The following is a 144,179-nucleotide window of genomic DNA, read 5'->3' as shown; positions in this document are numbered from 1 at the left end:
GGGGTACTGCCTGGGTGGCACGAGGGTGCAGTGGCAGGCTAACACCTTCAAGTACCTGGGCATTCAAATCTACCGACAGCCAGCATATCTCCTGGATGGCAATTTGGGAAAGGCGGTGACGGCCCTTAGGTCCCAGATATGTTTCTGGAACTCTCTTCCATTGACCACAACAGGTCATGTGGCCCTCGCCAAAATGATCATGCTTCCCCGACTCCTGTACTACTTTGTTAATCTGCCCCTCTATGTGCCGCCTTCATTCTTCTCATCGTTGCATGTGATGCTGCAGGACTTTATCTGGGGTGGGTCCCGGCATAGACTGGCGCTTGCAAAGCTGTATCTACCGACAGACGGTGGCGGGCTGGCCGCCCCATGCTTCGAGCACTATTTACTAGCCACGCAGCTACAATGGATTGCTCGCTGGTTGGTGGATAAGGGCAGAGAGGATACCGCCACGGCGGAGCCACCGTACTCCCTGGAAAGGGTCACTAAGCTCTTTCATCCCTTGGAGGCGCCCGCGAGGCCTGCTCTGCTGCTGCTGGCAGTAGCGTACAAATGCTATCACAGGGCCTTATTCCTCACCCGACGGGTTCATGCATATGCGCCCGCAGTCCCTCTGGAGGCTTTCATGGGCGGAGACGGAGTCCTCACGCGGCCGATGCTGGAGCGCTGGAAGGAGGCGGATATCCAGACAATGGGGGACCTCTTCAGAGACGGGGCTCTGGTGGCGTATGAGACACTGGTTACTGAGGATGGACTCCCGCCCGGGGGGTTCCTCCTGCACTGAGCCATAGTGGCTAAAATGATGGCCAGATGGGGGGACGTATCTTCAGAACCAACACAACATTTAACCATGCAATATCTGCACGTCATGGGAAAGGGCAGGCACCTGAAACGCTGGTTTGCGGGGTCGTTGAGGGTGCATACAGCGGTCAGCCTGGTTCCGTTACGGGGTAAATGGGAGCATGACCTGGGCAGGCAGTTGTCTGATAAGGAATGGGACAGAGTCCTTCGAGTCCGGTGCGAATCCCCAGAAACCTGTGCTTCTGCCAGATACAACTTTATGTTGTTCACAGGGCCTACCTCATGCCAGCGCTCATTAACAGATATTTCCAGCGCGCAGATGCGTCCTGTCCCAGATGCTACGAGCTTGATGCGGGGGTCCTTCACATGCTGTGGAGCTGACCCAGGTTGGGCTCCTACTGGAGTGTGATCGGTGAGCGGCTGCGCGACTGTACTGGGCGCGTTATACCCCTGGATTGGCCGGAGTATATTCTGCATTTATTTAGAAGGCCACCTAAAGATAAAGTTACGTCTAGATTCCTGGACCTAGGGTTGGTGGTGGCTACTCGCCTGCTCACGAGGCGCTGGAAGGCGTGTGACCCGCCACATGTACAGGCGTGGACCTCCTCCTTTCTGGCGTGGGCCCGAGCGGAGTGGATGGCCTTGCGCAGGGAGGAAACAGTGGGGCTCCATCTGACACCAATGGCTGACAGTTGGGAAGTCATGCTTAGAGCCTTCCGGCCGGTAGGCGAGTCTTGGGACACGGGAGGGGATTGAACCTAATCAGTGCCCGCAGAGGGCGGGGTGTGAAAAGTGCCATGTTCTACCTAGTAGTTCTACAGACCGTCTTCACTCTACATCAGAGGTACGCAGGTCCAAGGAGTGGACCTAGCAATATCCGGGGGGACGCTGTGCGTGTGGGGTGGGTGTGGAGCTGGGGGTGGGGAGAGATAGGAATGGAACTGTATGCTATCTTTATCAGTGCTCATGCCGCTTCTGTTCATTACATGCTTACTTTCCTTTACTGTTGATTTGTAGTTCTTATATAAGTGTCAAAGTTGTGCGTAACACTGGTGTAGAGAAGATCCACCCTGTATACTTTGGTAACATGCATCCGCTTGGCGTGTGGGCGGTCACAGACTTATCTCGTGGCAGATGCCCGGCAACCTCTGATTTGTCAACAGTATGCGGGACAATCCTCTCCCACTCCAAACAGAGACTTGAATGCCTACACGGGAGGGGTATGGACTCTTGAACGGTGCCTGGCATATCTGCTTACTGTTTGCTTATTGTTGAACCATCTAATACAATGTGTTGTCTTTATACGAAAATGCCAATAAACAGATTTGACAAAAAACATAATATCACGTTAACATTTGATGTGGCTGTCTCAGTGCCGAATTAGTCGCAGGGGTTCAATGTAAACTCAAATTTGAATATGATAAAAAAAAACTGAAATTTGTGTATTGCAGAGGAGAAGGGGAAGTCACTCTCTCCTTTGTGTTTCATCCTCCATATGTTTCCCCATTCAGTTCTCAGATGTAGGTAATAGGTGACTGTTTGGAGGAGATTTATGCTCCTTTACTTGTAAAGACACGACTTGTGACGTCTTAGACATCTATACAGGTCATGTCAGTCCAGCTACCAAAGAAGGTTTTGTCTTGTGCTATTCTGCTAACATACTAAGGTATATTTGCCCACCCCTCATCCAATAGTTCATACTATACACCTGAGTAAGTACATACCTATCTAAGGAATAGATAACATCAACAAAAAATGTGTGAATAACCTGAAACACAATAATAAGCCCTCTTCTGTTCCTGTTTTTAGCCATCTTGTTTCATTCCAATGCAGATTTCAGTTAATTGATATCCCTACAACAGCTTCATTGTTCCAATTCTTTACTTTGCTGTCCTACTTCTCAGATTCCCTCCTCCAGCATGGTTTATCACTGGGATTCTGGTTTAACTTGCCTTGTTGCTGGAGCAGCCTTGTCTTGTGAAACAGTGTTATCTGTCTTTGGTCTTTAGTGGGCAAAGCTTCCTCTCCAATTCAGGATGTTGACACTCGCTCTTCAAAGTTTCTGTCATTGGAGAATGGTACCTCTGACTTCTTGAAGCCATCTTAAATCACATGGAAATTTCTGTTGATGATTTGGAAGCTTACACAGTATGTGAATATGTACCTGAAACTTACATGCTTTTTACTACTGCAGGGGGCTTAAGAGATTTGTCTTTCATTAGAGTGAACTGGGTCTTGTAATAGTAGCAAAAGTAGTCTAGATTTCTGCAAATTGTCGTCTTTATGAGTGTATTAAAACAGCTTTCCAACTACGTCTACTATGTGAAAGAAGTCACCCTATTTACTCAGGCCCAACCTATGTATCCTTTCCTTCAAATCTTTCTCACCCTTCTAAATCTGTAGTATATGGGTAAACAGAGACTGGACATAATCCTGGATGTTTAAGTCTTCTACTTTGTCCATCGCATTACAGATTCTATGGTGCCATGTTTTCTTAATCCTCACACTTCATTTGACTTTCACTTGAGCATCTAAGGAGTTGAGTCCAGTGCCAGAGTCAGTTAATGCATCCTAGAGACATTTTGTTGTATATTATATTTTGACCTCCTTTGTCCCAAGTGGTTCTATGTCTCTACAAATTATTTGCATTATTTTGTTATGCAGTGTTTTCCAATATTTATCAGCTCCTGCTGTAAATTTGATTTCCATTCTTTCCTCAACTTCTGGAGAAACAATTTCAGATTGCTTTGTCACCATGTATGGTTCCAGTAATTGGTTTACATTACTAGTACTGCTACAAGATTGTTTGTGACCTTTCCAGTATGAGCTGTGGTGATGTGCTGTGCTTGTTGAACTGTATTTTAAAATGACCCACATGACCCCATTTTGTGTTCCCATGCTATCGGCAGCCTGGTGAAGAATTGCTTTCCACGTCCCTGTTGAAACTTGCACAACCCTCCCCGCTCCTTGTGGTCGAGCCGATTCCGAGAAGCTGCCTGTGTGCCTCACCCCCCCCCCAGTTGTGCCAGAGACTCAGCCACATCCTGTCCATTGTTGGTAACTCAGCCTGTCACGAGCAACTCCTGTGCCACGTGACCACACCAACTGATCGAGGAAGCACGAGGCTGTGCCCTGTGACCACACCAAATGATAGAGGAAGCACAAGGCTGTGCCCCATGACCACACCAATTGAGCAAGGAAGCACGAGGCTGTGTACATTGTGCAATCAGAGACAGATGTCCCCTGGCCACGATTGCGCCACATAAGACTGACAAAGAACTTGTCTGATGTGGAACTTGTCAAAATGAGGAACTTTGTATTGTACAGATGGGCGTGGCTAGCGCTAAAAATATGTGTGCGCTGCGGAGTAAAGCAGCAGTCTCCGTAGAATTGTCTTTGTACCATTCTGGGACCCTGTCCTTAGCTCGAGCTAATAAATAAATTACTTCACTCCACGGCTGGTTGTCCTGGTCTCTTTGGTAATGTATGATTCAAGCAAGAAGAACCCGTAGATTCTAGGTGTCCCCTGCACCGCTGGCTTTGACTCTCCTAGTGGGGAGGGGTCTCCAAAAAGCGGGTTCTACATGCTGTGCAGTATCATGGGGCTGTGGTGCAGTATCCATTCGTTCATTCAGTCTCCCAAGGACTTCTCTTGATCAGTGCACTAATTACTTTGCTGTTCCTCCTCTTCTCCAATCTTTGATTTATTGGGGCTCGGATTTTACTAATTTTAAATAGAGAGCAATTGAAACTTTACAATTATTAAACACATTTTGTCTAGCAGACTGAAAGTGGAATGGCACTACTGGTATAGAGATAAGAGTGCATAAGTCAAGAAAATGGAGGAGTAGAGTGAAAAGGCTCATCTTGAGACATTTGATTACTTGATAAGACACTGCTTGGATTCCATTCAGAACAGAGCACAGAATCCCCACTACTGCTTATCCTGGATGAAGTCCACATTATGCTGGATGTAGGGCAGGTACAGGATCTACTACTATTGAACGTACGAGGAGCGTTTATTAGTGTCAAATATTTCATCCTTGTAGCTTGTCTTAGAACTACTGGGCCAAAAGGATGGGTCTTTCACTCTTTTTGTCTTCATTTGAACCAATGTCAATTTGTATCTCTTCCCATTCCCCTGTAAAGAGGTGGGGTACTATGTGGAGGTGGGGTACCATGTGGATGTGCCCTGTACCCCATCTTCTTACACCTGTGCCTCCAAACCCTGGCAAGCATCTTTTGCGCATGTGAATTATGTAAGCTATCCAATGCTGGCAAGACCTATAGCTCGAATATGATCAGAGCGCTGCAACTCTATTGGATAGGTGAAAGAGTGTTTGTTAAGGATTCCAGGGATGATGTCTGACAATTTTCCAATATTAATCTAGCTAAACAAAAATTATGTTACTTGGAATAGAATACTTATGTAGTTCATCAGACCTCTGATACATCCGACTTGAGTCAGCCTTGATTCTCCTAACTATAGTTAATAATTTGGACAGCATATTTGACCATGAACTATCATTCTGCCTTCAAGAACAAAAGATTAGGTCAATGGGTTTTGTCCAGCTAAAAATGCTGATGGATATTGTTCTCTACGTCCTCTCAGCTCAATGTGCAGTAATGGTTGGTACCTATATGCACCTCAACTAGTATTTTCTTATTTCTGAGCAAAGCATTCCAAAGCTTCATCTTTTCCAAAATATGGCTTCTTGACCTGTGACTGGCCTACATACATATGATAAAGCATTCCAGGGTCACCAAAATCTTCCTTGGTTGCAAGTAAAACAAAAAACTCAATTCAAAGTTCTCTGGCTCATGTAGTTATCGTCCTATAGTGTAAAATTGGCAGTTACAATCATCTGAAGGGAACATTGAGATAGATGGCAGGGGAACCCAGCCCACTTGGTTTTTATGGACAATTTTCCTGATTCTGTGTAACTACAGTGGGTTAATGAGCGCCCTGAAATCAAGCTAGAATAATACCAATATCTCTTCTAATTAGCAGAGGTTATGGGTGCTGTACATAAAGTATCTGGTTGAAGGCCTTTCTGTCATCTAAAGCCGTGATCTAATTTAAACTGCCTGGCTGTTTGAAACACTGCATTGTGACAAATTTGAGAACTGGAGATATTAAACAGGGGATAGGAGATAGACATTTTTCCTAGCTATCCTAGCTTTAATACACAGACTTCTAGAAAACAGTGTGTGCTTGGTGTACATTTAAATAAAGCCAACACACTCGTTGGGGCTTAAGTTAAGTTCAGTAGGTGTTCAGCCAGTTATCTGCCACCCATCTGGTGCAGCACCAACTTCTGATTTCATGCGGGAGCCATCAATAACTTTCCTGAGTGAATCCATCAAATCTAACATGGAGGAAAGCATGCATAAGGCCTGCCATAAATAAGGCTGGCCTTCTAACACATTGGTACAGGAAGCCAATGATGGAAGGGCCACTCCTACAGAATATCCTGCATGTATCTTTAAAAATTATAACCACACCCTTAATACAGCAAACTTGATTCATGCATACATAACTCTCCACCCATTTTTGATGTTTAATAATTTCGATCCACTCAGATTTTAAAAGATGTGTTTCTTGTAAGATTATAATATTGCTTTTTACTAATTTCAAGTATTCAACATTTTTCTGGCGTCTTCTCCTCACTCTAAGCCCATTTACATTCCAGGATATGATCTTTATTTCATTTTTGCCCAAAGGATCCGCCATCTAGTCTTGTTTCACTCTCCCTCATCCACCTCAAACACCTTCCAGAGCTTACTCCTCTTACTGGAGTCTTGACCACTTTTATATTCTTCATATCGGACCATTTTAAAAGTATTTTTCCCCTAATGCTCCCACCCAAAAAAGAAGAAGAAAACTGTTCCCTCAAAAAAAGAGAATACACCTCCCTCCCTCCCCTGGAGAACCCTCCCAACTATCCTAGGACTAACTACTGTCCTATCTCGAGCACCGTTATCCTACGGTCTCCTTATCTACATTGTAGATGTTCTGTACTTTAATTTGTTCTGATAACTTTTCCACCTCTTTTGGATCTGTGATGCTATATGTCTGATTGTTACACATAATCCTAAGTGCAGCTGGGAATTTCATTAGAACTGTTGCACCCAGTGACCTAAGGTCTTGCATGTAGTTTCCCAGCTACCGCTGTCCTGTGTAGCTCGTGACAAATTTAAAAAAAACATTAAAAATAACAATACTAGATGAATACGCTGATGTAAAGGGAAGGTGGACAATTGCAAAAATGAAATTAGACAGTAACCAATACGCAACAGCTGGTTATAATAGGCCAAATATAGATGACCCAGCGCCGCTCCAAGCACTATATGCCCAACTAATTCATATATCGGTCCCTATTACCTTGGGAGGAGATTTAAATCTGCTATTATATCCTAAAAGTGATAGGTACCCCCCCCTTGGAACGCTCTAAACCTTCTTAAAATGAGGGAATGGCGGGGCAGATTTAGGGAAGACCTGGGCCTGGTAGAAGTTTGGAAGTACAAGGGTGATCAAACTAAAAGATTCACTTATAAAAATCCTAAGTATGGTCATGCATCAGGAATTGACTTCTTTCTAATAGACAAAATGATAAGTAACAGCGTAATACAAGTTGAACATGTGCCAGCCCATTTATCTGATCATTCCTTAGTTTACACAGAGATAAATCAGGGCGTTACTCTGTGTGAATCAAGATGGATTGTAGACTGCACTCTTCTCCAAGAGGAATAGGTTATCGAAAAATTTTAGTTTATAACGCTAGATTATTTTCAAAACAACTCTAACAAGGGAACATCTACACATATAGTTTGGGATGCCTAAAAGCAGAGATTAGGGGCACTCTGATTGGTCTGGCAGTTAAAAGAAACAAGCAGATTAGACAAAATATTAACCAATGAGAATCAGACATTCTAAACTATCAAAAGAACATGGAAGTGGCACCCTCTAAGGTAGCCTTCTAATCAGAAGTGGGGGAGATGGAATATTGATCCATTCATTTTCCAAAGGATATCTTGTAATCAAGGGAGAAAGGATCACTTGTCCTGATCAACCTTAGGTCTGCAGGATGGTTGGCGGGGGGAATTCTGTCCCAATATTAAGACCCTCATGCACGTGATGGGTATGGTGGTGTCTTGGAGCGGTATATCTTGATTCTCCGCTTATATTTCACGTGTGTGCATAATCATCAGGTCTACTTAGGTTATGCAGCCTCCACCAGGAGGATTTTACCCAAGGTTGGTACAGTAGTGAGCCAGAGATAAAAAGACCAAAAACCAGGAGGACAAAACTTTAATAGGAAATATAAGCGGAGAATCAAGATATACCGCTCCAAGACACCACCATACCCATCACGTGCATGAGGGTCTTAATATTGGGACAGAATTCCCCCCGCCAACCATCCTGCAGACCTAAGGTTGATCAGGACAAGTGACCCTCTAAGGTAGAACAAGAGAGACTAAGGAAAAGAATTGTTCAAAAAAAATGTGACTTGTCAAACTTTTTAGAAGAAAGGGTAAGGAAAAGGTGGGAAGCCAGCAGTCTGTCAAACTATGAGTATGGGAAAGGTAGTGGAAAGCTTCTTGCTTGGAAAATACGGACCGATACTAATAGGAATAAAATTGTGGCAATCCAAGGAGATCTCATGAGTAGTCAGGTTGGAGATAGACAAGGGATACAGAAAGCTTTCACAGATTTTTTTCAATCCGTGTATGAAGAAAATTTGGTGGTTCCCAGTAATTTAGTGGACCTCTATCTTAAAGAAGAAGCAATTTCAAAGCTGGGAGCTGAGTTACGTGACAGATTAAATACAGGAATTACTTTAAAGGAAGTACTGGGTGCTCTTAAAAAGCTGAACAGAGGTAAGGCGGCTGGACCGGACTCCCTTCCAAGTGAGTTGTACATGGTTTTAAAAGAAATACTAGCTCCTTGATTGGCGGATCTTTTTTTTAAGTTTAATAAGCTTTATTGAATCATGAAAATCAATACCATACATTAAAGGCCTAAAAAGAAAAAAATAATAATATAAAAAAATAACTTGTAAACAAAGTAGAGTAGGCAATAAAATCATAGTAGAAATCTATTCATTTAGGTTAGGTTTGGCGCTCCCAACATCTTGGAACAACGCCACCATTTGTCTAATATTAAAACCAGGCAAAACCCCTTTGAAGTGTGAGTCTTACAGACCCATCTCTCTTTTAAACAACGACTATAAAATTTCACCCAGATTTTGGCAACAAGACTAGGAAATATAACAGGCAAACTAATGCCTAGTGATCAAAAAGGCTTTATTAGGGGGAGGCAAATGCATGACCTCTCTCATCAATTATTGGAGCCATTGCATAGCCACTCAAGAGAATATCCCAATTACGGTCCTTACTTTCGATGCCGCAAAGGCTTTTCATCGGGTTAATTGGGTATTCTTGAACATAGCAATATTACATTATGGCCTATGCGAGAAATTTACAAATGCGATAATGAACATATATACAGCCCCTGTAGCTAAAATTCTTATTAATGGAAATGTATCAAAAGAAATTCAAATTAAAGAGGCCCATTTATTTAATTTATATATAGAGCCCCAAGCAAATGTAACACAAAGATCTCAGGAAATAACTCCTTTTAATTTTAAAGGATGGTTTTAAAAAAGTGGCTTTGTACGCTGACGACCTTGTGGTGTTTACAAATGATTTGAACAGGTGTCTCCCCATAATTACAAAATTATTAAACGACTTTGGTCAGATATCTGGTTATCAGATTAACCAAAATAGAAATAATGCAATGGTGTACCCCATCACCAATAGCGGAAGCAAAGAGCAGAATTAGAAATCTGGGGGTAGAGATTTTAAAGAATATTGATGAGATCGCTCGGGTAAATTTTGACTCAAAGGTGAAGGAAATGAGAAAACTGTTAAGATCCTAAATGTACGTTTATTTTTAATGCCATACCATTGGAATTTGAGACTCAATGAATCAAAAAGATTTAAGGGGAAATTAATGGATTTATAAGGGCCTTGAGAGGGGTAAGATAGCTTCGAGAAAGCCACGGAAAAGGAAAAATCAGGGCGGTATAGTAAGTTCCTATTTTCTTTTCTATTATAGAGCGTTTCATTTAAAAAAATGTTAGAATTCTTCTTAGAGATCACTCTTCTTATTCTACATACTAGAAAGGTGTGACAGAGGAGGACTACTGCCTTTACAAATTTGCCCACCCAAAATATTTCTAAAAGGTTAAATTAAAAGTTGTGAGAGCTGCATGTAAACTGTGGATTGAAGGGAGAAGGACTTAGAAGTTTCCCTAATACAGCTGCCTAGCACCCATCTGGAAGTCTAGCAAGGTCTTTGATGGAGGCAGGAATAACAAAATGGGGACAATTATTTGAAACAGGAGTTCTGAAAAGTTGGGACTCTCTATTAGCAAAAACAAAGGGCAAATTATCTAGGTTCAAATATTATCAGCTGACAAGCTGGGCTAAGAACCAGGAACCAGGAACCAGGAACCAGGAAGAAACCTTAGGAAATACAGAGGAATTGGAAAATGAAATACAACCCACCCAGCAAGAAAAGAAGTATCAATATGGTATTGGCACTTGATACAAGCAGGAGATGAGGACGTCTGCCTTCCAGATGATTTATGGAGAAAGACATTTCCGGCTCAAGACTTGCAACACAAATGGCAAGTATCCTGCACTTTTTTTATGGCAAATTATAGTATCTGCACCGCTTAGGAAAAACATCTTTTTACCTTACACAGGTCATATTGGTCACCAGAAAAGCTAACAAAAATGAACAGGCAAGTGGGGAAAAATTGCCCAAAATGTGGGGGACCAAAAGCTAACGACATCCACATGTTTCATCACTGTCCTCACCTGGCTAAATTTTGAGAAGACGTGAGTAAGATTATTGATAAAGTTTTAGAGACAAAGATCGATGTAAGCACATTACCTATTATTTTTGGAGTGATAGAAGGTAATGACCCTCTTTGTGTGTTAAATACCAAACAGAAACAATTATTATTTATATTAGTTTTATTGGCTAGAAGAGAGATTTGCATAAAATGAATACTTACAATTTCCCCAAATGTAACTGAATGGTGGTCTTCCATAGAGAAATTTAGAAAATTGGATTTGTATAGAGGGAATAGAAATAAGACCAGATACTGGGATTTATGGGCTAAAAATATAAGGTACGGTAGGGAGGGATGTCCTATGATTACTTTCCAAGTGATAAAAACAAATTCAAGGGAATCATCATGGGGCTCCGTGATCGATTACCTCAAAATATTTGGAGGCCTCAAGACTAGATTTTATAACGGGAAAGAAGGGCAATCCCCTTACTGAATAAAGTGAGAGAAATCCCCATCCAGAAAACTCACAGACGATACAGATCTTGTCCACTCATACCAAAATAATCGCATAAATAAGGACCAAAAAAAAGAATATTCTGCAGCAGATATACTGAGGTTCAGGCCCTCAGAATCCAGGTGGCTTCACCACCTCAAAATGAGGTGGAGAACTATGAGTGGGTTGGAATCACACATCTATGAATTTATGGTGTAGGTCCTGTTCCACTACATGAGCTCCTCTATCTTCCTATCACTTCACTAATAACCGTGTGCCTATTCTACATCTAATTCCAGATTTATGAATTGGCATTGACTTAATGATTTCTGCTATGGCTGACACCTCCCTCTGGTACCCTTCAACAGTATGCATTTCCTCACTATCAAAGTATTTCTGCTACCACCAAATCCATCTTCCCTCCTCGTCCATAATCTTTGGCTTTCTTCACCATTCTCAACCACCAATCTCTGGCCTATCAGGTCACAATCAGTGGCCTCCTCTCCAAAGTTGTTATTTCATCACAGCAGCACATAGTACAGGGACCACCTCCTTTATGATGGATGAATCACTGACAAAATATCAAAGGTCAGAATATCAACCTACAGAAATATTGCATCAAGAATATCGAAATCAAGAATATCAAGAATATCGACATCCTATCAACATTATGGTAAGAACAAAAATATTGACAAAAAATATCGGTCAAAAATATCGTTGTTAAAAATATTGTTTTTTTTTAATAAAAAAATGAATGTAAAATAAAGTAAATAATACATATAATTAAAATAAACATAGTTAAACATAATTTTAAAAGTTTAAAAATTATAATTAATATATATATACTTAAAAAATAGATTAAACATATACATAAGATATACAATATATATATTTACTTATTAATATGTTTTCATAATTATTTTAATACCTTATACATTGTTTAAAAAACTATTATGAATTATAAATACATTATACACATAAAACAATAATATAAATACAAATTAAATAAATATATGTAACAAATTAAAAAAAGTAAAAATATTTTCCATCTTATTAAAATTAATTATATACTACATGAGCTAAAATAATACAAAAATATTAGATAGCGGGGGACATAAAATTACTATTCCAACTCCAAACAGTGCAAAATGTTGGATAGCATAGGGGTTAAAATTACTATTCCCACTCCAATGAGTGCAACAGAAGGGAAAGTGTTGGATAGCATAGGGGTAAAAATTACTATTCCCACCCCAGTGAGTGCAACAGTAGGGAAGGTGTTGGATAGCGTAGGGGTAAAAATTACTATTCCCACTCCAATGAGTGCAACAGTATGGAAAGTGTTGGATAGCATAATGGTTAAAATTACTATTCCAACTCCAGTGAGTGAAACAGCGTGAAAAATTTAGGATACCGTAGGGGTTAAATTAACATACTTATCAATTAAATAATTTTTGTAAAATAAATAGCATATTAATAATTAATTAACAAAAAATGTTATTAATAAATACCCCAAAAAATAATGTAATATTTTCTTAAATAACATTAAATTACTTCCCACACTATTCCCCCATTAACACACAACACGCTACATATAAAAAAACACAATTAATTTACTTATAGATTAATCAACTAATACAAAATATATAGCAATGAAAAATTAATTAACAATACATTATTCATAATCTTCAACCTCTCCCATTCCCCCTCATCTGCCCAGAACGTCCAGTCAGTGATGAGATTCATCCAGGACTGGATGAACTGCAATCACCTCAAACTCAATCCAGACAAAACCGAGCTGGTCTTGACTGGAGGTGGTTGCAGTCCATGGTCCCCTTCCTTCTGGCCCCCCTCACTTGGTGTTCCTCCTTCTCCTGTGCCTAAAGTTAAAACTCTTGGGATTCTTCTGGACTCACAACTCTCTATTCATTCACACGTTAGCTCAGTCGTCTCCTCTTTTTTTTTTTCTTTGAGAACAATTAGGAAGGTTTCTCGCTTCTTTTCTCTCCCTGCCTTAAAAATCATTGTGCTAGCCTTGGTATTGTCCCGTATTGATTACGGCAACGTAATTTATAACGGGGCTCCCGCTTACGCGATCCACCGTTTGCAGCTGGTAATGAACCAGGCTGCGCGCCTGATCCATGGCCTTCCCAAATACCACCGGGCCAGCCCACTATTAAAGGCTTTACACTGGCTGCCGGTGCGGGAGCGTGCCCTCTTCAAGCTCGGCTGCCTCACATTTCAGGCAAGAGCAGGGACTGCCCCTAAATTTCTAAACTCCGCTGTCATCCCTTATCTCCCCGGCAGAGAGCTCCGCTCCTCCCACGCGGCCCTCTTAGCCATCCCTCGATTTAAGAAACTGAGGGCTGGCGGCGCGAGGTTCGCTGTCCTGGCCCCTACTTTCTGGAACTCCCTTCCCGCTGCCCTCCGTACTGCGTCCTCCTACACCCAGTTCCGGAAGGATCTTAAAACCTTCCTTTTTATTAAAGCCTACTCTGTTTAATTCCCTTTACTGCTGCCATCCTCCGTAAATCGCAATAGCGCCATGAAACCGCTAGGTAGAAGTGCGCTGTACAAATGTTTTTAAATTCAAATTCAAATTCAAATTATAAATCTTTAACAATGAATAATAATCAATAACACATTAACTAAATTAAAATAATTATACATTATTTAACAATTAATAATGAATTACTAATCAATAATTGTTAAACACATATTAATTAGTTCATTTAATTACTTCCCACCTTATTTCCCTATAAACCCACAACCCACTACACATAACAAAATCACAAACTTAATGTAATCATCAATTAATCAATTAATAAAAATGTATTACAATAAGTAATTATTTAACAATAAATTAATTAAGAACAATAAATACAAATTAACAATATATTAATTATAATTACTATAATTATAAATTAACCAATTAATAAACATTAATTACCAATTAATAATTGATTAACAATACATTAATAATAAATAACAATAAATAAAAACAGATTAATTAATTAATTATAATAAATTACTTCCCACCCTATTGCCCTATACACCCACAACCTGCTCTGATACTAGAACGCAGAATTTACTTTAAAAAATTACTAATTTCGAAATATTTAATGCATATATTTAAAAATTATGAAAACGTATTAAAATAAACTGTTAATTACACAATACGTAATAAAATACTAAAAAAAATCGATATTATTGACAATGATATTTTTGCTAATCATATTACTTACTTCGATATTACTTACTTCGATATTCAAAAAAACGATATTACTTACCTTAAGGTCGATATTCTGGTCAACGATATTCTTCTGCCCCTACAATATTAAAAACTCGATATTAAGGTAGGTTGATATTTACAAATTGATATTTTGACTGTGCACCATGGTGGATCAGTAGCCAAGCTTGCTGCCAGCGTCCGTTACATAATCATTGTCTTGTAACCTAACGTTCTTGTTGTTATAACAGGAATTTGAAGGACTGAATCATCATCCTTACCATCACTGAGACTATGCCTAGTCTTTGAATTGCACTGTATACCAACTCATTCTGCAAACTCACCCCAGTATAGAAAGCTGAAATTTCCAAGATCACAATAAGATAAAGCCCAAATCCACGTAAACAATACTTGATAGAAATTAGGTAGTTGGTTGACTGGGGTGTGAGCCCTGGTCAAGCAATAGTTACAATCCTTTGCAGGGTGAACCCGAAAAAGTCACTAAATTAGCATGTGCTTAACCCTGGGTAGCTTGGCACAAAAAGCAATCAGGCTTAACTTAGACGCAAAGTGTAAAGTATTTATACAGCACACAAACAGCAATAAAATGATGACGTAACCCATGAAAACTCCCACACCAATTTAGAACAAGCATTAGAAATGCAATCGGGCTCGGATTTATTTGAGTTTGAGCTAATGGCATTGTAAATGCCAATGTCTTTTTGCCATGTGTTATGGAGTGTGTGCATGTGGTGTGTAGTGGAAGTATGTTGGTTGAATTGTAATTTTACCAATGGTGGCATGCTGTGCTTTATATGAATATGTTTAAAAGTAAAGTGTACCATACTTAGGGGGAGAAAAGGGGTAATAGACAGGGAGAAAAAGAGGGTGAGGAAAAAAGAGGGAGAGAGATTGGAGAGTGGTCGAGAAAGGAAGCAAGAGAAAGGTGGAGAGGGGAGAATCAAATAGCAAGAGCTGAAGGAAGACTCTAAGTCTAAGAGCGAAAGCTGCCCGCTTCAGGTCTGCTCCAATCTCAGCTCCGCACTTGGGCTTAAACGACGCGATTTATTTGTGGCGAATCCCTTAAGCTCCGAATGTTTAAATCGTTAATATGATTAATCTCCGCATATTAACTGTGATTGTCTAATTCAAATGAGACGATGAACACGACCTTGTATGCCCTCAGAACGGCTCCTTAATATTACAGGCAGACATTGAGCCAGAGTTCTAATCCTGACTTTCTACACTTGGTAAAAACGTGTGATCCTGGGCAAATGACTCAATGTCCGTGTTCTCAGCTCCATCTTTTCACAAACGCTGCGAGACTGCACGCCACAACTAAGTGCTGAGTACAAGTTCATGGGGGCTAATATAGAGAGGCATGTGCTCTCCTGAGCAGGACAAACAGTGGGTTTGGGGGAGGATGTGCGTAATATAATGGCCGATTTTGGAACTGGTGAACCGTGTTCTAGTCGCGGCATCAGTTTAACATCCCCGATTCTGGACAAATCACTTAATCTCGACGTGCCTAGAAAAAACCTGAACATGTCCGTGTGTAATGTAAACCGGTGCTCATGTAAAGCGCTCCAATGACAGGGTTCGTGTCAGATCTGCGCTATAAATAAACTGCAACAACACTCCGTTCGGTGCTCTTTGACCGCGGTACTGCACTGGACGCACTGTATAGTAGTTTTGTATTTATCTAGTCCCTCGTAGCCCGTTATGAGGTGCTGATTGCTGAATCGCATTTTTCTCACGTGCAGCACCTACACTGGGCAGGAATGCCCGGTTGGCAAAGTATTATATTTGGTTCCAGCTTTAGTGGGCACTGTTTTGGATGTCATGTTGAGGGTGCTTTCATCGTATCTCGGGGCATAGCGCCTAGCAAAGTAAGAGAGGGCGATGCGAGAGGCGCGCAAATTAGAATTGTAATTAGTTGACGGATAGTTTTCAATGCAGATCCTAGGTTATGTTTCATTGACTCTAGTATGTATGCTGCACTGCAGGCAGCCATTAAGGGAGCCCCCCCTAGCCCAGTAAAGACAGCCAGTGTGGGATTCCCGGAGTCCTCCCCCCACCCCCGCCTCTATTTTTTATTTATAACGCTGGGCAACTTCCGTTCAAGTCGAGTCAGATCACGAAATGGATGCCTTCAGACTACACGGAGAGCTCCGCATTATCATTCTGGTCTGTATAGCGCCGAATGTTGGGCACTCGGTTCATTTCCAAGGGCTCCTTACGTTTAAAGCTTGAGGAACCCATGAGGCACACAACGACTCAACGGGTTTGCCCAGGATCACACGCATAGAGACAGGGGCGTTACTTAGCCGGGATTCGGGTATACAGGTCAGGGCGTTATTTACCAGGCTTGGCTTGACTTGGTTTCCCCGTGCTCAGACTGGACTCCGGTAGTGACCACCCAGCGAAAGTCACGGGGTCTGGGATAGAATGGATTTATACTCGCTGCAGGGAAAACACACGGATGAAAAGCTCGCGTGTTTTAAGGCGACTCTGTACCCATAGTACTGATGTGGCTCGGGTGCTCTCACTCCAAGCGGGCTCCGCCTGCTCACTGAATTAAAGCATCTTCCCCAGAAACCTGTGTTTGACACGGGTTCAAATTCCGGGGTCCGCTCAGCCTTTCCACTGTTGCTAAAAGGAGTACCGTTGAGCTGGGTCACTTTAAACACCTGTAATTTAGAGTCAAGATGCCACAAGGATTGGGGCTTTACAAATGCACATCATAGGCTAATTCCGTGATAATACTAGAATCCCCTTTTTCCGCTGCACCCCACACAAACATGTGATCCTGCGCAAATAATCCCTCTGCTTTTACTAATCTGGTGTTGTAAACGCCCATGCCGGTTATTCGGGCCAGAGTACTTTAAAATGATGAGTGGTCAGGTTGGTGACATAAGGTGTCAATTTGCACGTTGGCACTGTATAGCGAGTATATAAATGTATGATCTTGTGACATATGCCTGCGTTGGAATCAGAGTGCACTGACTCTTTGAAACTGACCCACTTGCACGGAGGTTTGCGCTAAAACATGCGTGAGTGCTGCACGCCCCGAAGCCCCGAGCGCCGCCTGCTTTTCTCCCGGAAAAGCGTCTTTTATTTATAGCAAGTAATCTGTACTGCTCACTTGCTGAACGTTAAACTAGAAACAGGAAGCGCAAGTACCCCCCCCCCGGGGCAAACGGGGAGGAGAACGGGGCCTTCGCGAGCGGGCTCTCGAAGGTGCAGCGCCTGCCTGGGGTTTTAATTGCTTTTCCTGGTTTTCTACATCACTTACTTACTACTACCTTTATATTTCTTCTTCCCGCGCGGATTTACTTTGTTTGCCCTTGCATGTAGCAAAGGGCCAATTTAATATTCTCTTTTAGTCTAACCCCCTACAGCCCCCGTTGTCACACTTCTGCGTGCCTCAGCATGACGTCTCTCTCTTCCTCAGCATAGAGGATACGTTCTACTCTGACGCGGTAGGGGGGCGGGAACGGGAGCCGAGGCAGCGGTAGGGGGGCGGGAACGGGAGCTGAGGCAGCGGTAGGGGGGCGGGAACGGGGCCGGGGAGACACAGAGAGCGAGGCAGCGGTAGGGTGGGCAATCCTCCCCATACGGCATCCTGGGGACCGACAGCAGCGTGAGCTAAGAAACCGCATGACAGATCCATGTGCTGGTGCTGCACTGAAAGCAAAAAAAAGCCCGCTCCCAAAAAAAAACAAGGAAGCTGCGCGCTGAGCGCTGCAGAATTGTGAACGCGCCCGGCCATCTGGATTCACTAACGGCCCACCCTGACAGCTCCTAATTATAATTTATGTACTTCTTTGCGCGAGCACGCACGAAATATGCCCAAAATGGCGGAACAAAACTACATTTACCCTATCACTTCAAGCCTATTAAAACGAAAACACAAGGAAGACGAATCACTGACCAGATGACAGAAAACGCTAAGGAATGTGTGGAATTCCTCTCACCAAGGCCCTAAGGATACTTCTTCTTTTTTTTCTTATAACATTAGGATCTCGAAACTCCTCCCCCACTTACAGTGGGGAGGAGTCCGAGCCCTAAAAATGGTGTACATTTTATTACATTTTTTTACTCCAAAACAACAAAGATCCAATGAGTAGAATGGGTCGAAGTTGAAAAAGATGGTTGACCGCGATGGAGCATAGTTCGGATACACAAAGTGGATTGGGCCCAGTCAGGGCTTACCTTTCGACTTAAAAGAAATTCTGAAAAAAGTGTGTGAGAAGTGAAAGTTCAGCAGGGCACAGCTGCAGAAGGTGTGCGAGGAGGGAACGTCGTTGTCAGATAGCCGCGGGTTGGAGCCGCAGTGAAGACTTCTATGTTCAGACTTAGGGGCATATTTATGAGCCCCTTTGCGTTGCTCCTGTAGTATGCAATGTAGTGCAAGAGTGACACAAATGAAGATTTTGATTTATGAAGCCACAGAAGGTCATCTTGTGCAGCCTTTTGTGACTTAATAAGTCTTGAGTAATGTAACGCTGCCCAAATATTGTTGTATTACACTGCGCTAGGGAGCATTTCCATGGGTGTTGCATTTGTGTTCACGCACAACATCCATGTATTTTGATGGATTCCCAGATTTACAAAAACAGGTAAAGTTGGGAATGCGCTAAAAAGATATGCATCCCCAGGAGAGGCATAACGAGGAAAAATGTCTTTATTTCTCCTCTTTTTTTCCTTTTTCTATGTGTGCTGATGGCACAAGGGATACCAAAGATGGAGGATGGAGAATACATACAGTTGGCAATAAAATCATTTCATGACACTTAATCTAAACATTTCTGTGTAAAACATGACGAAATGTAAGATATACCCGTTATTCGCGTTATGTTACATTAACAAGAGAATCAAGCAGAGGACAATTTAAATAACAGGAGAAAAGTTAAGCACATCTTGTGTGGCTTTCATCAGTCAGATCAAACCACTTACATTATTGCCCATGGCTAGTATTGCGATGAAATTGGAGTTCATATTTTTTGACACTTGCTTACTTTGGTCGTAGCTGTCCGACTGCCGAACTCGTCTGGAGAAATGCAATTTCATATGGTAATAACTGGATGAAGATTGGCTGAACTGCACATTGCGAGCAGTCGTGCCTCTGTGAAACCTGTTCATATCTTTATAATTGCCAATTTCAACATTTTACCACGTTCTGCTACGTGGTTTTATCTTGTGCCATTTTATAAGTATGCACAGTTTTCAAGAATCTTGGGCCGGATCATAAACCATTTTTTGCCTAGCACTTTTAAGTTAGTGCCTGCTCTAAAAACCTTTCACCACAATATTATGGAAACAGGATTCTGGAAGAGCTAATGAGTGGTAAGAACTGTTGTGAATATTTGCTGTGTGGCATTTTGTTGTGTTCTGTGTTGTTATATTTTCAGTGTTTTTTTGCGCTACTGACTTTTTTTTCAATATCGGGGTTACACTCTATTTTGATTGTTTTATTGTAGTGTGCCACTTTATGTTTTATATCTGGTTTTATGCTGCTTTGTGCACGTTACGGTGTTCTGTTTACTTTTTTACTTTACATACGTTGACAAATGGTGCTAAATTTTCCACCAAAAGCAGCACCAGCTTTGAAAGTTTCTGACAGGCAACCATTTACCACTTTCTAAGTTGGTAAAAGAGTGCTGCCCCACCATTCAAGACACCAGTCAGCCCAAAACTATGGCCTTTGCCAGTGATCACTTTATGTGAATCGGCCCCTTATGTTTTTGTTGTGAGGGAGAGATGTGAAGAAAGTGTCTGTAATTTAGTAATAGAACAGAACAGCATATAATCTCAACCGGAGGAAAGTTGCTATATGGGTGATGCAAATCCAAAGTTTGGGAGCCTAAAGAAGGAGGAACAATGTATGCATGTAATGATGCTTACGAGAATGTGACGTCACCAGTCACATCCCAGAAGAGAACCTGGCAATATAAAGATGACACTAAGCACAGGTTTCAAGTTCCTGGGAATGGTAAATAATGAACACACCTGGGCATGGTAATAGTAATAAATACACAATCAAAAACTAAGGAAACGATGTGTGAATGATGTAAGATGCTTAAAATGGTGAGTACTGTACACTTAAGAATGTCTTAATGAATAGGAACTGCCTCTTAGAGAAGAAAGTATGTAAGAAATGGTCATTAATCATGCCTGGAGACAAGTAGGTTAAAGGCAAAATAAATAACTCAGTACTCCCCCAGTGTTATACATGTCTTTCTTACTAGTACTGTGGAATTTTAGCATTCTACACAGGAATGTAAGGGAGTGCTTTCTGCATTTTACCACGAGATCCCCATATTGCCATATGTGTGCCACGATAAATTATCCCATATATCTCGCAAGTCTTCAGTATTCAAGCAGTCACAAGGCAAGCATACATGAGGTTGGCACTCATTTTACAAACGGTAGTTAAGTTTAGTTAAGGGTCAGACGTCTTCCATCAAATCTTGTGCCTTCACCCCTCCTGTTTTCTGAAATGTGTTTTTGTTGGCATTAGGACTCTGTGCTTTTTACCACTGGTGATTAGAGGTAAACTCCTTGTGCTCTCTCCTTGAAGCATGGTTCTATTGCCAGAACCTGTAAATTAAATGCAACCAGTGGGCCAGCAGCACTCATTGTGCCCCCCACTTAAGTAGCACTTAAAACATAACATGTCTCAGACCCATCATGGCAGCCTACTACTGCCATTTTGACCTGTCAAAATAAACCTTCTTTTTTGAAGGCCATCTTGTGCGGCCTTTTGTGACTTAATAAATCTTATGTAATATAACGCTGCGCAAATATCATTGCATTACACTGCGCTAGGGAGCATTTCCATTGGTGTTGCATTGGTGTTCCCACACAACATCCATGTATTTTGACAGATTCCCAGATTTACAAAAACAGGTAAATTTAGGAATGCGCTAAAAAGATATGCATCCCCAGGAGAGGCATAACAAGGAAAAATATCTATTTCTCCTCGTTTTTTCCTTTTTCTATGTGTGCTGATGCAAACAAGGGATACCAAAGATGGAGGGATGGAGAATACAAGCTCAAAAAATGTGGAGGATCCCCTGTTGTGTATATTGACCTTTTTAACAACACTTTGACTGTACACTGGTTTATTTTTAATTATGTTGCCGTCACAGATGGTATTTTACATTTTTTTGATAATAATTTTTAGACTGTAACCCGGATGGGAGGCTTATAATAAATCTTGTATAATTTAATACCAATTTTTTAGCATCAGTGCCTTTTTACTCTTGTGTACTTTATGAATTTGTTTAGATTTAGCCCTGTAGTCTGCCTTATTCTATCCCTTGGATAACTCACTAAGAGCTAATAAACCTCAACATTAAATACCCCTTTTTAGCTCTCTCTCAGCGATCCTAGTCTGCCACAACCAAAACAGGGACTTTCAATTTTGGGATGGAGAATACATACAGTTGGCAATAAAATAATTTCATGACACTTAATCTAAACATTTCTCTGTAAGACATGACTAAATGTAAGATATACCCGTTATTCGCGTTATGTTACATTAAAAAGAGAAGCCAGCAGAGGGCAATTTAAATAACAGGAGAAAAGTTAAGCACATCTTGTGTGGCTTTCGTCAGTCAGATCAAACCACTTACATTATTGCCCCTGTCTAGTATTGCAATGAAATCGGAGTTCATATTTTTTGACACTCGCATACTTTGATTATAGCTGTCCAACTGCCGAACTCGTCTGGAGAAATGCAATTTCATATGGTAATAAACCTTCTTTTTTGAAACTTTTACATTACCACTAAGGTAGGCCCTAAACAGCCCACATTGCAGGTTGCACTGTATTTTAACAAGTAGGACACATGTGTTTAAGTTTTACATGCCCTGGTAGAGAAAAACTCCTACATTCATTTTTCAGTAATATAAGGCTTTTCTCTCTCATTGGCTACTGTATTACATTTAATAATTGCAAACCTTTGATTGGGAAAAGATAAGAATGCCAAGTGTGGACTCAACTGAATGGTAATTTAAAATCCTCTTTAATGGTACAGTTAGATTTTAAGTCACAAATTTGAAAATGGCACTTCAGATGGTTTCTTGTCCTAACCATTTGTTGCCTGCCTCCTGTGTATGGGGCCACCTGACCATGAATACCTTGGCAGTTAGCCTTTGTGTATTCCTCCCGGACAGTGAGGCAAAGGGGACTAGTTGTTCACAGGATGGACCATCCTGCTAGGATAGGTGGGGCAAAGCTGTTCTATGCCTCACTTACATTTCAATGGGCTGCCTCCAGCACATACACAAAGGGATCTGCCACCAGTATTTTGTCACCTCAGACTACTTAGAAACTTGGCATGCATAAGGGAAGAGATTTCCAGAATCAGTTGTGGGTTAGCCAGGATGTCAGCCCGCTCCAAAGGCTGGCATCAGATATAAATATTGGATTTCCTGAACCACCTTTTCAGTATACTCCTAGACCTGTGGAAGACTTCCACAGAACTGAGTTGTACTCCAGATGAGTGCCCTGCTGTTTGAGGCCTCCCTTGTACCTCAGAGGACAGTCCTGTTGCTACCAGAGGACTACTTTGCTGTTTGAAGCCTCCCTTGGTCTTCATAGGATTGCCCTGCTGTTTGAGGCCTGCCTTGCTACTTGAAGCAGAGAGAACCATCTCCTTGAACCCAGGACTACCGGAGTGACTCCACAAGCTAGTTGGTTAGAATCCTGTGTGATTTAGAGGACGTACTAAACTCCTGATAGCTTGGATCCTGCACCTGGCCCCTGCTGGAGTGAATCCCAACCCCGTAAGTGGTCCCCCCAGGTTGAGGACCCTTGGAAGTAGCATTAAATGTTCTGTTCCTGCCTAATCCTAAAAGATGGGACTTGGAAACTTTTCACCAAAAAGGGCCAGAAGAACCAACAGAAGACTTGGACCTACCTGCTCGTCGATCTGACCATGGTGCACCTTTGGTTCGGCCTTACTTCGCATTAGTACCCATCACATTCTTCTCCACAAATCTTGTTCAGTGGGACCTCTGAGCGATGGTATCTGGCACCGTGGAGACTTCTTCATCTACAGCTTGCAGTTTTGTCTCACTGGAGGTATTAGACTTCCAAAAAGCTGTTTAGCCCCTTCGATGATCATGACGAGCTGAGCTCGTCATGAGGTACACCTCTCGTGTGCTCATGATGAGCTGAGCTCGTCATGACCACACCCATTTACATTAAGGTCCAGCACAGCAGAGGAATATCTGCAGCATCCATGGTGTTAAGACTGAAGGTAAAACTTTTCACTTGGCTCGATAGCTCCCCATAGATGACGATGACCTCCTTGGCATGGAAATATGGCTTTTTCCTGCTATCATTACCAGCTTAATGATACCTTGTCCAGCACTCCCCCGGCAGCAACAACGACTCCTCCTCAGACACAGCTTGCTGCCTTCCCCACTGAACTCTACCTCCTCCTCAACAGGTTAATTTTGTCACTTTTGTGGTTCACCATAATAAGGATTCTGGTTGTTGGTTGAGAAGGGTTGACACTCCCTCAATCAAAAACCTAATTTCCTACAATAAAATCAAGGTAAGCCCTTCCAGTGTCTGTAATTAAGACTATGGACGGAGTGTCCCTGTGCTAGAACACCAGATTAGCACCCAGCTGCTGGGCCACAGACCACCCACCCACCCTGCAGCCAGAACCCCCTAAGGAACAGCTACATATGGCCTATTCCAGGCCATCAGGGGGAAATCGGAATAGCCACGTCTTAAATTCGGATCACTGAAAGAATATTGATAGCAAAAATATAGACCTACAGAAATATCGAGTAAAAAATATAGAATGCCAAAATATCGACTTCCTATCTTCAAACAGGTAAGTACAAAAATATCGAATCAAAAGTATAGACCTACAAAAATATAGATAGTCAAAATATCGAATTTTTTAAATAGGTAAAAGTAACTTTAAATTAATTAAATAATAAATATAACTAACTTAAACATACTTAAAATACTTTAATAACATTAAAATTAATAAATAATTAATATAAATAAAAATATATTTTTTTAAATACATACATATATATATATATATATATATATATATATATATATATATATTAAAAATATCTATATATATATAAATAAACATAGTATTAAAAAAAATACAATATATTTACCATACGATAGCAAGAGTGTTAAATTTACTATTCCCACTCCAGTGAGTGCAACAGTATGGAAAACGTTGGATAGCGGGAGGGTAAAAATTACTATTCCCACTCCAGTGAGTGCAACAGTAGGGAAAGCGTTGGATAGTGTAGGGGTAAAAATTACTATTCCCACTCCAGAGAGTGCAACAGTAGGGAAAGCGTTAGATAGCGTAGGGGAAAAAATGACTATTCCCACTCCTAGTGAGTGCAACAGTAGGGAAAGTAAATACTTCATATATAATTAAAATTAAATTGAATATTAATACCAATTACAAATTATTTAAAATTAATTCCCAATTTAAGATATTATAATAATTATTCAATTAAAAATAATAAAATTAATTTAATTACTAAAAAATAATTACCTATTAATACAAAATATTTACCAATAAAATTAAAAATAATGAACAATTGATTCAAAATAAATACCAATTTATATATTAAAATGTTTAATTAATTACAAATAAATGACTTCACACCCTATTCCCCTATAAGCCCAAAACCCACTACAAAAATTAAATAAATAAAATTCACAGAATTATCAATTAATTAATTAATAAAAATTAATTACCAATTATATATTAATTAATTACCAATAAAAAAATTAAATAACAATTAATTGTACATAAGTAGCAATAAATATTGTAACATATTTAATTAATTACAATTAAATTACTTCCCACCCTATTCCCCTATAAACCCACAACCCGATCCAGAAAATAAATAAATAAAATTAACATAATTATCAATTAATCAATTAAAAAAAATTAATTACCAATTATAATTTTATTAATTACCAATTAAAAATTAATTAACAATTAGTTTTGAATAAATACCAATAAAAAATGTAAAATATTTAATTAATTATAATTAAATTATTTCCCACCCTATTCACCTATAAACCCACCACCCGCTCCAGTAAATAAATGAATACAATTAACATATTTATCAATAAATAAAAATTAATTAGCAATTATATTTTAATTAATTGCCAAATAAAAATTAATTAACAATTAATTGTAAATAAATACCAATAAATTAAAATATTCAATTAATTATAATTAAATTAGTTCCCACCCTATTCCCCTATACACCCACAACCCGCTCCAGAATTATATTACGCAAAAATTAAATAACATAAATTTACATACTTACTTACCTAAAATTCGATATTTTTGCTGTCTATATTCTGTCCCTCGATATTTTTGTTGTCTATATTCTGACCATTCGATATTCTGTCCATTCTATATTTTTGATTCGATATTATTGTCATTCTATTCGATATTTTTGTAGTCTATATTCTGTCTTATCTATATTCTGTCTACTCGATATTTTAAACTCGATATTTAGCTACCTCGATATTTTTGTGGTCGATATTATGTCTGTATACCCTTACATTCTTTCCGAAACACAGTCACCGACTGGCATATCCTTAGGGCAGCAGGGAACTCATTTCTGGCTTTCGCTGCAGGCAAGCCGAAGGAGCTCCAACCTGCCCGTGCTTTCCGAACCTTAGGCACAATCAACTTTGCCGTGCCCAAGGACCTTAGGCAACGTGCAGGTCTATAGGCAGTAAGAAGGGGGAGCAAGAATCCAGGACCTTTCTTATTGAAGTTCCAGTGAGTGAAACATAAGGCCTTAAAGATGACTCTGGCCTGTATGGGGAGCCAGTGTAATTTCCTCAAAGCTTCTCCTACCGAGGCCCGTCTAGGAATGTTCAAAATTAGGCGGGCAGCAGCATTCTGCACCTTCTGCAGTATGTACAGATTTTTTGGGGTTACCCCTATATACAAGATGTTACAGTAGTTTAGACGCGACGTGACAAGGGCCTGTATAGCAGTCCGTCTAGCCTCAACTGGTAGAAGATCCAGAATTTTACGTAGCATCCTAAGAATACTAAAACAGGCAACAGCCACTGCTGATATCTGTTCAGAGAATGAGAGGGAGTCATTAAACCACACTCCTAGATTCTTAATCTTGGCCTTGAGGGTCGGGAATGGTCCCAGCTCCTCTGGCCACCACAGGTGTGACCAAAGGGAGGGCTGCTTACCAACTATCATCACCTCCTTCTTACCCGCATTCAGCTGCAAACAGCCGAGCTACATCCAATTAGCTAGATCCCCAAACAGGCCTTGCACTGGGCAACCGTTCCTACCTCCTTTTGCTCCAGGGTAACTATCAACTGTGTATCATCAGCGTATGATACCAGTTTTACCCCATGTCTCATCACAATGTTTGCCAAGGTGCGCATATAAATATTAAACAGGGTGGGGCTGGGAGCAGAAACCTGCGGCACTCCTTGCGACAGTGGACAGACTCTGGATTCAAAAGGATTCTGTAGGACCTGGAAGGATCTGTTCTCTCACTCCCCCGACCCCGGCCTTCCCCAACCAATCTAAAAGAAGGCCGTAGGAGAACGTGTTGAAAGCGGCACTCAGGTCAAGGAGGATCAGAGCAGTTGTTCTTCCCTCATCGGCAGTAGTTTTAAAGCCTCTGAAGCAAAAAGAAGGGCCGACTCAGTACTATGTCGGGGTCTAAACCCTGACTGAGTTTCATGGAGTACTTGTCTCTCTTTCAGGAAAAAGAACAATTGATTATTAAGAAGCTTTTCCGCAATTTTAGACACATAAGGTAGTAGAGATATGGGTCTAAGATTTTCTGGGTGAGCAGGATCAAGGGAGGGTTTCTTTAACAATGGAACCACCATGGTGCACTTCCAGTTACTGGGGACCTCACCTGAGTTAAAAGTGAGGTTCAGAAGTGAGATAAGAACTGGAGCAATTACTTCTTAACCTAGCCTCACATATCTGGGGGAAAAACGGGTCTAAAGGCGACACATATTTCACTGCCTCCATAAGTTTAAGAACCTCGCTTACTCCAGGCGGACAGACCGCAAAACTGTTCTCATTTCCTAAACCATTTATTACAGGAGCCGGGATGTGATTCCTGCTACTTTCAGGGAAAGCTAGTAGTTATAATGGAGTTTACCCGTAACCCTCAGAACCTGGGTCCTAAAGTGATACAAGAATAGTGTTTCTGTTGGGATTGAGGCAATTTCCTTTGTGTGTCCAAATCAATAGTCTGCCATTGCATCGGCCAGGAAAGCTAGTGCAGCCCACTGACAAGGCTCCTTCCACACGCGACCGAGCCAACTGCCGGCGCGCCCCGATAAAATCTGCCGAACACGGGGAGATTGATCCCCGCCCCAATCGGAACCTGATACCCCTTTACAAAACGGAACACAACCCCTGTTGTTCCGACCCTGGCTATGATGGCTTGTAATATTTAGGCAATATTCAGTCCTGATGATGATCCCTGTGATTCTTTAAATGGGATCGAAACGCCGTCGACAATTTACAACACCATATACTGTGAAATGTATAAATTACTATGTTGAGCCAGTAATGGTGGTAATGAAATTTCTGTTACTGTAATATTGACAGAAAACAACAGCTTTTGCCTAAAAACTTTGCTCTATTCTCTGCTCACCTTCTTTTCTATGACAATCTGTATATGTTTGGGTACAGGCTTGTGCCCCTCTCTATGGAATTGTTGAAGGTATCCTTTCATTACATCTGTTGTCTAAAGTAAAAATTGGACCTCTGTCCGGCTGGACAAGTCAATACTTAATATAGTTTCCATTGTGTCTATATTTATTTTGCACTTTAAACTCTTTTGTGCATGGGACCACTGTTGATTTCATTAAATCAATAGTCAGTCGCTTCATAAATTTGAGGCGAAAATGCTACGCATAAATCATAAAGACACAACACCTTTTTTTGGATATTCGATACTTTTTCTTATTTTGAAGCTATTAATACCATGTATAATGTGGCTGTCCAAAACAACATGCGTAGGACCTATTTAACGTGGTCTACGTTAAATAGGTCCTACGCGTTTTCCCCGGGCGCCATTCACCGCCACAAGAGGATCGAATCGGACGTCTTTTTGCTCGCCCATGCAGTGATCGCGGTTGCGATGCTCCCTTTTACACTTCACCGGCTGTTGAAGCCAATTATATTCATCCATTGGAAGATCATTTCAAAGAAATCTGGGATAGGTGTTGGCTGACACCTTCCACCATGATAGCACCAAGTCTACGCTATTACTTCCTTCATTTCCAGGCTGTCCGGCCTTTTTTGTCCTGATGAAGACCCTCCCCGGATGCAATTATCTGTGCACCACATTTTAGGGTCGAAACGTCGACGTTATTTACATCAATCCGTCCAGGAACAGTTACAACACTTGAACAAAAGAATACATTTTGTTGTGACCAATGTAACACATATGGACAGGTGATTTTCTATGTTCTCCAATATTGTTTATGTTATGTGTTTTGATCCCTGTATATACCACGTTTCACGTATCACTACCAGTCACTGAAATTGTTTCACTATATGTACGATTCCCTTTTGTTGTTTTGTTTTGGACAGCCACATTATACATGGTATTGATACCTGCAAAATAAGAAAAAGTATTGAATATCTAACAAAAGGTGTTGTGTCTTTATGATTTATGCGTAGAATTGTTGCCTATAATTTATGAAGAGACTGACTATTGATTTAGACACACAAAGGAAATTGCCTCAATCCCAACAGAACCACTATTCTTGTATCACTTTCAGGGAAAGCAGCATAAATGTTATCGATCTTGCTCATAAAAAAGTCTGCAAGCTGATTGCAATAGTCAGAAGAAACTGGCATTGAGGCTGTCACACGATCTAAAGAGGACAGTTCTTTCAATCCATAGAAGATATTCTTGGTGGAATTTTTAGTTGCTTCAATGTAAAACTCCCTCCATATTCTCCTAACGTTTTGCAGATACAGGTTAAGAGCAGCCAGGTATAGCACCCTGTTCTCCTTAAGGTAGTTTACCGTCCATCGGTGTTCAAGGCGCTTACAGTCTATTTTAAGGAGAGCCAGTTCCACCGAAAACCATTTAGCAGAGGGGGTTCTGCGGGTTCTTTTACCTGGTTTCAGGAGAATAATACAATTAACTGCCTCCTTAGTCTAAAGAAGACTCGCCCCTCAGCTGTATGTATTTCAGTCCCTAAAACTGGGATACTTGACGCAAGCTTATCCCCAAAGGCCTCAGGAATTAGTGAATCCAATTTCCTTACCATGGAGGGTGGAGAGCACTTTACTAAATTGCAGAGGGTCTGTCTAGGGGAGTGAGGGAGGACAAAGTGGTCAGACCATACTATGGGCACCGGTAGCAGAGCTACTACCAGGGTACTATTAGTGAAAATGTTGTCAAGCGTATGACCTTTATTGTGTGTGGGGGATTGATCAGGTGAGTTAGACCCATCGCCTGTAACCCTTGAATCAGCTCCTTGGAATCTCTATTATCTGAGCCTTGCAAATGCATATTCGAATCCTCCAACAGAATAAAGTTAGGATAACGAATAATATATGGGGGCACTGTCTCAGCTAGACCTTCAAGAAAAGCTCTCGCCGGACCGGGGGTCTATACAGAAAACACCCTGCAATAGAGCTGGTACTGTTCATGGCCAGACTGAAAAAGGCTGCTTCACAGCTGGGCTTTTGCAAAAACAACAATGATGGACAGAATGTGGATCAATGTGGGCAGCATTATTTTAGACAACTTCAACTGAAATTCCTTCCTAAATATCACGGCAAGACCTCCGCCCCCCTCTGTCTAAATCTATCAACCCTAAAAATTGCATACCCGTCGGGCAGAGCTACCAAAACATCCAGAGCAGATTGCTCATTTAGCCATGTTTCCATCAGAAACAGGCCCACTGGTTTCTGGTCAGTTAGTAGGTCATAGATTTCTAAGCTGTGTTTGCTAAGAGACCTACAGTTAAGGGAAAGGCAGAGCAGGGGGTCAGACGCAGTGCACATTACCTTCCCTTTCTCTGCCACCCCTGACCGAGGAGAAGCGGAAGTCACAGTGCGTACAGCTCCCTACACAATGATCAACTGCTATGGACTGGAACCACTTCGAGTCTGCAGCCCTTGTAAGGTCCAGAATTTATGCAGAAGTATAAGTATAAACACCAGACTGCTCAGAGAAAGATCCAGTGGTCCTGGCGCCGTCCGGGTGCAGACGGGCACAGACGGGCTTGCCTTTGGCGCACGGGCGGCGCGCCCGCTGGGCGCCCGTTTGGTCATCGGCTAAATAGTGTGAGTGTTGGGAGCACTAGACTGCTCCCGCAGCACCACAAACTCTAAAGCGGAAGTGAGAGGCCGGAAGTGAAGCCCGAGCACCGAGGAATTACTCGCAGTGCCCTACGTACAATCGGCACCAGCCATGACGGAGGGTATTCTCGGTGCACCAAGAACAAAGCCCGCTCTCCGTAGGTAGCCCCCACCTACTGACAGTTCTTAAAAACATCAGAATACATGCTAAAACTGTACACACAACTAATTGAGGGAGGTATACCTCCCCAAATTTGTTCTGACCTACAGTACATTGATAGTGTAGGTCAGTGCACACAACACACAATATTGAACTTTCCCTGCAATGCATTTCTTTTCAAACCATGTCGTGTGCAAAAGAAGGCTATAAAGTTGGTCTCGGCATAAGGAAATGACATGAGCTATAGCTAGATCACTAAGGGATCCTTACAAGGTTATTAGAATACAAATTGGGCAGAGGAATATTGAGTAAAAGAAAACTTAGGAAAATATAAGGAGTACTAGCTAGTAGTGGCAAGTGTGATGCATACATGTTGGACAAGAATGGAATAAAATATTTGAAGTGTTTATGTCTTTAACATTTAACAAATGGGGAAAGTAATAAATTAAGTAAAAAATGTAGACTATTTATTTTATAGAGAGTTTGAGGTACACAAACTGCTGGTTCAACCCGATTTAAATATCAGATAATGGAGACAGAATGGTTACAAATGTGTTCTGTGCGTTCGTCCTTGCTGGTGTATTCAGTTTCCGGAAACAATGGCTGTTTTTTCCTCTGGCCATACCAAAAGCCCAGACCTTGGAGCTTGCGTATATACAACTACATAGGGCATTTACATAATGGGAAATTTATTTTGTAATTTGGTGCACTTTACTTATCATCTCGCGTATTCATAAATTGTGTATCCATAGTAGAAGTATCTACTTTAGAGAACAAGTTATAATTTTGTGAAAGAACTACCCTAAAGTCCATATTCTTCAAGATGTCTGCAGATTTGAGTCTACGTTTCTCTTATAATTCACCTAGATATATGTTTTGTGTGATATCTGGATTGGCACCTTCATGTTTATCCTTTTAGTAGGGTTCCTTTTGATATGTTGGTGGGTGGCACATGTTCTTGTGTTATCCAAGTTGTGAAGTTGTTTACCTTTCCCTTATGGTTGGAGGCTGAAGTAGAAACCCAAACTGGCCAAAAGAGACAGTCTCAACAAAATAAAGGAATCCATGACCTAAACCGTATACACTGACCCAACAACAAGGGATCACATCTTGGTTAGTCTAAAATAACCAATACACACTGGTAAAATATAGAAGCATTAATGGAACACATTCCTGATTAAGATTTCCATAATTAAGAAGTGCCCATGCAAGGTAAACCCTAATTAGAATGCCTGAGAGCAGTGGAGTTCCTGCTTCCTGCTATCGAGCTAAAATGGTTTTAGGTAAATGAAAGGTGCGCTTCATTATATATCATTTTGAAATTACGTTTTTTGGGCAAAACACCTGTTTATATAATTTCTTCAAAAACAATAGGACATATACTTAAAAAGATTAAGCCAATTGCAAATATAACAACAGAGACGGTGCAAAACATTAAAATATGAGTTCAGACATGCCTTAAACAATAAGTTAAGGTTATTAAATGAAAAAAGGGGATGCAAGAATGAAATCTGTGTTCCCATTTGTCTGCAGCGAAATACATAATTTATGGATTATACCAAGAATATATGTTTCAAACCCGACTTAAAAGGCAAATAAATCGCAAACAAAGGGCCATACCCCGTACAGACATAAAAGCATGGGTTAAAGAATCACCCATTCATTTCTTCTCATGTATCTGCAATCAGTGGCGCATATGAAAGCAGAATAGTTATTGTACTGTAACATAGCTCCACCCTGGTGTAGATCCACTACAATGTATAAAACCCTAAGAAATACCGAATTTGTGACTGCACCCACCTCTAATGAATATGCCTTGGAAATCAACTGTGGAGAAACTCTTCTCTGGCCACTGTGACGCAGTTCCTCACAGTTTAGGTGTTGTGGTTTCATGTGAAATGGGTATAATACTGTAGAGTGCAGAACTGTAACATATCACAGCTTCTTCCTGTAAGAAATTGGGCTATTAGTTGAGGAGGGTGAATGCCTCACTCACGTAATACACAACACAATCCTCGTCAGGGTTAATGAACCACAAAAGTCACTAAATCACCCTGTGCTTAACTCTTTGGTAGCTTTGCACAAAAGCAGACAAGATTAACTTAGAAGCAATGTGTAAAGTATTTATGCTGCACTCCAGCGGTATTAATGTGAAACACAACCAAAGAGAACCCCCAAACTAATTTAGGTAGGTAACACAAAGTTTATTAGGACAATTATCCATCTGGCTTTTCGAAAGTCTTTAAAAACTTGGCTCTTCCAACAGGCCTATGCTTAAGATCTGTGTCTAGTGTCATGAACCTACAGCGCCAAGAAACCCAAGGGTGTACGTGCGCTTAAGAAATTGTTATTAACATAACATAACAAAACAATCTAAAACAATAAAACAACCATACATAATAAAATTGACTTAAAAACCACGAGCCCTAGACGCAGCACACCCTATTCACACCCATCCTTAAAGCTCGGTTTGAATGTAGGTATAAAACATGCATTTCCAACTGCCACAGCAAGATAGTGCATTTCAGACAACAGCTCAATCGGCTCCAACTTTTGAAATATGGGGTATTTTACAAACAAGGGTCTTAAAAAGTTAATACGGGAAGAAATATATATAACACAATCCATAAGTACGAGACTATAATCACATTGCACCATTTACGGGATGAAAAGATTGGATTGTTCCTCAAAGAGGATGAATTTTCGAGCTCCCTTAACCTGTTTCTTACTTCCTTTGTCCATCTTTCACTGCCAAGAATTTCTTCCCAACATAATATGGACACCTTCGGCGATGGCTATCCACTGATAGCTTATTAAAACATCTCAAGACACAGGAGTTTGCCAACAAGTTCCAGGAACCAGATTCAATTCTCTCCTTATACCCTGAATAATGGTTCCTGGTTGCAGCGACAGGAACCTCCTGAGAACTGCCCACTCCAACAGGTACCAATCACTGGAGGGGTCAAGGGCATGTGCAGCTGCTCCATACAGCCCTCGGGGGGGGGGGAGTTACCCTTTGTAAGCCTTCATAATGGGTGTGAGGGCCAAGCCCCTGTATTTCCGATGAAATCTGATCAGGCAACCAGCTTTCAGCATGGACCTTTGCTTATTGCATCCCATATGTGTGTCAATTGTAGGTTCCTATTAAAGGACAACCCTAGATATTTATAAGAATTCACTACTCCCACTTTTCAGGCGTTGAGGTACCATTTAATGTATTCACTTTTTTCCCCCAAATATTAGCACCTTGGTTTTTTCCAAGTTAATCTTCAGCGAGTTCTGCCTGCTATACACTACAAGGGAGTCCAGTTTTCCCTGCCAACCGATAGGGGTATAATCAGGTAGAACCCAATCGTCCACATATAGCAAACAAGGAATATGCTGTTTCCCAACTCTGGGGAAACATTAATTCATTAGACTTATGGGTGCTGGTCTGCTTGAAATAAACTAAAAGGTAAAGAGGCTAAGTCACACCCTTATCGGAGGCCATTCTGGATTGTTATTTTTTGTGATATTCTTCCAGATTTCTCAAGCTCAACCTGTGCCCAGTTCTCTGTATGTCCAGTTAGTAATGCACTAAGGAGGTCAATCAGGAGCTTCTAGAAGTCACATTTATCCCAAAGGAGTCCCCTGTCTCCTATGTCAAAGACTGTCCGTAAATCAATAAAACAGCAACATAGCTTTTGGTTCCCTTACAGGGCCTTCCAAATGATGGCCCAGAGAGCAAAGCAATGGTCTCTGGTTGAGTGGCCCTCCCAAAACCCTCCTTGCCCGATCGGTACAATCTTATTCTCATATGCCCAATCATCCAACAGTGACAGCTGGATATTTTAAAACACCTTCTCCGAGGTGTCCAAAAGGCTGATGAGTCTGTAATGTGAGGGGTCTGAAAAATTCCTCTTCTTTGGTATAGGTTTCACAATTGAACCCCTTCATGGCAGGGATGATGGTCCACTGAGGTTATCCAACAGAATAGGAGGGCATACACTGTTGCCCACCAGTCACCATTAGACTAAATTAACATATCATAGTGGCCAGAGGCTTTTGAAAGCCTAATCCAATTGATTACGGCCCTTACTTATTTTACTGAGAATCAGGAGGAAGGCAGATTTAGAGCAGTGGTTCCCAAACTTTTTTGGCTCCCTTGACCTAATTGGCAGTTGGCCGTGGCTCCCCACCATTTTTTTACCGGTGGGCAGGTGGGGGGGGTGTAAGCAAGACCTCAGGAATACTTCCTGTTGGCTTCCTTAAATTAATTGGGATGCAATGAAGGTATTAGGGATAACAAGCAATTGCAATGCAATAGGTCTCGCATTTGCAAAGGTTCGAGCTATTGGTATTGTAAATGACAAACCTTTTATCTATGTATTGGTTATGAAAACAGATAAATAGCTTAAAGTTTTACATTGTAAATGACAATGCTTTTTATTTATGGTTTAAAAAAAACAATAACAAAAACGCTGTTTATAATAGCAATAGCTCAAACTTGTTTTAGATGCACTGCTACTAACAGTAATAATAATAATAATTATATACATAAAATATGCCTCAGTGCCAAAGTGGTGCAGCTTTGAAGAACTGTAAATAACTGGAGTAATAACGCTAAGATTTCATGCCAAAGACCTGCAGATGACAGGCTCCAAACACGAGAGGCACCTCCCAAATAACTTTTTCAGCTTTTCTGCAGTCCTTAAAATGAGGGCAACTATATTGGCAAAAAAGACCTGTTATTTCAGGGTATACAGAACAGACAAGCTATTGAGTGTTTCACCAATATTCAATATGCCTACTCATTTATGGTAATTTAGAATTCAAGTCAGTCGAGCCTTAAATGGAGTGTGGGGGGGGGGTAAAAGAAGGGAGAGAACAAGCTGTCCTGGCAGACTGTCCAAGAAGCAGTTTGATCTGCAGTATTCAATGTATAATTGTCTTACTCACTGACCTCAGAGTCAAGATCCATCACAACGGTGTCCCCAGCTCCACTTGGAATGGATTGACGCAAAACTCAAATGAAATGCAAAATGCTTGCAAAAACCCCTGATTTAGGAAGGATATTCTCAAACTCGTGGTATTTTAGCTTGCTCCCTTTTAAATTGTGCTCAACCCAAGCGCTTGATAACGGCGTAGTTGGGAAATCAGTGGGTCTTCCGCACATCTGGGCTCCGGTGACACTGTGCCTACTGTACTTATAACATGCACACCCCACATGTGCCCCCCCTGTGCATTCATCAGTCGAATGATTGTTTCACCCAAGATTTTAGGCAAAGAAAGAGAAAGGCTGGGTAAATGCACAGGAAAGGACCGTGTTATGCACACAAAGGCCTACATGCTGTGTGCTGACCTACAAAACAGGAGGTACATCCAGGGTCATTCAGCAGCGAGCGGATTGCCTAGCAGGGGTAGTGGCATACGCTAGCCAATATGTATGACCAAGCAAGAGGAAGATTCCGAGAAAAAAAAGCGAAAATGCAGTAATAATAATGAGCAAGGACGAGGCGGAATGGATATTGAGTGCACACGGAGAACCTGACAGAAACATACAAATGGGGGACCCACCCCAGCATCCGTCCTGCACCACTGTGGCCTGCCGATGAGAGAAGGGAAATGCTATGTTTGTGCACGCAGAGTGGGGGCAGGGCTTATAGTGCAGAACGGGAGGAGGGGATCCAAAATAAACAAGCAGCGATGGGCTGTTTTTTGACATCTGATTGATTCCGATCTCCCCATGTAGGAAAAGAAAGAAAATGGGGCTTGTCTTTTTAGAAATGAAGCCTGTGGGTGGCGTTTGTGTGTTTATTCATGCATGACTGTGCGTGTGATCCTGTGTTTGATGTTTTTATAGCGCACCATTACTCTGGTGTTCTGGCGGTCTGCACTTCTGACATCGCTGCACAGGGGGCCTAACGCAGCCAGATGCTTTATGTCCCACATCGTGCGTGGCGCCCCTGGCTACTGATAACGGCGCACCAGGGCGACGCGGCGCACAGTTTGGGAACTACAGCCTTAGGGACTGGATTAGATAGGAGGGGAGGACTACCATAAAACTCACCAAAGTACGTTGCCCAGGTATCCTCAGCAACCATACATGTCATATTCTCCTCATGCCAGCCACAAGATTCATTTACTTTCATTCAGAACTCATGTTGGTCCCCTGAATGTATAACCTTCAACATATCATCCCACTTGCTAATATAGAACATGGCCTTTTTCTCTTTAATCAATTGCCTGTATCAACACTTTAGCCAGTCCAGCTCCTGTTTGGAATCACCTTCTGATCACAACCTAACTTGTTTAGCTGTGTTTCTACCAGTTTTTTATTTGCTGACAGGTGAAGTTGAAGCAACACTTCTCATGAACAGGCAGGTTACCTGTGACACACCCTGTTTAAAATGTACACGTATACAGGCCAACACATTAAGCACGATCTTTTTAAATCACAAGATTCTGTTCAATTGGCTCACAGAGAAAACATCAGCATTTTCAGTTAATTGATATGGTAAAAGCTGATTAAAGCTGAATAAAACCAATTTAGGAATGTAGAGTAATAAATAATATGACAGAACCATGATAAAAGTCCAATTGGTGGAACTGAAGTTTTGATTATTTAAAATTTTAGGTAAAAATATCACCCACAAGCACAAACCAGCAGTTGAGGTTATCTGGTCATGCTGGAGTGGAACAAGGCTGAGCGCGGGCCGGATACAAAGACGAGACTTGTCCTGATTGAGGTTTTATATTCTCCAAGTCTAAGCAAGAGCCTCATCTGGAACTTCATGTTGGGGGGCCACAAGTAGGTCAATGTCGGCATGAGGAACCGCCTTCACAAGACTTTGCATTGGCACTTGATGTGGACAGTCATTTTTTGGTACAAAAACCAGTGGAACTTAGTGTAAGCGGGAGACACGGTGACCGATACTGACATGACAAGTCTGCTTGTGGTCGAGATGAGTCCCAAACATCAAAATTTAAAACTTTCTTGTAGATTTTCAGCAATAGGAGCACACTCTGATGCTAGTCAAGAGTCCATGACCTTGGTGGGTTTCCCTTGGAGATCAGGACTAACTTAAGGCAGATGCCAGCAACAGGGCACAGGCAGGTCTAGTTGGTGCTGTTCAGCTGGCAGTTGCAGGGAAGGCCTCTGTAAGCTTGTTGTGTCCTTGTAGTTCTAACAGGAGGTCAGCCAAATAATCCTTAAAACCTCTGGGGATCCTGGGTTTAAGGCAAGGATTTTCACTGATCCTTCTTCACAAGCAGAGCAGCCCTTCCTTTCAATCTTCACAGCTCAAGGAGTGTTTTGCTGAGTGGTTCTGAAGGTACCACATTTATACCCAGTAGCACCTTTTAAAGACTACCTTATCTTTAAAGTTAGTCTGTAAAATGGAAGTCAAAAATCCTCAATGAGTCATGGTAGCATGCTGTGGCTGAAAAGAACGCCACAAGGCTGCATAGCTGTCGGATGAGATCCCGGTGTAGCCATTGACTTTAGGCAGTAAAGCTCAAGTGGTAGCAAAGTCTTTGAATTCTCTACTGTTGCAAAGAGGGCCATTGTCAAATCTCACTATGGTTGGAACACCCCATGTTGCAAAGAGGCCATCTTGTCTCTCAATAACTTGGTCTTGTGTGGCAGATGAGGGATCATCAATTAATGGAAATTGTGAGTATTCATCCACAATCACCATCAGGTGATGTACATTGTCGACTAGACTGCAAAAGTCAACGGCTATGCCCTCCTCTGCATGCTTAAGGGATTCCGACATGTTTACGGTCTGGGGAGTAGTTTTTGTTGAAAGACAGTTGTGTAGATGACAGGCCTTTAACTCTTTTTCAAACCCTCTTATCGAGATTTGGTTTTGTAGCAACAATTCCAAGATGTCCTTCATGGGCCACTTCAATTGTTTTCTGTCGCAGACTCTCCACAATCAGGATTATTGACCCTCGCAGGATAATTCCTTCCTGAGTTATGGACAGTTCATCTTTGACTTTTGTGTATTTCTGTTATTCGCCATCCCAGGTGAGAGGTTTTGTGTGTTGGTTCCATGACTGATGAATGAATGAATGACCAGTATTTATAGAGCACATAGCCGCTCCGTACGGAGTGGCCCGGTGCTAATAGTACCCATGTGCCTGCCCGAGTGGGGGCTTAGTTCTTCAACAGCCATGTTTCCAGTTGTTTTTTAATGTGGGAGAGGACTGTTGATGCTCTCAGAGCTGCCGGCAGTTTGTTCCAGGTGTGGGCTCCTAGGAAGCTGAAAGATCTACCGCCTCTGCGTACCAGATGTGTTTTGGGAATACAGGCCAGGTCGGCGGAGGACGATCTGAGTGTCCTGGTAGGTACGTTGCAGCTGACTCATTTTCTAAGGTAGACAGCGCCTGTGCTATGGAACGCTTTGAAAAAAATATTCATAATAATTTGATCCTTTCCCTCACTGGGAGCCAGTGTATGGACTTCAGATGGAGGGGTCACATGTGATCTTGGTTTCAGTTTAAGAATCGCGTTTGCTGCTGAATTTTACACTACCTGGAGGCGCTAGATAAGGTAGTCTGGTAGTCCAAGATAGAGGACATTAGCATAGACCAGTCTGGATGTGATCAATGCCTGAACCACTGTCCTCCTAGAATCGAGGGGGAGAAGCAGCAGAAATGTCTTCAGCATCCGCAGTATTTAAAAACAGGTTCCCCACTAGGGCTTGAACCTGGGACCGCATCTAGAGCTCATTATCGATGTAGATACCCAGGTTTTTGACTGTCGATTGAGCAGTGCTGGGGGAAGATCTGCGGGCCACCACCAATTCCCATTGCTCTCAGCTGGTTGGCCAAGGATAAAATCTCAGTTTTGTCAGGATTGCACTTGAGCTGGTTCTGCTTCAGCCATTTAAAAACCTTGGTGAGGCAGGATCTAATTGCATCTCCATTGCTGTCATCCCCTTTATTGCATGTAAAAATCAGCTGTGTATCATCAGCATCACAGACTATTTTGGCGCCCTGTGCCTCTACTAATGATGCTAGCATTGACATGTAGAGGTTGAACAGAGTTGGACGTGCTGAGGAGCTCAGCGGGACTCCAAGATGTATGCTTGCCATTGGGGCTGAAAACGGAGGGGTGCAGATGACCTGTCCTCCAAAAAGGATGTAATCCATTCTAATGCTTTCCCTTCTATGCCTATGTTCATTAATCTGTCTAGGAGCAACCTGTGGGGCACCATATTGTATGCCGCCGACAAATCAGGTAATATAAGCATTGGTCTGCCCTCACGATCCAGCTGATCTCTGAGGTGTCCAGTCACTTCCAGCAGGGCAGCCTCGGTGTTATAATTAGCCCTAAAGGCGGATTGTGTGGGGTGCAGGTGATTGTGTACCTCCGCATACTCCATGAGAACTTTGTTGACATGTTTCTCCACTACTTTGGCGAAAGCAGGAAGAAGGGAGATTGGTCTGTAGTTAGTGGGAGTGTTGGGTTCTGCGTTTGGTTTCTTCCGGAGAGGCAGGATTTTAACCTGCTTTCAGATTGGCGGCACAACGCCAGTTTCCAGCAAGGAATTCAGTACCTTATTAACTGGTGCGTTTAAGGTAGCTGCAAGTGCTGGTATCAGTTTAACTGGATACGTATCTGTTGGTGATCCTGACTTAAGGTTCTGACAGGTATTTAAGTGAGTCCTCAAGTTCGATGGCAGGGATCTGTGAGAGTGGCGGCCTTTGTGAGAGTGCCCCCGGGGGAGATGTTGTAGTGACGCTTCACACCAGTCTTTGAGGAGAGGATGCAACTTCCTCAACCTCCGCGTAAAATGTCTGCTAGATCACCATTATTTTTTCATGAAAGGAACAGGCCACCTGCTCCGCCCAATCGGCTGATGGAGGTACTTCTTTGTTCTCTGTCTGAGGAGCAGTGAACAATTTAACGATTTTAAAGATTTCTTTGACTCTATTGTTGGTGTTTGCAATCCTACTTTCCAAATAATTAATTTTGTCCATCCTTGTCAGTTTGTAGTGTGATTTGAGAGCTGCCTTATAAATATTCCTGGCCTCTAAAAGATATTGCCTACGCCATTTTCTTTTGAATCCTTTGCATTTGCTGCCTCTCAGAGATTTATCGGACCAAGGCGCCGAATGGCCAGTCCTCTTAGAGGTGTGTGAGGTCAATGGAGCAACTGCCTCGATATTTGTCCTCAGCCAGTCTTCTAGAGTGTGAGCGTCCGCTTCGGGATTGCCCACCAGAGAGGAGGCAGAATTGTCGAGTGCACTCTGAAGTGAAGGTAGAGCAAATTTATGGTGTGCTCTAAAAGTGAGTTCTGACTTTACCTCCCCTGATGGGTTGAGCTTCTCTATGACTGGTATCCGAAAGTTTCCTAGGAAGTGGTCTGACCAAATTATCTGTATTGACGGATCCACCCCATCTGTAAGTCACAGAAAAATTGGTATAGGGTGTTTCCAATTTTATGGGTGGGACCTGTAACAAAAGGCTTAAGATTGCAAGCCGCCTTGATTTTTGACTGGGCCATCACGTGGGGGTCAACAGGCGTGTCACAATGCAGGTTCAGGTCTCCCAGGATGAGAAAATGCTTATATCATAAAGCAAGTGATGTAATGCATTCATGCAAAGAATTAATAAAATTCCCAGGTGCACCTGGTGGTCTGTAGATAAGCATCCCAGTGATGCATTGGTGCTGTGAGACAGTGCAGCAACACCCCAGACACTCCGCGCCCTCTACCTGATCGAGTATAATAGGAGAGCACACTAGTTCCTGTTTGAAGACAATGGCAACTCCCCCTTCGATCCCAGTCTGCCTTTCTGTTCTCATTATTTTAGAGCCTGCAGGAATAGCCGATGCAATTGTGGGGTTGGACAAGTCTGAAAGCCATGTTTCGGTGAGGAACATGAGGGCAGGAAGCTCATCCAATAGAAGGTCATGGACTTGTGCTCTGTGCTTTTGGTGGGAGCGAGTATTAAGTAGTGCTGCTTTAATATGCTTCCCCCTTCTGCCTCAGTTAGTTGCCTTTTTACTCTGGACTGGTCCCAGCAGAGCATCCTCCCACCCCTTGAAAGGCGACTGATTGTAATGAGGGCAAACAAGTGAATTTATGTTATTCATGCTTGCCGCAATATTCCTGCATTTGTGGAATTTGCCTATATTCAATAGAGCTTCTCGAGCGTAGCTAATGATATTTTTCGGCTCTACAGAATGACAGGCAGCATGGCCTGCACCTGCGACTCCGGGACACTGACGGGTGCAGACAGGCTTGCCTTTGGCGCACCAGCGGCGCGCCTGCTGCGCATATCCCCTGCACTTCCGTGGCATCCCCGGGGTAAATACCCAAATGCTGAGGAATGGGGAGGAGACTAGACTGTCTCCCTCCCAAAATGACGGTCACTGTGTGGCTAACCAGAAGTGAGAAATCCCAATGGTAATCCTCCCTCCATGCAATCAGCAAAAGCTATGGTGGACCGGGGAGGATTAGCGAGGAGAGGAAATATGACAACGCTGGAGACTCGGTAAGTGTCCAGAGAGCGGATATCAATACCAGATTCGCAATAGTTTAAAAATTAGCACAGTGCCTACACAGATATAAATCTTCAAATATATTAAAAAATTAGTATGCAGGAATGCCACCTTAGCGTGCAAGTCTGCAGCTGGGTCTGACTCCTCAATTTCACGCAGTCTCTTCATCGCCATTCCATGATTTCATGATTCCATGACTGATGTGTAATTATACCTTCAACTTTGTCATGTTACTACCCTGGCTTATGGAAATGATAATTTGGGCTAACAAATGGCCACTGGTGTGTTTTATTTTACAGTGAAGTTGATATAAGATTCTACCATCTGGAGTACCATGACCTTGCCTACGCAGGGTAGGTTCTGATCATTCTCTGGGCAATGAACAATAGTATAATTGTTCTCTTGTAATCGTAGTCCCAATTGTTCAATGTGAGGAGGCATCTTGGTCTTTGGATTGCCAAATATAGTCCATAAAGCTTGATGATCACTTACGAGCATAGAAGGATTTCCATACAGGAATACATGGAAATGTTCATAAACCCATACCACAGCTACATTCTCTTTTTCAGGTTGTGAATAAGCGCGTTCTATTTGGGATAACTTGCATATGCCACAATATGCCTGAGCATTCGGGTGTCCACTATGCTGTGAAAAGATAGTGCCTAACCTGAGTGGGCTTGATGGGATATAAATACAATAAATACATGTTGTTGGCCTAGTATATACAATATAACCATATAACCGTACGTTAGTATTGCATTATTCATACTGTATTATTATAGCAGGAACAATCCACTCCCGGCTCGCTCAGACCTATTGGTGTGACCGGAGCCATGTTCTTTCGTTTCTCTGTTTCTAGTACTGTTTCCCTGAAATCACGTGATTAGGCTTGCTGCACGAAACCACGATGGCAGACTTCGCTGTCTACTCCACTCGTTAGTTTGTAGCTCAGGGAAACTCAAGGTCACACCTGCCCTTTTAGTGGGATGCGCACATTCTAGTAGAGCCTGTCCTTGTCCTCCCCGAGCTTCAGATAGAAAGGGAGGCACCTTACTGACATGCCCCCGGAATAGCTTAGGCCAAGCTACTAGCTATCAATTGTGCCTTATATGGGTCTTCCTGTTGGCCCCTTGACAAGCTGTATCTTTCCTTCTAAGGTGACATCGTGCTATGTGTGAAACGTATATATGCTTGTATTACTTGTGTGACATCAGTCTCCTCTGCGCACCTCTAAGGGTCGTGCAGACTGAGGCTCCCCTGTCAGGGTTTGTATTCTTGAATAAACCATTGAACCTTCTCCATTGCCGACTCAATTAATATTAATGAATAAGATATATGGGCTATTCGTGAGTATAGTCCATTAGTATAATATTTTGATTCCTTCAGTTGGCGACTCCGCCGGGACTCCGCAATAGGGTCGTCCCCTCCTGTAAACAGGAGTTAGAGGGACAGGGAGGAGATCTGGCTTAATGGGTGGACAGAAATAGGATCCTGATTTAAGACACTCGTTTGTGGTACGAAAACAAGTATTTCCACTCTCGAACCCAGTATCCCTCCCAGCTGCTGAAGACCCTACGCCGGAGTCCTACAGGCTTAACCCGAGAGAAAAAACAGACTGCCGGTCTGTTTAGGAGTCGGCAGTGGAGAACTCGCAATCGACCTGAGTGCACCAGGTGAGTGAATTTTGATTGTATTGGATGTGAAATACTTGGAAGAAGTGTTTCCTTGGTAGCGGTTAACTGCTTTTGAAGGTGGCTGGGGAAGCCAGACCACGAGGGAATCTGGGGGTCTGCCGTTGCGGCGAAGGGGCTGCGCGGGTGGATACCTCACGGACTTGTTTGGTGAAAACTTGAGACCACACCTGGTGCCTTAGCGGAGTACGGAGTAACTCGCTTGGCCAAATCCTCTTCGGGAAACCCCTGGGAGCAACTGGGTAAATTAGGGTTCTGGAGCTACGTGCCAGATGCTCGGCCCAACCAGCACAGGACCATAGGATGGCCTGTAAGAGGGTTTGTGGTTCGCCTATCAGGTGATCTCAGAACAGTCTGGTGACTGTTCCTTTTATAGTTGAATTTTGTTGGTCTGGAATTCTTTTGAATCGATTCCCCGAACTGGAGTCGACGGGCTCTGTTCGTATTTTGAAGACGTCATTTGCATAAGAACTAGTAACGGCCTTGCGACACTTTACAGCACTTTATTGTGGAAGAATACGAGAGTGTGAGTGGTGAGAAGGACGCGTCTGATTGTGAATGGTTTTGGAGTATGTGAGTAGAATTGAGTAAGTATCATTAAAATGCCTGTTTTAGTAAAATATGTTTTGGGTGCTGCTGTCGGCGAAGTGCAAGGTTGGAAGTAAGACAGCCTGCCCCTCCCGAAGGCAGTCCCAGTTTCGATATGTATGTGAAACATGGTCTCACACCGATTTTATTCAACACGGTCTGGCATAAATATACAAAAGATAATTCTGATTTGCAATGGCCTCTAACGGGGTCGTTTGATGAGAAAAAGATCAATTACATACAGAATAAGCTATTTATGAAGAAAAGCCGCCAGTCAATGTTTGACTCTTTGAACCTATGGTTGAAGGAGGCAAAACGACGACAGATAAGGCAAGAGAAATTAGGAAAGCTTAAATCGGGACAGACAGTTACGCAGAAAGCTGTAGCTTATGATAAAGAAAAGGTGGAGGAAAACATTGTACAAATGGATAGGCAGTTCCGTTTAGAAACGGACAAAAGTTATGTAGCCCGACCTGATACTGGAGACGAATTAGAGGATTTATTAGAAGCCAGACCACCTCCTCCTTATGCCCCTCAGGGCTTATACCCCGCCGTACCTTTGGTACAGGCGGACAACCTGGAGCAGCATCGGCTGTCAGAGCGCCGGTAGGAACGGTTGCCACAGCCCATACTGACGGGTCAGTACAGAGTGCGTTACTTCCCCCTCCCTCTCTCCGACAGACTACCTCGCCCTTGATATCCTTACAGCCGGACGCGGCCGTTCCTTCCCTTTCACACCCCGTATTTCTCTCCCCTCCAATTCAGACCTCTATAGATCCCCGACATGCAGCTTGTCTGGACACCACGCCTAAGCGCCTCAGGTCTGATTTAAGTGATCAGCGAGCATATACGAGGTCGCTGATGGGTGTGGAAGAAAGAAAAGCTATAGTGATTCAGGCATCCCAGTGGATGCGAAATTCTATTTACACCTTGGAAGACATTTGGAGTACCATGAAAGATTTTGAACCGGTTGCACAGCAACTGGCTTTGGAGAACATGGCGATTCGATTGATTTCACTATGGGAACAGTGTTTTGAGGAAGGATTTCCTCCTCAGATACTGCGTGATATAAGAGATCGAGCCCATAAATTCCAATTACAGGCTGATGAGGTGTATCAGAATGTAGACACTCTAGTACATTATCGTGAACGAATGCACCGAAAGTGTGCCGATTGGGGAGCACAGCACCCCATGAGAAAGGTGCACCCCCACTTTTATCCTAAATTACCAGAAATAAAAGATGCCAATAACGTGGTAACTAGGGCCCGTGTGGATGCTAGGCTTCAGGAGCAATGGGTTTATACCCCTTGGAAACGAAGCAAGGTCCTCACTTTAAAAGCTCAGCTCCCTGATCCTTGTAAAAATCCTACGGCCTACTATAAGGAACTGACGGAGGTCGCCAATTCTGCTATCATGACAATACCTGATATCGAGCTGTTGTTTGGTCTTCTGATCCCGGTAGACATTTGGAGACAAATACATGATACTGACCATGCCCCCGAATTGTGAGGGACATGGGATCAATTGAAAGCATGGGACAAGGAGCGCAAACCTGGGGAAAAACCTAGAGATGGGGTATTGGCAGTACCAGCTAAAATTGTTACCTATATGCAAACACTCCTACCTCCCAGGAAAGTTGACTGGAACAAATTAACGGCTTGTAAGCAGAAAAAGGATGAAAGCGTATCAGATTTCTTTACTAGGTTTGAGAAAGTCTTTATAGATTTTAGTGGGCAAGATCTGTCTACGGAGGGTGGAATACGATTGTTTGTTAATAGGTTTGTTACAAATTTACTCCCCGAAGTAATGTCCCGCCTCCAAACGACTGAAAGCACGTGGACTACGGCTGCTCCGTCTGTGATTCTCAGTATGGCCCAATATTATGAACATCGGGAAAATGAAAGTAAAGAAAAGTCTGAGAGAAAGACTAAGTACTTAAAAACTAGAGTTTTGTTGCAACAAGTTAGTAGAGGACAAAATGTTGGACGGGGAGTACGTGGTTCATTTCAGAGGGGTGCAACGATGGGAAGAGGTAGGGGAGGTCCCCCGAACATTGACATAAATCAATGTTCATATTGTAAACAGGAAGGACACTGGAGGGCAGATTGCCCTCTGTTGCTAGCCAGGAATGGTCCTATTAGAGGACGAGGAAGAGGTCGAGGAAATATAGATCGAAATAGTATGCGACGGGAAGAAATGCAACATGAGGACTCTCGGAAGAATTATTTTGATAATCCCCAGAATCGACAGTATTACAATGAGACTTACAGGGATGATGGGTATGACGGCCAGGATTATGCATGAGATAGCCAAGGACAGAGCGGGGGCCACATTACAGTACCAGTCGACCAAGAGGGACCTTATGTTAAAGGAGAACTGTTGGGAGCATCAGGAAAATTTCTATTGGATACTGGGGCAATGAATAGTTCGGTTGCCCATACGTTGGTCCCAGGGGCTGCTCTGTCCGGCCAAAATAATGTCTCAGTGGGATTCTCTGGAATACCTGTGGTAAGCCCCGTATCTAAGCCTCTGCCTTTCACTGTGGGTCCCATTTCTATACAATCCCCTTTTCTTTTGACCTCCAATTGTGGAGAAAATCTTTTGGGACTAGACATCCTGTAAAGGTTGAATGCGCAAATTTATTGTTCCCCTGATGGTGTCTACTTGACAATGCAAAAAACCCCTTTAAATACAACTCAGTATTTTGCTAAAAACGAGAATCTCCCTCCTGAATTTTCTACTGTCCCTTCTACACTATGGGCCACGAGAGACACTGATGTTGGCCTTTTAAGAATAGCTCCCGTGTCAATAACCTTGAAACCTAATGCCCAGCTGCCTCGCATTCCTCAGTATAAAATTTCACCAGAAGGTGAACAGGCCCTGCTGCTCATTATTCGGGACCTCATCAAAAGGGGGGTGGTAGAAGAGACGGCTGCCAATGTCTGTAACAGTCCGATTTTGCCGATCTTGAAGAAAAAACCAATTGATGGTGCCCCGGATTATAAAGATACATATTGTTTTGTGATTGATCTTAGAGAGGTGAACAAAATTGTAGTCCCGCAGCCTCCGGTGGTGCCTGACATTACTGCAATTTGAACAATGATTCCCCCTACGGCTCAGTATTTTTCAATAATAGATTTGAAGAACGCGTTCTTTAGTATTCCAATTCATCCTGATAGCAGACATGTCTTCGGATTCTCATTAGCTGGCCGAAGCTTAAGATGTACACGCGCACCTCAAGGCTATACAGAGAGTCCTAGCATTTATAGCCAAGCTTTAAAAACTGTTCTTGATTAATTAATTTTGCCCCCAGGAAACTCAATCATCCCGGCCCTGCTGCTCATTATTCGGGACCTCATCAAAAGGGGGGTGGTAGAAGAGACGGCTGCCAATGTCTGTAACAGTCTGATTTTGCCGATCTTGAAGAAAACACCAATTGATGGTCCCCCGGATTATAAAGATACATATCGTTTTGTGATTGATCTTAGAGAGGTGAACAAAATTGTAGTCCCGCAGTATCCGGTGGTGCCTGACATTACTGCAATTTTAACAATGATTCCCCCTACGGCTCAGTATTTTTCAGTCATAGATTTGAAGAACGCGTTCTTTGGTATTCCAATTCATCCTGATAGCAGACATGTCTTCGGATTCTCATTAGCTGGCCAAAGCTTTAGATTTACACGCGCACCTCAAGGCTATACAGAGAGTCCTAGCATTTATAGCCAAGCTTTAAAAACTGTTCTTGATGAATTAATTTTGCCCCCAGGAAACTCAATCATCCAGTATGTGGATGATATCTTAGTAGCTTCGGATACGGAAGAAGGTTGTAAAGAGGCCACAGTTAAATTGCTGAATCATTTGGCTCACAAAGGGAATAAAGTGTCCCTTTCTAAATTTCAGTATTGTCGACAGGAAGTGACCTACCTTGGCCACTTACTGTCGAAAGCGGGGAGGCGATTGACCCCAGAGCGAATATCTGTAATTACTTACATGTCTGTTCCTCGTACTCAATGTGATGTTCGTGCTTTTCTTGGCATAACCTCTTACTGTCGCCAGTGTATTCCTAACTATTCACTCGTCTCTAAACCCTTGTTGTACTTGACAACCAAAGATGTGCATGAACCCCTACCCTGGACGGATGAATGTCAAGAAGCCTTTGATTCTTTAAAGTCTGCTCTTTGTTCTGCACCTGTCTTAGGTACTCCAGATTACCGGAAGCCTTTTTCACTTTATGTGCACGAGGTGGACGGTTGCTCATTTTCAGTGTTAACACAGTGTTTTGGCGGAAAGCAGAGACCCTGTGCTTTCTTCTCATCAGTCTTGGATGTAGTTGTTCGAGCCCTCCCGAGTTGCCTGAGGGCCACCACTGCAGTAGCGATGGCCATCCGGCAATCAGAAGGAATAGTCCTGAATACGGATCTCAGTCATGGTACTGCATGCTGTGGATATTCTTTTGCATAGAACTAAGACCCAGCACCTTACGAGTGCCAGATTAACAGGATATGAGCTGACTCTGTTTGCACCCCATATCACGATCAAAAGATGTGCCACTTTGAACCCAGCCACATTGCTGCCCCTTCCTTCGAATAATGAAAAGGATGATGTCCATGACTGTATATTCAGAACAGAAGTAGAAACAAAGGGGCGCGTAGATCTCTCTGACACCCCTTTATCTGACCCTCAAGGGGAGTTGTATGTGGATGGCTCTTGTTTTAAGTTACGAGATGGCACTGCGACATCTGCCTATGCAATTACGACACTAATGACTGTGGTAGAAACAGCAAGGATTTCTCATCACTCGGCTCAAGCAGCTGAACTAATAGCCTTGTTAAGAGCATGCGAGTTGAGTGAAGGATTGAGGGTGAACATTTTTACAGACAGCCAGTACGCCTTTGGCGTGGCCCATAGCTTTGGGAGGCTGTGGAGGAAGAGGGGTTTCTTCACTACACATGGTCAGAAAATTCAGCATGGTCCTTTGATTGATCGATTGTTATTTGCCCTAACGTTACCAGAGAAAGTGGCCATTATTAAGTGTAGTGCTCACAAGAAAGTTGTTGATTCTAATGGAAAGGGAAATGCTTTTGCTGATTCAGTAGCGAAGGAAACGGCCCAGACTAGAACGAATAACATGTTCCCAAGTACATCGGCCCGATGGGTAACAGAAACATCCTTGTTTGATAATACTATTGAAAGTGTGAAAGAATTACAGAAAGAAGCCACGCTAGATGAAGTACGGAGATGGGAACCGGAAGTAGGAAAACTAGATAAGAATGATTGTTGGATAGATCTCTCTGAGAAACAGCGATGGTTACTGCCCAATGCACTGGTATATGCTGTAGTGACAATGGCCCATGGCCCGGCCCACATAGGCATGAAAGGTATTTGCGCTGTGTTAGATCCAGTATGGAACAACCCAAATATTTCCAAATCCGCGGCACACATAGTGAAATATTGCACGGTGTGTTTATGATATAATCCTGGAGGTAGAGAATCTGTTTTGAGTGGGAATTTTGCCCCGCCATCCTTGCCTTTTGAGGTGATACAAATTGATTATATACAAATGGAAAGAGTGAATAACCTCTTCTTGAGGAAGAGGTGTGGCGCCGCGGCCAGGGCGACTGACGCTGGAATCTGGGGATCAGGGTTCGATCCCCGACTCCGGCGGCAGGTTAGCCCAGCACCATGTGACTCTGGGCAATAGCTTGCTTAATCTTCCCGACGGCCCCCAGCGCCTAGAGACCCTAACGGGTGATTGTGCGCTTTACAAATGTGGATATATAAAGTACGTATTGGTGGTGGTATGTGCTTTCAGTAAATGGGTTGAAGCCTACCCCACCAAGGAAGCCACTGCAGTTGCCACTGCGAAAGCCCTGGTTAAAGAATATCTGCCTCGGTATTGTTTGCCCCGCGTTATCTGGTCCGACAACGGGCCTCATTTTAATGCTCTACTAGTCCAGAGTGTGTGTGAAGGGTTGCAGATCAAGCAAAAGTTCCACGCCGCTAGGCATCCTCAGTCGGCTGGATTGGTTGAAAAATATAACGGAACATTAAAATTCAAAATGGCTAAAATCTGTGAAAGTACTGGTTTAAAGTGGCCTGATGCCCTCCCATTGGCCTTACTATCCCTAAGAACGACCCCCCATACTAGAACTGGATTGTCCTTATGAGGTGATCTTTGGTCGGCCCGTCAACGTGTGGGGAGTCCCCAGACCCCGATCCTTTAGGGATATTGATTACCCATTGATGACGGATTATCTGTACGCTTTGACTAAAGACTTGCGTTCTATTCATCAACAGGTATCGGACACATTGCAGCCACTACCGGAGGGTCCTGGACATCGCTTGGAGCCTGGCCAGTGGATGATGGTGAGGAATTTTCAACGCAAATCGAGTCTGGAGCTGAGGTGGTCCGAGCCCTATCAAATCATCTTGGTGACCAGAACGGCTGTGAAAGTGCATGGAAGAAAGCACTGGATCCACGTTAGTCATTTGAAACGTCTTCCGCTGCCCTTGTCATTTGATCTCAGGAATCGAGAAGGAATTCCGAGTCAGGAAGGAGAGCTGAATCAAAGCTTTGTGCCCTTTTCGGATGCCCAAAAAGTAGGGCAACCAAGTGAGGCATTGCCCACCGTGGAAAGTGATACCGCTCGATCAGCGGAGCCTGTTATTCCTAGGGCACCACAGGTTTCAAATGCATCAGATACCCTTGTAGCAGAATTGTTTTCTGACCAGGAGCAACCTGGCCGTTGTAAATACGACCTGCGGCCCCGAAAACAGCGCGTTACCCCAGCCCCCAATGGTAGGAGCTAGACAGAGACCTGAGTTGAGGAATATCGGATAGAGTCACTGGGGTACTAAGCGAGACACTGGACTGAATTCGTTGAGAGCTTGGAACATTGTGTTAAATAGCTCTGTTCAGAAAGAAAGACTGAGTTAAGGGCCGCGGTTGTACTACTGGAATATACAAGTTGGTTCTTTTGATGAATGATAGGAGTCTACCTGTGAGACTCTAACAGACACAGGAAGAATATCCCTTAGTGGGAAGAAGAACCCTCTGGTGGGATGCATGCTTTGTGGATACAAAGTTAGATTTGGACTTATAGAGAGGGACCGAGTTAGATTTGGACTTATAGAGAGCATGTTTCATTTTGCTCGATTTGCAATGGAGGATGAACGACCACTTGCCCCTCGACGATATGTTGATAATATGCATTTGTTGTCCAGATGGCCCACCAGAGTGAAGGTGGCCTTTGTTGCTTTTATTGTTATAATCACAGTGATTTTGATGTGTGTATTTGCGTATTTAGAATTCCAACACCCTGTACAGAAACTGTTAGGAACTACCGCTGCCCCAGAGGAACACCTCTTTTATTCCTTACCTCCTCATAACGCTCGACATAGAGAAACTTATGCGAAGAATGCTTTTATTGAAATGTTGCAGCAGACCCATAGTACTACGAACAAAACGAATTGTTGGGTTTGTGGGTTACTTCCATCAGTAATGCACCAGCATGAATTATTCATTTCCCTACCAGTGTCTTACTTAGCTAGCTGTGCAGCATGGTTCCAATTACTGTCATTGATGTATTCTCATTATGTAGCTGAACCTAAGATATATACTGAAAGGAATTATGAGGCCATTTTGAAGTACATAGAACAGTATCAAGGATTTGATGCCGAGGGAAATGGAGGAGAGGGATCTTTGGATCCAAGTGCTTGCATGAATGTATATACCGATTATAAAAATGTGACATGGTTACAAGAGGAAATGCAGGATTTTGAACTATTCAACTACACCATCTATTTTCAGCATTTTAAAGAACGAAATGTCACTAATGATAAAGCCTTGCCGGTCCCTATTATTAATACTACCTCCCCCTTTTGCATACAGGGACGAGGTCATGTTAAGGTAGGAAAGAGTAAATGTAATTACACTTACACCTTGCAGACATACAGTACTCCTCATATGATTACTCCTCCTGATGTGTATTTTGTGTGTGGTGAGAATGCGTATACTTGGCTCCCAAGAGGATGGACAGGGCGTTGTTATCTCTCATTCCTTTACCCTCCAGTTTATACTGCCCCACCTGATTACCACAGGACACATCAATTGGTTCGGAGAGAGGTAGCAGCTAATCGAAGCATTAGGAGTTTTGATACTGAGGGTACCGATCAGACAGACACCTCCTTGCAACAATTCGAGGATTTTGCCAAAGGCCTTACCCCCTTTTGGGGACCAATTTTCAATAGACGTAGTATAAGACGTCTGTCGCGAATAGTAGAAAATGTGGTTCAGACCACCACTGGGATCCTGACCAACATTACTGTTGAGCTTCAGGCGACGAGGCTTGTTTTGCTTCAGAACCGAATGGTTCTTGACGTCATCCTCGCAGATAGGGGTGGAGCTTGCCGCGTGATCGGCAGCTCTTGCTGTGTGTTCATTCCTGATTCGGCCCCTACCATTCATCTTGCAATACAGAAATTGCATTGATTAGCCAGCGAAGCACATGTGGACAATGGTACCTGGTCCCTTAGTAGTTGGTTTTGGGGTCTTTTGGCTACTTGGGGTTGGAAGATATTTATGATTCTGGTTGGAGCCTTTGGAGTCATATTTACTTGCTGCCTCTGTCTCCATAGTGGCTCGGCTTGTTGTTCTTTCTGTGAAGCTAGAATAACGTCTGCCTTAAACGTTTCACGACAAGCAAAAGCCGACAAACAAATGATTTAGAAGGAGGTGTCAGATCTGATGCAGATCGATGAGGGATGTTTGTAGAATAAATCTAGTTATATTGGCTATAGTAGGCCAAAAGGGCCGTCTGATGGGATATAAATAGAATAAATACATGTTGTTGGCCTAGTATATACAATATAACCATATAACCGTACGTTAGTATTGCATTATTCATACTGTATTATTATAGCAAGAACTATCCACTCACGGCTCGCTCAGACCTATTGGTGTGACCGGAGCCATGTTCTTTCGTTTCTCTGTTTCTAGTACTGTTTCCCTGAAATCACGTGATTAGGCTTGCTGTACGAAACCACGATGGCAGACTTCGCTGTCTACTCCACTCGTTAGTTTGTAGCTCAGGGAAACTCAAGGTCACACCTGCCCTTTTAGTGGGATGCGCACATTCTAGTAGAGCCTGTTCTTGTCCTTCCCGAGCTTCAGATAGAAAGGGAGGCACCTTACTGACCTGCCCCCGGAATAGCGCACCTCTGAGGGTCGTGCAGACTGAGGCTCCCCTTTCAGGGTTTGTATTCTTGAATAAACGATTGAACCTTCTCCATTGCCGACTGAATTATTATTAATGAATAAGATACATGGGCTATTGGTGAGTATAGTCCATTAGTATAATATTTTGATTCCTTCAGGCTTGCTTCAACAACAGCCTCAGTATGAAGCTTTGGATTGAATTATGCAATTTCAGTATCATTCTCAATGGCTTGTTTGATTTTCTTGCAATTTTTTTCACATGTATGTGACCAAAGAAATGAAACATTCTTTTAAGTTGTCTGTTTTTTTTTCACAACAAGTTTTTATTGTCAACAGCCTTAGGGGGCCGGGAAAAGCCAGGTTCCCCAACAATACAACATTCATACTTGCGAATAAGATGTTGACTTTTTGATAATAAGAAAACAATTTAAAAACAAAAGCAATAAAACTAAATTCCCCAACATAAAACTACAGGGTCATGCATATAATATATAATACAGTACCTGCCCAGTTGGGCCACCCTGGTCGAATAGCTAAGGATTTATCACTGTGTTCATCCCACAATACCTCCCACCCCATCCGGTGCTAGTCTATGGAGGCAGTTGGAATGGGTTCTAGGTATATTCCCCGGTATTCTGCCCACCATTTCCAGATCTTAGGGTGCTTCTGGGGGCATCACCTAGCTTTAAGTATTGGTTGCTATAGACCCATGCAAAAATCGAAGCCCCTCTTCCACACTCCAACTACTGGTGGGGAGGCATTTTTCTATGCTTTCGCAATGTTGCACTTTGCCAAAGAGAGACCCAAGAGCAATAGGTGTTGTTTATAAATGTTGCCCCGGATGTCGTCTGTGATATGGAGCAACGCTAGGCGTGGTGACTGCGGGAAGTCCCAGCCCAAGACCTCTGAGAGACACGCAATAACACCCCGCCAAAACCTAGAAAGTGTTGTACACTGCCAGACTGTGTGGATGAGGGTTCCATCTGCTGCCTGGCAGCACAGGCAGAGCGGGGATTCAATCAGCCCAGTGCGCCAAAGTTTGTAATGAGTATAATAAACCCTGTGAAGGTATTTAAATTGGATTTACCGCAATCGGGCCAAGATGGTAGCCCCACCTGGGGACCCCAATGCCTCAGTCCAGTCCTCATCGTCCAGGGGACCAAGATCCTCCTGCCAGGCCGCACATGTTTTACCTTGTGTAGTGGGGCTATTTGTTACCAAGGTACGATATATCTTTAGTTATCTTATACTCTCCAAGCTCTCCCATAAACACTTTAGCTTCAACGGGATGAAAGTCTGGCACACTACCCTAGTGTGGGAGACATAGAGAAAAGGCATGGCGAAACTGGAGGTATTTATAGAACTGGGATCTAGGCATGGCATATTCATGTTATAGTTCCAGGAAGGACTTTAGGGTCTGACCATGGAGAACATCACCTACTGTGAATATGCCTATGGCCTCCCAGCCAGAGAACCCATCCAGCCCTGCCAGGGGGGCAGAAGACCATTGTGCCAGAAGGGTGCTTCCTTAGTTAGTCTGCCCCACCATCCCATTTGTTGTAATGATCGTTTCCAAACCCCAAATATCGTGGCAGTTGCTGGAGGCAGAGTTTTCAGGATCAGGCCTGCATACAGGATCGTGTGTAATGACACAGTGCCCATTAGTAAGCACTTGACTGCATTGGTGGGATCACCCCTGTCTTCATACCACCATTCGTTAAGGATAAGGAGGTGTGAGGCCGCATAATATGCTTGGATATCGGGCGTTGTTATTCCGCCACAGTACGTAGACTGAAAACAGGTTTACAGTGCCACCCGAGCTGAGACCCCACGTTGTCCGTATAGACATGTGCCTCCATCCGCACCCAAGCCGCCAGGTGTTTAAAGGCCAGCGCAAAGAGATATGGAGAAAGGGGACAGCCCTGACTAGTACCCTGCCCTATAGGGAAGGTTTGTGATGTGGAGTCCGCAATGTGGACAGAGGCGGTGATATCCATAAATAGAAGCTGGATGTATTTGAGAAGGGGAGGGCCGAAGTTTAGCTGATTCAGGAGAGCAATTAGATAAGTCCAACTAAGGGAGTTGAACGCCCTGTCGATATCGGCCAACAAAAGTGCTGCCAACTCGCCGAGGCGATTAACTGACACGATAGCATTGTGTACACGACTAATTTTATGACACGTGGCATATCCACAATACGTTGTACTATACGATTAGCTATAACTTTGGCAAGGAGCCTTGCTTCCACATTGAGGAATTGATATTGGATAATATGAAGCATAATGTTCAGGGGGCCTACCAGGCTTCAGGAACACTACTATTTTGGCGTGTTGCCATTCTGCCAGATCGGGGGCGTCAAGAGGGATTGATATTTTTTTATAAAACTCACACAGGAAGCCATTAGGGGCTGGCACTTTACCCGAGCGCATCTCGGATAATGCCCTCTGAAGTTCCTTGGCGGTTATAGGGACATCCAGCCCCTCTCACGAATTAGCCAGGGCGTGTTGAGGCACATCATCTAGGAATGTATGAATCAGGTGTGGTGAGATAGTCTCATTGGGCGCATATAGATCTTTGTAGTACCTGGCAAAGCCTGCTGCGATTTGTATGAGGTCAGTGAGTATCACCCCAGCTAACCTGCGGACACTTGGGATAGTCATGGAGGAAAGCGTCCTCTGACAGAGGCGATGTAGTAGGGCACTAGATTTATCCCCCTCTGGTATAGCCTGCTGCAAGTAGCAAGCCATGCTGATTTAGCCTCAATTAGCAATTTACTAGCATAGAGCTGCTGTATATGTAATAGCTGTCAATGAGCAGTGTTAAAATCTCACAAAAAGAAGAGGGATTAAGAAGCTATGTGGGGGTAGATAAGTGTATGGGAATGCACCAATTTTATAAAACTGCCCTCACACACAGCAAGCTGTGTCATGCTTCATAATAGGGCTGCTAACACACCTCCGTGCCAGCCAAATGCTGGAGGTGGAGCATTAGGTGGGTGGGGGAGACAATACAACATAAAATGTGAATGTGGAATCACAGGTGAGAAAATGGTGCAGAACAAGTGATGACAAGTGATATAAAACTGGTAACCGGGAGTCCTTATCGTAATTTTAATATTAGGTACCCTGTCTAGAGTAAAACCAAAATCGTGGATGGTTGGTTGGAGAGCTTATAATGAGATACCAACCCCTCCACTCTGCATAGGTGTTGACATGTTTCAGCCAGCAAAACTAATACCCCGGCTTTCCTCAGGACTCTCCCCACTGTAATTCCTAGGTGCTGAACTTCCCTCCTCACAATTCAGAGGAAGAAGGGGATGTCACCTTAAGTGGAGCCCCTCGCATTTGGAGAGGAACCGAGTTTATTAAATTTGTAAACTCGAAATGGCGGGGGAGTGAGAACAGCTGCCTATTAGCACTCTTGCTTTCGAGGTCAGCTGTTAACAAACGTATTCCGCCTCTCCTGTGCCGCCGTGTAAGATCGACCTCGAAAGCAAGAGTGCTAATAGGCAGCTGTTCTTACTCCCCGCCATTTTGAGTTTACAAATTTAATAAACTCGGTTCCTCTCCAAATGCGAGGGGATCCACTTAAGGTGAGATCCCCTTCTTCCTCTGAATTGTGAGGAGGGAGGTTCGGAGGTGTGTTACCAGCCCTATGATGAAGCATGACACAGCTTGCTGTGTGTGAGGGCAGTTTTATAAAATTGGTGCATTTCCATACACTTATCTACGCCCACGTAGCTTCTTAATCCCTCTTCTTTTAGTGAGATTTAAACTGTCGAGCGGGAGGTCAAAGAGGACGTTATCCCCTCACCCTTCTGTACGTTGTGTATTCTTATCAATGCGCAGTGTTCCTATCTCCCCCCTGCTCCTGGACTCCAAGTCAACAAGTTAGGCCTCCATCTGTATCAGCATCACACGTGGCTGCCTACACTGTGCTGTACAATAAGCTTTATCAATTCCCCTGAGCAATGGCTGCATAGCCTCGCATAGGGTCACAGCAGATTCCACAGACCAGGTGTTCTGTGAAAAAAATCAGAGATGGCAGTGTGCAAGTGATTTTAGTATTGTTCATCATGGAGATAATCGCCAGCGAAAGGGAGGGCACGCAGAGCCTAAATGCAGGTCCAGCTGAATGGGGGAGTGATCGGAGAGGCCTCTAGGTAGTATCTCTGTTGTATCAAGTCTATGTATGTGGGCGGCAGATACAAAAACATAATCTACGCGACAGAAGGATCCATGTGTGTTAGAGAATTATGTGTAGCCCATGTCCTTTGGGTGTAGTCGTCGCCAAGTTTCTATCCAGTCCATCCCTGCACAAGGAACTGTAGTTTCGGCTCACGAGGTTCTACTGGCCTGCCTGTGCTGCGCCATCTGTCGGCAAGGGGACACATAGTATCATTCCAGTTGCCGCCGACTATTGTCAAGCATGGGAGAATTTCTGCCTAGATTCTCATCAGACGCTCGGTCAAATTCCAAGCTAGTGGTGGAGGAGCATAAACACTGCCAGGGGTGAATGGCTCACCATAAAGTGTATTAGTGCCAGTAATAGGGCTTTTTATTCTGCCAGCTTAGCTGTGCTGTCTCCTAGAGAGTGTGTCTTCGTACTGCTAGGATGGAACTTCCCATCCTGCATAGAAACCTTCACAATCACACAAGAAGCGCTGTATTGTTGCTTACTTCCTAAGCAGATCTGCCAGTGTAAATAATATATTCATACTGATTTAAAGGCATTATTTCATTCGGGAGAGGATATTCTGGTTCATATTGCATGAATGCCTGTGTTTTAAGTGTAGAGTCGACATTTGTAATCTACATCTGTTGCAGTGAGAGAATTAGCCCATTATATCCATCTTGGAAGTAAAGCTTTATTATTTGGAACGCCCTCTATTTGTGACAGCCTCTAAGGCCTGTATCGGAGTACGACTATTATTCATTTCACCTGAGCCAGTGCTCTTTCCCTCAGTACAGCGGTCTGTACTGCTGTCAGAATTTTTTCTGTAGAAGCAAACGCATTTCAGCGTTTGTGTACAAGTGTGATTTTTATGCTACGGGTACTGTCTTGCCTTCCTTGAAGGTTAGGTAAGCATACCCAGATTAACCCGCTATTACACGGATCACCAAATTTGTGGTGTGTGTGTGTAGGTGTTTGAAAGCTATCATGTCAGCTTATAGGGAACAAAGGATATATGTGTGTTCCTGTGTCCAATGCCTAACTGAAAAATCAGGTCTTACTAGTTCGTAGAAAGGTTTCTCTTTTTCTGCGTAATCCAAAATGTATGTTCTCCCAAAATTTAGGAACCCCAATATGGATTGTAAGTTTTTCAATGATTTAGGAGGTTGGAGCAGCACAGGCTTTTTTCTTCACTTGAAAGCTCATATCCCAAAAATAGTACATTGAGGTGGGCTATTTTCGATTTTTTTAAATTGAAGTTGTAGCCCTCCGAGGCGAACCCCAAAATTATGTTGCTCACCCTGGCCAAATGATCCATTAAATCATCATCCTTCAGATAAATATCATCTACATAGGACAATGCCTCTTCATCCAAATTCTGAAGTATCTCTGTTACCCTAGCTGAGAACAACCCAGGGCTATTCCTATACCCTTGGGGGAGTCAACAGAATTGACCCTAAGAACCAAGCGCTGAGAATACTGTGAAATATCTGCTTTCAGGTGCTATATTCTGGCAGAAAAATCCATTTGAGATAACTAATGTTGTTCTTTTTTTCACACAATGTTACTCATTAATGTGGGACTATGTGCATTCTCTACTACAAATGTTTTACTGCTTATGTTCAGATGTCTGTAGTCTAAAACTGGACGGTATAAATTATAGGGTTTCATTACAGGAAACAAAGGATTATTCATTTAAGAGGTGCAATTTTCAATTATACCCTGGTATTCAGGTCCATCTAAGAGCCCCCTGACCAGTTTTTTTGCTTCTTGTTTTATCGTGTACTGTCTCTGTAGAGATGGAGTATCTTTTACTGGTATTACATAGTGAGGTGACTCAGCATCCCATTGAACATGGTTGCAATATAATGCTGGAGCAAGTGCTACCACCCATTCCTGCGTGTATGAATGTTTAAAGTATGCTCAACGAAGTCAGAAAAAGCCAGTAAAATTACTGTCTCTCCCTTTGGGCACTCTATAGCAATTTCATGCGGCCAATCTTTTTCAGCCAAAAGGATGTAATATCCATAAGTCAGGTTCTCCCAAAAAAGACCTTTAATTTTCCTGGGGTTTTCCCCCTCCATTTGGAATGATATTTCATGTAACCTATGTGGGACACATACCCTTGTATCAGGTGTCTCCACCGTGATAATGTACATTCAAATCTGCTGTCACCAGAAATTCCATCAGGTTCTGACGAGCTATTGTTTCTTCTGCTGCACTGTCTAACATCGTCAGAGCCCATTCCCCGTTCAGAAGTAGAGTCCTCACAATTCTAGTAATGTCTAACTTTAAGACCCGCTACCTTCTTCTTTTTAAATTTTGGTTTTGATTTTGGTTTCTCTTCTTTGTTGGAACTATAGTCTGAAGCGTGTTGTGTGTCTCTGGACTTTGATCGCTCTTCTTGTCTGTGTACTGACTGTCCTTCCCTCTCAGAGTTTTTATAAAAACCCTGAAAGGAACGAGAGGAATATGTATCAGTATCTTGATACCTGTCAGGTTTTTTTAATGTTATCACGATTCCTAAGGTTGTACCTCCTTTTGGTGGGCTCCTGTTGAGGAGACCCACACCTGGATTGTAATCTATATTCTCTATTCTTTTTTTTAATTATTATTATCCCATTTCTCCTTGGCAGAATAAGGTGTTTGCTTGATGTTCTCTTTTTCAGGACCACCATTGAGTTGAGGTTTTGCTGATCTAGCTCCCAAACTATCTCTACCTAATTCAGCATAGGTATCGTCGATAATTGTATGTAATTCAGGCTCCTGTTGTAAGGGAGTGAAATCCCTCAGACATTGGCCTATTGCCACTGCTGCTGCCTCCCCTTTTAAGTTTGCTAATAGTTGATCGCTGGGCAAAATTTCCTCACAAGTTCATCCCCAAGTTCAGAGCAGGTTCTGCTCCATTCTCATTCTGTATTTGTCTTAATACATCTGGTATTACTGCTATTGAAGGGATACCATGAGCTCTGGATATAGGGCAGTGAAAACTGTACCCCAAGAGGTACAATCCTCCATCTATCGAACATGACAACTCTGTCCCATCAGGGATCGTGGAAACAGTACAGTACGTTTTGCTCAGTCACTCATGCTCATTTTGTCTCAGAGAGATGCACAGAATAAACGGTGGGGACATTTTCAATAAGTATTTATTGACCAGCGTCATTCTAGTGTACAATAGGTGTCCTGAAACAACCACCGAAAGAAACAGATATAAATGATTATAAGCACCAACAAAGTAGAAGGATGGTAGATTCCAACCATTGTGCTAAAATAATTAACACAGGCAGGTATAAAAATACATGATAGTAATAATGTGTACCCCTACGATGCAACCCAAACTAGATGTACCTAAGTGTACCTAGTATGTATGTAGGTGTAGAGCCAAGAATTCCTCTAGGATAAAGTCAACTTCATTACCTGAAGTGAGAGACTGTGGGTCCCTGTCTTGGTCTTGAGATGAACACCCTGTGAGGGATGTCAGACCCCTGGGAGCTGGAGTGTCTGCAATCAGGAGCCTCTCCATCTTGCGTTAGTGTGTTAGCATTGCAGTCCTTTTCTCCTCTCCCTGCCTCAGCAAAAATATGGTGTTTATATACCCAAAGTGGTACCCTCATGGGATCTACCTTGCTGTGACATGTAAGACTAGGATGACAGAAGAAATGACCCTTATACATAGTTAATATGCAAGAAATGGTAGTCCTGATGAGATTCCAAGAATCCTCATCCATAATGAACGAGGCTATTTTTGGAGAAAACCCCACGTCCTGTAAGCAGAACCGTAACTCGGTAAAAGGTCAGTACCAAGAACCGTTATATAGTCAAAGAAAACCCATGCATTAAACGGTTCTTTAGGTTCATGCCACGTCTGTGGCTGAACATGGGTGTTGGTATGTTTAGACCTCTGCTATTTAGTGTGTTCCAATGTTTCTTCACTATCTTGGTGAATTTGTCTGAGGCAACGTTAAAGTTGGTAATGCAAATTGGTCTTTGGGATTCTGAGTCGTGGGTTATCTTTGGCTCAAGTAGGGCTTCCCTGTTATTGTTCGCGGCTCTTTTGCTAGCCCTAGCTACAAGTTGTTTAGGGTAGTTACGTTTCAGGAGTTTCTCACTGAGATCCTTTTCCTGACTGTTGTAATGATGTTTGTCGGTGCAGTTCCTTCTCAGATGAAGGAATTGCCCAAAAAGTAGGTTCTGTTTCAGATGCCGTGGGTGGAAACTCTCAAATATCAGGAGGACGTTCCTTGCAGTTGGCTCAAAATGTGTGGTGGTAGCTAAAGTGCCTTGTCGTGCCAGCATGTACAACTCCAGGAATGCCAGATGAGATCTGCTCATGGTGTGGGTGAATTTTAGGTAGGGGTCTTGCAAGTTGACACACCTTAGGAACTCATTGGCTTCATCCTCAGTGCCCTCCCAGATTAATAGAACATCGTCTATATATCTTTTCCACATTTGGAGATGGTGTAAATGGGGGTTAGTGTTACTTAGTATCTTATGCCTCTCCAAATGGTGCACCTAGAGGCCAGCCATGTCGGCGCAAAAGTGCTCCCCATGCTGGTACCATGTTGTTGGCGGTACAGGTTGTCCTTAAATTTAAAGAAATTCTCAGTGAGCGCCAGTCTGCAGCACTCAAGCACTACGTGTCTGGAGGTGTGGTAGGTCCAGTCATTTTCAAAAAGGACCTCTTCTAGTATGTCAAGTGTTTCTTTCTGTGGGAGACTTGTATATAGACTCTCCACATCCAGGCCAATGAGTAAGCTGGATGTGGGGTCAAAAACTAGATCTTTCAAAAGGCAAAAAAACGCTTTTGTGTCCTGTAGATAGTTGCCTATTTTCTGTATAATAGGGCGTAAGAATGCATCCGCAAACTTAGACAGTGGTTCCAAAATAGAACCTATCCCTGACACTATGGGTCTCCCATGTAGTTTAGGATTTTTGGGATTGTGTAGAAATAGGGAGTAACGGGGTTGGTGTTTTCGAGAAAATTAGCTTTTTTCTTACTCAACCAGTCGTTGGTTAGTGATTCTTCAATGAGGATCGCTATGTCGATCCAAAATCTTTCTGTTAGGGCTTCCTTGATGCAGATGTAGTTTCTTTCATCAGCTAAGAAGAGCAAGCACTCATATCTGTAGTCTGTAGTATTATGTAGAACACTGGCCCCACCTTTGTCTGCTTGTTTGATTGTGATTGCATCATTGGTGGATAATTGTTGTATTGCCTCTTGTTCAATGTTATTTGGCTTGGGTCCAATTCCTTCACTTCCTTCATTACAGCTTTTTCAAAAGCTAATAGTTCCACTGGTAAGTTGACAGGCGATGGTGTGAAGTTAGATTTCTTCCTTAATCCTGTATCACTTCTTTGTTTATCAGATGGTGGTTTATCCCTGAAGATCTTTCTGATGAACTCCTTGAGTTCACAGCAGAGTTTGAACCTGTCTACAGATGGAGTTGGTACAAACCTTAACCCTTTTCCCAGTACTGTAAGTTGTGTGAGTGTCAGTGTGACATCCAAAAGATTGACAACTAGACTGGGTTGTTGCTTGTCGTTGGGTTGTCCGGTGGGCCCATGCTCCGTGTGTGGCTCCTCGATGTCTCCAGAGGTTGTTCCCACTGTAGTTGTTGTCCTTTTCTGTTTCTCCCTTGTTGCATTCCCTTGCCCCGGCCTAAAAAAGACTGTCTTTGTTGGTCTTGTCCGTGGTGCCATTGTTGGTATTGTTGTTGATGGTTGGTGTGGGGGAATTGTGGTGGGCCATAAAAGAGAGGTGGCGGTGGTCCGTAAGGTTGAGGTCCTGGGTATATGGATCAGTTAAAGGGTTGTCCCCTTTGTTACCTTCCGTAGTTGCCTCATGCCCTTCTAGACCTCCGGTTGCTGTTGCGATTATAATTGCTTGATGAATCTGAATTGTCAGAGCCAGAATCGGTTCCTTCACTGTACGTAGTCGTCCTTGACATATGGGTATACTTTATCATGTGAGAACGATTTTCGATCTTTTCTTAGTTTCACGTATTTTGTGTCTTTTAGCCCAATCTCAAATTCAGTCATGGTTTTATTCAGTTCTTCCAGCCGCTTTTTCAATTCTGTTGCGTTTTGGTAGGACTTCAGGCGGATCTCTAGTGAATGGATGTCTTCTTTTAGTGCCCTCTGATAGGCATGCTGCTGTTTTTATTATAAGCACTAGCCAATCCCTGGTGCAGTGTCAAGAGATTAGCGACCAATCTTTCTTGAATAATTTGTCCTTCTGAAATATGAATAGTTTGTTCCTCATATTTAGACCTCTTGGGGTAATGTTGGCCCGAGGTATTCTGCCATCATAATTCCATCGACTAATGTCTTGATCTGGTTGCGTTTCAATTTAGTTAGTTCATCCCAACATTGGCTGGCTTCGCTGTTGTCTTTATTAGGTGGTCCAGTTAACAGTAACATGGAGGCAATAACCCTGTCTAAATCTTCATCCGAAAAAGTGAGACCTGTTACCTCTGTCATGATGGTTAGGATGGTGTTAAGTTTGTGGGCCTTGTTATAAAAATCCTTTGTTAGTGTGTATTTCCATGTGGTCAACCACTACGTGTTGTGAGAAAGGCAGATCTCCAGCAGTTAAGAAACTGCTATGAACATAACACATGATGGGGGGAGGTGGAGGATTCGAGACTAGGTCGTCCTCCTAACGTTTACAGTCAAAGAAAACCCAAGGTATTGGATTTAGAGACCTAGTCCGACAAAGGTGGCTCCTAACCCGTGTGGTCAGAAAAAAGCCAAGAAGAAAGAAAATCTTCTTTCTTGAGTCACCTCACTCACCAGGGTTTCCCCACTGTGACATGCTTCATCATTTGGGCCGTCCCAGTCCTCTACGAACTGAGGCATGCTACGACTTGCGGAATTATGTAGGAGCACTTTAAATGGAAGACTATGTGTCGTGCAGTTTGTGGTGGAGTGGTTGGAAAATGATTAAAAATTCCTTGCTAGTGGGCCTAAACAACTTTTATTCTTGCTCCTAGGTCGGTATGCTCCTAGGTCGGTATGTCTAAAAGGGGGGGAGGGGTATACTGGAAAACCTAACTATAATGAGTAGGAATGCAGTGTATGGTCAACATGTTTCGAGCTCCCCTAGCTCTTCATCAGGACAACACAGGGACCAGCCCTGTGTTTGCCACTCCTAATATACCTAAATAGGAAATAAGAAATAGTGAAATAAAGAAAATAAAGTGAACACTGCTACTAATAAAGCCTGCTTTATTAATAAATAAGTTCGCTCAGTCACATTGTATATCTGAAATGGTACAAATGGAGAAAATGCGTTAGAAAACAGAGCCCCCCACACTTTAGTGGGGGTACACATTTTATTCTTCCATGCTGCATTTGTGATTGTTCCATAATGGCGCGTGCAGGGGAAACATAGGTGAACTGTTTGGTTACTACCTGAGACTATTTTGGGGTACCTGTATGAAACATAACAATCCTCGGTAGGATGGGAGGGAGGAGCTCACACACCTGAATAGGCAGTGCCATGTCATCACACTAAGGGTTGGTTATTCACCTGTAGTGAGTCTGGAGCAAGGGGTGGAAAGAAAGACCTCGGTGCACTTCAAATATCCTTCTTTGAAGACACCCCCACTTTGAAAAAACATGGAGGAAGCAAGCATGGCGACCACTTAGGAGGTCGACTGCAGCACTGGCGAGCTGGGTCAGGTCATGATTAGAAAGACCCCTACAGGATTATTGAATGCAGCAAACTACTTAAGGAATTAAGAAAAGAAAATAACCCACACCTCTATGTTGGGGCTGTGGAGATTTGATTACAGACTCTGGGTGATTTTCACAAAGATTGGGCTATGGATATTTGAGCATGTCATCTGGAAGTATCTGCCTCACCTGGTGATCCCTCTGAGCAGAGGAGGAATGGCTCCGAAGCTAACAGCGAATGCCGCTGGATCCAAGTCGGCTGCAGCAGCCCGGAAACTGCGCGGTGAGGATGTTGCGGGCTCGGCCGCGTCGGAGCAGAGTGTATCGGAGCAGACATTGGGTGAACCGCAGCAGACGCTTACGCCAGACCCGCCGAGGAGGGAGAGAGGCGGGGCTACAGGAAAAAAACGTCCAGCCGGCCCCTTGGTAGCTGACATGCTGATGCGCGGTAAGGAGCCTCGGAGAAAGAATTTGGGTGCCGCAAGGACGATTGACATTTATATAGCGCTATTCCTTGCGTTGTAACCCTGTTAATTTAATTTGGTCTTTCCACATCCTTGGCTCGGCCAGACAGGCAGGCAGTTCTCTTTGACCAGATGTCCGCCTGTCTTTTTGTATCCAATAGAAAAGACTGGTTTCTAATATTTTAAGTTAATATTGTTTGGTGTTATTTGTGCCACTGTATAGTATCTAATTGTTGATTGTGTATAGCACTTGTATATATTTTTGCACAACTGTCATTTTTTGCATGTATATTTTCACTGTCTGACGACTGTTTACTTGATGACATACTTTAAGTATTCAAATGTTTTCTAAAAAATATGAAAAGCTCAATTAAAATAGAGAACCATCCAGAATTAATGTGCTGTTTGGAACTATAGGTAGCTAAGTAAATCTGTCTGGCTCCTTTTTTCGCTTTGCATAGTCCAGTGGTCCAAGCCAGTTCAGAAACAGGGCCCAAACCTTGGTATAGACCCTCGGTAGCTGACATGCTGATGCGCGGTAAGGAGCCGCTGATTGAGGCAGCAGGGGCGGCGGCGGCACCCAATGTGGTGAAGGACACACGAGGGAAATAAAATGTTGAGGTGAGCCCAGGCGAGACTCAGGACGACTCTCAAGGCAGTACACCCACCTCAGGTACAACAGACACTGCACTGTTAATAGACCACCCCCAACACTGACATTGATAAAGAGGGGAATGCTCCGGTAGCAGGCAACACGGGGGAGGCTGTTATAGTTGATACATCCAGATAGACAACAGCCCCCCCTTGGCTGATCCAAAATGGTGAAATTAGTGGCAAAAATTCAGATATCTCAGACAAAGCTTCTGCACCTGAAGGGGCAGAAGATGAAAGGGGGTTTCACCATCCGGCTTCCGGGTTGGAGGTCGGTGATTTGATGGTGGCATCGGATCTTCTAGCAGGTGACAAGGACAGACTGAACCTGGATAAAGATAAAGATATGGAGCCTAGTGACTGCTTCTTTTCCGTTTCTGAGGGGGCTGAATGGTCCGACGATGATCAGAGCTCATCACCAGGGGATAGTAATCAGGACTCAGACCCGGAGGTCAGTGATTTAGACCCCCCATAACAACTAAGAAATCCAATCCTCAGTTAGACGCACAAGGTTGAGGTAGAAAGGACCTGAAATGGGATTATTCATCTGCTACCCACTCTCTGGCAAACCCCCATCGGAATCTGTTGCAACCCCTCCTATGTTGGAGATTATACATCAGGCTATCCTCTCTCACAAGGAAGAAATGTGCCAGGACAGTCGCAAGGCTCAAGCCGCTATGAGAAAGATGCAAGGGGTCGTAAGGAAGCTCTCCAAGGCATGTACAAATGTAGGAGAGAGGGTGACGAACCTCGAGGAAAGAATAGTTGCGACTGAAGCAGAAGCGGCCACCGCTACTACTCAAGTGAAGGCTCAAAACGGATATCCAGTGGAAGATGGAAGAATTTGAAAACAGACAGAGGAGGAACAACCTTAGGGTGTTGGGGGTTCCAGAAGGAGTAGAAGGGTTGGACACAAGAGCCTATTTAATTGATCTGTTTAAATCTGCCTTTCCAGAGTTGCCCGAGTGGAACTGGTCAGCCAAAATTCAAAGGGCGCACCGCACCCCGTTTAAGATACGAGCCTCAGCAAGAGAGGGAGATAAACCATAGGCGATCTTGGTATTACTAGGGAACTTCCTCCTGCGACAGGCAATTCAGAGAAGGCCAGACCAGAAGCAAAGAGATCATGTAAGGGGGCTTCATTTTTTGTCCGCCCCGATTACTGCCACGCAATGGTAGAGAGGCGCTGGAAACTGAGGCAGTTAATTAAACCATTCCAAGAGAAGAATATCCAGATCTACCTCATTAATCAGGCACAACTGAAGGTGATCCATGATGGGCATACCCGGTATTTTGCATCTGAGATAAAAGCCAAAGGCAATCAAAGGGAATAATGTCTATCGCTGGACTCGCAGGATTTATGGTTTAAGCTTAGGTTGGGTGATGGGGGTTGTTAAGTAACTATATGAATTATGGTTTGCTGCTTATTTTTTGTATGTTTGACCTGTTAGGATGGGGGGGGTAAGGTGAAAATATTGAGATTGGCTTAGAAATGACCCAGGTCGCTATTGCTGCGTACATCACATGCACAGACCTAGGTCTGATCACTTTATCAGGGTGGCGAGAGCAGGGGGGAAGGGGGAGGTGTAGGAGGGGGGATTGGAGGGGGTTGAGGGGATGGCTGGGGTTGGGAAGAAAGGGCAGGCAAAATCTAAAAAATAATAAATATCTGGTGCTATCTGTTTTTATACGGTTTAGGGCTATCTATACTGAAACAGTGGTTTGGGCTGATTCAAACGGGAGGTGACAACCCTAAAGGGATAAATGGGGAAACTTAAGATATGTTCAGTTAATATAGGGGGCTTAAATGATTGGAGGAAAAGGCAAAGGTTGGGGCATTTTGTTAGCATGAATTATATAAATGTATTATGCTTACAGGAAACCCATCTAACATGGGGAAAAAAAACATCTGCTAAGTATAAGAGGCTTTGATCTGTTGTCCAGTTCCTCACAGACATCTACAGTTAGAGGGGTGGCAGTACTAGCTAAATCCACATTGGTTGAGCTGGATGTCGGATGTACAATATGTGTGATCTATGGCTTTAATCAGGATGATCTTGAGGTATTTGATTTTTTGGAAGGCGAATTAACGAATTGGCCTAGACCTATTATAGTATGCAGAGACTTAAATATATCCGCCGACTTTACAAATAAGGATCCTTATGCAGGGCGAAAGCCAAGGGTATTCCGAGCATTGAGCTCTTTAATTAAGTCACACGGGCTAGCAGATGTCTGGGGGAACAAAGAACCTAATAACCCGGGGTTCAACTATTTTTCATGTCCATTTCAGAAATATACTAAATTGGACTACTTTTTGGAATCTGCAACAGAACCGAAGAGGGTTGGTATTAATGAGCTTCGGAAAATGATGTCCGATCATAGTGCATTAATTTTGCAATATTCATTTAGAAGCTTTTAATAAAAAACATTCAAGATGGACTTTCGAGAGGAAGCTATTAGCAGACTCCAGATATGTAGATCATTTAAGGAAATGGGCCCAAGATTGTTATAATATGAACCGTTTTAGTGCATCCAGAAATAATGTCTGGGATGCATTTAAGGCATCTCTGAGAGGTGAAACAATCAGCTTCTCTGCCAGGCTTAGGAAAGAGGCTTAGCTAGAAAATGAGAGACTGACTGGCAAGCCAGCAGAAGAGCAACATATGAAGGATATTGGGCAGGGGAAGGAGGTGGCGGGGAGCCAGCAGAGGATCCTTACTATTAAAGCAGAGCTACATAAGTGGATAGCTCAGAAAGCTGCTGGGGACTACCTGACCCATAGGGGTAAGCTTTACGAGACCGGAGAGCAGGCGGGCACATTTTTGGCACTTCGGATTAGATAAGGAAGCAGCAAGAATATAATCTTAAACATTGGGGAAGGTGACTAGAATTACTCGGAGCCAAATGATATTTTGAAAGACTTTAAAAACTTTTATCAAAAACTGTATAAAGAAGAGATTGGTTCAGATGCTGTTAGCCATGAGTTCATAGGTATAGCCCCCAGCTGGGTAATTTGGATAAAGAAATGCTAGATAATGATTTAGTAATAGGCGAAGCACTACAGGAGCTAGCAGCGGGGAAGGCTGCAGGGCTAAACAGTATCCTGTTAGAAGTTTATAAAAGTATCCAGAATGAGATTGCCCAAATACTGCTACATCTATTTAGCGGGATAATGTGTACCAGTCAAATTCCAGACTCCTGGAAGGAAATAAATATCATTGTGCTCCTCGATAAAGGAAAGCCCAAAAAGAACCTTAGATCATATCGGCCAATAGCCCTCATTAATACGGACGCTAAGATATATGCCAAGGTTCTAGCTGAAAGGCTGGGAAGGATCATTGGCGGTCTGTTTTCCCCGTGGCAGCATGGGTTCATCCCAGGCAGAGGGACAACTGATCATATCAGGCGGGCCATTACTCTCTTAGATGTGCAAGCTGCTATGGGGGGACGGATGGCCATGATCATTCTAGACGCGGATAAGGCCTTTGACTTGGAAGTATTTATGGGGAATATTGGATCGAAGGGGCTTTGGCCCTAAAATTATGAGCGCTATCAAGGCCATGTATTGTGATCCCAAGGTCAGAATTCAGTTAATGGGAGAAAGCTCAGAAAAAATTCATATTTCTATAGGAATGCATCATGGGTGTCCCTGTTCACCTATTCTTTTTGCCCTGTATATAGATCCGCTGGTACGGAGGATCTTAGGCTGTGACGACATTACTACACTAGTTGTTAATAGATTTGAGACCAAACCGCTGGCCTATGCTGACGACTTGGCTATAATTACCCCGGAATCAGATATGGCTTTGGCAGTTCTAACAATGTTAGCTGGGGCATTTGGTCGCTGCTCGGGGTACCTTTTGAACGAAAGCAAGACTCAGATAATTTGTACCAACAATATCAGAAGGTATGATACAAGATACTCTGATTCAGCAGTCTATTTAGGAGTCATGGTTATTTCAGTGACTGATTCAATCATAAAAGATAATTTTACCCCGCTTTTAAAATCAATGACAGAGACCTTAAAAGAATAAATGCCCTACATTTGTCTTCAATAGGGAGGGCCAATGTATTGAAAATGACCATGCTCCCCAAGATTCTGTATCTCTTTCGCTCTATCCCGTTTCTGATAAAGGAGGGCCTCATTAGAGGCAGTTTTCATGAGCTTCATCTGGCAATACGGTAAAATCAGGCGTTCAATGAAATACCCGTCTCTTCCACAGAAAAAAGGGGGCTAGCAATCCAGAATGTCAGATTCTACCAGTGGGCTTGTCTGCTAACCCAGATGGCAATACTATTTGATCCTGCCACAAATCTGTCTGAAACCCCATTTGGCAACCAAAATCTCCCATCCATCTCTGAATTGCTGTTGGGCAGAGAAGCCCTGGGGCTTCTACTGCGGAAAACCGATCGGTGCTATTATAAGAAAATGCTGTACAAGGTTTTAGACAGTGCTTGGGAGGTCTGGAATCTAGTGCATTGGTAATTCCAAAGATTAACCATTATTTACCACTCTGGAATTCCGGCATTTTTCCTTAATTTAGCAATGACAGAATGGGGAGTCTCTCGGAGCAGCAAGGAATTGAAAGATTAGGTGACATCTTTGAAGGGGACAGCCTAATGAGGTTTGACAATAAATAGCAGAAAGTTGGCATCCCGGCTAATCAAAGGTTTAAATTCTTGCAGATCCATAAAACTCTGATGGGCATTAGACCACGGATTACCCCAGGGGGCAGAATTACTATGATGGACTACTTATTAAGTGGTGGCACTAAGATTAAAATGGTATATAGGTCCCCAATGTTAGGGATACAAGATGACCTGAAAAAGTTTGAAGCCCCCTGAGCAATGAAACTTGGGGATCCGGAGGTTGATGTCGACAAAGCACTGCAATTAGCTGGGAAACTCTTCTGCTCCACGAATTTGAAAGCCCAACACTATAATACCCTTTTTAACGTATACTTTACACCAGCCAAACTATATGATTGGGGTAAAATGGAGGATGATAGATGCCCTAGGTGTCTGGAAGGGCACGCTCACTTACTACATATGTTCCATCAATGTGAGAAATTAAGTACAATCCAAGGGGAAATTGAGAGGTGTTAAGATCAACCTATCCCCTACCCTAATGATAATAGGAACTGATAGTAATCTGGGGTTGAATAAGGAGGAGAAAGCTCTTGTCTTCATATCTGTGGCGATCCTCCGTATTCTCCTCTCGGCGGGTTGGAAGGACACTGTAGCACCTTCCTTCCAGATGTGGCTGGCTAGATTTCTGGGGATACATAATATTGAATCCTCCGTATATGTGCATAGGGGCAGGAAAACAACGGAATTTGGGCTGAATATCTGGGCCCCTATTAAGAGGTGGAGGGACTTTCGCCTATAAACATGGTCAGACTACTAACGATGACAGTGAGTGGAAGAGGGTTCCCACTTTATATTGACCTCTGAAAGAAGCCACTCCTGCAAAGATATCTTATTGCATTATTATCCCAAAGCAATGAAATATTATTCTATGTCTGTTTTAACTGTTTTTAGACATCCTGTTCTAGCTTATATATTGTATAATTGTATCTGTTTTAAATCTGTGTATATTGGATTTTTTAACAATAATGCAATGTAAAATGTATTTATTGTTGACTGTCCCAGGTATTTATGCTAATAAAAAAAATATTTAATTGTTTTTTAAAAAGAAGACACCCCCACTTCATGTACTGGGGCTACTGGGTCTCTGACCCCACTCAAACAGGAACTTCTGGACCTGTAAAGAAGCTCTGTCAGAAGAACTGTTGTGCTGCTACAAGCACCGTCACTCTGCTGGACTGCTACTCTGAAAGACCTGCTTTTCTGCTTTGCTGCTCTGCAGCTCTATTACTCTGCTGAGAGAGAGCTGGACTCTGCCTTGAACACAAAGTGATATCCAAGGGTTTGTTGGTTTGCCTCTTGTTGCTTGAGGCTCAGGGATATCAAGGTCTTACCACCTGCTCTTGTGTCTGGTCCTTTGGAAGTGGACTCAGGTGCTTGCCCAAGTGAAATCAGCGCATCTCCAGTCTGTGTGTAGCAGAACTGGTGTATCGACTCTGTTGCTGCAGCATATTTGGCGCATCACAGTCGGAACCGTTGCATCACCTTAAAGAACCAATGCATCAGAACTAATGCATCGCCACTGCTGCAGTGTGGGTAGATCGATGCATCCACTACAACTGTGTAGGGAAATCTGGTGCATCATCTATGGATCAACACCTCTTAATATCATCTTCGGAACCAATGCATCGCATCCACTGCATGAAGAAAATCGGCGTATTACCTCTACTGCGGGATCAACACTGATGCATCACTCGGCTGCACCCTACATCGCACAGTTGCAACAAAGATCAAGGTTTTGTATTCAGCTGGCCCAAATGGCTCCTGTATGTGGCCCATGCTCCATCATGGCCAGCCTGAACTCCTTTCTTTACCAGATACCCCCATATGCGCTTATTGCTTCTAAGAGCTATTTTTACTTTTATTCTTTTAAAATTCATATCTTGACTGCTACTCATTAGATTTTTGTTGTTTTGGTTTTGTTTTATTTATAAAAAATCATATCTATTTTTCTTACCTGGCGTGGAGACTTTTTTGTAGTGTTTTCATTGTGTTACTGTGTGTTGTGTTGCAAAAATACTTTACACATTGCCTCCCAAGTTAAACCTGCCTGCTCGGTGCCAAGCTACCAGATGGTAATCACAGGATAATTTATGTTAAGTGACTGACTTACCCTGACTAGGATTGTGGTTCCTGCTTGGACAAGGTGCATATCACTGTAAACCAGAGACCCAATTGCTAACACTTAACTAAGAGGCAATGAGTAAAGTATTTATACAGTACTCAAACAGTAATAAAGTGAAAACATAGACAAAGATAAACCCCATAACAATTTATAGCCACATTTAAGTAATATAAATGGCACCAAAACGACAAAAATCCATTCAGTCAAGCAAGAGATATGAGTTTTTATCATTTTAGGGGAAACAAACACCAAAATGCATAAAGGTACATTCGCTGTTGTCTGGTCGCACTGGACTAGAGCAAAATTACATTGGCGACAATGCATAGGACAGGCCCAGGTACCAGGTACATCATGTTGAAGAGTTATCATCTCAAGTTTCCATGAAGAACTTATGTTTACGGTGGTGGGGTCGTGAGAGAGATCATTGTTAGCCTGAGTAGTTCAGGCATCACAGATGGTCGCTATTGTAGTTCTAAGAGTGGGATGCCACTGGAGCTTTACATTGACAGTAACTGCAGGCGGTTGCTGTTGAAGCAAAGGACAGTCACTGTGGATGGTCGCTGTCAGATAAAACAGCAGGTCCCTCTGAAGTTTTGCACTTGCAGTCATCTCTGGCGATCAATGCTCAGTGCAAAGAGGGCACTAGGTGGTTGCTATGAGCCCCAAACTTCTGTATCTATACCTTTTTCTTCAAATGAGCACACTCTGATGCCAGCCAACGGTCCAGGACCTGCGAGCACTTCTTCGGATCAAGACTCACTCCAGCAGAGGCCAGCAACAGGGCTCAGGTAGGTCCAAGTGGTGTTGGTCAGCTGAGCAGTTGCAGTGAGGGCTCTAGAGGTGCGTTGTGTCACTGTAGCCCAAACAGGAGGACAACCAACTGACCTTTGGAGTCACTTCTGGGTAACCAGGGTTCAAGGCATGCAGGTCCAATCTTCCTTCTTCAGAGAGCAGGGCAGTTCTTCTTCTGAATCTTACAGAGGTACAGGAGTGTTCTGATGAGAGGCTTTGGAGGTGCCACTTTTATAATTGGTGCCAGCCTTTGTTTGGGGGAATTCCCTGGCCTACTCTCAAAACTGGTTCTGATGAATTAATTTGCTTCCCCTAGTCTTGGCTCCAAACTGTCTATGGTGACAGACCCAAGAATAGGCCTGGTGCCAGGTTCTTTTGTGTGTGCTGCAGGCAGGGCCTTTGAAGTGCAATCATGGCAGATTGCAGCTCCTCTCCTGCCATCCTGTCAGAAAGATCCAATCCCCTCAAACTAGGCCTCTTTATCCCCATGTCTAGAAAGAATACACAAACCACAAGAAGAAAGTCATTCAGAGTCATGGGACGCTGGACAATGGCTAAAAGGGATAAAGGCAATTTGGTTTAAGCAGAAAAGCTGAGGAAAAAATTAAATGATTACATTTGGAATAATATTGATTAAAATGGATTATCTAAGCTTAAACTGAGTTGTCTGAATAATTTCAGATACTGCTGTGTGACTGGTATGAGGCGCAATCGCGCTCCTAATGATTTGAACTTTCTAAAAATTGCCTTTTCAAAAGTGTAACTTAAAATCTGTTTTTGTCAATAAAGAGGGATTTAAATTACAATTAACCCTGGGCAAAGTTCGCGTAGCCACGCTGCATGGAACCCTGCAAACTGGCAGAAGAACTCTTCAGCACTACACAGAGTTCCTTGAGTGGGCGGAGTTGCTTGTCCCACCAGTTCACATGACGTTTCCACCATACGTCAATACGCATAGTGTTCGGGTGGAAATATTGTGCAAACTGCACCACGTGGGCGCACATGGGCGCGGCTGTTTATGGTGCTGGGGCCTACTTTTTGATCCTTACTCAATCTTTGCAATTCTTGCTTTCTGAAAAAAATGTTCCAACCTCTTTTATTTATTATCTTACCCTTTCTCTTTCTAAGATTGTATTTTGTTTCTTTTTCACTTTTTTAAGTGTGTTTTTGGTGAGTTTGTACTTTTTCTATTTTTTAGCTTTACTACTTCCTTATTACCCTCCTTCCTTCCTTTTCCCTGTTTCCTTTTATTCTCTCTTTCCCCAAGCCCCATGGCTGATAAGGGCACAACAAGGCATGCAAGTAGCAGCCGACTTCCATGCAGAAGGTATCGCCAGGCAGGAGTGCAGCCCTGTTTCCAAGGTGGAGGTGGCAGAGCAGTTTTTTTTTATATCCAGTGCCACCTCCCTTCCACCTTGACAGCAGGCAGCAGGACTGAGTCTGGGTACAGGATGGGGCAGTTCCAGCAACACTGGCGAGGGTGCGCCAGGCAGGTTACCAATGCTCTGGGGTCTGGTGCACCCATCAGGAGATGATGCACCGCTTGTCTGTCATCCTGGACCGAGAGCAGTACCTGCAGGACCTGCTAGGGGTTGAGGTTACGGGGCTATGTGAGTGCGTAAGTGATTATTAAAATGATTAATTTTTATTATTACTTGTATGTGTTCTATGCTATAGCTAATATTTTTTCTCAAATAATAGCAAGCATGCTACTCATATGTAGGTAAGTTAGGTTTTCAAATATTATGTGATAGCTTTTCTAGACCGGTGCTTAGCTTACTTGGTACTACCTAGCCTTGATATTGTACTTGTTGGTGCTCGCTTGGGCTGATGTGATTAGTAATGATTATATAAGAAGTTCTGTAATTAGTTATTTGTAATTTTGTAAACGCATAGTGCATGTCACATGGACGGTGAAGGGATGTTTGTGAACAACAACATCCATTTTTTTTTCAATGGAAGCTTGTGCTGCAGGCCTTTTCAGCTGCTACACAACCTTCCATTGACAAACGGAGGTTTGCGACAACCTTATGGCCTATGGGCGATTGTTTGATTCGTAATAGTGCGGTTGTGACCGCCGATCTAAGGTTGGGTGGTTCCAGAACCTCAACGGCATCTGTCCGACAACATTGTAAAAATTAATAAGGCCATTTGTGATTAGTGAATTGGCACGTCAAAGGGGTTGAGAGATTGTGAATGAGATTTGAGTAAGAGCAAACATCATTAGTTGCAATTTATTCAAAATGTAGTTTTCTTAATTTCAGAATAGGGCTAGGAAGGTAGCTTTGGGAATTTGGAATAGGATAGGACGGTCTGTGATATACTACTACTAGTTGATCTGATTTGGAAAAGTTCACTGTTATTGCCACTGCTTTTACTAGTCAAAAAGTATTTTGGGGAAATATTTATTTACTGTTAATCTTTTTTTGTCTTTAAGTCTTACATCAGCATCCAGGGGCAAGGAGAGGACTGAGGCGGTGAGTGTCCGGGAGCTAGAGGTGCCTCCCAGAGTTCCTCGGCCGATGGCCCTGCTGGCCCCAGTGAGTCCTCGTGGTGTTAACATTAATATATTTATTCCCCTAACTTTTCACCTCCTTTTTGAATAATGTGACGTGAGGTTTACCCGTTTTATTTTTTTTCTCCAAATTATCTTTGATCTATCTATTTCTAAATTCTTGTTATACCTGCATTATCCTATTTACTTAGTTTCTATATTTCAAGTTTCCATACTTCATTTCAAACTGCCTCTAGTCTGTAGTTACTAGACTCTCTGTAGCTTCCTTTCTTCTGCTTTGTCAGTCAGATTTCCCTGTCCCCTTACATTGTAGATAGCCATGTGGTGGTACTGTAAGACTCAGAGAACCCATTGGTCACATATTACTACTACTACTCCTCTGCCATTGCATGCCCATTGCTCAAGTAAGGTATTCTATGCATGTTTGTTGAGATAAGAAGGCTTAATCACTGAAAGAAGAGAGTGGCCATGGTCACGTTGGACACCCCAAAGTTGTGTCGTCTTAGCTAGGCCTGGTATTATTAGTAGCTATTGGTGAACTGATGACTGTGCACCATGTCTGGGAGGAAGTACGAGAAGGATGGTCATATTACATTTGTCAACCAAGGACCTATGCTATTTTTTTCAGAACATCAGGTTCATCAATCAATAGCTCCAGACACTCCTTAGTAGCTTTTCTTGTCTTGAGGCTTTTTAAAAAATTGCCACCAGCAAAATGCCCAACCAGATATTTTTGATAAAAGATACTGTTTGTATCCAAATTGTAGTGAATGATGTGTGTGATGTATTTTGCAATTTAAAAATTGATAGGTGGAGGAGTATCTGGGATCTAAGAAATGTGTAATCTTTATTTTCTAGCCGCACTGACCACCAGTGCTGGGGCCAGCACTGACTGCGCCAGCCAGTCTGAAGATGCAGCAGCAGAAGGGGGTGAGGCAGTGGCAGGCGGTGGTAACTCATATTGCTGGCTTATTGACAATAAATGATTTACTCACTGTAAAGGTGTAGTGTTGTTTACTTGTGAACAACAGGTGAACACAGCAGGAGTTGAGCTGAGTAACTAATGGCCACTTCTATCTTCAACTCAGCAGAGAATTTTTCATGAACAATTCTTTTAACTATGGGTTGATGGAAAAGGAAAGGATGGAAAGAGAAAGAACAGGTGACATGTAATATATATGATTGAAAGAGAAGGATGCATTGGTATAAGCGCCGGATGCATATAGGTTGCTGATGCCTAAGATGCATGGGTGGGTGAAGGATGGATGAAAGGTATACGGGTTGGAAGACTGCCTGGGTCGGTGAAAGTGTATGTGTGGAAGGATGCCTGCCTGGGTGGGTGAATGGAATTCTGTGGTGGTTTCTTTTGATTGAAAGAAACTTTGGGAGACGCCTATCTGCTTGGAGGAGGGAGAGCTCGTATTTTCGTTTTTTGCTCCTGTTTGCTGCTGGACCTCGTGGTACCCGCTTCGCGGGTCCCGCTTCGCCCGTCTGCCTGGGTGCCTGACTTTGTTTGCTGGATTTGACATCTATTGACCAGTGACCAGCGGGATTTCCAGGGCTCGAGCGCCAGGTGAGAGACAGGGACTCCATTTCCCAGGAGTCCCTGCGCTGTGATCATCTGCACCTGGACGCTCTCCCTGCCTGACCCGCCCCCTGAGCACCGAGTGAAAACCTTGGGAGACGCCTATCTGCTTGGAGGAGGGAGAGCTCGTATTTTCGTTTTTGCTCCTGTTTGCTGCTGGACCTCGCGGTACCCGCTTTGCGGGTCCCGCTTCGCCCGTCTGCGTCGGTGCCTGACTTTGTTTGCTGGATTTGAAATCTATTGACCAGTGACCAGCGGGATTTCCAGGGCTGCGAGCGCCAGGTGAGAGACAGGGACTCCATTTCCCAGGAGTCCCTGCGCTGTGATCATCTGCACCTGGACGCTCTCCCTGCCTGACCCGCCCCCTGAACACCTCCCTCCTATAATAGGGACTGTTACTTCCGCTGCGCGGGAGCGCGCGGGAGCGTCCCGGGAGAAGCCCGGGACAAGGGCGGGACCGTCTGTGGCCGTCAGGGGCCGAGGGAGGCCGGGCTGGGCCAGCCCTCTGTCATCGACCCTGAAGGATAATATATGTAAAAAAGAAAAGGGCTGCGACAGATAAGTGCTAAATTACAAGCCTCGATTAGGGGTGGAGCCCACAAGGATGTCTGCATCTCCCACCAGCACTATTCCGATGACCCTACTGGTCGAGCCCGGGCCAGCAGTCATTGGTCCCTTAGACAAATACTTTAATCGGCCCATTGTAGAAATTGATAAAGAGATAACGCTTGCAGAGAGGCGTGCTGAGCGCAGATTGTCTATCGAACTTCTTAAACATCCTGTAGACAAGCGCCCAGTACAAACCTACCCTGCACTGGTAACGCCCTTATCATCTTTAAATCTACCTAACATTGCCGAAACACGTTCTAATGTCTTTATTAATTAAGAGAACCAGGGGACTGCGGCAGAATCGACATCTCTCAGTGTGAGTCATACTGATCTTACTACATGTACATCACAAACAAGTGCCCCAGTTTCTCTGTCCCAACACAAACCAGGTTCAAAAAGAAAAAGGAGTGCTGCACCCAAAAAAATGTTATCGTGTAAAACCCCCACCCAAATCCAGGAAAGTATGCAAGAGCAAGGCTGAGATTGAAGCTAACAGCAGTGGGAAAAGAACACAAGAGGGAGATGTTGTTATACTTGATAGCTTAGATATTAGCACTATTAATCCCCCGGAAACAGATCCGTCACTGGCTGCTACACCGTCACTCTCTAGCAACCTGCTTCCTGATCTAGAAAAGCTCTTACGGTCAATTTTGCTTCCAATAGAGGAGCGAATTAGTAAACTATCTGACCGTATAGACCGTTTTGAGCAGGCAACACTAGATAACTTTTTTTCAACGAAGGCACTTATAAAAACCCAAGCAAGACCAGTGGAAAATAACAAGCCCCAGAATAACACCCAATGCACAATGCAGGAGAAGGGACGAGGGACACAACTTAACTCCCCAGTGTTACCTAAGTCGGGCAGTGCGGTTGGGAAGAGACCTCCCAAGCCTCTTGATTTAGTTCCATCTGGGGCTAGCAACAACTGTCCTAACATTGTAATAACATCTCAGACTGAGGCGCAAGCTATGCCGCTTAGTCTTAATCCCTCGCTTGTCGAGGGACCAGGCGTTAACGCGTCTTCTGGTACAGGCACTATCACATCCACCGTTCCCTCAATGAGCAACCAGCCAATGGTAAATAAACCTGTATACCGCCCTGTATCCCGTCCTGTACCCCGCCCTGCTCCTATAGCTTCCAAACCGTCCTTACAATCATTGATAAAGCCACCTCAAAAGAAGCCCCCAATGAACCTGACCCCTGACTCTTTTCCCTATGTAGCCAATTTAACAAATGTCCCTCCACTTTCAATGGGACAGAGAGAAACCTTCCAGATGCTCAAAAATAAGGTTATGCACTGGTTAAGGGTGAACCGGCCACTGCCAGGGGAAGTGGACGGACTAATATTGGGGGTAAGGAGAATAGAATGGATAGGTTGCACTCCTAAAACCCTGAGGGGGGACTGTATTGTGGTCAACTTTCAAGACTCAAGGGTGGCAGGATGGATAACAAGACTGGCCTGGGACACAAACAATGGAGGGGTCAATATTGTTGATCTTACCTTCTTTTATCCACGTCCCATTAGCATTATGACGGGGCTACTTAATAAGCAAATCTATACTCCTAATCAACCATGGTCAAGGATTTCCCCACCTGCTCCACCGTCACAGTGCCAAAACTATTTTTTGGGCCCGACTAATAACTCTACGGTTGGATGGCAAGACCCAGGTTGGGGATGTTGACAAACCCTTGTTCATATGAACACTGGTGGGGGAGGAAACAACATGAACCACCATGGGGATTGCAATGAACCTGATCCAAATGCTGAGATAAAGTTAGATGACATGATCATTGGCGAGGGCATTGTGAACGTGGAGGGAGGGCATGGAGAAGTAAGTATTATTCACGAACGGGGGAAATTATCCACACCAACTGCATGTGTAGCTAGTGACAGGGAAATGCTCAATCAAACTACGATGCTGACTGGGCATCACGTCCCTCAAACAATTCAAATGCTTTCATGGAACCTGGCAGGCTTGGCCAACAAAATAGACTCAGATTCATGGGTGGAATTAATAAATTCACAAAATATCTGTCTCTTCCAAGAGACCTGGGCCAGGCAGGAGATTACGCATAGGGGTTTCCAAACATTTTCAATACAAGCTAGCTGGGGAGGAAGAGGCCGACCATCAGGAGGGCTGGCAACCTGGGTAACTTCTGACCTAGGTTGCTCAGCTTCTCGATATACTGTGCAATCGGAGGACATACTGGCAGTTCTACTCGAATGGCCAGGACTGTACAAATTACTTGTAATAAACATTTACTCCAGGCCAGTCCCAATAGCTGCTTCCTCCAAAACCATTGAGGAACTGTCCCGTTTTCTAGAAAACATCCCAGAGGATATACCATACCTAATAGGAGGAGATTTTAACTCACATTTCGAACCGTTACCTGGACTACTTGATGGACCCTCCCTAGAGGAGGATTCAAGTTGGCAGGTTCCCTCCACTGAGCCTCCACCTCCAAGAGCATGGACACCGTTGGCCGTTCAAATAAACACATTAAATCTCACCTATGGTTTGAGAGCTTGTAACGGCCGAACCAGGTCTGATATCCCGAGCAAAATCACGTTTAACAAAGCCGGGAGGGAATCTAGATTAGATTACTTCCTGGTACAGTTGCATACCTGGAAAAGGGTGATGGATTTTAAAGTAATACCAAGACAGGACAGTGATCATAATGCACTAATATTAGATTTCGCAATTCCCTGTCTGGAGGAAAATGTGCCATGCGGGCAGGAGCCAAGAACGGGACATCTTTTGGAAAATAACAAAAGGAGGATAAAATGGGAAAATCTTGTATCCAGCGAAGATAAGTTAGCCTCCCTATACGCTGGAATTATTCAAATCCTAGAAGAGGCCTTCCATCTATGGAACTTAGACTCCACTAGGGAAATTAGTATGGACCTCGCGCAGGTACATGACCATCTAATCAGGAAGCTTGAAGTACATTTTTTCAGCACTAGATCACCCAGAACCCAGAGACAGAAAAACGTTACTTGGTTTAACAGTGCTTGCCGAGCTGCAAAACATGACCTATCTATCATAAAAGCAGGCGGTACGAGGGAAGAGATCTCCTCTAGGAGGAGGGTCTATAAAACACTTCTAGCTAATGCAAAGATAGAATGGGACATACAGCACTGGGAGAATCTATCGGAGTCCCTAGCATCAAGGGACTCCCGTAGATTCTGGCGAATAATAAACCATGGTAGCGGGGAACTTCCCACGGCCATAGAACCTAACATTGCTGCAAGTGTCTGGCAAAGGCACTTTGAGCAGCTATATTCCCTAGATAATGAGGGGACAGAATTAGCTGCGTCCGCTACCTTCGAGGGACAGACTGCCGAACCCTTTACTATAAAAGACATTAGGTCGGCGATAGCCGGGTTGTCCACCGGGAAGGCACCGGGCTTGGACGGGTTGCCGGGCGACCTCTTCAAGCATGTACCGGGAATTTGGGCACCTTACCTCATGACTTTGTTCAATGCAGTGCTGGGGGGAATGAAAATACCTGATACTTGGTTGGGAGCAGAGGTGGTCCCGATATATAAAAAGGGGCCGCCCCTGCTCCCAGCCAACTACCGCCCAATCAGCCTCATTGATGTGTCCCAAAAGTTGTTTGGCAGATTAATTCTTGATAGGTTGTCGAGCTGGATGGAGGAGACTGACATTTTAAGCCCTCTTCAGGCGGGATTTAGGAAAGGAGTTTCAACAGTCAATCAAATACTTAGACTGAGTATCTTATATTGGAAGACAGTGCTCGTGGAGGGTGGGACACTGTATGCGGTATTTGTGGACCTCCGCGCCACCTTTGATTTAGTTCCTCGGGCTAAATTGTGGGCGGTGCTGGCTGATCTGGGTGTCCCGAGAGACATACTCCATATCTTAATTAGGCTGCATTCAAACAACTATGCCCGAGTCAGATATGGAAAGGGCGGTAGGTTAACGGACAGATTCCCAGTCCTTAGAGGGGTGAGGCAGGGCTGTGTACTGGCCCCGACCCTGTTTTGCTTATTCGTGAACGGGGTGATAGAGTACTTAAACAGGATCATTAACACCGATGCACCACAATTGAATGGCGGCAGGGTGCCAGCAATCATGTTTGCTGATGACACCCTGCTGCTGTCCAAAACTCCAATGGGGCTTCAAAGGATTCTGAATGGGTTTTTGGAGTTTTGTAATGAAAGAGGTCTAGAAATAAATCCAACCAAGACCAAATTTATGATTCTAAGCCCCAAAACCAAAAGCTGCCCAAACCCTCGCCTGGGACCTACAACCCTGGAGAGAGTTCAAGTAAGAGAATACCTCGGCATAACCCTCAATCAGAATTTGACTTGGCTCCCACATAAAACAAAAGCAACAACAAAGCTGGTACAGAGGGCAGGTGCCATTACAAGAATTGCCAAAAAATCACCTTTGCGCCCACTGACACCCGCTATCCATATTTATAAAACCCAAGCTAGGGGGGGTATTATTTACGGGGGTGAGATATGGGGTCACATACCTTTACACACGGTACAGGTCGCTGAAAACAACTTTATAAGACAACTGGCAGCTCTCCCCCCAAGCACCCCACTACTCCCCCTAAGAATGGATTTGGCACTACGACCAATCACGGAGGTATTGGGCCTAAAACCTCTGACCTACTGGAGGCGTCTGTGGAGCAGTGAGGACCTAGTACATAATAGAAATGAACTGCAGGAGCTTCTTAGATCAACCTATGCCACTAAAATCCCACGGATAAAGTACATTAGGGACATGTGCATCTACCTTGGAGTCCCAGAATTATGGTCCAACCCGGAAGTAGCGTCCGTAAGGCTCGCTAGAAAAGAACTTTCAAATGTATTCTACGGAGCTATGCATCAGAAAACCATGTCCTCTCTCCGGGAAGGATCTTTAACTGACTCATTTATCAAGATAAAAGACTCCTACAGCCCTGAATATGTACTGGACACTATGACACCTGTGTCTGTGCGGAAGATCTACATGCAATGGAGGTATGGATCTCTTCCCCTGAGGTCCCTTACTAAATCGTGGGAAGGCAACCTGGACTCAGGGGCATGCCCCGCATGCAATTACAAACTGGAAAGCGATCTTCATGTGGTCCTGTTCTGCAGAGCCTACAGCAGAATTAGGAGTTATTGGTTGGTCCCTCACTTAAGGAACTTGGGTTTCAGAACTTTTGCTCCGGCTTATAGAGTCCTCAAAACAGATTTATCGGCTCCAACTGTGTTTGCAATGGCAAAATTCCTGACAGCTATGTGGCGAACACGCGCCTTAATTATTAGAGACACTAAAGCTACATGAAATAACTCCATTCCCTCCCTTCTTCGAATTATGATGGTTTTTTTAATCAGATTTTAACTATGACTTTTTATATCATATGTACAAATGTTTTAACTGATAATAATTATTTGTATATCTTTTATGGTCTTTCATGACCGAAATAAAGATTTTTTTAATTGAATTGGAAAGAAACTTAAGGATACATGGGTGGGTAAATGACAAATGTACATTGGTGAAAGGTTTGTTGGGATGAGACTAGAGTGAGAGAGAGAGCCATGTTTGTATGATTGGCTCTGTGCGTGGATGGGTGGTTTTAATGATGAAGAGTGGATTGAGAAAATGTAAAACTTAAATGGTGGTGAGTATCAAAGCCAAGGGTGAATAATAAAAAATAAAATACTGGAAGAACATTGCAAAGGTGAATGGAAAGATCCTTGAGAAGGGCAATAATGGACTAGGGTGCTTCTCTGTATTGGTGCTCTTCTCACCTTTACTTGTCTGTAATGGTTTTTTCAAGGTTTATTTGATTCAACATATGTTGTATCCTTCCTACCCACCTATCATAAATCACCTCCCTCCCTCCATACTCAAGGCATACTTTTTTAGTGCTTTGCTAAGAGCATTGTTTACAATTTGTCTTTTTTCTTTCTTGATATGTAGCTACTCGTGCTGCTGATCCAAAACCACCTAGCAGGCAGGGGATTGCAGCCTGTACCCAGTAGCTGAAACTGAGGGCCATCAGGGCAGAGTACCAGCTGCTGGTGGCCTTGGAGGATAAAGAGGCAGAAGCTTCTGCAGATGCTCTGGGCCCCAGCCAGGCCACAACAACCACACTACACCTTCGCCATGGTTAAATGGGCAAACACTACCATTCCACCATCAATGCTGCTCACCCTTATTACCGCCGATTTGTGCTCCGCATAATGGTAAGGCTGGCGAATATTGAAGCAAGGCAGGAACGGGTGGACTGACACCTGAAGAAGCTCCTAACTCGCCGTTGGTGCCCTCTTCAACCCTTTTTTATTCTTTTTTTGGGTGATGGGGTGGGAGTTGTGGCATTGTTAGATTTGTCTTTCTTTATAGACAATTTACTCTTGGGCACTACTTGGGCATTGGTTGGGGTTATGGAGAGGGGTAGGCCAGTTGTGAGTTTAGTTTAGATTTGTTCAGGGAATAAAGTTTTCATGCTTTTACATTATGAATGATTTAAAAGAAAGAAATTGTGGGCTTATTGTTCTTCTTTGCACTGCTGCCTTTGCTGCAGCCAGTTTTAAACATGTGCTGATAATGTAAACTACAAAATAGTTATGCAGTACACTCCTTTGTCCTACTACTCTCTTCTCCTAGTCTCTGCAGTCTACTCTGCTATTATATATTAATATTAACCCCTAAGGACTCAGAGAGGGAGGGGGTGAATTGCCATAGTATAGAATGATTGCAGTTCAACAATGAATCAATCAACCACAATTCACTACTCTTACCTGATTAGATAAAGCGAGGGGTGCATGGTTTCCCAAGGTGCTGTGATGGTGGTAGTAGTAGTAGTAGCAGGCATTGCTAGTGTATCTTTTAATATTGAAGGCAAAGTCATCAGAACTGAAGTGAGGTCCCACTCTCTTCTAGGCAAACTCAAACTGTAAGAGAAGGACTCAGAGAGGGAAGACTATTCATCACAGGAAAGTTAACAAATTGAAATAAAAGCTAGGTTAAGCCTATTATTATATGCAAGCTTAAAAAAATGACAGTCACCAAAGGCTAGACTACTAGAACAGACTCAGACACAAGAAGAGAGTATGATAAGCAATGAAAAATAGAATTAATCAAAACAATGTTTAGCTACTATGAACTGTACAAATTGGACAAGCTTAACCTTAGATGCAAAATAATACAGTGCCTGAATGATAATGCGGGCAATGATAAGAACCTGTGAAAAAAATCATATTCTTCGAGGGGGTGGCTAATATAAGATGTTGAAATATCAATATAGGACTAGCTACGTTGTATTTAGTGGAACTCAGAAGGTATATCTGCGGGCAAACCCTTAGGTTTGGACATGAAGCCCTCATTAAATTTACCTTTTACCCTCGGGAACTGGGACCACCTGTATAGCTTTTAACCTTTCACTCTCATTCTCACTAGCACTGCACACTCAGCAAGAATACCAGCTCCTCAGTAATCTGGAGTCGCAGCACACCCGGGACACATTCGGTGTCACTGTGGTGGGCCCGATGATGAAGCATGACACCAACTAGGTTGGTGTGTGAGGGCTTCATGTCCAAACCTAAGGGTTTGCCCGCAGATATACCTTCTGAGTTCCACTAAATACAACGTAGCTAGTCCTATATTGATATTTCTACATATAACCAGGGGACCCGGACTGGCTTACCTAGTCCTCTCTCTCCCTTTTGATTTGCTAATATAAGATGTTGCCAGTGTGGGCTATATGAGCTTAAGAATAAGATCCTCCTCAACCTGCACTGAGTTGGTGTTTCTTTCATCACATTCACTCCACCAAGATTGTGATCAATTATTGGTGTAAATTGTTAAGTAACACTTCAATAAATCTCACAGCCAGGGGGAAGAGGGTTAGCGGTTTGATGAATGGATGGGAAGGGGGATTTAGGTAAAGGATACACAGAGACCAGTACTACACAAGGACAACATTCAGAGAGACCAGGTTACATTTTATTTTATGGGCAAAAGTCACCGGAAGAAGGGGAAATTTGCCGCCAGCCTCAGATAAAAAAAAGCGAAAATATTTCTTTATATCAGAAGGGTTTTATTAAACCACAAGAGTGGATATAGGTTTCAAGTTAGCATCACAAATCGCCACATGTATTTTTCAAATTTATTTGATATTTATTTAAATATAGTAGCAAAAATATAATGTAAATAACTTGTATACACTGGAAAAATGATACAAAGATAAATAGTGATATATACAATTCTTTCGCCTTTCACCCCTTACCATTCACAGAATGGCTCTCTTTCATACCCCAACTGTATTCATTCAACTTGAACGTAAACAGGAATCAAGGCAATACGTCAGACTTTGCACCCCTAGATGAGTATAATAATCAAGGGGTACTCTTAGATCGTTGGAAAAGCCTTTCCAATGTATGATATGCTACATATCAACAGTTAAGTATAACATAGTTACAATTCTTGGTTGAATTGTTTAACATAGGTATAAGAATATCCATGTATTTCAAAGACAATAATGCTTGAGAATTCCTGTTACGTCATGTGCCACAAGATTGAATTAACCTGAAATCTCGATCCAAAAACCCCTTCTTATATAGCGAGCTATTTCCGCTTTAATGTATCTGAGGCAGGTGGCAATTTCCCCCTTGTTTGGGTGACTTTTGGCTTTATGGTTTTCATCGGCCATAAGCCTACATACATTTCGGAAACCCTATTTTCACATTATTATTTATGATTTGTCTTACCGACCTTTGAAAGATATTGATTATATTCCAAAATAAACTCTCTGTTTCTGAAGGATTCAAGTAACCAACACATACACGCCCAGTTCAAATAGTTACTAAAAGAAAAATTATACTGTATTGCCAAATTAGGACTGGGAGTTGCATCTGCATTGATTCCTCTTGTACGGTCTGTCAATTTTGGGTGCCTGGCAGATGTGGTCCAGTAAGGTAAGTGTTGTTTTTCCAGTTTGCAGCTGGCAAAGAGGGCCTGAAGATTGGAGAACAAAAATGATAATGAAGAATCAAGGACTAGGAGAAAGAAAGAAGTTAAACTAAGGAGGACTGGGAGTGCACCTTGAAGACTCAGAAGAAGCCCAGCAGGAGAAAAGAGAAGTCCTTTAGCTGTGATTTAATTCATTTTATGCCTGGTGTGGGAACACATTCGTGATGAGGCCACCAGCCTAAATCCTAAAAAAAATGGCTGCATGTAATCTAAATATCGATAACTGTATCGGGCTGACCAAACTGACTTGATCATCATCATTTTATTATCACATAATATGAAGCAAAATATGTAGACAAAGAGCAGCACATGCATAATGTGTTTATTCATCATTGATGACTAAATGTCTTTCTCCAGTTACCTTCAACAACAGGCCTTCACTCAAACACCACTTTGCTTCAAATTTGAGCCAGACAGCACACACACACCCAGCATTGTCCCAATCAAGTAAAAAATCAAGGCACCGATGTCAGTCACACCACTCACCACCACCACTACACAGACTTGTCTATGTTCTTGTGTGTTGTTTACCTTTAGGCCTTTACAAAGTCATCAACAATCATCAAAATCAGTTGGTTTCAGTGATTTTGAAAACGTCCATCTTTTCCTGGTGTAGTCACACTCTCGCCCACGCACTGAGTCATTCCATCATCTCTGATCCTTTTGAGTCTCAATGCAAGTATGGTGTCCAACTCCGTACCAACAGTGTCCCGAGTCATGACTCAAAAATGCAATAGATTGACCTGTAATAGTAGGTAAACAACGTTTACCACGAAGTTTTGACAACGCGGTACCTTTACCACGCGGCCGTTACAACGCAAGTCGTTACCACGACTTGCGCTGGAGGGCGCTGTGGGATAAGGAATTTAATAAATTTATATTCCAACACCTTCCCTAGTATCCACGGGGACTGGTGTTGGAATATAAAATTATAAAAACCCTAAATCCGCGCCCTCCAACGCAAGTCGTGGTAACGACTTGCGTTGTAGCGGCCGCGTGCTAAAGGTATGCGTTGTTACAACCCGCGTTGTAACAACGTACATCCGTAATAGTACAATCTGGTTAGTGAAACAAGAAGGGAAAGATTAAGCCACTTTTTGTGTAGATTAGATTTTTGTTTGCAAACATTACATTATCTAAGAGACTGGTTGGGTCTGTGAGGAGTGTAAAGCATTAAAAAATACAAAGTAAGGAATATGGACTGTGTTGAGTGGACCCAGCGAAGGTATCTTGCAATCATATCTTTCAAAGGGGAAGGAAACCAATTACCTTCAGGACAATTTATTGATCAACTGTGAGTACTTGGGCCACCAACATTATGAATCTCATGACAGAATCTTCAATAACACATCATGCATAAAAAAACACACCAACACTGCCTGCCACCACTTGAATCATGTCTTCTTATTCTCAACACATATGATAATGATCATATAATCACAAAAAGTTCACATAAAAACAAACAATAATCCCTCAGAGTGCAATGCATGACAGCATTTACCAGTTCTTCCGCCGTGCTCGCCGTGATCGATTGGTGGCACATTGCAGAATGCAGATCCTCCTCCATTTGTTTGCGAAGCAGAGAACTGCTTGTGCAAATCAAATTATAATAATGTCACATGTGGGGCAGTACTTAGGGTAGGAAAGGAATGAATAGGTAGTCACGATCATGGCGCAGGGTTGGAGGCAGGCAACACATTCATTTACTCTCTGCCCAATGTCTTGCTTGAGCAAAATTACTTTGGAGGGCGAATCAGGACTTCTTCATTGCACACAGTTGCGAGTTCAACTCTAATCTGGAAATAAAATGTGTCTAAGAGTAAGATGGTGGAAAATAATTGCTCAACCAGACACACACAAATAATAAACTAAATAATGTTTCCTAGCTAAATTTATATATGTATATATTTTTTGGGGGGCATCAAAGAATGAACGCCTAGTAATAAGGGAAGTAAAGCTCATATTCAAACTCTGGTGGTCTGCAAAGAAGTAGGTTATCTAAGGCACTACTTCCAATGACCTGAGTCTCCATCATCATCCTCCTGTGGTACTTCCTGTATGGTGTAATCTGGTGGATTAAAGTTCAGATTCATTTTGATCATGGTTAATCTCTACACGTTTTGGGGCAAGAGATTGGTCCTTCTAACTGTGGCAATGGCACCAGCAACACTGAAAACACGCTCAGTGGTGACACTGGCTAAAGGGCAAGCCAGATGGTTTATTGCCAGACTGCTAAGTAGTGGCCATTGGCGGCTCTTCCCATACCAATACACCAATGGGCTTTGATCAAGGTAAACTGCTGTTGCGTCATCCAGATAGGCCTGAACCATGCGCTCAATGTTCATTGATGGTGCTCCACTTTGTTCAACCTCGTTTGCCTTCGCCTCTGCGATGGACTTAAACCCTGCCAGTAGAAAACACTTGGTTACAGGTTTGGGGGCTGATTCTCCTAGTCTTGGTGTTGTTGATGATATTCTTGTCATTGGATTTGGCTGCTGTGAGCCAACAGCACTGCCCTTAGGCTCTGAACTTGAATGCTGCACCACAGGACTTGTGCCACTTTGTAGTAACTCTATTACTCTGGCTGAAAAAAACCTTTGACTATTCTTGAATCCCTGGGGGAGACGACAGAAGTTACCCTGTGTCCCCATAATTGAGAAAGCGGTCAAGTACCTGCTTTCTAGTGCAAGGTTTTGACAGAAGAAACCGTTAGAAATATCTAATGTCGTTTTATAGTTTTTGGTGCACGATGTTATTCATCAGTGCTGCACTGTGTGCATTTTGTACTGCAAAGTTTTTGCAACAAGAATTTAAATGTCTGTAGTCCAAAACTAGACGATATATATTGGCTGGTTTGGAGACAGGAAACATAGGTTTGTTCATGGACGAGGTGCATGGTTCAATCACCCCTTGGTATTCAAGTTGATCTAAGATCTCCCTGACCTGTTTTTTAGCTTCTTGCTTAACTGGATCCTGCCTCTGAGCAGTCGGTTGATTTTTTTAACTGGATCTTATGGTGAGGAGAGTCCTCATCCCATACCACATGATTTTTATATAATGCTGGAGCCTGGGCCACCGCCTATTTTCTGGCATAGGTGTATTTTTTATGAATAGGAATATCATTTGAGAAGGTTGGCATAATGATCTCTTCGCCATGTGGGCACTCCCTGACAAATTCAGGTGGCCAGTCTTTTTCAGCCAGAAGAATATCATAACCCTTAGAGAGTTTTTCCCAAAAGAGTGTTCTTATTTTTTAGAACGTGTTGATCGTCTTTGGACTTCACGCATTCCTCCTTGTGTTCTGATCGTCCTCTTCTTTCCGATTTCTGTGAGAAAGTCTGAAAGGTATGAAAGGAACGTGTATCAGTATCTTGATATCTATTAGGTTTTCTCAAATTATCCCTGTTTTTGAGGTTTTACCTCTTTTCAGAGGGCTCCTTTTGAGGAGACCTACCTCCAGATTGTGAACGCTTCTCTTTAGGAAGTGGCTGTCTAGTATTTTCCCACTTCTTTTTAGGAGCAGTGAGTGTGTTTTTAATAAAAACTTTTTCAGGATTTTCTGTTAGTTCGGACTTTATTGGTGTCCCACCCAAACCATCTCTACCTTGTTCCTCATAGGACTTTTCTATTATTCTGGCCAGTTCATATGGTTGCTCAGTTACATCAAGTTCTTTTAGTTTTTGGCGGATTGCCACGGATGCTGCTTCACCTTTAATATTAGCTAATATTATAGCTGAGACCTGTTTGAAATCCTTCAGTAACTTCATACCGATATTTAAAGCAGGCTCTGCCCCGTATTCATTTTGAATCTGTTTCAGGACGTCTGGAATTACCGCCATGGACGAAACACCATCTGTTTTTGTGTAGATTTCAGCAAAGACTGTACCCCAAGTGTCACAGTCCACTATGTGTGGTGCGATCCCCATTGGTAAACAGATTGTTAGAATCCTGTTTTTCTCATGAGGTGTACTATCAGGAAATTTGTGATTTCAGTAATATTTTGAGCTAACCAGAATAGAATTTGTTCCCTTTTTGTGGGTCATTTACCAATGACTGATTGTTTAGTCTGTGGTGTAATTTTGTTTGTGTTCTCCTGATGTGGGTGTGCTGTGGAATTGTTATAGCAGGTTGGACTGTTAGAGTCCGCATGACATATTGAACCAACTGTCTATGTATTTTAATTAATTGTTTTAGCTGAGCTAACAGTTCTACATCTGTCATTCTTTCCATGTCAGGATGTGGTGTATAGCTGGCTAGTACCGGCCATGTTGCTCTTGGTCTACCTAGTGGACCGAGCCTAGTATTGTGATGTTGTAGGGCGCCTTTAAACCAGAGCTGATGCTCTTGGTAAGTTAGTGGAATTTTAATGTCCTCAAAAGGAACGTATTCCGCTGGATGTTCCTTTACCTTATAGCAGTGGAACACATGTGTTCTTGGATTTGCTTCAGGGAAGATAATCCATGAATAGAATACCTCTGTCTGCTGATATTCATGTGCCTCTATGACAAATATAACCCTACCACCTCTCGATGATAGGCCATTTTGTATAAGCTTTATAGCAATGGTTTTCCGTACGTTTTCTGGGATGATCATAGCATCCGCATAGGTTTCTTGGAAACCTGTAAGGTTTAAATCCGGTTGGTTTACATTTACTGCATCTCCACCGTTTTTTTCGTCACTAGTCAACATTTTGTTGACTGAAAGTTTGCAGAGCAAGTTTCAAGGAAACAAAGATAAGGTGCACAATATTTTGGAACACTGTATCCTTCAACGGTGAACAAACCAAAAACTAATACATAGGATTTTTGTCCTACTCAGTTATGGTGGATATTTTATCCTTTAACCCACTCCAGACGTCTATTGGAGTATTTTATGGGAAAAAGGGGTCTCTATGAAAAGCACGACTGAGTTACTCTAGTATCTAGCGTTAAATTAGTGCCTTACCAAACGTTGGGCACCATGTAGTAAAGTTCCTATATTCCCAATAGGCACTGCGCATTGGAATAATATATCCTATAGATGTGACGTAGGACTTATGTCTACTAGGTCTCTATCGAATATATTAAACTTAGTTGTGAATGCCAGCTAGCTCAGAGGTCACTAGAACCTTTCTCAAATTCACAAGAAGGGATTAGTTTCTGACAACCGCATAAACATGCTAACTTTGTTTCCCACAGATAGAACGTATCTTCAGAGTCGTGGAAACAATAGATAGATATTTTACTCAGTCATTCGTGCATGCTTCGCTTCACCAGAGGTGCAGAGAAATAGAGGGATGGGCGTTTTCAATAAAAGCATTTATGGAACAGTCTTTTTTCTCATGCAGAAGAAATGAACTGCTACAATCGAAATACTGGCTGTAATGTATAATGCGTACAGCAAGAAGAGTATTATAAAATAATACCTTAAAAGCATGGTATGATTTTTAAGCCATAAAATACAAACATAAATAAATAAAGACTAAAAGTACTCAACAAGTGCTTCTAAAATACGCCTACCCCGATGTACCTAACCGAAGTCTAGTACGAGGGAAGAAGTAAGTGAGGTGCAGCATAAGTTTAGTATTCTTTTGCCAAGAATATATCCAAGATTTCTCTTAGGGTCTAATCAGCTCCGTACCTTGGTTTAGAATGAAGGAGGTCTGGTATCTCTCTGTCTCAGAACTCGACTTCCCAACACCCCGCAAGGGGAACTTGGAAACACTGGAGCTGGATTTCTCAGCAAGAGAAAAGACAGCGTCTCAATCAGTGAGTATGCTGGAGGCTCGGCTTCCTTCGGCACTAGCTGTTGCGAGATGCATCGGGAAAGTAGATAGTCGAACTGCTCCAAACCACCCTGTGTTTGCTATGGCAAGTGTGGGCATATTTATACCTTGAAGGTGCCGAGTTTGACGTACAGTTGGACATAAAAACGTCATCAAAGAGTCGTAGTTCTTTGAAAACCCAATGAGTTATTGGACAAATCAATATTCAAGCAAGGGGAAGTCCCTAACTGCTGAAGCCGAGTTTTCCAAGAAATCGTTGTGGATTTTCAGAACTAGTGGAAGTATCCATGCCGTATTTGGACTTCCTGGGCTATGTCTAAATATGGTTATGATTTCTATGACTATATAAGGACAAGGTGATTTATACCTAGACAAGGGCATGAATCGGGAAAATTACACTAGGGTCCTAAAATGCTATACAACAGACCAGTGGGCCTCTAATTTTCTGCTGTTGTTTTTCTAGCTCACTGACTTGGACAGCTATCCATGTTATGTATTTTCTAACATCCGGGTCTAAAAAAGGAATGATAGTGGACAGTAATGGTTTGTACCGTGGTTCAAGAATTGTGGCACAGTTGTAATGGCTGTAGGACATAATGTCTCTTTGCACCCTTGCATCAGCAGATAAGCAAAGGATTAAGCTCTCCACCAAGTCATACACATTCTTTTTTTCTCCACAACTGCATACATTGCACACAACTCCTTTAGCTGTTCCTGTAAAAATGGGATAGCACAGCCTGTCCTCATTGCTGACTTCCTTTGTGAACACCTCAAAAGGAAACAGCAACTCTGTCAGGCATTTGACTAGGCCCCAATGGTCCATCTCAATGATCATGCCATTTAAAGTTGCATCTCTTCTTTGCATGACATATTCATTGATGGGTCTTTACTGCTCAAACAGGTGTTTACGAATGTAATAAGTGGAGTATCAATGTGTTGGCACCTCCTGTATGAGCACTTTAACAGGCATTTTATTATCATGCTGGAGGACCCTCAGCTGTTTCCAGGCTTTAAATGAATGGCTGAAATGAGTGCAAATTCTTCTCTAGGTGGACAGAAAGTCACTTCAAAGTCAAAAAAATCTTTATTCGGCTACAAAATAGCCATAAAAGAACAAAATAAGACATCAGGAGGATAGACATAAAATTTTAGCCAACATACTCAATACATACATACTCAACAACCAACCAACGCACACCACGACCGACCAGCCACCCCCCCCCACCACCACCCTCCACGCCTGGACCCCGATCAGCACCGAAGACACCATCCGCACGATGAACTCCATCCACTCCGGATCACCGACCGACCCCTGCCCTCACCACGTCTTCAACAAAGCCGACGCTGTCATCGCACCCCACCTGCGAGACATCATCAACACCTCCTTCGACACCGCCATCTTCCCTGAAAGCTGGAAACACGCCGAGCTCAGCGCTCTTCTCAAGAAACCAACAGCGGACCCCACCGACCTCAAGAATTACCGCCCCATCTCGCTTCTCCCGTTTCCAGCCAAAGTCATCGAGAAGACCGTCAACAAGCAGATGGCCGCCTTCCTCGAGACGAACGGATCCCTCGACCCCTCACAGTCCGGATTCCGAGCCAAACACAGCACCGAGACCGCCCTCATCGCCGCCACCGATGACATCCGAGCCCTGATGGACAATGGAGAAACAGCGGCCCTCATCCTCCTAGACCTCTCCGCGGCATTCGACACGGTCTGCCACCGCACTCTAGTACAGCGCCTCAGCAACATCGGAATCCAGGACAAGGCGCTGGAATGGATCATCTCCTTCCTCGACGGAAGAACACAGAGAGTCCGCCTACCACCATACAAATCAGAGGCCTCCGAAATCATCTGCGGCGTCCCCCAAGGATCATCCCTGAGCCCCACCCTCTTCAACGTCTACATGAGCCCCCTCGCGGCCATCGTACGCAAACACCACCTCAGCATAATCTCCTACGCCGACGACACCCAGCTGATCCTCTCCCTGACCAACGACCCCGCCGCCGCCAGAGCCAACCTGCACGAAGGGATGAAAGAGGTAGCCGAGTGGATGACGACCAGCCGCCTGAAACTGAACTCGGACAAGACGGAGGTCCTCATCCTGGGCTCCTCACCCTCCGCCTGGGACGACTCCTGGTGGCCCCCCGCCCTGGGCACCGCACCCAAACCTACGGACCACGCACGCAACCTGGGTTTCATCCTGGACTCCTCCCTCGCCATGACCAGGCAAATCAACAGCGTCTCCTCGGCGTGCTTCAACATCCTACGCATGCTACGGAAGATCTTCTGGTGGATCCCCACAGAGACCAGGAAGACCGTCACCCAGGCCCTCGTCACCAGCCGACTGGACTACGGCAACGCCCTCTACGCCGGGACCACCGTCAAGCTCCAGAAGAGACTCCAGCGGATCCAAAACGCCTCAGCCAGACTCATCCTCGACATCCCACGATCCAGCCACATCTCCGGACACCTGAGAGACCTTCACTGGCTCCCCGTCAACAAGAGAATCACCTTCCGCCTCCTCACCCACGCACACAAAGCCCTACACGACCAAGGCCCGAGCTACCTCAACAGCCGAGTCAACTTCTACGCTCCCAAACGCCACCTCCGATCAGCCAACCACGCCCTCGCCGCCGTCCCCCGCATCCGAAGAGCGACTACAGGAGGAAGGTCCTTCTCCTACCTGGCCGCCAAGACCTGGAACTCCCTCCCGTCCGACCTGCGCCTGACCCAAGACCACCTCTCCTTCAGGAAGAAGCTGAAGACCTGGCTGTTCGAGCAGTAGCGGCACCCCTCCCCCCCCAGCGCCTTGAGACCCTACGGGTATGTAGCGCGCTTTATAAGTGTCACTGATTGATTGATTGATTGAATACACAGGGATTCACTTTCCAACAATATTACGAAGCCGGACTGTGGTAGAAATATACTTATAAATCATAAAACAAGTAAAATTCATCATTTAAGAGAAGTAGGTGACATAATGCAGGTTGACACTTTCTAATGTTTAAAAATCTTAATAAAGGTTTTAAAAAAAGGTGCGTCTCGGTTTAAAGTAAAGTTTACAACAAAAACATAAAGTGCAGAGTGCTCTGTGCAGAGATTGAGTAACATGGACACAAATCTAATTTAGCGTCACAGTATGCATTACTTGGATACGAAACCAACAGGTTAGCAATGCCCATCCTGAACCTGATTAAATAAAACATCTTGCCATGATTAAAATGTAAAAAAATAAGATTCTATGCATGGGGAGCTTATTAACAACGAATGCTCTTCTTATTGGATACTTTCAGATCACCAAATCTGAGCCATTGAGAAAGTCATAACGATTGTAAGTGGGTATCTTGTAACTACTCGTTACGGGGCCCCTCCTGCTCATCCAGTGGTTTTCCTCTACGCTCCATCTTGAGGGGGGCAAATACGTGGTTCTGGGATAGAAATCGGACAATTCTCTTGTTGCTATGGGCCCGTCTCCTATTTGTGAATCCCAGCTACGTAGATATGGTATGACCTGGGTATCCCTGAAGTTAACAATTACCAGGTCTCCAACCATGTCCTTAGGACGGGAACCTATCCATCCCACCCTTCTGACATTTAAGATTCTTCCATCAATATTAGATGGAAGGGGTCTATTCTTAGTTAACCAAAATTGTACTTTATTTTTGAGGTCCTGATGCCCTTCAATTTTCCCGTTTATGAGCACCGGTACTCCCGAGAGGACGCACACATAAGGTGCTGCCTCTGGTGGTAGATTTATACAATTGGTTTTTCTACGCATATTACCTTGGTTAGCAACTGACCCCTCAGAGCTCGTGGCTACATTGGTCGGCCCTGGTCTAGCGGCAGATCTCGGTTTCTTTGTCGATTTTTTGGGTACTTCCTTGCTTTTTGAGGCTAGTAATGTGGAATCTAGTGATCGATTTTGGACAGTTTTACTATGTGCAGTCGTTTCGAGCATATTGGAAGCAACTAAGCTCTGCGGTTGCTTGCTTAGCTTGATAGTTTCTTCTATCGTTGTGAGCTTTTCCCCAATTCTCTCTATCCTTTCTATGAGCGGGGATAATAAGGTTTTAACCAGTTGTTCAAACTGGCCCAAAAGATTGGATGGTAAAGTGGGTACAGAAGTTTCCAGTATTGGACATACTTTGAGTGGTTCGGGTGTGATGGTGGCATTGACCGAGGGAGGACTTGAAATCAATTTGGATGTTTCGCTAGACTCCCCCTGTGTTCCGCACCTTTACGGTTTCTATTCTGGGGGGGGACCTGGGAATGCGTGATCGCTTGAGTGTTAGCTTTGTCTATTAATGGAAAAGGAGTTTCCAGGGAACTTTTATTTGGTTGGGGTGATTTACTAAACTGGGGGCTTCTATTTCCCATAGAGCATGTTGGGGGACTGAATTGCTCAGTTACCTGTTCTGCTGGGAAGTACCTAGTGTTACAAATTTCGTTTAATTCCCTCAGTAATAAAGAGTTTGGTGAGTCAGTTGAAATCAAAGGGGATCGTTTGCAGGACATAGTTTCTGGAGACAGACTCTGTTCTACTCTCTCAATTGCCGATGTTACCCTAGTTAGTTCGTAGTCCAGTGTCCCCTTGAGTGGACCCCCCAGAGAGAGTGTTTGTTTGGAGGCCCCTTTCAAAACCATGGTACAACTAAGTTATAACCAATAATAACATACACAAACCTATATCGGTCCCGTGGATATCTTAATAGCCAATATGTAGACCATTTAGAGGAAGCAAAAGTGTTCGTGGATAGTCTCTAGGTGCGCATACCTTAGTTCATGTCCTTTGTCCCCCGAAACCAAGGGTGGTTGCCCGGCCCGACCTCCTCTGGCCTGTGAGGGCAACAGAGGGCCCACCCTTTGCCCGGGCTTAACCCGGCGCACGCCCGCGCGGTATACACCCATTACAACGCATTTTTTACAACGCACTACCATTACAACGGAACTTTTACAACGCAAATACTATTACAACGCATTTATTTACAACGCATGTTTTTACAACGCAGGTACTTTTACAACGCATACCATTACAACGTAAGTATTGGTAAGTATATAATTATATTTAAAATGTTATATGTTAGGTTTTTTTTAAAGGGGTATTTTTAGGGTTCAGGGTCAGTTTTGGGTTTTTGGGTAAAGGGGTATTTTTAGGGTTCAGGGTCAGTTTTGGGTTTTTGGGTAAAGGGGTATTTTTAGGGTTCAGGGTCAGTTTTGGGTTTTTGGGTAAAAGGGTATTTTTAGGGTTCAGGGTCAGTTTTGGGTTTTTGGGTAAAGGGGTATTTTTAGGGTTCAGGGTCAGTTTTGGGTTTTTGGGTAAAGGGGTATTTTTAGGGTTCAGGGTCAGTTTTCAGTTTTTGGGTAAAGGGGTATTTTTAGGGTTTAGGGTCAGTTTTCAGTTTTTGGGTAAAGGGGTATTTTTAGGGTTCAGGGTCAGTTTTCAGTTTTTGGGTAAAGGGGTATTTTTAGGGTTTAGGGTCAGTTTTCAGTTTTTGGGTAAAGGGGTATTTTTAGGGTTCAGGGTCAGTTTTCAGTTTTTGGGTAAAGGGGTATTTTTAGGGTTCAGGGTCAGTTTTCAGTTTTTGGGTAAAGGGGTATTTTTAGGGTTTAGGGTGAGTTTTCAGTTTTTGGGTAAAGGGGTATTTTTTGGGTTCAGGGTCAGTTTTGGGTTTTTGGGTAAAAGGGTATTTTTAGGGTTCAGGGTCAGTTTTGGGTTTTTGGGTAAAGGGGTATTTTTAGGGTTCAGGGTCAGTTTTGGGAATTTTAGATAAAGGGGTACAAGAAAAAAATAAAATAAAAATAAATATAAATTAAATTAATTAAATAAAATTAAATTAAATTAAATTAAATTAAATACAATTACATTAAATAAAAATAATTTTAAATAATATACAATTAAAAAAAATATATATACTTACCAATACTTACATTGTAATGGTATGCGTTGTAAAGGTACCTGCGTTGTAAAAAAATGCGTTGTAAATACATGCGTTGTAATAGTATTTGCGTTGTAAAAGTCCCGTTGTAACGGTATGCGTTGTAAAAGTATGCGTTTTAACGTCATACATCCCGCCCGCGCACGTCCCGCATGCGCGGCTGTAGGCGTGCCTATATGCGGGGGAGGAGGGGGGCAGGAAGAGTCACAGGTGCGCCTGATGGTCTGCGCTCTGCCCACTGGGACTCGCAGTCCCGCACCCTCTGAGGCAAGGAACAAACAGTCAATCAATCCCCTCCGCAGTGTATCCAGGGGAACTTCTGGCAGGACCCTCCCTCCTGTTGGCAGCGAAACAAGCTCCACGAGACGGCTGCGAGCGGCTCCCGCGCAGCGGGGGCCGCGAGCCCTAATAAGCTGCGGGGGAGGAGGGGCGGGAAGAGTCACAGGTGCGCCTGGTGGTCTGCGCGCTCTGCCCACTGGGACTCGCAGTTCCGCACCCTCTGAGGCAAGGAACAAACAGTCAATCAATCCCTCCGCAGTGCATCCAGGGGAACTTCTGGCAGGACCCTCCCTCCTGTTGGCAGCGAAACAAGCTCCACGAGACGGCTGCGAGCGGCTCCCGCGTAGCGGGGGCCGCGAGCCGTAATAAGCTGCGGGGGATGTGGGGGGCGGGAAGAGTCACAGGTGCGCCTGATGGTCTGCGCGCTCTGCCCACTGGGACTCGCAGTCCCGCACCCTCTGAGGCAAGGAACAAACAGTCAATCAATCCCCTCCGCAGTGTATTCAGGGGAACTTCTGGCAGGACCCTCCCTTCTGTTGGCAGCGAAACAAGCTCCACGAGACGGCTGAGAGCGGCACTTACATAGTCTTCTTTTTTGAGAAAGTCCTGAATAATGATGTTGATGCAGTGCGCCAAATGCAGGACCCCTAAATAACCACCATTGGCAATAGCCTTTACTATATTACTGCCATTGTCCTTGGCAACAAATCCAATCTTAAGCTCTCTTGGTCGCAGCATTCAAAGACCTTGTTGTTAAAGTCTTCCAAAATGTTTACAACTGTATGTGATTTCTCCATTGTGAACACCTCTACTGTGGCATGCTTCCGAGCAGCATTTAAAATCTCAGCAGTGTCAACAACTGCCGATATTTTTTCTTTAGCCCCACAAAAGAGATCCAGTGTACAGCGATGCACATGTAATCAGTAACTTGGCAACTGGTCCACATGTCTGTGGTCAGGTGGATAGTGTGGCCAGCACTCTGCTGAAAAGGTTGTACATGCAATTCAAGCATATCAGATGTAGCGCTGAAATAGCAACTCTGGCAAAATAGGACCAGCTGAGAAACTTTCATTTTGGGCAGATGGCTGCCACAGATTCAGGAAAACCCACCCCTTCAACAAAAGCAAAAGGAAGGATGTCCAACGCTAACATTTTAGCCAGCTTTGCGTTGTATAAACGTGCCATTGGGTGGTTGCGTTCATACTGCCTCTCTGGCCTAAACATGGCAGGAATAGTAACCTGAATTTATTTCTTTCCTGATGCCATTGATACAGGTGACTTCTTGAGACCAGGTGGTGGTAGACTCAATGTGCCCTTTCAGTGGGGCAGTCACTGTCCTCTGTTGCCTTGGTGTCTCGACCTGAGGCTTGTGCCATTGTGATGTTTCTGATGTGGGCGATGCTACTGCACTGCTGGAGAGAAGGCTGCTTTGCGTAATGAAGATGTCTTCCTCCTCTTCCCCTTCCACCATAATCGGATTGCATTTGATTCCCTGCTCAGAAAGCTACCTCCCCCTTCTCCAACAACACTTGCAGTTTTTTGGGTCGCTAAGGTGTGCTTCCCAACGGATCATATGGTGCTTTCTCAAATGGGTCGTTTGGCCCCTAGTACCATAGTTTGTACCAAGTTTACCCCTACTAACACTTGCTCCGCAAAGAAAACAAATCCCAAACTGGGGAGTTCAACTTTCTGATGCTGTTGGTGCCACTGCCAATATTGGATTAACTGGTGGTAGGTGGGCATTTTGATGTTTGTCTCTCTAGCTCGGCAGTACCTACTTCTACTGAGGTGGTTGTGGATGTAGCTCACTGCCAAGACTTTGCACACATGGCAGCTTGAGGTGGTTGGATCTGTGTTGCCACTGCTATATCCCCTCCTCAGGAAGTTTGGATGGGGTAAAGTCTGTCTCCACTGGGGCTGACCTAACATCCACGTGGACTGGCTTGTCGTCATCCTTCTATTCTACATCTGCCTCCATAACTCTAAGGCTTTCTGGAACTTTCCTTTCCTTTACCCTAGCCTCATGTAAGTCATCTCGTGGCATGTTTCACTCTCATACGGAGGTGGGATCCAAGTGGCATCTAGAACATCAGAAGAGGGGCTTGAAGAAGAAGATGGTGCACCTTTTAGTGTCCTTTTTCTAACTGGAGATCTGGAAGACAATGGATCTTCTGGAGCAGATTGTTCTACTTCCTCGTAATAAAGCTCAATCTCTTGAACTGCTCCTACCTCAGGAGCACAACTTCCTCAGAATAAAGCTCAATCTCTTGACTGCTTCTACCTCAGGAGGAACTACTATTTGTGGTTGTGGCATTTGTTCTTGTTAATGTCCACTTCTCTGAGTTTCCTGCAATAATTGGGTACAACTTTGCAATAGAGATATGTCAATGTCAGCATCACTGCTCGTCTGCATTGCTGTGATTAGACTGGCTACCTCTGTGACAGACATGACTTGGACCTATATTGTGGTGGGGCAACTGATGTGGGGGTTCTGATCCCATCTTGCTCCCCAGAGGCGGGTGCGGCAGGCACAGTTTTTTGTTTTCCAAAAAACATCTGGGGTATCATACCAGTGGTGGTGGTGGTAAGGTTCTTCTTTCTCTCATTGGCTACTTTCTTGGTAACATGTTTAGGCTTAGCAGTGACACCTTTCTTTGGGGCCATCTTGAAGCTGGTAGAAAGCAGTGGCACTTAGCTTTACAAGTTGAAGAGATGTCTGATGTGTGGGTCACTCACGCGTCACGCAGTGCTCAGGCCTTCTTTACTGTGAGTGATGAGTTGTTGTCTCTTAATGTTGCTATCTTGCCATGCACCTAAAAGAAAAGAAGCAAGAAGGACATCAGTGAAACAGGGCATAGTTGCTGTTCAATTAGTAGCACAAACAAAAAGATATCAGTTAACGTGTGGTCATTGCTGTTACTCCCTTAATCAATAAAACAGTGTACATATATCTACTCATTCATAAAACGGAAAACCCCACCAGCATATAATTACTTTCATGGTGACTGACCACTCAGAAAGAATAAGAGAGAGCAAAAACAACAAAAACATACAGATGAAACTGTTTGCTTTATGTGTGGCATGTGACGTCACGTCACTCATGACGCGTGATGTGGCACTGACTCAGAGAGAGGTGCACTTGACAAATGACAATGGAAGGAATAGGCCAGGACAGTGCACTGACCAAACAAAATGGCCCCTGGCCAGTGGCCACATAGCATCTGGAACAAAGGCAAATGTTGGCCTAGGGCAAACACACAAACACACACACAGGCCAGACAAAGGAGGCATGGTAAAACAGAGAAAACATAATTATTTCAGCAATGCCAAAAATGAATATTATTGAGCTGATTTTTGTTTTACAACAAGAGACTGTTTGCATGAAAAAAACATGAAATACCACAAAAAAGCACATTTTGTAGTTCAATCTGAATCCATTCATGGCCAAAAATCTGTAAACACCACAGAAACTGTTCTTTCATACACCCATGACTAGCACTGGGTCCGCTGGCTGGAAGGCCAATTGTCAGACTACTAGGCCACATATTCAATCAAAATTTCAAATGTATTAAAAACATGTAGAAAATGTAGTAAATTGTGAAATATTTTTCCTTTACAAAAGAAGAAAAATTAAATGCAAAGTAATCATAAGGCTACTACTGAAACAACAGGCCACCCATCACAATACATTTTAAAAATCGATTAAAAGTACATATACATTTAGGTGGATGGACCCAATCAAACAAACAACACCAGTTTTTCAACGTACTTGTTAAATCTCATAATAAAAGTCCTTAAATCCAATGCATTAGGCAGCAGACACAAAGAGTAAATCTTTCAGCTCCAAATCCAAATGAAGCGTGACCAGAGATGGACAAAGCACTGGGAGGACCCTGTTGGACATGAACAGAAATTTAGAGACTCTGGGACACTTCCAGTTGAAAAACAAGTAAAAAAAAAAAAGACTCCTCGCACAAAAATAAACCACCAAATGTCAATTCGAGGAGATTTTCAACTCCAAATTGTCCGTTCGGGAAGATTGTGATGCTGCTCGGAGAGAGAATCTTCCTGAGATTGCAGCTGCGGTAGATCCTGCGTGTACGGGATCGCGTACAGCAGAGAAGTTGCGCTGGAAGTCGCTGGTGCGCCCGAATGACGTGTTGGCGAATGCAAAATCTCGCTGGAGCATGCAGCCCGCTAGCAAATCTTGTGGCACCAGCAAACAGCCCTGAAAATCTCATAGGCAATCACAAGCACCCAGCAAGTTGCTCCTGCACTCGCGATATTGCATTTCGAGTGCGCGGACCACAGAACCTCTATTCCATTGTGGAATGCAGAGTTTAATGGTAACTCCACATTCCCTGCAGAAATCAGAGTTTTTAACCAACATATAATGATTCTCTCTCCGGATGTGCTAGGAATCTTAACAGATGACCAAAAGGCTATCACACTGTCAAATTCAGAGGCACCAATAATTTTCCTGCAAGAAACATTGACAAGAGGAAAGTAAAAAGTGGAAAATTATTTTGTTATGCGTTGTCCTGACAGACGTTCCAAAAGAGGCCACACTAGTAGAGGGATTGCCTTTTTATTTTCAGTAAATTACTTATGAAATGATGCAGTTCCTAAACATCCAAGTAAAGCAGTAAAAACGCTTGGGTTTTATTGTACAAGATCGATTTTGGAATATGATTATTTCTGTTTGCTGATTAATGTGTGTGTGCCCCTGATTTGCTTATAATGCATCACATTACAATTTTAAAATGTATTGCTAATACAATCAGGTCCTACTTGTTGGTGACTTTAAAGCCAAACCTGTCAAATTATGTACTGGATAATTACAGAAATATTGAATTGGGGTGTCATTGGTGTTCCCGTGTTACAGTAGAACATATAAGCATGTCACTATAATTTTGGATAACTAAGACTATGCGATTATTATTAATAGCTGAAAGGAAGAGGACTTGCAGGCCAGGCCTAGGCATTAAGATCCTCAGATCAAGTCTATACTTGATAGTTTGAGGTTGTCGTTGGCAGTGGCCACCCTGCACAGGAGTGTTTGAAATGACCCAAAGAAATCTCGGTATGGAATTTGGACGTACGTGATGTAATGACACGAAAGTCCTGTGTATGGATCCACTGAAGTACAAATAATAAAGCCTCTTTATATGAAAAGCCATCTCATTATATTGTAACATTTAATAGTATTCAAGAAAATGCAATTGTATGTGGATTAAAATGCACCTTTACATGCAAAGATTACGAAAACTGCAGTTTCCCGTAAGTTTATAAACTATTTTAAAAGTTGTTTAATTATTATTTGGAGGAAAAGCAAGTCAAGTTACAGGGCAAGTGTAAGAGGGAATTAGATCGATTTACTGTGTATGACCAACATAAAACCACGCTGACAAAGATCTCAAGACATTTTATAGTCTGATAGCCCTGAGATGTGGGTCGAAATAAAAATATTTAACAATAGTAATCCTACCTCAGAAATGGTCCAATTGACTACCTATGGGATTTATATGTTATAAAGAGCAAGATAGAATTCTATAAACATCGCTTATGAGTTTTCTCCAGGTGTGACGAGCATTTCTTTAACGTTTCCATGACTGCCATGGGAAAATCAAAATCAGTACCTGCACAGCATGGAATGCTGCAGCCCATGTAGTGCGCAGGTACTCAGGTGCATGCATACAGGGGGGTACAACATGTGCCCCCCGCATGTATTCCCAGGCCCAGCGGCAACAGGAGGTCCTGTAGGGACCCCTTAGTTTCCTCTCCATCACGGTTTTCATGGTGGTGTGAAATCGCATTGGAGAGGAACCTTGTAATTTTCTTGGCGGGACCGCGGTGGTCCCATCATGCATATTGAGGTCTCAAGAATGCTGCTCCACCGCCAGGGATCTCGATTCCCTGGTTGCGGTGCTCCCAGGGTGGCCTGACCACCCTAGTTGTACGAGGGCAATTGGAAGAAAACTGCGCCCCCACTTGTCTGGTGGTCCATGGACCACCAGACTCATAATTAGCCCCTCAAACTGAAACCTGGCCAGATTTCTATAGTGATGGTGATAAACTATCATGACTTAAGTGGTGTGTTTCTTGTCTCATTGTTTCGCCACTGTTCTGCAAATGAAGGGCATATTTACAAGGGAAGTGGCAGAGTGAGATGTTAGCCTTCCTTGCTTAAAGCCTCACTCCTCCAAGGGTGTCTGCGTGCAGGTAAAGATTGTTTATTACAGGAAGATCCCCCTTCCTGCACATAAACAATATTGAAATTCTGTTTTCTAACTTCTATGTGTGCTGCTTAACGCAGCACACATAGAAGTTGCAAAACGGCATTTCAGAAAAAGGGGAACTTCCTGTACATAAACAGTCATTGGTCTTTTGCTGTTTTCATGTGTGCTGCGCCACGTTAAGTGGCCTAACGCTGCCTTGTAAATAAGGCGAGCCCCTATGCCACAGGAACATCATAAAAAGTGGCGTTCCTATGGCGATAGGGGCTTGTAAATATGCCCCTGAGTGTTTACCCGAATCGTGGGTTGGTAGTACCACACTCCCCTTGTATAAGAAGGTCCCAAGTAGCTATTGACAAATAAATCTCTTTAGATTTGTTCGGCGTAATTGGAGAAACACAAACTTTAAGAGTGCAGGCTGACTTAAGGTTGTTCATGTGGGGTTGAAAAATTATGTAGTGCTTGCCAGGTGATCAAGTCAGGTGGCTTGTCCCAAGGAAGTGACGTTTTCCAGACTAAAGTGGTGCCTAATTTTTTTATTTGCATTCTTCAAAAACGACAACTTTATGCTTCATACCGGTATATTCTGCACCTGCTTTGGAGTTGAGATAGTGCAGAAGTGGTCCACAATTTTGAACGTCTGTAAATAGAACAAGCAGCACCATTGTAATGTGATGTCTATGGTGAAGGGAATTTTAGAAAGTCATAACTTATTCGTATCCTTGCTCGGTCCATAAAGAGTTTTTAATTTTCTGATGTTTCTGCAACTGTACAATTGCCATTTTATCTAAGGAACTTTTCAATTTTGAGTAGTTTGACAATAATGTGCACTTAATATTTCGACTACTTTAAATCAAACTAGAAAGCAAGCTAATTGTGGTACGAATGATAAAGTTCTATGTTACACCTACTTTTAAGGTGTGCATTAAAATTCCTCTCAGCGACAATTAAAGATATTTCTGCAGTGCATTACCTAGGCGAACCCAACGATAAATGGAACTTGAATCTAAATTGACTCAAGGAGATTACATTATTTTTATGGTCGTCACAAACTAGATACATCTTTTAATGGATTTCTACATTTAAATAATGTCCACATTTGTAAGGCGCAAACTTAACACACCTAAGGGTATTCAGGCGCTGGGAAAGAAACGGTCAGTTGTGCTTCTTCTAGTAAAAAGTAATGTTTAAAAAAAAATGAAAGCAGGCAAGCAATTGATACTCTGTATAACAGATTGGTGCGATGGGTAATAACTCCCTATTTTTAAGTGTCTCAATGCATTTAATTGAAAGTCTCTTGGCCGAATATTTGTGTCCAACTCAAATAGGCACATTTGTTGATTTATGAATGCTAGCTCATCACAATAGGAGGCCTTCAAGTGTGATTCCTTTTATTCATACACAATATTACCCCATGTTGGAGCGGTGGTTGGAGCCACATACATTAAGTGTAGGGGCAGGTGGGAGCTAGGGTCGTAGCATGGGAGGGAGCACAGGAGGGGGTGCAGGGGGCATAATGAGAATAAGAATATTAAAACATAAAACAACGTTTAACTTACCTCCCGCCTTGGTGGTGGGACTTCCACATTTCAGCAGACACTGCAGGTTAGTCACAGACTCCCTGTCCAATTCCCGCACTGCAGAGTGGCGTGGGGATTGGCCTGAGCAGGCTAAAAAGACACCCTGCTCAGACCAAGGAGTCTGTGGCGTTTCTGTAACTCAAGTGTTCAATACAGCCGGGTTAGAGAAACCTAAGTGCGCATGTGAGTTTTGGTCGGCATGAGAGAGCCGGCCAAACACACATGAGCACTTAGGGAGTGCACTAGCGCTACACCTCCTACTCCCATGTCTCAGCTTCGCCACTCCCTGCACACAATGGCTGAGCCAGCAACTTTAATATTAAATCAATACTGAAATATAATTTTATTTTCTTGCTGCTGGCTCTGAGCCAGTGGGACGACGCTCTCCTGCCATTGCAGAGTAGCCACCACTGTGTTGGAGGCAGACTGTGCATGAACAAATCCAATTCGGGGGTGAGGCATCAGTGTTTCTGGGTGGAAATTACCTTAAAAAATCTGAGAATTTTCAAGCTCTTCTCCAACACAACACACCCTTGAAATGGTGGTAAGTTTACTTGTGTCAATGGCAGGAGTAAATCCTATTCTAGTTTGTTAGCGCGAAGGGCACATACACTAAATTTGTCTTGTAGAAATAAAATTAAAAAATGCCATTGCCCAAATGTAAAGTCATAGCTGTAATGATGAGACAAGCTCCAATCATGGTCCAATTCTTCATTAGTGTAAAAGTGGAGTCAGAAATCAAAGAATGATAACAGGAATCACAGATCCGGGCTACTCTTAAGTACATCACCAACAGTCATCTTACAAACGACAAACCTCTTTTGAGAATCATGAACATTCTAAGGATAGAACCAGGCGTGGGGGTGGAATGGAGTGACTATAAGGAAAGAAAAGGAATTAAGGCCCAATAAATGTGATCTTTGAAACAACAAAACATTGCTTCTCGAGATTACAGTATCCTAGTCTGCTAGTCTGCATTATTCAAAATAGCACAAGCAGAAATACCTCTGCGTGGTTGCAATTGCAAATTCGCAAAATATTTCCAGAAGTAGGCCTAGAAACTTGCAACATTTGTAAGTACCCAGGCATAGCCCGAGAAACATTTATGAATTGCTTGGCATGTAAGCTAGTAAAACTTTGGAACTAGAGGTAGTCTCCTTTGTGTGAAATGTTAGGACCAACAATGTAAAAAGCTAAGAGGGCTGGGCTTTGTGCACTGACATGATGTTTGTTTTTTTATATTGCAAGCCAACCTCCCCCACTGGGGGTCTGTTTGCCAGGGCCGGTTTCGCTTCCCAGTCCGGCCATGATGCCACCAAATAAATCTTATCACCATATGTTGCAATAACATTTTTAAATTAAAAAAGAAATAACCATTGCAGATCATTTTTATAGAACAGTAGCAGGGCTTCCTAGCAGGCAAGTTTACCTGGAACAGATATACAATCCATTTAGTTTTAATGCAAGTCACAAGAAAATATAAATCTGAATGACCCAGAGAAAATATACCATTAATCACAGTGTAGGAGAACCAATAACTGAAGTGGGCTTCATACCATGGCTGACCCTTTAAAGGGTTAGCCAATGATGAGAGAAAGTGGAGCATTGAGGGAAGTCTTAGCATGATATGGCACAGGGAAAGCCACCTGTCTGTGCCACTGCCTTGCTGACACACATGCATGCAATATTTGAGAAGTACTGAATTTTCCCATCTTGGTTGCACAGTGTGTCTGGGGTGCTCTGTTGCTGTTCCAACTCAGGACTAGGCAGTAGGAGAGCAGCATATCAGGCTGTTAATCTGTCCTTTCGCCCTCCTTCAAATCCAGGGGAGCAAAGCCTGTTTTGATGGGCTGCACGTGCCCTGACGATTAGCAATACAACAATACTTCACAAGTTGATCATGTACCTCCACAGAACACATCATCACTACCCTCACTTGAAGAACTTTCACCAAAACATCTATAACATGTTTTAGGGTTGCCATGCTGGTCAATGTCAGAAGGACCTTATATCAAAACCTTGTCTTTCCTTTTAAAGGTCAGTGCTTTCAGTAACATTTCGGAGCATATTCATAAAGACATTTTGGAGTTAGTAAAGTAGTACTTGTCAGTACTATTTTACAGACTCAAACATGCCTTTGTGAATTGCCCCAAAACATATAAAATGGGAATATTTAACTAATAGTCATATATAACTATCACATACAGAAAGGGCTGTGCCCTCTAGGCATTTTCATTAATAGGGAGTTGGACATTTCTAGGCTGGTTCATAAATGTGTGTAAGAATAGTTAAATTAAAACTTCTGTAGTAGTACGTTCATCACTCATTCTTGCTTTTGTGAATAGCCCCTCGGACATTCTTGACTCATTTCAGATTACACTGCATTGAATACATGGGAGTCTATTAGGATGGCGGTGGTGATCCGCCCACCATTTCTGTCTACCCACCTGACATTTCCCCCCACCATATTACGATGGTGGTGGGGACCCAGGCAGACGGGAAGTCTGTCCGCCACTTTTCCGCCAGTAGGCAATCCGCATGATTGCCTACCGGGTGGAAAAGACCTGCAATATGGTGGCGGTGCCTTCCAGGCAACGCCATCCATATTACGATGACTGGAGTCCGCCTGCCATCCTAACAGACCACATGGTGTCTCGCAGACATGGAGTCCTATGTCACCGCAAAAGAAAACACCCCCACTTAAAGGAATTTCACAAGCATAATAGTGATGTTCAAATGAAGTTCAGAGATTGCAGCACCAGTTCTTTTTACAAATGTATACTGTACCTTAGCGTAGGCACATGTAAGGCTTCATGCCTGATACTGAACTATTACAAAGGACCCCCTACTTAAAAATAAAATATAAACATGTTGGGAAGGCCTCAAGTGTAGAATGTGTTAAATAAAAAATAGCAAGCAGCACGGAAAATAATTAGACACTTGTGTTGGACTTGGCCCTTTTGGCAGGTTCACCCCGAAACTTTTTGCTTTTGCCTAGCCTGTTTCTGTAACCTGGTGTTGGTGATTTTAGGCCTCTGAGCACTTTTTCACTGTGGTACAGTGTAAAGTGCGTGAGCTCTCTGTGTATGTGTGGTGAGTGGCCTGCCGTCCCATAGGAATGCATGGGGAATATGTGTGCCCATGGTAGTTCCTTATGTGGGGGGAGTGCAGGGTCGAGTTTGGTATGTGCAAACTCGTGTGATTAAATGCTGCGCGATGATGTGCGCGGATTTATTGTGTCTGGTGTGGAAGTGCCACTTCTAGAAATTGGCCTGTCTGTGCAGTGAATGTGGATTGGCTGTCTGGCTTGTGATTGGCTGGAGCTGGCTGGTGTGCCTGGCTCCAGGAGTAAGGATGGGTCTGCCCCGGTGGTGAATGGAGAGATCTGCATGTTGATGTGAGGGAGGGGTGCACCTGGGACATGAATAGGGCTGGGCCTTCCCTACACAATGCTGGCTCCGCCCCCTGTGGTGTGACTGATGTCCCTAGCCTGTCCTGTGAATAGTGAGAGGGGCTGAGCACAACAAAGTGCTCAAGAACCAGTTGTAACTGTTTCTCCCCCTGCCCTGCAGCCTGACTCAAAGGGATTTTGTGGAGGAGGTCGGGAGCCTACCCTGCCTCCCCAACTGCGGGTGATGAGCCCCGGTCCCGAGATGGGGGACCGGGTGAAGATGCCGGAGTGAGCGGTGGTGCGGGGCTCCCAAGTGGAGGGGAGAGCCACGCAGGAGAAGTGCAACCGTGGCCACTAGGCTCTCCAGAGTGAGAGAGCCCCGCCCGCTGCACCATCGAGCCCGGGCCGAGTTCCCCCGCCCGCGCCACAAGATGAAGACAGCGTGCAGGGCCCCCGGGATCGGGAAGGAGCTCCGCTGGAGGCCGAGTACCGGCACAAGGAAGAGTCCCCCTGTGCCGGAGCCCGGTAAGTGAGGGCTGGGCAGGAGGATGGCATGTCTCATTCCCCGAGCGGCCCCGGGTTGCAGAGGGCCGCTCTATCCCATGTGGAACACAGAGTTAGGGCGGCCCTGGATGGCAGTGGGCCGCCCCATCATTATTCCAGAGCCTCGTTGGCTCCATCGTTGCCCCATCAGTTGTTTCTAGAGCCTAGGTGGCTCCAATGATGGGGGCAGATTTATCTTCAGAGCCAGATGGCTCATCCACCCCACAGCATCTGTCCCAGAGCCCCCGTGGGCCCAACAGTGCTTGGGGCATGTTTCTTTCAAGAGCCTAGGTGGCTCCAATGATGGGGGCAGTAATCATTTCAAAGAGCCCATGAGGGGCCAGAGAGGCCCAGGTTTCCCCCTATAAGATGTCGCAGTGTTTGGGCGCATAAGTTACTTTGGGAGCTGGTATGCTCCAGGGGGCATGTTGATCTTTTCAAGCCAAAGAGATCCAACATGGGGCGCAATTTGCTTTAAGGGCAACTGGGAGCCTGTGCCCCAGTTTCTTATTTTCCAGCTGCCCAGCAAGTAGTGGGCAGCTGCACCGTTTAGGTTGTTTCTTTCTAGGGGACATGTTCTTGGTGAATCCAGGAGTAAGACGCACTCCCTTTGCCCCTACTCTGTTCTTGTTCTCAGCTGCCCAGCAAGTAGTGGGCAGCTGCAACCTTTAGGTTTGCGCCAGTGGCGCATCCCTGACTGGTGCTGCGTTGGCAGCGCGCCCTGACATTCTGGACACAGGACATTTGAGCCCCTTCTTGATGGCCAGGGGGGCTGGTTTGTGGATAGGGCGCAAGGCCCTTAATGTGATTTATGTGCTCCAAATGTGTTGCAAGGTGATTACCTACTGTCTTTATGATAATTGCCTAATGTGTATTTCTGCGTAATGTGCTTTGCCTTTATGCTGGGACCTACTTCTAAATGTACTCAAGCTTAGAAGGTTGTTTTGCCTAGTATAGGTATGCTAGTCAGGTTATGTGTTCCTGCGTGATCTATGCCTAAGGGGATTATGATTGCGTAGTGTGTACCTTCCTTTTACTAGTGGTTACTGGTTGTGTTCTACACTTGTTTTTTTGTGCTACACTTATGTTCTAGAAGTGCTATTTCTGCTAAGTGTTGATCCTGACAGTGGCCCACTTGGCCCTGTCCTGTGTAAATAATCCTGCGTGAATATTGCCCGTGCCAGTTGGCACAATGTATATTGTGTGATTACTATCTGATGTGTTTTGACAATACAAAAGTTATTTTTATATAACCTTGTGTGGAGTTCCTTTTGTAGTGTGCCTGGGATGTTGTTGCTGTGTGTGTGCGTAAATGCTTTACACATTGCCTTCGGGATAAGCCTGTCTGCTCGTGCCAAGCTACCAAGGGGGTGAGCAGGGGTTATCTTAGGCGTGTAACTCCCTTGCCCTGACTAGAGTGGTGGTTTCCGCCTGGCTTTGGCGCAAGCCTTAGCCAACCATGAATCCCAATTCTAACACTTGTCATTTCAAATGACCGGGGCTCTGGAGAGAAAAGGGTTGTTGGAGCCTAATGCTACGATACATGATATTTAGGAGAGTTTATATGTTTTCTCTCAGTACAAGTCTAGAAACCTAATCATGTGACAGAAACAATAAAGTTGAAGTACATGGGAATATATGATTACTTTTTCACGCCCCACTTGTGATATCAATGTTACTCCAAACATACCCTATTACACTTATTGATCAGCTGTCCAGACAATAGTGGATGTTGAGCAAAAAGTGGGATATCAAAGTTACCCCAACTCTACCCTATTAACAGTTTTCGATCAGCTTGCCAGCACATGGTGGATTTTGAGCACAGGGTGGGTTGACATCAATGATACCCCAACTGTACCATTTACACTTATCGATTGGCTGCCCAGGAAGTGGTGGATGTTGAGAGCGGGGTGGAGTATTGTCAATGTTACCCCAAATGTACCCTATTATGCTTATTGATCACCTTGTACAGCATGACGCGTGCTAAGAGCAGGGTGCGGTGATATCAGTGTTACCTCAACTGCACTATCTTACACTTGTCCATCCTCTGTCCAGAGCATGATGGATATTGAGAGCAGGGTACAGTACCATCTGTATGGTATTACAACTATCGATCAGCTCTACAGAGCACAGTGGATGTAATGAGCAGGGTGGGGTGATATTGATATCCCAACCATACCCTAATACACTTATCGATCAGCTGTCCAGAGCATGGTGTATATTGTACGCATGGTGGGGTGATATCAAGGATAGGCCTGAGCGGTAAATTCCGTTACGCTTGCGGGATTTGCGGAATTTTGGGTAATTTCGCGTTCCGCGGAGAACACGAAATTGCCCAAAATTCTGCGTCCCGCGACTTCGTGAAATTTTTTGCGTGTTCGCTTTCTCAAGTGCTTGTTCGTGAGATATTTCCCCCTGAGCACGCAAACAGTGATTGCAAACAATAAAAAAGCATCGCGAACAAGTAATTCAGCGTGTTCGCGGAATTTCTGCATGTTCGCGAATATTTTTTACCATTTCACAGAGATTTACGTAATGCGATTACGCAAATTCCGCCCACCCTTAATCCACGATACCCTATTCCACTTATCGATCAGCTGTATATAGCACAGTAGATGTAATGAGCAAGGTGGGATGATATTGATACCCCAACTATACCCAGGGCTTTAAGTGGGCCAGGTCTCACCGGGTCTGAGCACCGGTAGTTTTTTTAAGGAGGCCTAGAAACGGGTCTCTATCGGGCTCTGTTTTGTGCCGTGGCGTCGTGTTCCCCGACCCCAGGAACACACAGGAGACGGTATGGTCCTTCAATGGCTTCTTTTATTAGTTGCTCTGTTACATTCCTGCAGCGCGCTGTGTCCCCGACCTCTCACCCCGAGGTCCTGCTCCTTACTGTCCCTGATCCCCTCCCCTGACCGGATGTGGCGTCCGGTGTCCCCTGTCCCCACCCTATGCCCCAGGGTCCTAGTGCCATTCCCACGGCACGACATCTCCCCCTTTGTTGTGAACAAACAGAGAGAGAGAGAGAGAGAGAGAGAGAGAGAGATAGAGAGATGGATATATGTGAAAAGATCTCTATCCCTCAGACATGTACGTGTCCACCTCTTGTGTCCCTTTACATCTCCTCAATCAGTCTTTTTGTCTTCTTGCACTCTCTTCTTGGTCGTTGTTCTCTGACGTCAGTTGGTGATTCTGTTTGTGCTGTGTCTTCATTCTGTTCTTGCTTTGGTGTCTCTTCTTCCTTTGTTTTCCGTTCTCTGATGTGGGAGCTGTGCTGCGTGATGTGATATCTGCCGGCTGATGCCGTGATCATAGGCCCTTGACTTCAGTCACCTTCAAAGGTTCCCTTGCGAAGGCGCTGTCCGACTTTTTTACTCGTCTCTGTTTCACTAGCACGGTGTCTCCTTCTTTAATTGTTGTGCTTGTCGCGTGTCTTCTCTGGTCAGCATACGCCTTCATTTTCTCTTTCTGTTCCTTTTCTCTTGTCGCGATGTCCTTTTGTTCTGTTTGCTCCACCTCTTTTATTTGTGGCAGTCTCGTTCTGCTTGAGCGCCCTAGTACCAGTTCGGCAGGGCATTTCCCCGTGGAGCTGTGGGGGGTGTTGCGATAGTCTCTTAGCACCTGACATAGGGCCTGCCCAGTTGATATTTGTGTCAGTTTTGCCCTCTGTATCGCCTTCTTGATGGTTCCCATGAACCGGTCTGCCATGCCGTTTGCCTGTGGCCACAGCGGCGTTATTCTTCTGTGGTTTACTCCCAGGTATGCCATGAACCTCTTGAATTCCTCGCCGGAGAATGGCGGGCCATTGTCTGTTTTTAGTGTCTGGGGCGAGCCCCACGCTGCGAATACATCATCTAGCACAGGCAGTGTCGCATTTGCTGACGTTGAGGCTACTGGTCTCACTATTGGGAACCTTGAGTACTCATCTATGATCACTAACAGGTAACTTCCTGTTTCCAGGGGCCCATAGAAGTCTGCTGCCAGCTCTGTTCACACCGCCTTCGGTAGTGGGGACATTTGCAGTGGTTCTGGTTTTGATAACGGTCCTGTTATTTGACAAATGTAGCAGCGCATCACCATTTCTTCCACCATATTGTCTAGTCCCGGAAACCACACTTTTTCCCGCAACATTTTTTTTTGTTGCTACAATTCCTCTGTGTGACTCGTGTGCCAGCTCCACGGTCCTTTTTCTCACTGTCTTGGGCATCACTATCCGTGTGCCTCTCATTATGATTCCATTTCCGCACTCCGATAGTTCTTCACTTATCCTTTTGAAAGCTAACAGTTCTTCTTTTTCTACCCCTTTTTCCACATAACTGTTGCTGTTCACGTTTCTCCATCTTTGCTGTTTGGTGATCTTCATTGATTCCTGCATGGTGCGATCTCGTTTTGTCTCGTACTCCAGTTCTTCCAATGTAATTGTTGTTGGTGTACTGAGTTTCAGTGCAAAGTTGAGGTATTCTTCTGCCATCGTTGTTGCTTGTGATGCTTGTGGCAGAGGGTGCCGTGACACATAGTCAGCCGGGTTGTGCTCTTTTCCTGGCTTGTGATTAATCTTGAAGTTGTAGTCCATGAGCCTGATCCCCCATCTCTCTATCCTGGGCGGTATTTTTGCGTTCGGGTTTCCATAAATTGTTGTTAGTGCCTGGTGGTCTGTTATGATTGTAAATGGTTTCCCGTAGATGAACATATGGTAATGTTCGCAGGCCCACACCACTGCCAAGCTCTCTTTTTCTGGTTGCGAGTATTCTTTTTCAACTTCTGACAAGCTCTTGCTTCCGTATGCCACTATTTGTCTTGGGGAGTCCCTCCCTTGTTGATGCTGCGCCAGTATTGCTCCTAGTCCGACTGGGCTGGCGTCTACTGTTAACTCGGTGCATAGTCTTGGGTCGAAATAGGCCAGATGATCCACTGCTGTTACGGCCTGTCTTATTTCTTCAAATGCTTTGCTGCATTCGTCGGTCCTCAAGAAACTTTGTCCTTGTTTTTTCAGTTTTCTTAGTGGTGCGCTTACAGTGGCAAAGTCTTTGATGTACCTTGCGCAGTAGCTTGCTAGACCAAGAAATGACCTTACTTCCGCTACATCTGTTGTTTTTTTTGCTTTTTCCAATGTTTCCACCTTGCTATGATCCGGCCGCATTCCTTTCCTGGAGAAGATGTGGCCGAAGAAAACCAGTTCATTTCACCCTAGCTCGCATTTATCTTCATTCAGTGTCAAACCAGACTGCTCCAGGTGTGAGCACACTTCTCTTAGAGCTTTGTTATGCTCTTCGTCTGACTTGCCAAACACTAGAATGTCATCGCTATAATTTAATCCCTTCAGGGCTGATGACGAGCTCAGCTCGTCATGGGCGTAACCTGCCCTACGCTGATGACGAGCTGAGCTCGTCAGGTAACGCGGGATTTTTAAAATCGCAGCGCGCAGCGGGAAAACCGCTAGCGCGCATGCGGTTAAGCTGTTGTTTATTGGCCTTATTATCTGTCTTATTGTTTCTTGAAATATCTCTGCCGCCGATGAAAATCCAAAGCTCAGACGTTTGTATCTAAACAGACCTAGGTGGGTGGAGAATGTTGTTATATATCGAGACTGAGGATCCAGTTCAAGTTGGTGGTATCCTTTACATAAGTCCAGTTTGGAAAAACGCCTTGTGCCTGTAAGACAGCTGATCATGTAATCCAAGTGTGGTCCAGGATGTCGTTCACGTTCAATGGCCTTGTTCGGTATCCTCATGTCTACACATATTCTTATCTTGGATGTGTCTTTCTTTGGGACAGCCACAATGGGCGACACCCAGGGCGTCGGTCCTTCCGCTGGTTCTATTATGTCTTGTTTTAGGAGTGCTTCCAGCTCTTCTACCTGTGGCTGCAGATGTATTGGCACTCTTCTGTGGTGCTGTGCGACTGGCCTTACTGTCTCGTCAATGTGCAGCGTAATTTGTCGGTCTTTCAGCTTTCCTAGTCCTCGTAGTAACTTGGGGTATTCTCTCAGAATATTTTTCCTTTCTGACATGTTGTATGTCATTGCCATGAAACCCATTACTTGAGCCGTGACGTTGCTCAGCAGGTATGGTGCCGGGATGTCTCCTTTCAGTACATGTATCTCTTCAGTTGTCCTTTGATCTTTGTACGTCAGTTCTTCTTTGAATTTTCCCATGTTTGTCACTGGTCTTTTGGCCCCCCACGTGAATACTCTGACCCGAGATGGTCTTAGAATCGGCTTTATTTCCATCTTGTCATATTCAGAGACGCACATAATGTTACATGTTGCACCGCTGTCCAGGACTGATTCTGCTTCATGTGGCCCCACCTTTATGTTCACCGACTCTGTTTTCTTTATTTTCTTTTTGTCTATCAGGCATATTCTTTCTTCGTCTTCCTCTTCTCTTTCGGACTCTGCGATCATGAGATACAATCGTTCCATTTTTTCTTCTACTTCCTCTTCTTCCGACTCTACTGATGAGCTTCTTGCCCCTGTCTCGACATGTCTGATGTGTCTGTTTGTTGGCATTCGTGCTCTTCCTGGCCTTCCTCGGTCGTTTCTGAATTGCCTCCCTTGGCACACACGGGGATGTATGACGTTATAACGCATACTTTTACTCCGCAGACCATTACAACGCGACTTTTACACCGCATACCGTTACAACGCATAGCGCCTTGGGGCGCTGGATAGTGGTAAGTATAATTTACTATTCTAACTCCAGTCCCCGTGGACCCTAGGGAAGGTGTTGGATAGTAAATTATACTTATTACCTATCCTAGAGCGCCCCCCAGCGCAATGCGTTGTAATGGTATGCGGAGTAATGGTCGCGTTGTAATGGGTCTGCGGAGTAAAAGATCCGTTGTAACGGGTGACTACCACACACGGGCATAGTGATCTCTTCCATTACACTTTCTGCAGGTCTGGCCAAAAGCCGGGCATGGGCCTCTGTGTGGGAACTCGAGTCCGCACCTGTAGCAAGTTCCTTCCGGCTGTTTTTTCACCGTCTGTTCACTCTTTTCTTTTCTCCAGCCTCCTGAGCGGTTGTTGTTCGTCATTCGCTGAATCTGTTCTGTGCCTCTTCCTTTGCCTCGTTCCATTTCCTTTAAGTGTGCTGTCACTCTGGCTTCAGCCCTTCCCAGCGCCAGAATGTTTTCCAATGAGATTGGTTCTTTTAGGATCCTTGAGCGTTATAAGGGAAGGGAAATCCTTTAAAGAGAGTCATTTTCTCTCTGGATTTCTCTTCTCGGAACTGAGGAGCAGCAACATTGTCGTGGTGTCACCAGGGGCTTTATGTGGAAGCTTTTTCAATATAATATACAAGCCACAGTTGCTGTTTATTTATCGTACGCAAATAACAACCATTGACAAAGCCAATAGTCCCGACTTGAAAGTATGATGTTACTTGTTGTATCACATATCTGGATGCAATGACAGAAACAACAAAATACCAGTCCAGCGGCACACTATGCTAATCACAAACTTTTAGCTTACGTTTTTTTAGCCACACCCTTAATTACATTGGCCACGCCCCCTTGGGAGACCCCCCCCCCCCGGTTTTTTCATCCCACTTAAAGCCCTGACTATACCCTATGACACTTATCGATCAGCTGTCCAGAACATGGTGTATGTTGTATGTATGGTGGGGTGATATCAAAGATACCCCAACTATACCCTATTCCACTTACCGATCAGCCGTATATAGCACAGTGGATGTAATGAGCAGGGAGGGATGATATCGATACCTCAACTATACCCTATTTCACTTATCGATCAGGTATCCAGAACATGGTGTATGTTGTGCGCAGGGCGGGGTTATAACAATGTTACCCCACCAGCTGAATAAATGGAGTGGGTACTTATGCATAAAATGCTCTCATTCTTGTATTTTGCCCAGTACTCCATCAACAAAAGCTCTTAGAAAAGACTTGACATGGGATCAACGTCAAGGGAACAATTTAAAGTACAATTAATCGACTGAAGATCGTTTTTTGGCAGCTGCGCAATTAAAGACGTGTGGCAACATGGGGCTCTGTGCTCTGTGACCTCACTGCCGCTAAGGACGATATAGCACGTCCGCTGAGCCACTAAATTGATGACGTGTGCTCTGTCTTAAATATCCCTCCGCGCCTTCGCTGGGGCGTGCTGGAGCGGTACAAAAGCTAATTTACAAAAACATAAACTTGTCTCACTGAAACCTTCGGCGAATCCCCATTGTCATATTCTACTTTCGTCAAAATTGAATGTCGTTATTAGACTGCAATTTCCATATTTCTCACTTAAACCATAAGTCGCTGTTCTGGCGAATGCGGAGGGAATATCCAGCTCTTTGCTTCTCATTCTGCCGCAGTAGAGAAAAAAAAAAGCGAGCGAATCTATTTGTAAAAGATGGAGTCAGCCAAGCTTTTCTAGCTCTTTCCTGTGGATGACAATTATCCTGCGGTTGGCAGCGAGCCCAGAAGCCGGGCGCCCCTGCAGCCCCGCCGCTCGGGGCCCGCTCCACAAAGCCGGCATCCTCGGAGGACGGCTTGGTGCAGTGCCCGGGAAATGACAAACAGAAAAGGTCACGCGCTCTCCCCCCTATCCCCCCCCCCCCCCCCCGAAAAGATATACTGCGCGGTAAGTTTAATGGACACTGCGCGGCTCCGCCGACATCCCCGCAGACTCTCCGGCGAGCGGCAGATGTGAGAGCGGGGCCGGCAAAACAAAATCTGAAGTACAAATAAGGGGAAACGAGTCAGCCAACACATCTTTCACTCTGAATGTTTAATCGTAACACCGTGCTAACTAAATTATGAATTGTCAGACTGCTTTACAATCGCAGCATCTAGCAGGGCGCCTCGCCGGTACCGTATTTTAGGTCCCACGCGCCTGCATAAGCCACTTACATAAGGATGCGCCAGTCACTCTGCTTATTTTAGCTAAAATATGTGCCTGAGCAAGACGCCCATTAAAATCAGCGCGCGTCTGAGAGCTGATTACTTTCTATTTAGTTCAACTTAATTTTGCATCCAGAAAATCTGGCAATTTCTGCCTCCAAAACTGAGATCAGAGACATGATGGAGTTTCTGTGCAGGCAAACCTGATTAATGGGACAAATATCAGCCGTACTATGTCTGGAACGTTCTAGATACAATACCTACCTCCAGAGAGGTGCACTTTGCATACAGGCATCTACAAGGCTCCGCGTTTCCAAGGTCCGACAGTCAGATCTGCCTCCGAGGAGTTCACTGAAACTTTGAGTCACTGAAAGAGGAGTAAATGGTCACTCTGCCCTCCCCTCTGACATCACAGATTCAAAGGTTGAACTACGGTGCTTCCATCAAGTATTATGTGTAACAGGTGTATAGGGTTTGGAGGCTTCACCGGCTTGGATTTTGTTCATTCGTATTCCATCCAGGCTGTCAGTGTGTAATTGTATCAAAAAAGGGGGGAACAGGGGGCGGACAATTTTTACCGGGGTCCAATGTACACGTCCTATGACATGAAAAACAACAATTGATAGTACAAGGTTCCCCAACGTGATTAACTAAAGTAACTCAATAGAACCTCTCTCTTACAGGGTGTGACAAAACAGGGAATGAAGTAATCCCTTTTCGGAATTTAGGGTGCCTCACACATACCAAAGGTTGAATGGCTGTTGTCATCCCACCCGATGAATGTCCAGTATCATCATTGGCACCCTGCTCCAACGGCAGGCTGGCGGTGCAATGCCCGTCGGGCAGCACAGGGTGCTGCACTTTCGCGGAGATCTTTTATTCCTTTTGCCAACGGGTGCATGTGTGTGAGGGACCTAAGAAGTGCAATAGTGAGCGTGAGTGAGGTTAAAACAGGTCAGTAGAGTCCGATAGGGGAACTTTTAATAACATGGCTCACTGCCTCATTAAAATGTGTGAAAAGGTGAGGGGTACTAAGGCGTGACGATTAGGGTAATCAAGCCTCATTCAACCCTCAGTCCAAGTGTGGTCGACATGTTTCATGCCCAAAGGGGCAATTCATCAGGACCAAAAGTGCTCATAAAATTGCTATAGGATTCCTCAATAATTAAGGAACCGGGTATACGACCTGACTTGTGTCGCAGGATCAACCCTTCATTGAAACCCTCCCTGGGACTAGAGAAAGAAACAAAAAAAGGGTACAATCAATAGTTTTATTTGTTTCTACAGACATTCTTGCATGAAATCATGGCATGCAAGTGATTGAGTATTGAAGGGGGTCACAGCCCCGGTGAATTAATAACACTCAGAGAGGGTGAAAAGAGATGCGGGACAAAATAAACTGCATTATGTCCTTTCAAAAAAGCCATTGGGAGTTATCAATTGGCATGCAGTATGTTTGATCACAACATATATCGTGCGCCACACCAAAATGGGTGACACGTGTGTGTCATGCAGGCTTAAGGAGGTGTGTGTGTGCACATCCAAAATTTAACCTAAAAAAGGGTTACCACTTAAACGCACTAATTATTTCCAGCAGGGCATAGCACCCTCAGTGATCGCGATCGTACTGAATACTCCCAAACAATGGTGAATGGTAAACTGTGTGCAAGGGGGTAGCGTCTGCGCGGAGCTCACCCGCAGTCCCTGGTCGGTGATCCCCCCGGCAGACCTGGAGGGGTCAGTGCTGGTTAGCTAGCACCTAAAGAAAAGAAAGCGGATCACCGTTCGTCATAATGTTGAGGAGCGGTCAAGCTTACCATGAAATGGAGTCGCAAGTGTCATAGGATCATGACGATCGTAAATCCCAAGCCTCGGGTGTGTTGCGTGTAAGGAAAACACGCCTTACCTGACTTGCCTCTGGCACAGGCTTCTAGTCACCTACCCCGCCCTCGTCGGTATGACCGCAGGAAAGCCGGTACAAGCGGTCCGTGTTTCCACCGCTAAACAAAGCGGAATGCGCGCGCACCATAGGGGGCGTGTCTGCCCAGCGTTGCTAGGACACGCAGCGTGTTGAAACATGGAAAGCAAGGACTACCAAACGTGTACCTGGCTCGTGACAATGGGCGCCATCTTGAAATGGGTTGGGAATCGGCAGACCAGTATTAACAGTAAGGAGTTAGATAGTAATGATTGGGAATTAAACTGGTCATTGGACAGTCAGCCCATGGAATGTCTTGTAAATCCATGGAATGTATTATCTGGACAGCATAGTCCAGGGCACAGCATCATTAAGGCCATATTCATCAGTATGTAGACGATGTACCCATCTTTGCTCCATTTTAAAGAGGGTTTGTTGATTCATAGACGGATGGCATTCCAGTACAGTCCATTGCAAACTTTCAGTTCCATGATTTCGTTCTCTGCAGTGCTCATATAGTTTAGTATGAGTCTTTTGACATCGTACGTTACTGTTATGCTCCATGATGCGTTGTTTAACTGGGCGCATCGTCATCCCGATGTAGAGCATTTTGCAAGGGCATATGAGTACATAGATTCACCTTGAGCTGTTACAGTTGGTATGTCTGTTGATATTCCAACAGAAGTCCCTAGGTAGTGCAATAGTTTTGCCCTGGATTGTTTGCGGGCAAACTACACACGATCCACAACGATAATGTCCAACGACTGGTGGAAGGTCCCATAGAGTGTTAACTGGTCGGGTGCTTGATTGTTTCGGGCGAGTGTGGATGAGGGTATCTTTTAGACTCGTTGTCCTCTTGAATGCAAAGCGCGGGCAAGGCAAATCCATGCCAGCCGTATTAAGGATCCCCCAGTGTGATTTCACGATCTTCTTTATAAACGTCGAGTGCCTGGTGTAGGACGTGACACATGTAATCGTCTCATCCTTATCTTTTGTGTGGACTTCGAGCAGCGACTCTCTGTTGTTGTTGAGTGCTCGTTTGCATGAAGTCTTCAGAAGTCGTGTGGGGTATCCCCTATCTTGGAGCTTGTGTTGTAGAATCCTCGCTTCATGTTTATAGTCGTGGACTGAGCTGCAGTTTCTCCGTATCCGGAGAAATTGACCGAAGGGCAAGTTCTCCCTCAGTGCTCTCGTGTGGTGGCTGTTATACAAGAGCAGGCTGTTTCTATCAGTTTTCTTCTTGAACAGAGTGGTGCTGATCGTTGATGGATCCAATTGAATCGTTAGATCCAAGAAGGGTATGGATGTCTCCGAGATAGTGCCTGTAAATTTTAAGTATGGGTCCTGCTGGTTGATCCATAGGCAGAAGGCCTCGCAGCTGGGGCGGTCACCTTTCCAGAAAATCAAGATATCGTCGATATATCGACGCCATAGTGAGAGATTATCTCGAAAGGGATTCTGTTCTGGAGGATAGATGTAATTCTTTTCAAAGGCCGCCATGTAGATGCCAGCCAGGCTGGGAGCAAAAGTCGAACCCATTGAGGTCCCACTAACCTGATGATACAGTTGTGATTCGTATCGAAAAAAGTTTTCAGTCAGGGCTATGTGGGCAAGCTCCATGATGAAGGCAACGGGAGTGGGAGAGGTCCAATCTTCCTGTCGCATCAGAGAGTCCACGGCTTCTAGTGTGGCTTGTTGCGGAATGCTCGTATATAACGCCTCTACGTCTAAGGTCAGGAGTAGATCGATGTCCTCCCTTCCATCGATGTCATCGATCAAGCGTAGGACGTCTCTGGTATCTTGTAAATACGACGGAATCTGCTTCACCAGTGGTTGGAAAAAGGCGTCACAAAATTGTGACAGAGGTTCCAACAGTGATCCGATGCCGGAGACAATCGGTCTACCTGGGACAGGGGTGGTCCCCTTATGGATCTTGGGGAGGGTGTAGAAATACGGGGTCACTGGGTCCGTTGTTACTAGGAATTCAGCTTCTTTCTTGCTGATCCATTCATTGGTCTCGGCTTCAATAATGAGGCTGGTGATGGTTGTCATCAACCGTTTCGTGGGGTCCTCCATCAATGGTCTATAATGAGTAGTGTTCGACAATTGTCGTCTGCACTCACGGTCATAGTCCTCATAATCTTGTATAACAGTGGCTCCCCCTTTGTCTGCTTGTTTAATAACAATGGAGTCATCCCTCCCCAGGTCGATTGATGCTTTTCTTTCTGCAGTTGTCAGATTGTGGAAGGGTTTCACCTTTGGTTTGTTTTGCATGCTGGTGAGCACTGCCCGTTCGAAGGTCAGGACTTCCGGGGGGACCATCCCATCACTTGGGGTAAAGGTGGATGGTTTCCTTAAACCAGTATCTGAACTAGGAAGCTCAGGTTGATTTTCAAAGAACGCCCGAAGGCGTATTTTCCTGAAGAATTGTTTTAGTTCAATTGTTTCTTGAAAACTGTCCGGAGTTGGGGTGGGGACGAACCCAAGACCTTTCTCTAGGACTCTTTTCTCCGTTGGTGAAAGGATTTTCTTAGACAGGTTGACAATCAGACTCGCCTCCCCCTGGCTGCTGTGCTCCTTGTCTCCCTCGATGTTGATGTTGGCGGTTGATCCTGCCACTGCACTCCCTTTTGCCCGCCTCGCTTGCGCCCTCTTCCTCTGCCCCAACCTCTGCCTTGAAAAGGTGGCGGATTAGGGGGGTAAAATTGTGGCAGGCCTTGCGGGAAAAAGGGGTATTGCCAGGGTGGTGTCATATGGGGTGGGCCATGAAAGGCTGGGCCTTGTTGATAACCTTGTTGCCAAGCACGTGGTTGAGCTCGCGAATTTCCGGAGGGGTAACCCCCACTCGAATCGCTACTCGTCGATCCCCGTCTGTTATCACTGCCTGAGTTCTCATCGGACGAGTAGTTATTCTTCTTTCCTTTGAAGCCGTCCTTGAGATAGGGATAAACTTTTTCCTTCTGAAACTTGGCAATGTCTTTCTCAAGTTTGGTAGTTTTTTGTTTTAATAAGAAATCATGGTGGTCAGACATTTCTTGATTAATCTCACTGAGCTTGGTGGTAAATGCCGTTTTATTGTTCTTGGAAGTTGCGTTTTTCATGGAGGCCTCTAGGGCCAAGATCTTTTCCAACAAGGCGTCCGAGAGACGTTTCGCTGTCTGACTTATCAAGAACAGTAGATCCTTGGTGCACTTCCAGGATACCTGGCACCAGTCCACTTTGAATCTTTTGTCTTCCAGAAATAGCCTTGGGACCAGGTTGACAATAAGGCCCTGCGGGGCTATATTGCTCCGCAGATATTCTGTCATCATGACACCATGGATTGTGATTCTTATAAGTTCTTTTTTCATTTCAGTCAAGGTTGTCCATTCATCAGAAGATGTACTCGATGTAGAGACAGGAAGGTTGGTTAATATTGACGGAGTTGATCGTAATGCTTCGGCTATGGTGTCTTCATTGAAACTTAGACCCGGAACATCCTCCATGTTGAGGCCTTGATTCTCTGTGCGTAATCAGATATAGTGCGAAGGACTATGCCGCCCAGAGCAGTGTGCGGTTTAAGTGGTATTTGGACTAGGCAGTAGCTACTGACTAGGGGTGGGCCAAGAACAGTGAAGAGTTTTCACCACTGGTAACCTGAATGGGTTCCCGTGCAGAGGGCACGCTAGGAATTGTATCAAAAAAGGGGGGAACAGGGGGCGGACAATTTTTACCGGGGTCCAATGTACACGTCCTATGACATGAAAAACAACAATTGATAGTACAAGGTTCCCCAACGTGATTAACTAAAGTAACTCAATAGAACCTCTCTCTTACAGGGTGTGACAAAACAGGGAATGAAGTAATCCCTTTTCGGAATTTAGGGTGCCTCACACATACCAAAGGTTGAATGGCTGTTGTCATCCCACCCGATGAATGTCCAGTATCATCATTGGCACCCTGCTCCAACGGCAGGCTGGCGGTGCAATGCCCGTCGGGCAGCACAGGGTGCTGCACTTTCGCGGAGATCTTTTATTCCTTTTGCCAACGGGTGCATGTGTGTGAGGGACCTAAGAAGTGCAATAGTGAGCGTGAGTGAGGTTAAAACAGGTCAGTAGAGTCCGATAGGGGAACTTTTAATAACATGGCTCACTGCCTCATTAAAATGTGTGAAAAGGTGAGGGGTACTAAGGCGTGACGATTAGGGTAATCAAGCCTCATTCAACCCTCAGTCCAAGTGTGGTCGACATGTTTCATGCCCAAAGGGGCAATTCATCAGGACCAAAAGTGCTCATAAAATTGCTATAGGATTCCTCAATAATTAAGGAACCGGGTATACGACCTGACTTGTGTCGCAGGATCAACCCTTCATTGAAACCCTCCCTGGGACTAGAGAAAGAAACAAAAAAAGGGTACAATCAATAGTTTGTTTGTTACTACAGACATTCTTGCATGAAATCATGGCATGCAAGTGATTGAGTATTGAAGGGGGTCACAGCCACGGTGAATTAATAACACTCAGAGAGGGTGAAAAGAGATGCGGGACAAAATAAACTGCATTATGTCCTTTCAAAAAAGCCATTCGGAGTTATCAATTGGCATGCAGTATGTTTGATCACAACATATATCGTGCGCCACACCAAAATGGGTGACACGTGTGTGTCATGCAGGCTTAAGGAGGTGTGTGTGTGCACATCCAAAATTTAACCTAAAAAAGGGTTACCACTTAAACGCACTAATTATTTCCAGCAGGGCATAGCACCCTCAGTGATCGCGATCGTACTGAATACCCCCAAACAATGGTGAATGGTAAACTGTGTGCAAGGGGGTAGCGTCTGCGCGGAGCTCACCCGCAGTCCCTGGTCGGTGATCCCCCCGGCAGACCTGGAGGGGTCAGTGCTGGTTAGCTAGCACCTAAAGAAAAGAAAGCGGATCACCGTTCGTCATAATGTTGAGGAGCGGTCAAGCTTACCATGAAATGGAGTCGCAAGTGTCATAGGATCATGACGATCGTAAATCCCAAGCCTCGGGTGTGTTGCGTGTAAGGAAAACACGCCTTACCTGACTTGCCTCTGGCACAGGCTTCTAGTCACCTACCCCGCCCTCGTCGGTATGACCGCAGGAAAGCCGGTACAAGCGGTCCGTGTTTCCACCGCTAAACAAAGCGGAATGCGCGCGCACCATAGGGGGCGTGTCTGCCCAGCGTTGCTAGGACACGCAGCGCGTTGAAACATGGAAAGCAAGGACTACCAAACGTGTACCTGGCTCGTGACAATGGGCGCCATCTTGAAATGGGTTGGGAATCGGCAGACCAGTATTAACAGTAAGGAGTTAGATAGTAATGATTGGGAATTAAACTGGTCATTGGACAGTCAGCCCATGGAATGTCTTGTAAATCCATGGAATGTATTATCTGGACAGCATAGTCCAGGGCACAGCATCATTAAGGCCATATTCATCAGTATGTAGACGATGTACCCATCTTTGCTCCATTTTAAAGAGGGTTTGTTGATTCATAGACGGATGGCATTCCAGTACAGTCCATTGCAAACTTTCAGTTCCATGATTTCGTTCTCTGCAGTGCTCATATAGTTTAGTATGAGTCTTTTGACATCGTACGTTACTGTTATGCTCCATGATGCGTTGTTTAACTGGGCGCATCGTCATCCCGATGTAGAGCATTCTGCAAGGGCATATGAGTACATAGATACACCTTGAGCTGTTACAGTTGGTATGTCTGTTGATATTCCAACAGAAGTCCCACACTTGTCCCTCTGATTTATGAAACCCCATCACAAAGTGTCTTTGATTGGATCATTAAACTATGGCACGCATGCAGTTGGTTACTAGTGAACTTCCTGGTGAGTACTGTGACTTTTCTGTGACTTTTCATAACTTCATGCCTGCCCCTACATATAAGCAAGTTAAGAACAACACTGCACTTTCTTCGACTTGGTCCTGTCACACAGGATACCAAATGACATCGCTTGCTTCCACGTCACTTAATCCAATCGATCCCTTGACATCTAAAGTCTTTGATGTGGTCTAGGAACCGAGTAGTATACAGCATGTAACAGACACCTCTTTTTACACACACCCTGATTCTGAGCTATTAGCTACTTGTTATTTCATGGAGTTACACATTGGCACATTTTCATAGCGATCACGGGGTTGGACTTTGTCCAAACATATATTGCACATACCATCAAATGCGTTCATACAAGGACATTCTATCATACCCATGGATGCTTATATTTGATGCTGATTCTGTCTTACAGAAAACAGTTGCTCCAGTCCTTCCTCTAACCAGTCCAACCGCTTAGTAACATTCATCTGCCTTTTTATTATTATTTTTTTTATATTTATTTATGTTTTATGTATATATTTCTTTATTTGTTTATTAAAGCTCTTGTGAAGTGCTCAAACCATAAATTGCCATCTCAGACTACCCGGTGGTAGTGGAAGAGGGGATTCGGAAGAGCACAGCAATGGGATAACATGCAACTGAGGCAAATTAAACACAAGATGATGGAGAAACCTTGAAGTGGAAGTGCTAAAACGTCATTGGTCAGTTTAGGCTTCTGACTGGCAGTAAATGTAGAAGTTCTTCAGTGGAACAATCAGGAAGATGGCTGATATGTGATTATACCAACATGTAAGAGTAGCATAACAGGTGATCCCTTAGGTGTTTTCTAAAATGTATAAACCCAATGTGGCACACAGGGATTTTGAATGATTTGATTTGCCAATTTATAAAGCAAAATCGAAAGCCCGAAGGCATCAAGACATTAATACAGTTAGTCTACTGTAGAAGGAGAAGAATAGATGGTCTCAGCAATAAAAGGCTTCATTACAAGGAAAAGAGATAGGTCTTCAATGCCTTACAGAAAGGTAGGTGGGCTAGCAGACAAGAAATGGAATAAGGAAGGGTATTCCAGAGCTTGGATGCAGCCACAGAAAATGCTCTCCCTCCCCATCTTACCTTTCGATATTTAGGAATAACCGGGTGGGTTTAAATCTTGTGTTTTCCTATTCCTCAGATATGGTGAGTTTGAGAGATGCGGTACACCTCTGCGAGTGTGGGTTGAACACAAAAAAGCTCCAATATGCATATTTTCTTAGATTGCCTATATTTTGTTAATGTCAGGCGACAAGTTATTCGGTCTATTTTAATTAAATACAGTATAAGAATTAGGCTAGATGACATAGAAATATTGTATGAGATGCATTTTTTAGATGTTTCCAATTCAATAGGCATATTTTTAGACACCTAAGTAAGTGGTATAAGTAGAGGGAAAGGAAAGGATCTGTCCAACAATTGGAAATCATAAGGTGGGCATTTCTCTTGTGTATTTTGGTGGCTATAGCAAATGTATTTTATGAATATTTATAACTGAGACTTTCAGATTCTTATTATTACTTATATTTGTAGTTTATAATTGTATCATACATTTTATGGGATTTTATCGAATAGATACATTGCGTATAAGAATTTGTATGCATGGATAAATTATTATTGTGACATTCAGATTCATGAATGTTAATAACATCGGATTTTATGAATGTATCATATGTATTTTATTGGATATTTTTAGTACAGATATATTACGTATTAAGAGCTGTGATATGTTTGAATAATGCTTGGTTAAATGGACTAAAGTCTAAATAAACTTAATATTTCTCTCTCTAAAATGTCTAAAGTTCTTTGCAGTAAAGGAGCACATTTAGCTAAGGGTAGGAACAGCCAGTAGGTAGATGAGGATGTAAAGTGTCTGAGAGAATGGTAATCTTGAAAAAGTTTAGACAGGGGGCTGGTATAAATATATGAACAGAATACATAGACACGGACAGATCTATATAGTAAGCATAAAGTTTTAAAGTGAGGTCTCATTTTGATAGGTATCTAGTGGAGAGATCTGAGGGTCGGTGTGATGTGATCTTTCTACCTGAGGCTGCAGCTGAGCTTTGGGTTTGGATTCTTTCTGGTTATCCTTCACGTTCTTGGGTAGACAGGTGAAATAACTGTTTTGGTAATCCAGGCGAAATAGTATCACTCCAATCTTTAGGGAGTATTGAAGAAAAGGCAGGATTCCCTAAATGAGGCATACGTGCTGATATCAGCGTTAAGTGACTGAATTCACACATGCTATGAAGGAGAGATCGCGCATGAACCTGACACCAAGTTTGCAAACCTTTTAGAATGGTTTTGGCAGCAGACAGGTGATATCAGGCCTAGAGAAAGGTAGAGGTCAAGCAAGTGTTTGTTGGACTTAGACACAAGATTTCTGTCTTCTGAAAGTTCAGACATTGGCTGTTGGTTCCCAAACTATGACCCTGGTTTAAGCAATTAGCAGTGTGATGATGAACCCCTGAACTGTCACCCCTGAACAATCATCCAGTTTGAGGAGAATCTGTGTGTCATACACCTGGAAACAAACCTGGAGGACATCCATAATTAGTACAAGGGGGATCTTGTACATGTTAAAGAGGCAAGAAGATAGAGGAAAGCTTTGTGAGACCCCACATATGATGGGATGGACCTCAGAGAGGAATGGGCCCAGACTGACTTGTTGGAAAGGACTTGAGACTAATGACGATAAATATAATAATGTTTTCTGGGAAATGTATGTGCAAATGTATTGCCTAACTATCTTTTCACATATTTATATATATTTGATATATTTGGAGTATTTGTAGAGCATTGCAGAGCACCTTGCAGTGGGACGCGTGTGCTATTTCAGCTCTTGAATCAGATCTAAGTCTTGAATGCAGGTTCTCCAAGCTATACCATGCATTGATATTCCTTGCTTGCAAACACGATGGTATGGCTGCCAGGGGCAGATTTCTATCTGATTTCCCAGATAATTGAAAAGCAATCAAGGCCCTCTATTTCTCAATCTGAAGCAGCTAGTGAGCTAACAGAGGTCTTTTTAGTAGTTGTGGTGATGCACGTCCAGTATCTCATAACTACCATAGTAGGGGCTGAAGTGGAAGCTATAGAATAGAATTAGAAATACTTCTCAATATGCAGGCATAAAAAGCGATAGTAAACATGATGACAAATAGTAAAGTGTAGATTTAAACACCACGGTTGTTTCTCTTTGCCTATTATCAGTGTTGCTACTTGGTTTAAACACTACAAAAGACTATAGTCATGTTTGGTGACAGATTTAAATCCGGCCTTTGTCAAAATGGGAATAATTTTTAAAATAAAGTTCACTCTTTATTTTTTTGTAAGTAAATTATGCCTTTGCTCCTCAAACATTTGATACATATCCCAGGTTGTACAGTTAAGTAAATAAATATTCAATTTCCCTTACTCTATAAAATGTTTGATGCAATAATAGATTAGGGCAAAGTTCCATTGAGCTCAGAGAAATAAAAGTTATCACAGTGTTACATATTTTTTATAGTTTATCCAGTAAGCATAGAGGTGTTTCTATATTAAATTCCATGTAGAAGTTACTTGCTTGGTTAGATGTCAACAGCATTTCCTTGTAGATTCACATTAGCAGAGGTAACACAGTTGGTACATATTTCCAAAAACCAGGGTATGACAATTGTTGAACTGTGCAGGATAAATAGAGCAGCAGTAGATATGTCCCACTCCACAGTTGGAGTTCTGCTTCATTTTCCTCTCCATAGGAGTATATTTCATTTTTTACTAACACTAATTGAAATGTTTCTGTGTTGCACATCTGAGTGAAGTTCTAAATCCAGGCTAAACAGATGATAAATTCTGGAGCAAGCGCTGTACTTGACTGGACATTCAGGCTAGATTCTATACATCTTGCGCTTCATGATGCCAGTAGTGAGGGGCGTGGCTTGGCGGCGATGGAGTGAGCAGCTCTAAGCGCGAGCTCCCATTGGCCAGCCGCCATCGACGATCATCCTGAAACCCCACGCGGGGCATGAAACCCGCCCCCCACTGTGAAGGAAGGTGCTGGAGTGCCTTGGATTAGAACAAACCTCCGCTGCGGCCGTGGACCGCCGAAAGTGGATCGCAGTGAGTGCGGCCAAGTGCTGAGCCAAGATGGTGGAGCCCAGTAGGAGACGAGTGCTGGCCGCCTGACAAACAGTACGAGGCTTGAGTGCTGGGGCGCCCCTCCTCCCACCCCCTGCAAGCAGCAGCACCACGGGCTGGGGGATCCTGCAAATTAGCACCTGAGGAATCGGACATGCCACCTGCGGAGGACAGTAGCGGTAAAATGGCGGTGGGCCCAGCGGACTGCGATCAGTGAGCCTGGGGCAAATTGACTGGCACGGACCCACCTGAGATCTGGAGTGTCTTCCCCCCTCTCGCCTCACTGGTCAGGGTTGGGTTTAGAGTTTGGAGGCCCCGGAGGCAGGTTCTCTGGGAGAGACCTGAACGCTGAGGCACCTGAGACAGGCCTCGCAGAGCACGCAACCGGAAAGCGAGCGGAGGCACTTGAAGGAATCCCCAAAACAAACACCCGCCGTGCACATTGCTGCGCAGGTGACAGTGACGGGAGGGTGCACCTGGACAGGTCGACACTGAGGCTGGCACTTGCTGTCCAGAGGTGCGGCTGGTAGGCGAGACGAGGCCTGGGATGCCTCCCCCTGCGCGGCTCCTGAGAGCAGAGCCAGAGAACGCACAGAGCAGTATGCAAACTGGGTCCCCAGCTGGCCTGTGTGCATAACGGAATGGCAAGAACACGTGCTCCAATGGAGAGGCATTGGGGGACTCCTATCCAGGACCCAGGACAACCGGGGGCTACTGTGTGGCCTGGACTATACCAGTGGCAGCAGCCACTGAGCACGACAAGCAGTAGGGGTCTGGAGTGGGGCCTTACAAATGGGCCTGATACTTGGGATGTGACACGCAGCAGCTTGCAGGGATGGCGTCCTGAAAGGCTGGTGAAGAAATGGAGGCCTACAGATGGGCACCTGCTGGACGTGACGAGCACACGGCCGGTGGGGATGACATGAGCTGCCCCATGAGTATGCGCAGAAACAGGGGCAATGCAGGCATGAGGACAACATGGGGATGTCCCTTAAGAAGAAGGACAGAGAGGATCCCACTATGAATATGCCTGCACTTGAGAGCGGGAAGACCTCACAGCAGGGGGAACACCCCGCAGTATCCACACTACAGGACATCTTGCAGGATATCACCACATCCAGTGAGCGCCTGGAGAGCAAGATTGACTCGTTGAACTTGGACATGGGTTTGCTCCGAGAAGGCCACAAGAAACTGACGGACCGGGTCAAGTCAAATGAGGGGGAGCTCGCTGAAGCACTGCTGGCGCTTAATGACATGAAGCAGCGAATGGCTCTGTTAGAAGCAAAAATGCACACACTAGAGGACAGAGCTGAGGACGCTGAATACAGGTCACGCAGAAGCAACCTGAGGATAGTGGGCCTACTGGAGAAAATTGAAGGCCGCAGCATGACGGATTACCTCAAGAAAAGGCTCAGGAAGGAGGTGGCGCCAAATGGATTGTCGAACTTTTTCGCCCTGAAACGGGCACACCCCGTCCCCGCAAAACAGCCACTGCCAGGAGCCCCACCAAGAGTGGTGATAGCGAAACTTCTCCATTACAAGGACAGAGATCACATCCGGACCCAGGCTTGCATCAAAGGAGACACACACGTTCACAATCCCACGATGCGCATCTTCCCAGACTTTTCGCGGGAAGTAAAGCAGCGGCGGGGATCCTACCGGGACGTAAAGCAGAGGCTGCGGCAACTGGAGGAGGCGTCTGACTCATTGGACAGCCATGATGGGATTGGTGTCACTATATCGCGGATTATTACAACGCATTCCGTTACATCGGAATTTTTACAACGCAGGATCTATTACATCGGATGCCATTACAACGCATGGCATTACATCGCAGATGCTATTACAACGCATGGCATTACATCGTAAGTATAGGTAAGTATACTTTTTAAAAAAAATTTAATTAATTTAATTTAATTAATTTAATTTATTTAATTTAATTAAAATACATTTTAAAATAGTAGTTAATTTAATTTAATAAATTTAAATCTATTTATTTAATTTAATTTTAATAAACATTGTAATTAATTTTAATTAATTAATATAATGAAATTATTTTAATTTAAATATGTTTAAAATTGTAATGAAATTAAATGAATTAAAATAATTTTTTTAATTTAATTAATTTAATTAAAAATGTAATTAATATAATATAATTAATTTAATTTAATAAATATATTTTAATTAATTTATAAATGGTAACTATAATTTATTTAGCCCTAATCACAAACCCAACCCTTAACCCTAAAAACACCCCTGTACCCCAAAACCCAAACCCTACCCTGAAACCTAAAAACACCCCTGTACCCCAAAACCCAAACCCTACCCTGAAACCTAAAAACACCCCTGTACCCCAAACCCAAACCCTACCCTGAAACCTAAAAACACCCCTGTACCTCAAAACCCAAACCCTACCCTGAAACCTAAAAACACCCCTGTACCCCAAAACCCAAACCCTACCCTGAAACCTAAAAACACCCCTGTATCCCAAAACCCAAACCCTACCCTGAAACCCAAAAACACCCCTGTACCTCAAAACCCAAACCCTACCCTGAAACCTAAAAACACCCCTTTACCCCAAAACCCAAACCCTACCCTGAAACCTAAAAACACCCCTGTACCCCAAAACCCAAACCGTACCCTGAAACCTAAAAACACCCCTGTACCCCAAAACCCAAACCCTACCCTGAAACCTAAAAACACCCCTGTACCCCAAAACCCAAACCCTACCCTGAAACCTAAAAACACCCCTGTACCCCAAAACCCAAACCCTACCCTGAAACCTAAAAACACCCCTGTACCCCAAAACCCAAACCCTACCCTGAAACCTAAAAACACCCCTGTACCTCAAAACCCAAACCCTACCCTGAAACCTAAAAACACCCTTGTACCCCAAAACCCAAACCCTACCCTGTAACCTAAAAACACCCCTGTACCCCAAAACCCAAACCTAGCCCTGAAACCTAAAAACACCCCTGTACCCCGAAACCCAAACCCTGCCCTAAAACCAAAAAATACCCAAACACCCCAAAACATATACCTCAGTACACCAAAACATATACTCCTATACTCATACTTATTTAAAAAATTACTTAAATTAATAAATTTAATTTATAATATTTAAAAACATAAATAAATATTTTTATTTATTTTTATTTATAATTAATAATAATTAAATCAATTATATAATATTAAATAAAATAAAAAAAATGTATATACTTACCAATACTTACGATGTAATGGTATGCGTTGTAATAGCATATGCGATGTAATGCCATGCGTTGTAATGGCATCCGATGTAATGGATCCTGCGTTGTAATAGCTGCGTTGTAACAGCATTACGACGTAAAAGTTGCGTTGTAAGTGTGCATCACCCCATGATGGAGCAGAACGGCCACCGAATCCGACGACAGAAAGACGAGGACCCCAATCAAAGAATCGGTGGGCTTAGGTGGAGACTCTGGCCCCTTCGCAGGAGGAGACACAACTCAAAAGACTGCACGCGATGCAAGTGGTGGCCTGGATTGGCGGCAGTAAGCAGAGTCAAGACCCTCCTGAAGACAGCGAAAAGGCAGCGGATACCGGCTCGGAGGTTGCGTCCAGCGACTCTTTGCCGCAGAGTGAGACACTTCCGATTGTCACACTGCAGACAGCAGATGGAATCATCTAGTGGTGAGGACTGGCAGTCTGAGAGATGTTGGACTCGAATGTTCTGGGGCGCTTCTGCAGTTACATTCAGGTACAGGGGTACATGAGGGGGGAATGTTGTGGGGAAGGTCTCTGACATAGCGGGGGAAGGTGGCTGCAGAGAGTGGGAGAGCGTCGACGAACAGCCACCCCCTAGGAATGACTGATCGACCTGCAAACAGTCACTCGTAGACCCTTTAAACTAGTTTGGATGTTTTTTTTCCTGCTTATCCGGGGGAGTGGGAGTTCGGCGACAAGTTTATTGTTGTATTGGGGGGAAACCTTGAGTTGCAGAATATTGAATACGATTCGGGTTCGAGAGAGGGGGTGCACAGTGGGTGCCCCACTGCTGGGGAGATGCCCAGACCATGGTAATACTGGATAATGGCTGACAAGCAACACTACAAATAAATGACCTGGAACATCAGGGGCAGGCGCACTATGACTAAGCTCCACAAAGTCCTCTCATACATCCAGAGACGGGGTGTCCAGATAGCTCTCCTACAGGAAACACACCTCACACAAAAGGAGGGGCAGGCACTACACAGATGATGGAGAAGGCAACTCTTCTACATCACCTACTCAGCCTACACACGTGGGGTATTAGTCTGGGTCCAAGCGGGAGATCCCTTTCCAGTTGCTGAACTCCATAGTTGATCCAGAGGGCCGCTATGTGGCCATAAAGGGGTGACTAGAAGGACGAGAAATTACCATGATTAATGTCTATGCCCCAAATGTAGACCAGCCTGCCTTCTTTGCGACCCTCAGCCACAAACTAGCACACTACTTAGTCGGTACTGATATAGTGGGGGCGACCATAATAGCGTAGACAATGTACTCCTGGACAGGACCCACCCTCCACTGCCACCATTCCAGGCGGCTAACGCTTCCCACGCGTTCACTACTTGGCGACAGAGATGGGGATTGTTAGATGCATGGCGAACCCAAAATCCGCAAAGTAGGGACTACTCCTATTTCTCGGCGGTCCACAAAGTGCATGCACAGCTGGATACCCTTTTGTGCTCAGTAGATGTTCAACAACATGTTGCAACTGCAGAATCCTTGCGCGCACCATCTTGGACCATAATCCACTGATTATGTCCCTGAAATGGACTCACCTGCCAGCGGCGATACCTATGTGGCAACTTTGCCCGTACACGCTGGAAGATCAGGTCTTTAGAGAAGAGATCAGGGGTGAGATAATGGATTATTTCCGAATCAACGCCGGGACGACTGCATCCCTGACCACAGAGTGGGATGCTTTTAAGGTGGTTTTGAGGAGTCAGTGTATCACACACAACTCGGGAGTCAGGCGTGTCATCATGAGGGAGGTAGAGGGGGCAGAGTGGGCTCTCAGGGAGGTGGAACACAAAAGGCCAGGACATCCGGAGCTCCAACGGGCACTCTTGGACACCAAGGAGGAAGTGGCAAAACAAGCAGAGAGGCTCAGGAGCTTTAATTACAAGAAATATTTAGAATGCACGCATGCCGAAAGGGACAAGTCAGGAACGCTCCTGGCTTGGCTTGGTCAACTGGCAAAAATCGAGCCGGTATCCACTGGCACTGGATACCCCCCATCGCTCACTTTGGAACGCTTGCGGTGGGAACCTAGCTGCCTACAATACTTGGAAGTTAAAATTTACCACAACGCAGCAGACCTCTTCGGAAGGTAATCTGGGCAAGGCAGTGCAGTCAGCGAAGGCGGCGATGGATTTTTGGGGCACACTCGGTCCTGAAAATGGTAACATTGCTGCGCCTATTATATTACTTTGGGACCTTACCAGTGTGGATTCCATTAGCAATATTCAAATAGTTAGATTTGATGGTCACATCCTTTATCTGGGGTACAGGCAGAAGGAGAGTGGCGTTGACATCACTGCAGCGCCCCACGGCGGAGGGCGGGATGGCAGTGCCAGACCTCGAGAGTTTCTACCTAGCTGCACAGCTATATTGGCTGATCCAATGGCTGATGGTGGATCATAACCCAGATAGGGAATGGTGCCCAGAAGTGTCGGACACTGCAAATTTGGCAAAAATCCTTTTGCGAGTCTGATGAAACACGACAGAGGACACACTGGATATCAAGGTGATAGTGCGCTGCTGGTCCAGATACCTGAGTAAAGTGGGTGCTGCGACTACCTACTCCACTGACGATGATGCGCTATCTTCCAGTGGGAGAACACTGGAAAGGGCTAGAAGATTTGGGTTGAAGCAGGATTAAGGGCGATGGGTGACATATCGAGATTCCACGCTCCTCCCCTTTGAGGACCTGCAGTTGATGTTGTGTACCCCTTGTAAAGTCATTCTCTAATAACTGTAACATTTATTAATTGTGTGAAGCATGAAAACTAATCAACCAAGTGCACATAAAATAGGCACCACACGTGGGAAAACTAACTGCTATTCTGCTAAAGATTAATTTGCTAATAAATCAAAGAGTCATATTAATATAGAGCTGTGATATTGTAGATATAATCAAATAAAATGTGTGAATTTGAGCTTATATTAGAAGTTTTATGGCAAAAAGAATGAAGATGATAAGTAAATGACACATATTTGTGTGCTTTTGCTAGGTAACTACTAATAGGGAGAATTAGAATGGTGAGAGGTAAACAGAAGGGTTAAAACTCTATATCGAACGTCTGTTGTGTTTGTTTTCATATTAGTTCCCATTGAGGCCCGTGCATCCTAGTTTGAAAATGGCTGTTTAAACAAAACAATGAAATCTACTCTGGGGAAAGATGGCGCCCACGCATGCACCGAGTATGCTAGAAATTAGTGAATGGTCTGTGCTCGGAGCGAGAGATGTCAAGGTCGGCTTGGCCTCTGACCGGGAGACGTGCCAAAGGATGCTTGCATTTAAAAGCCTGGGAAAGGAAAACGCTGTAACCTTATTATGAATAAAAGATACAAGGACTGTACAACAATTCCAAATTGGACAATTAAGTCATGAAAAAGCATTGGGAATGACAGGGCAAAAATTGAGAACTGGTTTGGACAAGGAGGACATGAGGTGATCATCACCACTAATGGACCAATGAGAAATGAGTGCGGATCCTGAAAGTTTCAATTTTGGGTTAGATAGTTAGTAAAAAGGGTATAAAAGAGCTTTGTGCGTAAGAGGGAAAAAGTCAGTTTTGTGGATTTTATTTCGCACCACGACATGCTGTCGGTCTGAACAATTTTATGGTGCAAAATACTTTGAATTATTTTTGGACTTTAAATTTTGATGGGGCAAAGAAATCGAATGCGGAGATCTATGTCGGGAGGGATACATCGAGGAGGATAGAAAGACAGTCAGCTTGGGAAGTTGTTCTATGCAGTTCTGTCATCTTCCTATGACAGATTGGTAATATGCTTTCTAATTTTTCATTTCTTGAGTGTATTTAATAAATGCTTAAAAATTGCGTTTGTCTAGAGAAAATGCTATTTTCCTTTCCTAAGGAATTCAGATAAACTTCTGTAAAAATAATAAACTTGAGCCTGTTGTTATTTACAATAAAAGTCATAACAATTAAGCAAGAGAATAATGGGAAAATAGTTATTGAGCTGGTCTTAATCGCTATCAACTGACTTCTACTACTTGGTCCATCGGCCAAATAGCAGAGTACCTTGATGTTTATTTCCTTATGTCTGATGAGAAAATTTGATATGTACATACATTATTCAGGAGTAGTGTGATGTGTGGATGTGTGTCTCACGGTGCTACGGGCCCAAACCGATGAGTAAAGCAAGTTGCTCCTGGGTTGAGTGGGATGAGATTTGAGGGTTGTTGGGGAGCCGCGCTGGATCACAGGCTGCGTACAACTTACCGGGGGGTCACTTCCTGAAGCATAGGGCCTTGACACGCAGGGTTAGGATACATTGGAAAAGCGGGGGCAGAGAACCGAGAGCATTGGCGGGGTGCAGATATGTCACGCTATCAGCAGAAAGTATTAAAACAGTATCCTGCCTCTACAAGGCCATACAGAGAGATAAGCAACAGCCATTAGAACGATTGAGGCTGAAATGGGAGGAAGATCTAGGCAAGCAGATACCAGAGGGAACGTGGGAGAAAATCCTAGAACGCACCCCGAAAGCATCCAGGAATGCACGTTTTAAACTAATAAACTACTATGTGCTACACAGAGTATATCTGATGCCAGGCCGCATTAGGAAATACTTTGGTACGGAGTCAGCAGCCTGTCTGAGATGTGGGGAAAGAGAGGCACAAATACTTCATATGTTCTGGGACTGCCCGCTGTTGCAGACTTACGGCAAGTAATAGGCGACTTGATTGACAAAGAGCTCCCACAAACAGCAGAAAACGTACTTCCTATTGGGATGATTTTCTCATACAGACAAGAACAAGGTGACGTGGATGTTCCAAGACCATGCCTATGTCCTAGCCAAGAAGGAGATAGCCAGGAACTGGAAGGCCCCAAGAGGTCCGCAGATTACCACCTGGAAAAAAGAACTGGCGAGGTGGGCTGGAGCAGAAAGCAGGTTAATATTCCGAGAGGCCCGTCAGAGAATAGGCAAGATGGAAAGAGCTAGAGCCTGGGAAACCCTAGTAGGGGAGATAATGACAGCCTGACAGGAGGAAATTAGTGAGACGGGTACTCCTAAAGAGGTAGAACAGACCCAGACAATGATCAGGAGGGCCACCAGGACTAACACAGCCAAAATTCTAGCACTGCACCACCTGACCTTTGCGAGCCACATGCACGGTCTGCTGCTGGCAAGCAGACATCGCAGTCTAACTGTTAAAATGCAACTCAAGGGGGAGGGGGTATTGTTTTGTGTTTTGTTTATGGGAATGGTTGTCAACCTCAAACCAGAAATATTAGCAGAACAACAATTGTATCTGTTATGAAGCTCCTCAGATTGCAGCAATGTGAGTATCAACACAGATCAAATGCAAAGAAAATATGGTAAAAAAAATTAAAATTCTGCCAGTAGTGAATTTGCCACCAACATGACATCTGAAGGTGTCAGAAACAGTAGCAGCCCACCCCCTGCCAAAGTTGCGGGCATGCAAAAGGTGGCGTGGGAGGGGGGATTAGGCAACCAAAAAATAAAAAGTAACTTACCTGAATGCTGCAGCCCCCGCAGCATTTCACTTTTCCAGTCGGCTTCTTCTGGGCACAGGCTCCCAGACTGCACTGCGCCCAATGCTGACACTGCATGAAAACAGCATCAGGATTGGTCTGAGTGCTGTCAACTAGCACTCCCAGCTAGACTGGGAGCCTTTGCCTGCTCTCTCAGCCTAGCAATCAATCAATCAATTAATCAATACATTTGTATAGCGCACTACTCACCAGTGGGGGTCTCAAGGTGCTGGGGGGAGGGGTGCTGCTACTGCTCAAATAGCCAGGTCTTGTGTAGGTTCCTGAAAATAAGTTGGTCCTGGGTCTGCCATAGAAGGATGGGGAGGGTGTTCCAGGTCTAGGAGACGAGGTGGGAGAATGATCTGCCACTGGTGGTCTCTCTTCTGATGCGGGGGGCGGTGGTGAGGGCAAGGTGGGCGGAGCGGAGCTGGTGGTTCGGGGTGTAGAAGGTGAGTCGTCTGTTGAGGTATGTCAGTCTGGTGTTGTGTAGTGCTTTGTGTGCGTGGGTTAGGAGCTTGAAGGTGATCCTCTTGTTGATGGGAAGCCAGTGCAGGTCTTTTAGGAGGGGTGTAATGTGGCTGTGGCGAGGGATGTCGAGGATCAAGCGTGCGGAAGCGTTCTGTATGCGTTGTAGTAGTTTCAGGAGTTTGGCGAGGTTCCTGCGTAGAGGGCATTGCCGTAGTCCAGTCTGCTGCTGATGAGGGCCTGGGTGACTGTTCTTCTTGTTTCAGTGGGGATCCATCTGTAGATCTTGCAGAGCATGCTGAATCAGGAGGACGAGACGTCGTTGACTTGCTTGGTCATGGAGAGTGCTGAGTAGAGGATGAACCCTAGGTTGCGTGTGTAGTCGGTGGGTGTCGGTGCTGCTCCCAGTGTGGTCAACCACCAGGAGTCGTCCCACGCCGAGGGGGTGGAGCAGAGGATGAGTAATGCAGTTGGGGCTGGAGAGAGCTTCAGTGCGCATGTGGCCTGACATGGCAGACCAAACCATCATGCACACTGTAACAGTGCCCAGCACTCCCCCACCAGCAGTGTCATCCCATGGACCCGCCCCCAAGACACATCAGAGCCCTGGGTGCGGGTCCAGGTGGATTGAAATAAAAGAGATTTCAAATCCTTTTCATTTGAGGGTGTTGGCAAGGGGAGTGGCGCTTGTCTGCCCTAATGGAGACGCTGCTGCTCGTCTGAAATGTAAAGATTTAAGCTTAAACCAGATGGGTTGTATTCTCTCAAGAGGTTTGCAGAAAAAAGAATTAAGCTGAAATCCAACACATGCTTGTCACCTGCTATATGTTCCTCTTGTCTTTGATTGAAACTGCCAAACTGGAATGATGTGTGCAATTTTTATCCAGTAAATTGTTTTTTATAAACTTTGTTGTGGGTGGATTTTTGTGAGCATTCATCATTGCAAATAATATGCCATCTACCCATAGAAGAATGAAAGAGAGAAGCTGGCACTGAGCCTACTGTGCATAGAGTGGAACTCTCTCTTCCTGTTCTTCTAATGCCTCATGCTTGATTGCTCCCTTGTCATTGTTGACTTGGACACTAGAAAGACGGTGTCACAGCATCCTTTGTCTGTAGAATCTCTAGACAAATTTTGGAAAACCAAGCAGATTCATGTTTCACTGTAAGTTATTGCTGTTTTATGGGCTAGCAGTTGAGAACTAAGGGACACCCAAAACTTGTATGTTTCTCTTTTTGCGTTATTTTATTTATTGTTGGATGAGAAGATGGATGCAATTAGGCCCTTTCCAGAACTCAAGCCATAACGGTAGGCAGTAGGTAGTTCATATTGTGTCAAGATTCTTCTACAGGGTATTCTTTGTTAATATTGCCTTCTTCTTACACCTATTGTAGGAGAATGTGGAGACAGGGTCTCCAATTTTGTTTTTACATTTTGGAGGGTTTTGGTGGCCTTGTCGTGGCCCCAGAAATGTGTAATGTATTTGTCCTACTCTGATGTGGGTACTATAAACTTGGCTAATGTTGAGGCAGGGTGTGTGGGTCTGGAATTGCCTCAATATATTCGCCTCAAATTCTCGGCATTTTATTTCTATGCTTTATGTATGTCAGGGAATGTTAAAGACCTAGGGATGACTCAAATATATTCTCTTTCCATATGTTCATGTCTTGGGTGTCCACAGAGGTGTTTCTCAACCTTTTTTTGAATGTTCCTTTTGTGTGTTTATGCTGCCAGTTACAACCTAATGTCTAAATAGCTTTCCCTCAACTCCTAGCAGTGCACATTAGTAATGTATTCCATCCAGGCTATATTATAGTGATCACATTAGAACACAGTAGATGGATTACAGTGGATAAGGCAAATACTTAAAAACAAATAGATCATGTATGTTTACAGAGTTGCGAGTTTCAGGACAAATTACATTCAGGATAAAATGTTGCTGTGGAGTGCATTTATGCAAACTGGGATCCACCTTATTAGTGAGGTATCATGTATCAATGATCTGGGGTCTTCAGCAACTGGTGTCAGACCCTTAGTGTTGCATACAAAATGAATGGTAGAGGAAGCTCTGGAGATGGAATATGCTTCATTACCATTTTATATCACCCCCTCAGTACCTGGTACAGGTTGAAGTGGAGTAGTGGTCTCCTTTATTCTCACATAGAAAATGCCTGCTGCTTTCCCCTGCTACCCTGAATTCCCCAGTGGTACCTTTTAAGAATTACTGGATAGAAAGAGCAGTAGACAGATGTTTAATTTCCTAAGGCGAAAAAGTTGATACTAGAAAAATCCAGAGAT

The sequence above is a fragment of the Lissotriton helveticus genome, chromosome 2_1, assembly GCF_964261635.1.
Source record: "Lissotriton helveticus chromosome 2_1, aLisHel1.1, whole genome shotgun sequence".
Taxonomy (NCBI): Eukaryota; Metazoa; Chordata; class Amphibia; order Caudata; family Salamandridae; genus Lissotriton; species Lissotriton helveticus.
This window is presented reverse-complemented; position numbering follows the sequence as displayed.